The sequence below is a fragment of the Watersipora subatra genome, chromosome 4 (assembly GCF_963576615.1).
Source record: "Watersipora subatra chromosome 4, tzWatSuba1.1, whole genome shotgun sequence".
NCBI lineage: Eukaryota > Metazoa > Bryozoa > Gymnolaemata > Cheilostomatida > Watersiporidae > Watersipora > Watersipora subatra.
Genome location: NC_088711.1, coordinates 1,711,548 through 1,835,663, shown reverse-complemented (window position 1 = coordinate 1,835,663; position 124,116 = coordinate 1,711,548). Strand labels below are relative to the sequence as shown.

The 124,116-nt window shown below is 36.2% G+C and overlaps 6 protein-coding genes across 7 annotated transcripts; 3 read left to right on the top strand and 3 right to left on the bottom strand.

The window, feature by feature from the left end:
• The first annotated feature begins 8,867 nt into the window (after positions 1–8,867).
• LOC137393420 (uncharacterized) lies at positions 8,868–33,661 on the top strand. The gene is made up of 7 exons (XM_068079969.1): positions 8,868–9,231; positions 9,443–9,631; positions 12,840–13,124; positions 14,508–14,728; positions 15,180–16,878; positions 30,695–30,736; positions 32,945–33,661. Exons 1-7 carry the CDS (start codon positions 8,922–8,924, stop codon positions 32,989–32,991), a joined length of 2,793 nt encoding a protein of 930 aa, XP_067936070.1. The 5' UTR covers positions 8,868–8,921; the 3' UTR covers positions 32,992–33,661.
• A 6,832-nt stretch (positions 33,662–40,493) lies between these two features.
• On the bottom strand, positions 40,494–42,562 carry LOC137393201 (uncharacterized). The gene is made up of 3 exons (XM_068079647.1): positions 42,431–42,562; positions 42,233–42,347; positions 40,494–41,728 (listed from the first exon to the last, which is right to left on the bottom strand). The coding sequence occupies exons 1-3, from the start codon at positions 42,560–42,562 to the stop codon at positions 40,494–40,496; spliced, it is 1,482 nt and encodes a 493-aa protein (XP_067935748.1).
• Positions 42,563–46,960: 4,398 nt separating this feature from the next.
• LOC137393200 (probable G-protein coupled receptor 139) lies at positions 46,961–50,670 on the top strand. Its single transcript, XM_068079646.1, has 3 exons — positions 46,961–47,638; positions 47,762–47,889; positions 50,448–50,670. Exons 1-3 carry the CDS (start codon positions 47,036–47,038, stop codon positions 50,668–50,670), a joined length of 954 nt encoding a protein of 317 aa, XP_067935747.1. The 5' UTR covers positions 46,961–47,035.
• Positions 50,671–57,386: 6,716 nt separating this feature from the next.
• On the bottom strand, positions 57,387–78,388 carry LOC137393415 (sphingosine kinase 1-like). Its single transcript, XM_068079964.1, has 7 exons — positions 78,350–78,388; positions 65,707–66,079; positions 64,794–64,934; positions 63,836–63,930; positions 61,563–61,678; positions 61,037–61,257; positions 57,387–58,679 (listed from the first exon to the last, which is right to left on the bottom strand). Exons 2-7 carry the CDS (start codon positions 66,074–66,076, stop codon positions 57,913–57,915), a joined length of 1,710 nt encoding a protein of 569 aa, XP_067936065.1. The 5' UTR covers positions 66,077–66,079; positions 78,350–78,388; the 3' UTR covers positions 57,387–57,912.
• A 172-nt stretch (positions 78,389–78,560) lies between these two features.
• On the top strand, positions 78,561–94,052 carry LOC137394610 (CD151 antigen-like). Of its 2 annotated transcripts, XM_068081347.1 has the most exons (7): positions 78,561–78,650; positions 83,669–83,930; positions 88,203–88,391; positions 88,478–88,654; positions 90,245–90,391; positions 91,580–91,663; positions 93,491–94,052. In XM_068081347.1, the coding sequence occupies exons 2-7, from the start codon at positions 83,823–83,825 to the stop codon at positions 93,572–93,574; spliced, it is 789 nt and encodes a 262-aa protein (XP_067937448.1). In that variant the 5' UTR covers positions 78,561–78,650; positions 83,669–83,822; the 3' UTR covers positions 93,575–94,052. The 2 variants fall into 2 exon arrangements, with proteins under 2 accessions (XP_067937448.1, XP_067937449.1); XM_068081348.1 differs by lacking the exon at positions 83,669–83,930 and having other exon boundaries at positions 78,573–78,650.
• A 3,573-nt stretch (positions 94,053–97,625) lies between these two features.
• Positions 97,626–107,420, bottom strand: LOC137393198 (uncharacterized). The gene is made up of 10 exons (XM_068079644.1): positions 106,974–107,420; positions 104,434–104,508; positions 103,292–103,366; positions 103,139–103,192; positions 102,877–102,930; positions 102,638–102,724; positions 102,399–102,547; positions 99,732–101,790; positions 99,528–99,608; positions 97,626–98,867 (listed from the first exon to the last, which is right to left on the bottom strand). The coding sequence occupies exons 1-10, from the start codon at positions 107,418–107,420 to the stop codon at positions 98,625–98,627; spliced, it is 3,324 nt and encodes a 1,107-aa protein (XP_067935745.1). The 3' UTR covers positions 97,626–98,624.
• Positions 107,421–124,116: the final 16,696 nt, after the last annotated feature.

Genomic DNA, 124,116 nt, shown 5'->3' with positions numbered 1-124,116 from the left:
GCTCCATTCACTACAAGTGCTATTGACCGAACATCAAGAATTATTGCGATTGGTTTACTAGGGTGTAACAGTTGGGAAAAGGCACCATCGAGTCTCTTTATCGGCTCGCTCTTGAGTCTGTTTATCGGCTCATCCACGAGTCTGTTTATCGACTCATCGAGTTTGTGTGAACTCGCTCTTGAGTTGGGAGTCGTCTATCCTTGTCTAGTAAAATTTATTTTAAAGATTGACTTGCAACAAAATTCACATTAAAGTTATTTGGTATCAAAAGATTCACCATGTCTTACTCTGTTGTGTTGTAGGTGCCAAATATGTGGAAATGTGATTACAAGCTCTTGAAAGCTCAAAAACGAAAAGCTGCCTTAGATTGGAATCTGTTTATTTCTCTGACGTAGTCATTACATTTGGTTCTTGTCACGTATGTTCTCACGTGAATTGAAAGACCAATAAAAAGCTCAATATAAAACTTATCGCAGCACTAGTTTATGAAAAACACTTTGGGTTTTACCGAAGACCCCGTATCAAATATAGATGCTCGCTACTTTACAGTTTTGTTTCGGCTTGATCTAATCGCCAAGTCGTAATCTGATCATGTGACCCAATACCTCGCAAATAATTTCTGCAGCACTTTTCGATTATCACAGGTGACCAACAGGCTCGTCATGATTATCAGACAATGATATGTACTCCTTCGAGCTAAGGTTAAAAAATTAAACAAATTTTTATAGTAAGTTATAAGATATCAGTGCTAAAAGTGACAGCATTACAATAATGATAAAACAAATGCGTAAGAACAATAGACATGGTTTTATTGAATGTGTGAAGTATATTTGTGAAAATATTTCGACGAATGAGATTGCATGAAAGTGTAAACAGAAACCATCTTGTAACAACTACATCCCATTTTAGCCGTTTTGGAAAGAGAATCCAAACTACGGCGGTCTCGTGTGGCTGCGATTAACTGTTCGTTTTTTAGCTTTTAAGAGCTTGTAATCACATTCCCACATATTTTGCACCTACAACACAACAGAGTAAAACATGGTGAATCTTTTGATACCAAATAACTGTAATGTGAATTTTGTTTCAAGTCAACCTTTAACAGGTTTGATTTAAATGTAGAATCAGAGATTTTAAGATTTAAAACTGAATTTTCAGACTGCTTCCCAATCTAACATCGCCATCTGTCTTGTTTTTTACATCAAAAATAATTTTTAGACAAAATTTGCAGCAGGAATTTGTATTGAATTTTGTAGCAGCAGGCTAAAAGGTCATCTTGCATTTGAAAAAAAGAAAAGGTCACACCTTTTCTCCAGTTCAAATACTAGTTTCGAGGATGGTTGAAATAATGCAAGTGTATCAAATACAGTGGACCCCCCCGTCATATGACATTAATTCGTTCTGATGTTGGCATCGTAAAGCGAAAATGTTGTATAGAGGGGTATAGAAACCCATAGTAATTATTTAAGGCAACCGCCCCTTGGTGAAACAGCAGAATTTTTATATGCGTACTGCACATAGTAAAAATTAGTCAAAAAGTAATATGTTAACTATTAGGAAATTACAATGTACTACACAAACAATTAAGCATGTAAATTTGCTATATTTTGCTATAGCACTATTTATCATGCTTTAATGAAACTAATGCTTTTTTATGCTAAAGCCAAATTGCTATCAAGCCTCTGATTATATAAGTTGGATATATGTTTATCATTTCATTGTGCACTCAGTTCAGCATACTAATAAATACAAGCACCTTAGGGAATACAACGTATAATTGGCGGTTTGCTGCAGTATAGAAGGACACCCTTGTCTTATGAATACTCACCAAGTGAACTGTTGAATGGTAAAAAGATGAGCACCAAGATTGACACCTTGTTACCATCTCCAGCTCACGTAGCACAGGGCAAACAGATGCAAGATAAACAATCTATCAAAGCTGTTCATCATTATACAGTAGCAGAACCACCTAAACTCACATCACAACTAGTAGTAGAACCACCCAAACCACAAACAGTTGCAGAACCCAAACTACCTAAACCATGTCGCAGAATTCCTAGATTACCTGGTATCAATCAAAGCCATATAGCTTCACAGAGTCCCACGACAAAACTGGAAACAAAACGCTTGTTTCTAAACGAACCCGATCGACGTACTGATCTCTAATGGAATATTTTTAACCTCGCTCTCAATATTTCACTTTTTCGCATTTACTTTACGTTTTACAAAAAATTATTGGTATTTGTAGGGAATTTTGTCTTTTAAATGGTGTACAATACAATAATCAATTTCAAAACGGCTGCCAATGGGAGTACGTTTTGTTGGTTAGTGTTGTGGCCTTTCCATTATAACTTATATAGAAAAATAGTGGGCACGGCTTGTTTGTTTGGAACCGTGCGAGTTCCGATATACACTTCCGTTAGTCGTGAGACTGTGAAGCTATACAGCTCTGTGCTGTCAGAATCGTATAGCTCTCTGAAGTCTCGCGATTAAAATCGGAAACAAAAACGCCTGTTTCCAAACAAACCTGATCGACATACTGATATCTAATGGAATATTCATACCTCGCTCTCAATACCCCTCTCTTTTGCATTTTACGTTTAAAAAAAGTTATTAGTAGCTTTTTGTAGGGAGTTTTTTCTTTTTTCAAATGGTGTATTGTACAACAATCAATTTTAAAGTGACTGCCAACGGGAGTTATTTTTGTTGGTTAATGTTACTGCCTTTCCATTATAACTTATATAAAAAAATAGTGGGCGTGGCCCGTTTGTTTGGAAACGAGCGAGCTCTCCATATACGCTTCCGTTGGTCGCTGGACTCTTTGAAGCGAAACAGCTCTAGTATCAATAAATACAAAAGAGAGAGAATTACTACACAAAACAACTACACAAACAACTAACCATGTAAATTTGCCATATTTTGCTATAAAAGCCAAATTACTATCAAGTCTCTGATTATATAAGTGGGATGTCTTTTTACCATTTCATTGTACATACATGTATATTATTTAATTTTACATCATTTCATTCTACATCATTTATTTTCTTAGTAACTATTGTTACCTACAGTAACTTCAGTGTATTTAGTAGTTACTATCTGCAATAAAATGTAATATTACATTGCACTATGTGCAGTACGTACTGTAGGGAATTCTTACCTTCGAGACAGACTTATAACATAAGTTTTGAGTTTAACTTAAATGAATTTAGCTTACTAAACACACACACCTAACCCTTTCATTGCCATCCATGTACAAATTCGTCTTTCAGCTTACTGCCAGCCATTTTACTGAAAATTGCCGATTTTGCTGCATGATACTTATACACTTTTTTAAATTTCAAACACTCTATTTTATGTTGCCAACATGCTAACGAACCGAACTAGGCAAAAAAATTAAATTTAACTATGTACTGTACATTGCTAAAGCTATGTGAATTTACGATCGCTGAAAAGCTATTACGATCCTCTACAATGTTCCTTACTCTTATAACACTATCACTTTTGCAAGCATCAAAGTCTGTGACTCATTGTCTGAGTACTCACTAGTCTATATCTAAATCGGCTATCACGTCATCAACAAAAGCTGGTCTTTTTCCAACACGGTGGTGCTTGCAGAAGCCATATGACAGCTAAAGAGTTCCAATCGGTAGAAAAAAATATACGTTCTTGACTTGGAAATTTCTGATCAAAGATTATAATTTGCTTTTCGAATATAGGCTTATTTTTTTAGATAATTCTTTGGACATCACTGTCAATGCCATAAAACTACCAAAGATCATTGGTTGTGTTGTCACGAATCAATAATATTCAATTACGACACAGCCACTGTAAATCTAGTAAAATTGCGGCTGTGGTAGTCGATCATAGATTTCGCATAAACTCTTGTAGGGCAGTAAAAGGGTTAAAGCTTAGTTTTAGTTTGCATTTTGCTGAACTTTAATTTGGTCATCATCTAAAATTTTATCACCATCTGTTTCCGGTTGCATTTTCACCATAATTTACAACAAATAACGTTGGATTGAGAGCGAGAGCGAGTATAGTATCTCTTTCAGGCGTTGTGGGAGGGATTTCACATATAAGCGAATAGCATATAAGCATCTTCATTATTCCGACGTATTTAGCACACCGACTGCCAAATATCGGCATCTTCGTTATTCTAAGTTGTATCAGTATTGGCAAACGATCCGACTCTTAATATTATATTTTCATTACCGCTTGCTCATACACACAAAATTTTGCTCGCTATGACATTTTTTTGCCGCCGCAGGTTTTTCGTTGCATTGTGTGGCAACGTGACCTTTGATCTAAGTGGGATTTTTTGTTGGGCTCTTCTTGTCAAAAAACAACTTATGATCAGTCAGCTGAACCCAGCAAGTTTTGTATCAGCGATCAGCCATGTGAAAAGATTTTCTGGAATATTCCATTATTACGAAGACTAATTACTCAGACGTTAGCGATTTGTGTTTTTATATGTAATAATTTTTAAACCAGCTGCATAAAATTCACCCGTTGTATTTGATCTAGAAAGCACTATCATTATTATGAACTAGGTGAGGGCAATAATAACATAAGTAGTTCGTTAGGCAAATAGTTGTCATGGATTTTATAATTCATTCATGCTTACAAGGCAAGTTACAGTTTTTCAATGTTTTACGAAGTATCTTCCTTCTACAGGGTACAGGTTTGTACTAAATAACTGAAGGTTTTAGCCTCATTCCCCAATCACTAGTTCCTCAAGCAAGTGCCATATTAGTACAGATGTATTCAGCCACCGACTGCCAAATTTAAATTTCGAGAAATTAGTTTGTTGATGTCATATGGTGAAAGAATGTTGTGTCACGGATTGTGTTCTACATTGTAAGGCCAAAAAACTTTATAACAGGGTAATCGTAACCCTGGGGTACACTGTACATAAAAGACAAAATCAAGAGACTTAAATTGTCTTCCAATGCTTTCACGTGGGATCTAATGTATTGACAGACAATGCTTATCAAATTCGTTCATAATCAATGCTTTCATTACTAGGTTAATGTTACTCTAACAAAATTTTTAGTTATGCAACAAATAAAGCAATAGAAGCCATATAAAATGAATGTACAATGTGCATTTACAATTAAAATTCCATGTAAGGATGTTATTTCATTATCTTAAAAATATAAAGGCATTTTTTGCTATGTAAATGCGCTAATTCATTCCTAGCCCCAAATATTTGGACATAAATTTCATTATGCGTTATAAAATGTTTCAAAACTTGTAGCACAGATAGTAATAATTAAATTAAATCACACTTCTCTCATATATACACATATAAACAAAAAATAGACTAGATATAATAAACAAAAATCACAATTATATATTAAATTATTAATGACTTAAATTTAACAATAAAAATGTTCTGCATTGTCATTGCGTTTCACTTTTTTTAGTTCCTTCTCATCAGCCGTTTTCGTTTGTTATTTCTATCAACAGCTATCCAATACTGTTTGCTTTTCTTTTGCTTTTGTTGGCTTCTAATCATCCTTGGAAATTTCCAAAGTAAATGTCATAACAGTGTGCCAATGCCCGACTTGTGAACACTCCATTTGATGGGCTCTACAAATCCAGATGTTTCATAAAATTTCTGCTGGATGTTTTTTATTTGGCCAGTAAAAATGATAGCTGTCTTCTCTTTGTCATTTATAATGCTGGACTCCTGGGCTACAATGCGGCACATCCCCCTTCATCCATCTTTATCATTCTCCTCTAGCCCAATACCATTTCTAAAGAAACTATTTTTGAGTCACACACAGTAGCCGCTTCTAACTGATCAATATTTCATGGAGCGACAGGCCACAGATTTCTCCTACCTGCCCGAACTGTAATTTGAGCCACTGCCTGCCAAGCCATCTTTATTACACATGTATTTAGGCAGACTACGATATCACAAACCATGATTAAATGTACCAGATATTTAGTCAAATTTGTTTGGTAGCAAGAAGTAACATTTTTCTAAAGAGGTTTCGTGACTTGAAACTTTCATATGAAGAAGCTGTTGAAGTAGAGGTACCACTGGGATAAGTGTACTCATGCTAAACCTATTAAAGTGCTGTAATAGTTAAAAGGTGGACATTTTTAAAAGGACTGAGTAAGTCATTTAGTTGATACATCCATCACAAATTGTAGTCTCTTTCCATTTACATAGTCTAGAGTGCAAAGCATGCTGTAAATCACTGATTATTTTGATGTCTCAAAGTTTAGTGCATCATCTAAGACATCACAATAAAAAATATCAACATCAAACTTGGTGCTTAGATGTAAATAAAAAGAAAGGTGGAAATATGAGTAGAATATTGGCTTCACATTAATTGATTTAAGACGGTGCTGAAATGTCACTCACTAAAATGTTTCTGACCTTCAATATAAACTTGCTTGCTCCTGTATTTCTTTCCATGTGCCCAGCTGTTCAAATTTTTAGCTCTGTTCATAGTTTCATACAAACTTGTCATAGCTCCCAATCCATTGCTATAACCCCGATATCTTTTGTCAAATTTTTATGAGCACTTTATATAGTTCCATAACTTTTTTTTAGCTCAAAGAGCCTTGTCATAGCACCGCAACCACTCATCATAACTCTATAACCAATTTTCATAGCACCATAACCTCATGTCATAGCTCTATGAGCACCTCCCATAGTTCCACAGACATTGATTTTAGCTCGATAAGCCATGTCATATCCACACAAGCACTTGTCATAGCTCTATGAATCCTTTCATACTTCCATAAACACTTGTCATAACTCAGTAAGCACCTATTAAAACCTTTTTGAGCAGTTGCCATAGTTTGATCACTATTAATCAGTTTTTGCAACTCTGAACCTTTGTCATTTCTCCATAAGCAGTTGACATAGCTCTATACACAACTGTCATAGTTCTATGATTAGTTGATGTTACTCTGTAAACAATTGATACCGCTCGATGAACTCTGTAATACCTTCATAAGCATGTACTATAACAGTTTGAGTGCTTGCCATAGCTTGATGAACTCTGTAATACCTTCATAAGCATGTACTATAACAGTTTGAGTGCTTGTCATAGCTCTATGAACTCTGTAATACCTTCATAAGCATGTACTATAACAGTTTGAGTGCTTGCCATAGCTCTATGAACTCTGTAATACCTTCATAAGCATGTACTATAACAGTTTGAGTGCTTGCCATAGCTCAATGAACTCTGTAATACCTTCATAAGCATGTACTATAACAGTTTGAGTGCTTGCCATAGCTCTATGAACACTGTAATACCTTCATAAGCATGTACTATAACAGTTTGAGTGCTTGCCATAGCTTGATGAACTCTGTAATACCTTCATAAGCATGTACTATAACAGTTTGAGTGCTTGTCATAGCTCTATGAACTCTGTAATACCTTCATAAGCATGTACTATAACAGTTTGAGTGCTTGCCATAGCTCTATGAACTCTGTAATACCTTCATAAGCATGTACTATAACAGTTTGAGTGCTTGCCATAGCTCAATGAACTCTGTAATACCTTCATAAGCATGTACTATAACAGTTTGAGTGCTTGCCATAGCTCTATGAACACTGTAATACCTTCATAAGCATGTACTATAACAGTTTGAGTGCTTGCCATAGCTCTATGAACTCTGTAATACCTTCATAAGCATGTACTATAACAGTTTGAGTGCTTGCCATAGCTTGATGAACTCTGTAATACCTTCATAAGCATGTACTATAACAGTTTGAGTGCTTGCCATAGCTCAATGAACACTGTAATACCTTCATAAGCATGTACTATAACAGTTTGAGTGCTTGCCATAGCTTGATGAACTCTGTAATACCTTCATAAGCATGTACTATAACAGTTTGAGTGCTTGCCATAGCTCAATGAACTCTGTAATACCTTCATAAGCATGTACTATAACAGTTTGAGTGCTTGCCATAGCTCAATGAACTCTGTAATACCTTCATAAGCATGTACTATAACAGTTTGAGTGCTTGCCATAGCTCTATGAACACTGTAATACCTTCATAAGCATGTACTATAACAGTTTGAGTGCTTGCCATAGCTCAATGAACTCTGTAATACCTTCATAAGCATGTACCATAACAGTTTGAGTGCTTGCCATAGCTCAATGAACACTGTAATACCTTCATAAGCATGTACTATAACAGTTTGAGTGCTTGCCATAGCTTGATGAACTCTGTAATACCTTCATAAGCATGTACTATAACAGTTTGAGTGCTTGCCATAGCTCAATGAACTCTGTAATACCTTCATAAGCATGTACTATAACAGTTTGAGTGCTTGCCATAGCTCAATGAACTCTGTAATACCTTCATAAGCATGTACCATAACAGTTTGAGTGCTTGTCATAGCTCTATGAACTCTGTAATACCTTCATAAGCATGTACTATAACAGTTTGAGTGCTTGCCATAGCTCAATGAACACTGTAATACCTTCATAAGCATGTACTATAACAGTTTGAGTGCTTGCCATAGCTTGATGAACTCTGTAATACCTTCATAAGCATGTACTATAACAGTTTGAGTGCTTGCCATAGCTCAATGAACTCTGTAATACCTTCATAAGCATGTACTATAACAGTTTGAGTGCTTGCCATAGCTCAATGAACTCTGTAATACCTTCATAAGCATGTACTATAACAGTTTGAGTGCTTGCCATAGCTCTATGAACACTGTAATACCTTCATAAGCATGTACTATAACAGTTTGAGTGCTTGCCATAGCTCAATGAACTCTGTAATACCTTCATAAGCATGTACTATAACAGTTTGAGTGCTTGCCATAGCTCGATGAACACTAATAACTGCATTAGTGTTTTCAAGACTATTAAATGATTTTTAGATCTGTTTTTTGCGAGACCCAATGGATAGATAACTGCAGTGCAAAGGAGTCCGCTGCCAATGGCCGACAACCTACATAGGTATGGCAGCAGAGAACAGCCATGCGATATAACGTACTCAAGTGATGACCTTGACCGTGTTATTGAGCATCCTGAAACATATGGGTACACGTGTTTGAGGTCTTGCAACAGTGAAACCGGGTCAGGAGAGGAGTATGATGATCTTGAAGAGTTTGCCAGATCAACTGAGCAGCGGCAGCACTCAACCATGTTCACCAACCATTATGATGAGTCGATCGATGCAGAATCGTCTTCCTCGTCTAATGAACTGTCATCTAGTGACGGGATGACTCTCAAATCAGTCAGCAAAGGTAATGCCCGACTGGTCTTCTTATGGAGCATGCTTCTTCTATCCATTTGCTCGTGTTAATACGTATAGGCAAATATAATGGCATCATATCCATATTCATCATATATGTCCTTCTATTAGGGTGTCCTAAAAGAATTTCTGGTGTAAGCGGTTATGACATTGTTAAATGCTGTCAATATTTTTACTGACGATTTTAATGTTTTCGTTTGTAGCCTCATATGGCTCTTCTCCAGAGGGTGAGCGCAAGCTCGAGGTGTGTCACGAGTATGATGAAGAACATACTGTTCAATCTTCTTCATCTGAGACATCACCACGAGAAGAACCGGAAAGGAATATGATGAAGAATTCATTCAGCAGGCATACATATAGTGGCGGGACTTTACCGACACCAGTTAATACCGGTGGGTGTAAATTCTCTATCCATATTCAGCAGGCATACATATAGTGGTGGGACTTTACCAACACCAGTTGATACCGGAGGGTGTGAATTCTCTATCCATATTTAGCAGGCATACATATAGTGGTGGGACTTTACCGGCACAAGTTAATACCGGTGGGTGTAAATTCTCTATCCATATTCAGCAGGCATACATATAGTGGTGGGACTTTACCAACACCAGTTGATACCGGTGGGTGTAAATTCTCTATCCATATTCAGCAGGCATACATATAGTGGTGGGACTTTACCGACACCAGTTGATACCGGTGGGTGTAAATTCTCTATCCATATTCAGCAGGCATACATATAGTGGTGGGACTTTACCGACACCAGTTGATACCGGTGGGTGTAAATTCTCTATCCATATTCAGCAGGCATACATATAGTGGTGGGACTTTACCGGCACAAATTAATACCGGTGGGTGTAAATTCTCTATCCATATTCAGCAGGCATACATATAGTGGTGGGACTTTACCGACACCAGTTGATACCGGTGGGTGTAAATTCTCTATCCATATTCAGCAGGCATACATATAGTGGTGGGACTTTACCGACACCAGTTGATACCGGTGGGTGTAAATTCTCTATCCATATTTAGTCGATGGGAATTCTGCCTGTGACTTGTGAACCTAGCTATTTTTCATTTGAGAAAATTTACAGTCGCTAGCCGTGCATACCGAATGTACCCGATTATAAGCCTATCTCGCATTTAAGTCGTCCCTGTAAATCGTAAGACTCCAAGCGTACCTATCAGGGTAAAATATTCTGGAAATGTAGTGGCTTTTGTAGACGTACAAAACTTTTCTGATTGAGTACAGTAGACGCTACTATAATGTACATGTATATCTTCTATAATGTAAATTCCAGATAATGTAAACATTTATGTGACCTTTTTGTTTTGTACTACTTGAAAATTCCGTATAACGTAAAATGTCAAGTTTTCAAATTCGATTTGAATTGTTAATCTATTTCACCGCACCTATGAGATAAAAAACGACACGCGTATAGCTTATATCTATCTTCTATCTATATATAAATCTCATTATTTGTTTTCAGTATTCGTGTAGTTTGGTATGTTCAGCTATAACTATTACCTCACATCGTTCAGTATTTGTGTAGTTTGGTATGTTCAGCTATAACTATTACCTCACATCGTTCAGTATTCGTGTAGTTTGGTATGTCCAGCTATAACTATTACCTCACATCGTTCAGTATTTGTGTAGTTTGGTATGTCCAGCTATAACTATTACCTCACATCGTTCAGTATTCGTGTAGTTTGGTATGTCCAGCTATAACTATTACCTCACATTGTTCAGTATTTGTGTAGTTTGGTATGTCCAGCTATAACTATTACCTCACATCGTTCAGTATTTGTGTAGTTTGGTATGTCCAGCTATAACTATTACCTCACATCGTTCAGTATTTGTGTAGTTTGGTATGTCCAGCTATAACTATTACCTCACATCGTTCAGTATTTGTGTAGTTTGGTATGTCCAGCTATAACTATTACCTCACATCGTTCAGTATTCGTGTAGTTTGGTATGTCCAGCTATAACTATTACCTCACATCGTTCAGTATTTGTGTAGTTTGGTATGTCCAGCTATAACTATTACCTCACATCGTTCAGTATTTGTGTAGTTTGGTATGTCCAGCTATAACTATTACCTCACATCGTTCAGTATTTGTGTAGTTTGGTATGTCCAGCTATAACTATTACCTCACATCGTTCAGTATTCGTGTAGTTTGGTATGTCCAGCTATAACTATTACCTCACATCGTTCAGTATTCGTGTAGTTTGGTATGTCCAGCTATAACTATTACCTCACATCGTTCAGTATTCGTGTAGTTTGGTATGTCCAGCTATAACTATTACCTCACATCGTTCAGTATTTGTGTAGTTTGGTATGTCCAGCTATAACTATTACCTCACATCGTTCAGTATTTGTGTAGTTTGGTATGTCCAGCTATAACTATTACCTCACATCGTTCAGTATTCGTGTAGTTTGGTATGTCCAGCTATAACTATTACCTCACATCGTTCAGTATTTGTGTAGTTTGGTATGTCCAGCTATAACTATTACCTCACATCGTTCAGTATTTGTGTAGTTTGGTATGTCCAGCTATAACTATTACCTCACATCGTTCAGTATTCGTGTAGTTTGGTATGTCCAGCTATAACTATTACCTCACATCGTTCAGTATTTGTGTAGTTTGGTATGTCCAGCTATAACTATTACCTCACATCGTTCAGTATTTGTGTAGTTTGGTATGTCCAGCTATAACTATTACCTCACATTGTTCAGTATTCGTGTAGTTTGGTATGTCCAGCTATAACTATTACCTCACATCGTTCAGTATTCATGTAGTTTGGTATGTCCAGCTATAACTATTACCTCACATCGTTCAGTATTTGTGTAGTTTGGTATGTCCAGCTATAACTATTACCTCACATCGTTCAGTATTTGTGTAGTTTGGTATGTCCAGCTATAACTATTACCTCACATCGTGCTGGATTGGAACTCACGAAGATTGCAGTCGCAGGATTGTAATTTAATTTTCTAACCACGAGTCTACGAAGGCTCAATTCATAAGGCTTATTATATACTGTACACACCCTTTTTCCGATTTCACACGCTAAATGACGTATTAATTGGGACTCTATTAACTCTATGAAACATGATGCTTTTTCATCCTCGCCGTACTAGGGCTAATTTGTTTTCCGCAAAGTGGTATCAACGATAATTTCTCTCGAAATTAAAATTTGGCCATTGTACAAAACTGACAGTAGCCAAAATAAGTATTATATCTAATTCTTTACTAATTTATATATATATTATAAATAGTTTAAAGAATCATTTCAAATAGCTTTAAAAACTAGGTAAGTACAAGCTATTCTTTAGACTATATATAGATTTGTCTCCATACTCATATATACATGTATATATAAGTATGGAGACGTGTATATCTTTTGATGAGAGCAGACCTATATCTGCTTAAACAAATTTATAGTGATTGACTGCTAAGTGTTCTTTATATTATGCTATAATCCATCTTATACCTTATATACCTTGGTGTATTGAGTGCTCGTTCTTTAGTCAACTGGTGTTCTAACGATAATATATATAAATATATATCATATAAATAAATTTATGATACATAATGTTACAGCCATCAAATTCCCCATCTCTAATACACACACGAACACCTTCAAAAGCTCATACAGTAGTTTGCACAGCTGCCCTGAGGATAGGCTAACCAGCTTCTCTACCAGTCAACCTGCAAGGCTCGAGCGAGGTTATGCCAACAGCAGCAACGCGAGCAAAACAGTGAGGGGAATGACTATTAGGGAGAGTCGAGATCGTGAAGTGAGGCTGGACATAGGCGACCCTGATTCAATTCCGTTACTTCCTGGTCACACATTGTGTAAGAGCTCATCTAGCTCCTTAACCAGAGGTCAGTTCCTTTCCTACCTCTTTCCCCTTGTCTTGCTAATGAGTCTAGCATTCGTAGATAGTAACCTGCTCTAGTTGGCACACAAATCATTTGTATGGTTTCATTCAACAAACATTTACAGAGTAAAATTTTGTATATTCAAGCACAAGAAACGTTCATTTATACAACTCTTGTATTAATTGGTGGCCTAGAAAAGTGCCATTGGGGTGTGTAAAGTGGCTGGATTGTGATTAATACCATTGTAACATGATAACCATTGTAACGTGATAACCATTGTAACATGATAACCATGGTAATATGACAACCATCATAACATAATAACCATTGTAACATGATAACCATTGTAACATGATAACCATGTTAATATGACAACCATCATAACATAATAACCATTGTAACATGATAACCATTGTAACGTGATAACCATTGTAACATGATAACCATCGTAACATGACAACCATCATAACATAATAACCATTGTAACATGATAACCATGGTAACCATTGTAACATGATAACCATGGTAACATGATAACCATTGTAGCATGATTACCGTTATAACATGATAACTATTATAACATGATAACTGTTGTCATGTTAGTCAAAAGTCATGTAGCAAAAGCCTCCAATCGCACTAAGGTGCAACCAATGTTTCAGGAATTGTATTCCTTTAAATTGAAAAGATAATTGCTCAGTAAATGGTTGATAAAAGGGTTTCTATCACCAAATAAGCAAAGCATTATTTGATCTGTTGGCTCTTCATCGTAAAATCTATACAATTTTTCATGATTTTATGACAAATTCAGGGTTAGGATTTGCTATGACACTCAAATGCGTAATCTAAAATTTAAAAAGCAGTTTGCTGGAGTGGTCTCGCTGAAGTCTGTGCTGGTGGTGTAGCATAGGAGGTTGTGTCTAAAAGGGTCTGGATACGTTGATGCATCTATTGTTGGGGGCATGTTTGTCTGACCATTCTAGCAGATATTCTTTGTATCATTTTTGGAGGGTGTTATTTGTGTGGAAATGTATGAAGTATCCTGCTCTTTCTCCGGAGTGTTCAGACAAGTATCTTACATGAGGAAACTTATAAAGTTGCTGAGTGAGCCAGCCACTGAAAGAGCGTAATAGCATACAGTGTGAACCTGTTTTCTGCCACTATCATCATTATTGTTTTCGATCTTATAAAGCGGACAAGCCTGCTTGTATCAAAACGGCTATACTGTGTTTTTGATGTGTATGAATTCCATTGAGCTTGTGTCTTTACAGAGTCTATTCTCTGTATCTTCAAACATCAAATGATTATATTTATCTCTTTGATTACGTCGAATGTTTTAGCCTTTCTGTTGAAGTCATAGTCTACGCTTTATTGACTTCTCTGTCATAGATGCTTCCCCAGTGCTACACACTTTGGACAAACAAAGCATCACCTCACGAGAAATGTCAGATATGAGCAGGCCAGGCTATGATCACAGACAATATGGCAGCCGAGATAGCCTGGAACACCAGCATCCCGCAAGGCAGAACTTCAGCGCTTCCATATCTGAGGGGTCAACTACAAGTCATTCAAATACGAAGACTGGCAATGGTAAAACAGGCCCAGTAGAGGTATGAATTAAGTTTATGTCCAACTCTCTATATACAGTTTCAAGTCTCTATGTCATCTCTGATTCTTTGTAGTCAAACCTAACTCTCTATGGTCTCCTTTGACTATCTATAGACAAACCTAACTCTCTATAGTCACCTCTGATTATCTATAGACAAACCTAACTCTCTATGGTCTCCTCTGACTATCTATAGACAAACCTAACTCTCTATGGTTACCTCTGACTATCTATAGACAAACCTAACTCTCTATAGTCACCTCTGACTATCTATAGACAAACCTAACTCTCTATAGTCACCTCTGACTATCTATAGACAAACCTAACACTCTATGGTCACCTTTGACTATCTATAGACAAACCTAACTTTCTATGGTCACCTCTGACCATCTATAGACAAACCTAATTTTCTGTGGTCACCTCTGACTCTTTACTTTTATGTCTCTTATTTGCAGTCAATCAATGAACTGGATAAGAAAAAGCTCAGAAAGCAGAAGAAAGCAGAAATTGCCAAAAATGCATGGACTACGGCTGATAGCAAAGTAGGTAGTATGCAAATAGATGCTATATTAGATTATTTAGGCGAAAAGAATACTGGGATTATAACTGGAAAAAAGAAAAAGGAAAAAAAGGACAATAAAAAAGAAATCGTAAGTAGTGACAAAAAACAAGAGCGTGATAGGAATGACGGTATGCTTCTGATCAACAAGAAGAAAGACTGTGCGGGTAACAACAGTAAGAGAAGACAAGGAAAGCAAGTGAATGTAGAGAATAAAGTAACAGTTAGCCCTAGTGAACTTAGTCTTAGCAAATCCGCGATTACACAAATGACCCTTAATAATCATGTGATCAGTCGTATTATATTACCTGGTGAGCAGGAGATTCGGGAGGCAGAGTTTCCGTACACTGAGAGAAACATTGATGAAGCCATAGAACAAAGTAAATCTCTAGCAGTCAAAGGTGAATCAGACGATGAAATTGTATCGAAGTCATCTGCTACTGAAATAGTCAATGAGCAAGGGGAGACGGAAGCTACAACTCCGCTTGCGTCTCAAACAATCAGTGTTACTTACAATATAAATCTAACTCCCGAGCCTCAGGAGTTAAAAGAGGGTGAATTTAAGGAAGTGGTACACAAGAAGAAAAAAGTGTATAGCAAACAATCAGGAAATGAAAGGGATGGAGCTACAGCCATTGTAGCTCCAACAGTCAGTGTACCTTCTGTTGCCAGTAAGCCAATGAACAAGCTTTCTCCAAAGCTAAAAGGGCTGTCAGTCTCTAGTCACAGGTCCGTATCTCCTACCCGTAAATACTCTGAGAATCTAACCGAGCACCCTAGCTCTAGTATTGAGGCTCAGTATGACTTTTGTGAGAAATCTTTTCCTACACTCTCTGGTGATCACAAGCCACAGATCGCCATGGTGTCCCCTTTCTGTAGTTCCTGGGCTGCTAAGGTGGCTTCAACTTCTGCGTCGATTCCTCAACCAGTGGCATCATGCAATGTGGCAGGCGATGGCGATCATTGCACTGACAGTAAGCCTCTTTCATCCATCAATTCGTGTGTGAAGCCGGCGGTTAGCGCTGTGATAGACTCTGCCACAGAAGTAGAAGCAGACAGTATGATTATATTAGACAATGGCATGACGCAGGCGGGCGAGTCACTAACTACTAACGTTTGTACGCTTACATACTCCGCTATAGATAGCTCCTCGGCAGTTATCAACCAAACAGAACGAAAGAGTTCGTCCTCGCCTTATGCGGATAAAACACCTGAGGACGTGTGTATGCTGGACAATGTGAATGTGCAGAATTTAAATGGAAACTATGTGGTGAGCCCTCGCATTACTACAAATCTTTCAATGCCAAGAGCTTCCAAGAAGTCAAATAAGGTTGTCGAGTTTGTTGGGCGATCATTTAATGAAAAGCATAAGACGTCTAGTCCAAACATACAATTTGGCTTTATTAGCAATGAAATATTGTCCCAGACATCTCTAGGCCAACAAGAAGAAGAGCCTGAGTCGCCAAGTGCTCCTCTCTGCCCATCTTCTAAGCCTGTAGATGTGTTGCCCTACCTATTGAAAATGAAAGATGAACCCTCAAGGTCCTTTTCCTACCCCATTTTCCTAAAGAAGTCAGTACAGATGTTGAAGAAAGGTGAGTGCGAGACGCTTTGTACTGAGGCTGCTTTATGTAGTATTGAGTAAATGCAGGTTCAGTCTTACCTTGGCTTTCTACCACGGTTCATTCTAAAAGGCTGTTCGAAGACTGAGTCGTTTGAATTCCGAAACAAATTATTGAATTACATATAATGTCAAGAGTTTTAATTTATTATAAGACTGAAAAATAGTATGTCAAATGTCTTTACATTATTTTACACCATAATCTGTAGGTCAATGGAGCAGATAATATCATAACATTTACTATATTCCTCTTAAGTACTTTAACAAAGGCGGCTAGAAACCCCAGTCTTGTCAGTTATGTCTGCAGAATTTCTTATTTGTCCAAACTCCCGTGGTAAAAATTAAGTGCAGAAATATCTTGTGTGATCATTTCTAATAAAATGTAAACATAATTTACAGTATTTTGTAAATCGCAACTAACAAAATTGGGCACAAGAGTTGAGTAGTAACATTAACCAACTCGACGGTTGGCACTTCAGCCACATTGTCAGACTTCTCAGCTTATCTCAGGGTTGTTTGACTTTTAAAGTTTAGCTTACATTTTAAATTCGCATCTATTTTTAACAGTATAATTTTGTTATTTTATTTTTCAGTAATTGTTTTGGTATTAGAAGAACAACAAGCCAGTTTAAACAGACACTCTCAATGCAAGCTTCAAGCTTTGACGTATGAAGGTCATATTTTCGGCAAATTACAGTCATGATATACGGTGTCAATTCCAACGATTAGCCAATGCGTGAATGTGAACCAAAAGTACTTCGGTTGGCGGCCATTTTAATACATTCTTCCCATTCCGTCAGCGTGCTACATGTTTTGGTTGCACAACATTGCAGATAATTATAAAGCAAAGTCATAGCATCGGTGCAAAAAAGTATATGTATTCCTGCATTATCATTCGAGCGGTGGTTATGGAATTGTACTAACCGGCTTGTGGATACACATTCCGGCGTGCTCTAGCAAAAATTCTTCCTTCACACCAATGGAAAATGAAGAGAATATTTCTTAAAAATTAGCTATTCTCAGAAATGATCAGTTTGAAAGCTATTAACACGTGCTCTGCTTTTATGAATAAGGAATTTAATTTTATAACTTTTAGATAATTTTAATATCATTATATACTGTTGTAGCCGATTCCGGTTGGTACTTTCTAGAGATTACGAAACACTGCCCATTTTCATGATGTGAAAATGTTTATAAAACCTAGTATGAAGTTTTACAAGAATATTAGTCAATCACCAATCTGTCATGTTACCTGCAGCTAATAATACAATAAAACGTGCTGTAAGTTAACCTTTAAACAGTCAAACACTTACATACAGTCAACACCTACCTACAGTCAAACACCTACCTACAGTCAAACACTTACCTACAGTCAACACCTACCTACAGTCAAACACTTACCTACAGTCAAACACTTACATACAGTCAACTCCTACCTACAGTCAAACACCTACCTACAGTCAAACACTTACATACAGTCAAACACCTACCTACAGTCAAACACTTACCTACAGTCAACACCTACCTACAGTCAAACACTTACCTACAGTCAAACACTTACATACAGTCAAACTCCTACCTACAGTCAAACACCTACCTACAGTCAAACACCTACCTACAGTCAAGCACCTACCTACAGTCAAACACCTACCTACAGTCAAACACCTACCTACAGTCAAACACTTACTTACAGTCAACACCTACCTACAGTCAAACACTTACCTACAGTCAAACACCTACTTACAGTCAAACACTTACCTACAGTCAAACACTTACCTTCAGTCAAACACTTGCATACAGTCGAACACTTACATACAGTCAAACACTTATATACAGTCGAACACTTACATACAGTCGGACACTTACATACAGTCAAACACCTGCATACAGTTAAACTTCTATATTCAAGTTTAATCTGTATTTTGAAACTGTTAGATGTTCTTAAAAGATTACATTATAATTGATTTAATTTGTTTGGCAACTCTAAAACCTAGCATAACTTCTCAATAAATATGTATAGCAATAAAGCAAATACATTGTATGCAACTCTAAAACCTAGCATAACTTCTCAATAAATATGTATAGCAATAAAGCAAATACATTGTATGCAACTCTAAAACCTAGCATAGCTTCTCAATAAATATGTATAACAATAAAGCAAATACATTGTATGCAACTCACAAACCTAGCATAACTTCTCAATAAATATGTATAACAGTAAAGCAAATACATTATATGGAACTCTAAAACCTAGCATAACTTCTCAATAAATATGTATAACAATAAAGCAAATACATTATATGCAACTCTAAAACCTAGCATAACTTCTCAATAAATATGTATAACAATAAAGCAAATACATTATATGGCACTCTAAAACCTAGCATAACTTCTCAATAAATATGTATAACAATAAAGCAAATACATTGTATGCAACTCACAAACCTAGCATAACTTCTCAATAAATATGTATAACAATGAAGCAAATACATTGTATGCAACTCTAAAACCTAGCATAACTTCTCAATAAATATGTATAACAATAAAGCAAATACATTGTATGCAACTTTAAAACCTAGCATAGCTTCTCAATAAATATGTATAACAATCACGCAAATACATTGTATGCAACTCTAAAACCTAGCATAACTTCTCAATAAATATGTATAACAATAAAGCAAATACGTTGTATGCAACTCTAAAACCTAGCATAGCTTCTCAATAAATATGTATAACAATGAAGCAAATACATTATATGAAACTCTAAAACCTAGCATAACTTCTCAATAAATATGTATAACAATAACGCAAATACATTGTATGCAACTCTAAAACCTAGCATAGCTTCTCAATAAATATGTATAACAATGAAGCAAATACATTATATGGAACTCTAAAACCTAGCATAACTTCTCAATAAATATGTATAACAATAAAGCAAATACATTATATGAAACTCTAAAACCTAGCATAACTTCTCAATAAATATGTATAACAATAAAGCAAATACGTTGTATGCAACTCTAAAACCTAGCATAGCTTCTCAATAAATATGTATAACAATGAAGCAAATACATTATATGAAACTCTAAAACCTAGCATAACTTCTCAATAAATATGTATAACAATGAAGCAAATACATTGTATGCAACTCTAAAACCTGGCATAACTTCTCAATAAATATGTATAACAATGAAGCAAATACATTGTATGCAACTCTAAAACCTAGCATAACTTCTCAATAAATATGTATAACAATAAAGCAAATACATTGTATGGAACTCTAAAACCTAGCATAACTTCTCAATAAATATGTATAACAATCACGCAAATACATTGTATGCAACTCTAAAACCTAGCATAGCTTCTCAATAAATATGTATAACAATGAAGCAAATACATTATATGAAACTCTAAAACCTAGCATAACTTCTCAATAAATATGTATAACAATAAAGCAAATACATTGTATGCAACTCTAAAACCTAGCATAGCTTCTCAATAAATATGTATAACAATGAAGCAAATACATTATATGGAACTCTAAAACCTAGCATAACTTCTCAATAAATATGTATAACAATAAAGCAAATACATTGTATGGAACTCTAAAACCTAGCATAGCTTCTCAATAAATATGTATAACAATGAAGCAAATACATTATATGAAACTCTAAAACCTAGCATAACTTCTCAATAAATATGTATAACAATAACGCAAATACATTGTATGCAACTCTAAAACCTAGCATAACTTCTCAATAAATATGTATAACAATAAAGCAAATACATTATATGGAACTCTAAAACCTAGCATAACTTCTCAATAAATATGTATAACAATAACGCAAATACATTGTATGCAACTCTAAAACCTAGCATAGCTTCTCAATAAATATGTATAACAATAAAGCAAATACATTATATGGAACTCTAAAACCTAGCATAACTTCTCAATAAATATGTATAACAATAACGCAAATACATTGTATGCAACTCTAAAACCTAGCATAGCTTCTCAATAAATATGTATAACAATGAAGCAAATACATTGTATGCAACTCTAAAACCTAGCATAACTTCTCAATAAATATGTATAACAATGAAGCAAATACATTATATGCAACTCTAAAACCTAGCATAACTTCTCAATAAATATGTATAACAATAACGCAAATACATTGTATGCAACTCTAAAACCTAGCATAGCTTCTCAATAAATATGTATAACAATGAAGCAAATACATTGTATGCAACTCTAAAACCTAGCATAACTTCTCAATAAATATGTATAACAATGAAGCAAATACATTATATGCAACTCTAAAACCTAGCATAACTTCTCAATAAATATGTATAACAATAAAGCAAATACATTGTATGGAACTCTAAAACCTAGCATAACTTCTCAATAAATATGTATAACAATCACGCAAATACATTGTATGCAACTCTAAAACCTAGCATAGCTTCTCAATAAATATGTATAACAATGAAGCAAATACATTATATGAAACTCTAAAACCTAGCATAACTTCTCAATAAATATGTATAACAATAAAGCAAATACATTGTATGCAACTCTAAAACCTAGCATAGCTTCTCAATAAATATGTATAACAATGAAGCAAATACATTATATGAAACTCTAAAACCTAGCATAACTTCTCAATAAATATGTATAACAATAAAGCAAATACATTATATGAAACTCTAAAACCTAGCATAACTTCTCAATAAATATGTATAACAATCACGCAAATACATTGTATGCAACTCTAAAACCTAGCATAGCTTCTCAATAAATATGTATAACAATGAAGCAAATACATTATATGGAACTCTAAAACCTAGCATAACTTCTCAATAAATATGTATAACAATAACGCAAATACATTGTATGCAACTCTAAAACCTAGCATAACTTCTCAATAAATATGTATAACAATAAAGCAAATACATTGTATGGAACTCTAAAACCTAGCATAACTTCTCAATAAATATGTATAACAATCACGCAAATACATTGTATGCAACTCTAAAACCTAGCATAGCTTCTCAATAAATATGTATAACAATGAAGCAAATACATTATATGGAACTCTAAAACCTAGCATAACTTCTCAATAAATATGTATAACAATAACGCAAATACATTGTATGCAACTCTAAAACCTAGCATAGCTTCTCAATAAATATGTATAACAATGAAGCAAATACATTATATGGAACTCTAAAACCTAGCATAACTTCTCAATAAATATGTATAACAATAGCGCAAATACATTATATGAAACTCTAAAACCTAGCATAACTTCTCAATAAATATGTATAACAATGAAGCAAATACATTATATGGAACTCTAAAACCTAGCATAACTTCTCAATAAATATGTATAACAATAAAGCAAATACATTATATGCAACTCTAAAACCTAGCATAACTTCTCAATAAATATGTATAACAATAAAGCAAATACGTTGTATGCAACTCTAAAACCTAGCATAACTTCTCAATAAATATGTATAACAATGAAGCAAATACATTATATGGAACTCTAAAACCTAGCATAACTTCTCAATAAATATGTATAACAATAACGCAAATACATTATATGCAACTCTAAAACCTAGCATAACTTCTCAATAAATATGTATAACAATAAAGCAAATACATTATATGGCACTCTAAAACCTAGCATAACTTCTCAATAAATATGTATAACAATAAAGCAAATACATTGTATGCAACTCACAAACCTAGCATAACTTCTCAATAAATATGTATAACAATGAAGCAAATACATTGTATGCAACTCTAAAACCTAGCATAACTTCTCAATAAATATGTATAACAATAAAGCAAATACATTGTATGCAACTTTAAAACCTAGCATAGCTTCTCAATAAATATGTATAACAATCACGCAAATACATTGTATGCAACTCTAAAACCTAGCATAACTTCTCAATAAATATGTATAACAATAAAGCAAATACGTTGTATGCAACTCTAAAACCTAGCATAGCTTCTCAATAAATATGTATAACAATGAAGCAAATACATTATATGAAACTCTAAAACCTAGCATAACTTCTCAATAAATATGTATAACAATAACGCAAATACATTGTATGCAACTCTAAAACCTAGCATAGCTTCTCAATAAATATGTATAACAATGAAGCAAATACATTATATGGAACTCTAAAACCTAGCATAACTTCTCAATAAATATGTATAACAATAAAGCAAATACATTATATGAAACTCTAAAACCTAGCATAACTTCTCAATAAATATGTATAACAATAAAGCAAATACGTTGTATGCAACTCTAAAACCTAGCATAGCTTCTCAATAAATATGTATAACAATGAAGCAAATACATTATATGAAACTCTAAAACCTAGCATAACTTCTCAATAAATATGTATAACAATGAAGCAAATACATTGTATGCAACTCTAAAACCTAGCATAACTTCTCAATAAATATGTATAACAATGAAGCAAATACATTGTATGCAACTCTAAAACCTAGCATAACTTCTCAATAAATATGTATAACAATAAAGCAAATACATTGTATGGAACTCTAAAACCTAGCATAACTTCTCAATAAATATGTATAACAATCACGCAAATACATTGTATGCAACTCTAAAACCTAGCATAGCTTCTCAATAAATATGTATAACAATGAAGCAAATACATTATATGAAACTCTAAAACCTAGCATAACTTCTCAATAAATATGTATAACAATAAAGCAAATACATTGTATGCAACTCTAAAACCTAGCATAGCTTCTCAATAAATATGTATAACAATGAAGCAAATACATTATATGGAACTCTAAAACCTAGCATAACTTCTCAATAAATATGTATAACAATAAAGCAAATACATTGTATGGAACTCTAAAACCTAGCATAGCTTCTCAATAAATATGTATAACAATGAAGCAAATACATTATATGAAACTCTAAAACCTAGCATAACTTCTCAATAAATATGTATAACAATAACGCAAATACATTGTATGCAACTCTAAAACCTAGCATAACTTCTCAATAAATATGTATAACAATAAAGCAAATACATTATATGGAACTCTAAAACCTAGCATAACTTCTCAATAAATATGTATAACAATAACGCAAATACATTGTATGCAACTCTAAAACCTAGCATAGCTTCTCAATAAATATGTATAACAATAAAGCAAATACATTATATGGAACTCTAAAACCTAGCATAACTTCTCAATAAATATGTATAACAATAACGCAAATACATTGTATGCAACTCTAAAACCTAGCATAGCTTCTCAATAAATATGTATAACAATGAAGCAAATACATTGTATGCAACTCTAAAACCTAGCATAACTTCTCAATAAATATGTATAACAATGAAGCAAATACATTATATGCAACTCTAAAACCTAGCATAACTTCTCAATAAATATGTATAACAATAACGCAAATACATTGTATGCAACTCTAAAACCTAGCATAGCTTCTCAATAAATATGTATAACAATGAAGCAAATACATTGTATGCAACTCTAAAACCTAGCATAACTTCTCAATAAATATGTATAACAATGAAGCAAATACATTATATGCAACTCTAAAACCTAGCATAACTTCTCAATAAATATGTATAACAATAAAGCAAATACATTGTATGGAACTCTAAAACCTAGCATAACTTCTCAATAAATATGTATAACAATCACGCAAATACATTGTATGCAACTCTAAAACCTAGCATAGCTTCTCAATAAATATGTATAACAATGAAGCAAATACATTATATGAAACTCTAAAACCTAGCATAACTTCTCAATAAATATGTATAACAATAAAGCAAATACATTGTATGCAACTCTAAAACCTAGCATAGCTTCTCAATAAATATGTATAACAATGAAGCAAATACATTATATGAAACTCTAAAACCTAGCATAACTTCTCAATAAATATGTATAACAATAAAGCAAATACATTATATGAAACTCTAAAACCTAGCATAACTTCTCAATAAATATGTATAACAATCACGCAAATACATTGTATGCAACTCTAAAACCTAGCATAGCTTCTCAATAAATATGTATAACAATGAAGCAAATACATTATATGGAACTCTAAAACCTAGCATAACTTCTCAATAAATATGTATAACAATAACGCAAATACATTGTATGCAACTCTAAAACCTAGCATAACTTCTCAATAAATATGTATAACAATAAAGCAAATACATTGTATGGAACTCTAAAACCTAGCATAACTTCTCAATAAATATGTATAACAATCACGCAAATACATTGTATGCAACTCTAAAACCTAGCATAGCTTCTCAATAAATATGTATAACAATGAAGCAAATACATTATATGGAACTCTAAAACCTAGCATAACTTCTCAATAAATATGTATAACAATAACGCAAATACATTGTATGCAACTCTAAAACCTAGCATAGCTTCTCAATAAATATGTATAACAATGAAGCAAATACATTATATGGAACTCTAAAACCTAGCATAACTTCTCAATAAATATGTATAACAATAGCGCAAATACATTATATGAAACTCTAAAACCTAGCATAACTTCTCAATAAATATGTATAACAATGAAGCAAATACATTATATGGAACTCTAAAACCTAGCATAACTTCTCAATAAATATGTATAACAATAAAGCAAATACATTATATGCAACTCTAAAACCTAGCATAACTTCTCAATAAATATGTATAACAATAAAGCAAATACGTTGTATGCAACTCTAAAACCTAGCATAACTTCTCAATAAATATGTATAACAATGAAGCAAATACATTATATGGAACTCTAAAACCTAGCATAACTTCTCAATAAATATGTATAACAATAACGCAAATACATTATATGCAACTCTAAAACCTAGCATAACTTCTCAATAAATATGTATAACAATAAAGCAAATACATTATATGGCACTCTAAAACCTAGCATAACTTCTCAATAAATATGTATAACAATAAAGCAAATACATTGTATGCAACTCACAAACCTAGCATAACTTCTCAATAAATATGTATAACAATGAAGCAAATACATTGTATGCAACTCTAAAACCTAGCATAACTTCTCAATAAATATGTATAACAATAAAGCAAATACATTGTATGCAACTCTAAAACCTAGCATAGCTTCTCAATAAATATGTATAACAATCACGCAAATACATTGTATGCAACTCTAAAACCTAGCATAACTTCTCAATAAATATGTATAACAATAAAGCAAATACGTTGTATGCAACTCTAAAACCTAGCATAGCTTCTCAATAAATATGTATAACAATGAAGCAAATACATTATATGAAACTCTAAAACCTAGCATAACTTCTCAATAAATATGTATAACAATAACGCAAATACATTGTATGCAACTCTAAAACCTAGCATAGCTTCTCAATAAATATGTATAACAATGAAGCAAATACATTATATGGAACTCTAAAACCTAGCATAACTTCTCAATAAATATGTATAACAATAAAGCAAATACATTATATGAAACTCTAAAACCTAGCATAACTTCTCAATAAATATGTATAACAATAAAGCAAATACGTTGTATGCAACTCTAAAACCTAGCATAGCTTCTCAATAAATATGTATAACAATGAAGCAAATACATTATATGAAACTCTAAAACCTAGCATAACTTCTCAATAAATATGTATAACAATGAAGCAAATACATTGTATGCAACTCTAAAACCTAGCATAACTTCTCAATAAATATGTATAACAATGAAGCAAATACATTGTATGCAACTCTAAAACCTAGCATAACTTCTCAATAAATATGTATAACAATAAAGCAAATACATTGTATGGAACTCTAAAACCTAGCATAACTTCTCAATAAATATGTATAACAATCACGCAAATACATTGTATGCAACTCTAAAACCTAGCATAGCTTCTCAATAAATATGTATAACAATGAAGCAAATACATTATATGAAACTCTAAAACCTAGCATAACTTCTCAATAAATATGTATAACAATAAAGCAAATACATTGTATGCAACTCTAAAACCTAGCATAGCTTCTCAATAAATATGTATAACAATGAAGCAAATACATTATATGGAACTCTAAAACCTAGCATAACTTCTCAATAAATATGTATAACAATAACGCAAATACATTGTATGCAACTCTAAAACCTAGCATAACTTCTCAATAAATATGTATAACAATAAAGCAAATACATTATATGGAACTCTAAAACCTAGCATAACTTCTCAATAAATATGTATAACAATAACGCAAATACATTGTATGCAACTCTAAAACCTAGCATAGCTTCTCAATAAATATGTATAACAATAAAGCAAATACATTATATGGAACTCTAAAACCTAGCATAACTTCTCAATAAATATGTATAACAATAACGCAAATACATTGTATGCAACTCTAAAACCTAGCATAGCTTCTCAATAAATATGTATAACAATGAAGCAAATACATTGTATGCAACTCTAAAACCTAGCATAACTTCTCAATAAATATGTATAACAATGAAGCAAATACATTATATGCAACTCTAAAACCTAGCATAACTTCTCAATAAATATGTATAACAATAAAGCAAATACATTGTATGGAACTCTAAAACCTAGCATAACTTCTCAATAAATATGTATAACAATCACGCAAATACATTGTATGCAACTCTAAAACCTAGCATAGCTTCTCAATAAATATGTATAACAATGAAGCAAATACATTATACGAAACTCTAAAACCTAGCATAACTTCTCAATAAATATGTATAACAATAAAGCAAATACATTGTATGCAACTCTAAAACCTAGCATAGCTTCTCAATAAATATGTATAACAATGAAGCAAATACATTATATGAAACTCTAAAACCTAGCATAACTTCTCAATAAATATGTATAACAATAAAGCAAATACATTATATGAAACTCTAAAACCTAGCATAACTTCTCAATAAATATGTATAACAATCACGCAAATACATTGTATGCAACTCTAAAACCTAGCATAGCTTCTCAATAAATATGTATAACAATGAAGCAAATACATTATATGGAACTCTAAAACCTAGCATAACTTCTCAATAAATATGTATAACAATAACGCAAATACATTGTATGCAACTCTAAAACCTAGCATAACTTCTCAATAAATATGTATAACAATAAAGCAAATACATTGTATGGAACTCTAAAACCTAGCATAACTTCTCAATAAATATGTATAACAATCACGCAAATACATTGTATGCAACTCTAAAACCTAGCATAGCTTCTCAATAAATATGTATAACAATGAAGCAAATACATTATATGGAACTCTAAAACCTAGCATAACTTCTCAATAAATATGTATAACAATAACGCAAATACATTGTATGCAACTCTAAAACCTAGCATAGCTTCTCAATAAATATGTATAACAATGAAGCAAATACATTATATGGAACTCTAAAACCTAGCATAACTTCTCAATAAATATGTATAACAATAGCGCAAATACATTATATGAAACTCTAAAACCTAGCATAACTTCTCAATAAATATGTATAACAATGAAGCAAATACATTATATGGAACTCTAAAACCTAGCATAACTTCTCAATAAATATGTATAACAATAAAGCAAATACATTATATGCAACTCTAAAACCTAGCATAACTTCTCAATAAATATGTATAACAATAAAGCAAATACGTTGTATGCAACTCTAAAACCTAGCATAACTTCTCAATAAATATGTATAACAATGAAGCAAATACATTATATGGAACTCTAAAACCTAGCATAACTTCTCAATAAATATGTATAACAATAACGCAAATACATTATATGCAACTCTAAAACCTAGCATAGCTTCTCAATAAATATGTATAACAATAAAGCAAATACGTTGTATGCAACTCTAAAACCTAGCATAACTTCTCAATAAATATGTATAACAATGAAGCAAATACATTATATGGAACTCTAAAACCTAGCATAACTTCTCAATAAATATGTATAACAATAACGCAAATACATTATATGCAACTCTAAAACCTAGCATAGCTTCTCAATAAATATGTATAACAATAAAGCAAATACGTTGTATGCAACTCTAAAACCTAGCATAACTTCTCAATAAATATGTATAACAATAACGCAAATACATTGTATGCAACTCTAACACCTAGCATAACTTCTCAATAAATATGTATAACAATGAAGCAAATACATTATATGGAACTCTAAAACCTAGCATAACTTCTCAATAAATATGTATAACAATAACGCAAATACATTATATGGAACTCTAAAACCTAGCATAACTTCTCAATAAATATGTATAACAATAACGCAAATACATTGTATGCAACTCTAACACCTAGCATAACTTCTCAATAAATATGTATAACAATAACGCAAATACATTGTATGCAACTCTAAAACCTAGCATAGCTTCTCAATAAATATGTATAACAATAAAGCAAATACATTGTATGGAAATGTATAGGGATATGCAAACAATATATATAGTATAGGGATATTTGTTGTTAGGCTTATCGTACTTTCACGGATTGCACACTACAAGAAGACATAAGGAAAAAGCGATTCTTGTATTTTTAACAGTAATATTTTACAATTTTTATATTTAGTTTACTTTATTAATTGTAGCTTTTTATTTTTACTATAATAAATATTTACCATGCTCAAGATGGTCAACCTGCACAACGATTTACTCCAAATGTTGGTTTTTAAATAGGTTTCTTTGTAATTTTTGTGTGTTGTGTCGTACAGGACTGGGTGTGCCCTTATTGAATATATGAAAAATTTAGTGCGCATTTTCATGATGTTTCAATCGTAACAAAATAACAAAATGTAGTTGCTGTACATTGGTGAACATCAATACGAAAAAATTACCGGTCATAGAATTGCATTCTGGGAAAAACCAACTAATCGAAATGCATCTCGCACGCGATAAAGTTGTGATAGAGAATGTCTAGCGTTATTGCTCTGCATGAGCTCACTCGGCGAGTTCTAGCGCAGATTAGCGCCATGCAGCGCAATATCGCACTAAATATCGCCAAGCGTGTTTCCACCTTTACTCATATGTGGTACACATCAGGTTGCGCAATGGTGTATTTGTGTAGTGCTTGGATTTTAATTATTCCTCTCACAATTAATTATGTTAATTATATCACTCATAATTGTATTAGAATTACGGTGGTTGTTCCTTGATTGGGGTCTTCAATGGTACAAGATAACCAAGGTTAGGGTTCTTTGACAGCGAATAAGCACATTTATGTGGATACGTCATTACAAGTTATCAATAGTTCATGTTAATAGGCTACAACAACCATACACTTTCCCTATAACAAACAGTTTAGGTTCATGCCAAAAATGTTTTATTGGATTCATTCTCAGGTTCATCCTCTACACAATGGATTAATAACCTTGTCAGTCACGTATCAGTCAAAGTGACATTGAGAGAATAACTCTATGTTTGGTTGTAAACTATTCAATCATAAATATTGACATCGAAAGCCCTTGTTTTAAGTATTTGTCTTCCAATAGTCTGGGGTACAAATGGTTCATAGCAGGGCGAGTGTTTGCTTGCCGTACTAAACTCTATGAGATCCCTGGTTATTGCGAGCCGACAGCTTATCTTATCCTTGTCTGTTTGTACATCATTTCATCGTCTCATTTCTATATTTCTTAGAGTTCAGTGTGACCATACAACAGTGGAAGAGAGGCACAGCTGGTAAGTGAGGACTGTACATGAGGCCCGTGTATGTAAAGGATGGTTTATGTGAGATATTCTATTAGTTGTCCGCTTCAGTAATGACTTGTCGTGGTTTCTAATTGCTACCCGTGAACTTCAATCTGATAACAGAAGGTATTCTCACACAACTGTTGAAGTAGTTCCTGCACTACTAGGTATAGAGTCATTCTATAAGCTTCACGCTCATCTAACAGTTCGAATTGTTTTACCTGTCTTGTTTTTAAAGCTTGAGGTGATCTGACTGCCAGGATGTTTCAAGATTAACATTGACAAAACTTGATTGTTGTTAAAACGCTCAGAAGAAAAATACATGCCGAAATGACATCACTAGTTGCGTGGATGTCTCTTTCCTTATTGATATCGACTATTGCGTTCAAGTTACATCGTTATGCGTCTCTATGCTGTCAGTCTCTTTGTTGAAGCGCAACTATAGACCTCATACTCGCACTTTCACTTGAATCTCAGCGTTTTAACTTCAATAAAGTTTCCGATTTTAATCTTGAAACATTTTCGCAGTCGGATTACATCAAACGTTAGAAACAATCGCAAATCATAGAAAAATATCGATATTTTCTGATAAAATCTAGTAACACTTTGTGCAAGTTTAACTCAAATATTAGGCGTGTTCACAAGCTGCTCTATGATAGGCTGCTCTATGATAAGCTGCTCTATGATAGGCTGCTCTATGATAAGCTGCTCTATGATAGGCTGCTCTATGATAAGCTGCTCTATGATAGGCTGCTCTATGATAAGCTGCTCTATGATAGGCTGCTCTATGATAAGCTGCTCTATGATAGGCTGCTCTATGATAAGCTGCTCTATGATAAGCTGCTCTATGATAAGCTGCTCTATGATAAGCTGCTCTATGATAAGCTGCTCTATGATAGGCTGCTCTATGATAAGCTGCTCTATGATAAGCTGCTCTATGATAGGCTGCTCTATGATAGGCTGCTCTATGATAGGCTGCTCTATGATAGGCTGCTCTATGATAAGCTGCTCTATGATAGGCTGCTCTATGATAAGCTGCTCTATGATAAGCTGCTCTATGATAAGCTGCTCTATGATAGGCTGCTCTATGATAGGCTGCTCTATGATAGGCTGCTCTATGATAGGCTGCTCTATGATAAGCTGCTCTATGATAAGCTGCTCTATGATAGGCTGCTCTATGATAAGCTGCTCTATGATAGGCTGCTCTATGATAGGCTGCTATATGATAGGCTGCTCTATGATAGGCTGCTCTATGATAGGCTGCTCTATGATAAGCTGCTCTATGATAAGCTGCTCTATGATAGGCTGCTCTATGATAAGCTGCTCTATGATAAGCTGCTCTATGATAGGCTGCTCTATGATAAGCTGCTCTATGATAGGCTGCTCTATGATAAGCTGCTCTATGATAGGCTGCTCTATGATAAGCTGCTCTATGATAGGCTGCTCTATGATAAGCTGCTCTATGATAAGCTGCTCTATGATAAGCTGCTCTATGATAAGCTGCTCTATGATAAGCTGCTCTATGATAAGCTGCTCTATGATAAGTTATTATTAGTAACAAATATGAAAGTGTTTCTTACGTTTCCTCGAGACAAAACAATAAACATACAACAATAAACTTGATGCTGTAGGAATCATCCAGAATGAGGTATAAACTTTTGTTATTATCATTTGTCAAACATATTTGTCAGAAGCTGAGCAGCACAGAATGTGACGCTATATGAAGTTTAAATCAAGACCTGAAGAGGTGTTATGATGCTTTGCTTTTAGCCATCTCAGAGATAAAACTAGCCTCAGGCCATAACACTGCCACAAAGTGTGCTAGCACTCTAGTAATATATTGTTGGAAATGAGTTGGCAATCAAATTTTGTTGACCAATTATGGAGTCCCGTAGGCAGCATGTTTCATTTTATATTATATTGTCACGAGTAGTGCTACTGCTTTTATATATGTAGCTAGCGGCTGACAATTATTCTTTTAGAGGGGGAAGAAAGTTGGTGAAGAACTATCAACTTGGTATCTATTCACACGTTGATAAAGCGCTTTCTGCATGCCTACATACTTACATATTTACACACTTGCATATTTACACACTTGCATATTTACACACATACATATTTACACACTTGCATATTTGCACACTTGCATGTCTATACCGTCTACACATTTCATACCGGTATGAATAATTTCTGTTGCAGGTCATTCTGGTGGACCAAAGGTGCTACGCTGGTCACCCGACCTCTGAGAAAGCATAGCGGCCTGTTATAAGCTCATCGCCTGCTGCTGGCAGCTATTTGTCTTGCTAGCTCATTGGCCATCGCTCATACGGACTTATGCAATAATTATATAGCCCAATCAGGTTGTTTATACCTGATGCATAGTATTATAAATAGCCAAAGATCGTTTCTGTCATGACATCATTGGGGACATGCTCTGGCTATGTATTCCTTCGGTTGATTGGTGAAATGGCTATGTATTCCTTCGGTTGATTGGTGAAAAATTGATTGTTATCCCCTCATGTTATTATTTGAAAGTAGTTGGTAGTTTGAGATTTGCTCAACAAACATTTTTGTGAACATGATTTTATGTTCTGTTGACTTGATCTTACTTGATGTTACTTGATTTCAGGTTTGCTATAGTTATTTTGTGGTGCGAGTTAAATTGATGGGATGGCACATCGGGTTGAATTTTATAAGACGTGTACGATATTCGGACTGTATCATCATATGGCATATTTAAGTGTGAGTGTGCGGATATTTGCTTGCAAAGGTAATCGCTTTTTCTCAATAGCGTCTCCATGATTCATATGTATTTTTATGAATTTTAAATGAATGGAGTATGAAAATTGACACTCTTATCAATGTTGGTGCACAGCTGTTTTGGCTGCAATGTGTGTATGTAATTAATAAACTTGTACATCCATCTGTTCCCGTTGGTTCAGCCATTATTGGAATTGAAGTTCCTTGATAGACATTTATAACTTTACAGATACCTGTATGCCTTGGTGACAGCCTAGCAGCTACTATGAGTGCAAATAGGATAGATAATATAGCCTATTTGTACTCCATTAACATTTTATATTCAACTCACAACAATGTCTTTGCATCCAATTGGCATTTGCATGTAATAGAGGAGACCAGCCAAATCACCTAAATTAATACTACACAAATAAAGGTTGACCGTAAGCAACCTGACTACCTCTTCAGTCGTTATGGATCAGATACCTTCAAAAGTTGAGGTATGATCCACGGGAACGATTACAGCAGTAGGTTGCATGTACAATCAACATTTAAGCTATATTACATATAAAAAATTGTTTTGTTCGGGGTAAACTGGGTTGGTAGGTAACCTGACTACAGCTCTGTCTTGCGTGTCTAACACAGGTATTACAGTTCTCTCGCAGAAATCCTCTCCTAACGTAGCTCGGACACCCTCATATCACTAGTAATTGTACATTATATCAACATTAGAAGGTGTGGAATGACACAACTCGAATACTGGTGAGCAGCCTGCGAATGCAGTTGAGATTGTTCTTGAATGGCTGGAGCGCTATTAAAAACTGCACAGGCCTGTGCTGGACTACTACATAGTTTGATTTTAAACAATGGCCATGTGCTCAGGTTTGAGCGCCATCGTAGTATGACATCTTCCACTTTACCAGCAATCACTGGCTAATGCAGAATCCAAGATGGAGAAAACAGCGAAATAGCAAAAATAATTTTGCCATCAGCTTCTGCATCTACCTCGCCTCCCGATAGGAAGTTCCGGAAAGCTTTCTTTCTCCAGATCTTATGTAGAACTTCCCATTCAATACATCCGTAAGAAAAAAGAAAGCGGGAAACACTAACAAAAAGTATTAAAATCTGTTTAATAAATTCATGCTCTACATAACGTTTTACAGTTGCTTCCTTGCGACAGTATTTAGTTAGAGAGTTGTCGTGTCTCTGCATGTTACCATGATTACTTGCAGTTCAGCTTGTCTATATATGCCATATATATATGCGGATATATGTATAAGGATTTAGGTTAACTATGTAATAAACAGGATAAACGGAGCATATGACAAAAATTCATGGGAAGTATTCTTAAAGCTAGTATTTACCTAACCTGCTGAAGTCTGTGTGTCACCAAAGTTTGTTTCAAAATAAAGGTGAAACCATGTAAGATCTGTTGAAAAAAGATAATGGTTTTACCATATTGGTTCAGCCGATACTTTCATCTTATTACAGTCATCCCCTTACTACAATCATCAGCTTACTACAGCCATCACTTTACTACAGTCATCAGCTTGGTACAGTCACCACTTTACTACAGTCATCAGCTTACTACAGTCACCATCTTACTACAGTCATCAGCTTGCTACAGTCACCATCTTACTACAGTCATTAGTTTGCTACAGTCATCACTTTACTACAGTCATCAGCTTGCTACAGTCACCACCTTACTATAGTCATCAGCTTGCTACAGTCACCACATTACTACAGTCATCCCCTTACTACAGTCATCCGGCTCAGAAACTAATCTTTTAAACAAATCGTGTAATGTAGATGACTCACCAGCATGAACTCTGTGTGATGCTTAGGAAAGTTGGACCCTTAAAATTCCTTACACAGCCATAGATCACTATGGGTCAGAATTAGACAGCCATAGACCACTATGGGTCAGAATTAGACAGCCATAGACCACTATGAGTCAGAATCAGACAGCCATAGACGACTAGGGGGCCAGAATTAGACAGCTATAGATCACTAGGGGTCAGAATTAGACAGCTATAGATCACTAGGGGTCAGAATTAGACAGCTATAGATCACTAGGGGTCAGAATTAGACAGCCATAGACCACTAGGGGTCAGAATTAGACAGCCATAGACCACTAAGGGTCAGAATTAGACAGCTATAGATCACTAGGGGTCAGAATTAGACAGCCATAGACCACTAGGGGTCAGAATTAGACAGCCATAGACCACTAGGGGTCAGAATTAGACAGCTATAGATCACTAGGGCTCAGAATTAGACAGCTATAGACCACTAGGGGTCAGAATTAGACAGCCATAGGCCACTAGGGGTCAGAATTAGGCAGCCATAGATCACCAGGGGTCAGAATTAGACAGCCATAGATCACTAGGGGTCAGAATTAGACAGCCATAGACGACTAGGGGGTCAGAATTAGACAGCCAAAGATCACTAGGGGTCAGAATGTTTCCTGTATTACTCATTTTCCCCATCTAACTCTTCAAGTTTGTGATTTCAACAATGTATATGCTAAAGTAAAAGAGATTGTTCATACAATGTATATGCTAAAGTAAAAGAGATTGTTCATACAATGTATATGCTAAAGTAAAAGAGATTGTTCATACAATGTATATGCTAAAGTAAGAGGGATTGTTTAATAACGCAACCGGACAAATCATTGATAAAGTGAATGGTACTGACGAGAGTCATCCGATGTAAAACAGAAAGGCTTCTTTTTCGTCTTCTTCTTGACTGATGTGGTATTCTAAGTCAGTTTCAGGAATATTAGATCCCCATTGGCTAGTTTCAACTACCATTTACTGCACTTAGGGGAATTAACTTGACCATCCGCAAGGGGAATTCAATGTTTGCAAAATCATGACGTGTAGCTATAGCAAAAATCCTTACTAGCTCGGAGCTTAGTCAGTTTTTGCTGTGGACCGTAAAATGCAATAATCTTGGCTCACCAAAGCCCAAACAGGTGGCATGTTCGTGTTTCCTGAAGGTAACACCCGTGAATAAAGACTACCGAAATTGAAAGTAATGAAATCACAGCTATGAGTGTACACTAGCAATTAGCAGAAGTCTCACTGTGTAGTCTATGTATACATAAGTTCACTAGCAATTAGCAGAAGTCTCACTGTATAGTCTATGTATACATAAGTACACAAGCAGTTAGCAGAAGTCTCACTGTGTAGTCTATGTATACATAAGTACACAAGCAGTTAGCAGAAGTCTCACTGTGTAGTCTATGTATACATAAGTACACTAGCAATTAGCAGAAGTCTCACTGTATAGTCTATGTATACATAAGTACACAAGCAGTTAGCAGAAGTCTCACTGTGTAGTCTATGTATACATAAGTTCACTAGCAATTAGCAGAAGTCTCACTGTATAGTCTATGTATACATAAGTACACTAGAAATTAGCAGAAGTCTCGCTGTATAGTCTATGTATACATAAGTACACTAGCAATTAGCAGAAGTCTCACTGTACAGTCTATGTATACATAAGTACACAAGCAGTTAGCAGAAGTCTCACTGTGTAGTCTATGTATACATAAGTTCACTAGCAATTAGCAGAAGTCTCACTGTATAGTCTATGTATACATAAGTACACTAGAAATTAGCAGAAGTCTCGCTGTATAGTCTATGTATACATAAGTTCACTAGCAATTAGCAGAAGTCTCACTGTATAGTCTATGTATACATAAGTACACTAGAAATTAGCAGAAGTCTCGCTGTATAGTCTATGTATACATAAGTACACTAGCAATTAGCAGAAGTCTCACTGTATAGTCTATGTATACATAAGTACACTAGCAATTAGCAGAAGTCTCACTGTACAGTCTATGTATACATAAGTACACTAGCAATTAGCAGAAGTCTCACTGTACAGTCTATGTATACATAAGTACACTAGCAATTAGCAGAAGTCTCACTGCACAGTCTATGTATACATAAGTACACAATCAATTAGCAGAAGTCTCACTGTGTAGTCTATGTATACATAAGTACACTAGCAATTAGCAGAAGTCTCACTGTACAGTCTATGTATACATAAGTACACTAGAAATTAGCAGAAGTCTCGCTGTACAGTCTATGTATACATAAGTACACTAGCAATTAGCAGAAGTCTCACTGTACAGTCTATGTATACATAAGTACACAATCAATTAGCAGAAGTCTCACTGTGTAGTCTATGTATACATAAGTACACTAGCAATTAGCAGAAGTCCCACTGTACAGTCTATGTATACATAAGTACACTAGCAATTAGCAGAAGTCTCACTGTACAGTCTATGTATACATAAGTACACTAGCAATTAGCAGAAGTCTCACTGTACAGTCTATGTATACATAAGTATACTAGCAATTAGCAGAAGTCTCACTGTACAGTCTATGTATACATAAGTACACTAGCAATTAGCAGAAGTCTCACTGTACAGTCTATGTATACATAAGTATACTAGCAAAAGTTTTCCTTTCTGTCAAAAATAAAAGTAGACATTCTGGTAAAATGGCTAGCAGAGCAGAACTGAAACATGTAAAGCCTAGTTTGTTATCACAATCTTACATGTTCTTACCTGCCAGTCATTCCTCAGACTTGGCTGTAATTATGGCTCATTTATAAGACAAAAGTTCTAACAGAGCAAGGTCTGGCTAGTGGTTGAATTATCACCACCAGTCAAGTTTGTTCAGCACAAGGTCATGTGTCTAATAGTTCTCTGAGTAACCCAGTAATAGAGATGACAGGCCTTGTAAAAACTCAACACAAATATAAAACTAAGATTCGAGAAGATTCTCTAATTTTTGTGAAAACAGGGATCTATACACACAAATAGAAGTTCAGCTACCCTTCAAGAGCCAGTGATGTTCTGGACAAACACTATTTGCTGTCGGATTTGCAGATGTAAAGAAAATAGTTGTGTATTTTGAATATCTTTGAGAAGAAGTCTCTCTTGTTGTTTGAAACAACTGACATAAACGTAATGCTTACCAAAACTTACCACTACAAGTAAGCAAAAGTGGCACATAGTAGCTCTACTGTCTATTGGTCACATTACATGTAGTGAGAAATAATGAATGCATATAGACAGCCTTTGAGATGGCCTACCCTAGGACACTAATATTTCGCTAGTATTTAGTTTCGTGAGTAGCACACAGAGTAAAATTTCGCTGCAACTTAATTTCGCAGCTCTGATGAGTGCGAAAATATAGTGATGTGAAAATAAATACAGTGGAACAAACAAATTAGATTCCTCAGGTAAAAAAAAGTTGTTATATTTGCGACTAGTTTGTATTTGTAACCCGCAGGTATAAATGTATGGCAGAAATCGATAATTCAACGTGATCGCTTGCTGCCATTTGTTTCTTGGACTATCAATGACGTCTCGGTCCTTTCCGTCGTGACCGATATGGTACCAATATTAGATCTCAAGTATTTATAGCAAGCGATGGCCATGGCACGTTTTGAGTTCACAATATTTCAAATTTAAAAAAAATCAAATACAGTACATGTCTCATAAAAAAGAAAATAGATAACAACCAACATCACAGCCAGAACTGTATAACATGGTTGGACCTGGTGAGGGTTGTTATCGTTTTTGGTTGGCAGTAAAATTCATCACTACAATAAGTATTATTTAATTGTATGACTTCACCTACCAGACTTTCATCCTCATCAGTTACAAATTCGGTGACTAAACTGATATCATCATCTTCTTCGTTTGTCTTGGCTTTTCCAAAAAAACTTGTTATCTTAATTTGCTTCGCCATGCTGCTCATTCGGTGTATTAACGAATTTACTAGAAATTTCCCAATGAGCTCAATCACACACAAAATTATCTGCATTTCTAATATAACGATTTTGTTGTGGATATCAATGAACTACAGGGCCGTATTCCCTTGGACAGTTGGCCGGCTAAGACGCCCCAACTTTTTAGGAATTTCATAGTCCAACGGCTATAGAAAGGTTTTTATCGCTGTAGAATATCACTTTATTCGAAGCCATCGATACAAACATCAACTTTTAGTAGTTCTTAGGCGTCATTATTATCTTCATCAGCGGCAAAATATTCTTGTAAACGACTTCTATAAAGGTTTGCAAAATATCAAGTTGTAGCAAACATCTGCTTGCCCATATCCTACTTAATGAACTTGAAATAAAATCGGCAAAAATGATCTTTGTTAAAACGCTTTAAAGAAAAAGATGTCTTCTTTCTGAGCTTTTTAACTGCATACAAGTTTTGCCTGTTTTAATTTTAAAACGTTTTGTCAGTCACATCAGCTAAAACAAAGCAAATCTCAAAAAAATAGAAAAATGTTGATACTTGCCAATAAAATTTTTTAAAACTTCACGTGAGAGGCCCGGCTGAGGCCCTACATAAGAGAAACCTGTTGGGAGCTTACAGCACCCCCCCTCCTTCTCCACACCCCAGATGTTCATAACTAGTCGTCTAACATTAGCCACCCAACTTGCAACCAGTGAATACAGGCCTGCGTAGAACATAGCTATTTAATTTCGAATTTTCGCTAGTTTGTTATGATAGTTTAGTTTCGCGCATGAATTTTTCGCGTGATGATGACTCCGCGAAAACGCGAAAGTTAGATGCCGCGAATACTTAAGTGTCCTAGGGTATACCGATAGAACGTACATTTGAAATATTTGTTACATAATGTATCTTTCTAACTATCCAGAGACGCAAGATCTATTGCAAGCTTGTTTCATCACAAAAACTCCCAGGTGATTTAGTTTATAAATATCTTATCTTGACGCAGTGTCAGGTTTGAGTTGTTGACAAAACTTGAATGAGCGCATAGAGTTTAAAATCGGGCTTTTCATAGAAGCACAAATATTAGATATGAAATAATAGCTTTGTTGTCAGAAAAGTAAAATTATTATTAACACGCTAGAATTAGCTGGAGAGTAGACATAACCAAGGTAAAACAGACTGACACTATTAACAGTAAACACTCAAGTAATAATATGCAAAATTGTGTACATTTAAAAAGACTCATAAATAGACTAGTCCCTGATGGGCTATAGTGCCTGGTGAGGGTGGAGGGGCTATAGTGCCTGGTGAAGGTGGAGGGGCTATAGTGCCTGGTGAGGGTGGAGGGGCTATAGTGCCTGGTGAGGGTGGAGGGGCTATAGTGCCTGGTGAGGGTGGAGGGGCTATAGTGCCTGGTGAGGGTGGAGGGGCTATAGTGCCTGGTGAGGGTGGAGGAGCTATAGTGCCTGGTGATGGTGGATGAGCTATAGTGCCTGGTGAGGGTGGAGGAGCTATAGTGCCTGGTGAGGGTGGAGGAGCTATAGTGCCTGGTGAGGGTGGAGGAGCTATAGTGCCTGGTGAGGGTGGAGGGGCTATAGTGCCTAGTAGGGTGGAGGGGCTATAGTGCCTGGTGAGGGTGGAGGAGCTACAGTGCCTGGTGAGGGTGGAGGAGCTATAGTGCCTGGTGAGGGTGGAGGAGCTATAGTGCCTGGTGAGGGTGAAGGAGCTATAGTGCCCGGTGAGGGTGGAGGAGCTATAGTGCCTGGTGAGGGTGGAGGAGCTATAGTGTCTGGTGAGGGTGGAGGAGCTATAGTGCCTGGTGAGGGTGAAGGAGCTATAGTGCCTGGTGAGGGTGAAGGAGCTATAGTGCCTGGTGAGGGTGGAGGAGCTATAGTGCCTGGTGAGGGTGGAGGAGCTATAGTGCCTGGTGAGGGGAGGAGCTATAGTGCCCGGTGAGGGTAAAGGGGCTATAGTGCCTGGTGAGGGTGGAGGAGCTATAGTGCCTGGTGAGGGTGGAGGAGCTATAGTGCCTGGTGATGGTGGAGGAGCTATAGTGCCTGGTGAGGGTGGAGGAGCTATAGTGCCTGGTGAGGATGGAGGAGCTATAGTGCCTGGTGAGGGTGGAGGAGCTATAGTGTCCAGCGAAGGTGGATGAGCTATAGTGCCTGGTGAGGGTGGAGGAGCTATAGTGCCTGGTGAGGGTGAAGGAGCTATAGTGCCCGGTGAGGGTGGAGGAGCTATAGTGCCTGGTGAGGGTGGAGGAGCTATAGTGCCTGGTGAGGGTGGAGGAGCTATAGTTCCTGGTGAGGGTGGAGGAGCTATAGTGTCCAGCGAAGGTGGATGAGCTATAGTGCCTGGTGAGGGTGGAGGAGCTATAGTGCCTGGTGAGGGTGAAGGAGCTATAGTGCCTGGTGAGGGTGGAGGAGCTATAGTGCCTGGTGAGGGTGGAGGGACTTTAGTGTCCGGTGAAGGTGATGCTGGATGAATGTGGAGGAGCTACACTCTCACCAGACACTATAGCTAGTTGGTGGTGGTGCCACCAAACTATAACTATGGGTGAGGGTGATGCTGCAAGGGTGGTGCGTTGTGAGGTTAAAGCAACTATTATAGTACTACAGATCATTCTTTAGAGCAATACAGCTACATTAGCATGTCTATGTGTACTGTAATAAACCACAATCAATTATATAGTCAACCATAAGAAACTATACTTTGATGCAGTGAGCTAACCAAGTGTATTTCAGTGCGGCAATGAAGCCAGATACAACTTAGGTGTCTTTGCGTAATCAAATGTACCTTACCATTGTGGTGTAGCCAGTTGCACTTAACTGTCATCCAGAGGAACCTAATTGCCATCGGCTAGTTTCATCTACCATCTAGCGGAATTCATTTTGGCTTGAATACTATACAAGGCCTAACATTTATGGGGAGGGTTTGAAGTTTACCAAATTACATACTATGGCTATAGCAGAATTCCTTACTGGCTTTGAACTCAGCTGGATTTTCGTTGCTCACCCAAAGAAGTGGTATTCTTAGATCAATAGAGCCTAAATACTCGGTAGTGCAGGTTGTCAAGGTCTTCATGGGGGAGAAAATCTAAATAAGGATTAGCAAGATTAAAAGTAATAGCTCGCAGTAAAACTGTTATACATGCTGTAGGACTGTTATAGTGTGCAAACCATTTGTGAGACAAACCCTCTGGGCCGTTTGGGCAAACGAAGACAGTGATCCCAGAGTAGAAACAGTCTGCAACCATCTGCAGGATGAAACCAGTGTGAGGCAGACAGAAGTGAATCATACTGCATAGACATTTTCCGGAGCATGTCATTGATCTATTCGTGCTTGTTGACATTACCTACATTTTCTACTCATAGCTTCAGATTTGCATTATATTATATCGTAATATATATCATTATTCCTGTTGTACCTATACTATATTAATCGAATATTATTAAATATTGCAAGCGTGTTCATTTATTCGAACTCTCCATTGTGACAGATAAATTAGAGCTAGAGATTTATTACCACTAAACTTGTGCGATCACTGTATCGAGGGTGTACGACAGTACGACCCACAGAAATATACAGACACTAACCTCAGTACTCTTGCAACAGCCGTTCCATAACCTTGAATGTTCTACAACACATATATAAAACATCAACTATTCGTTGTCTTCCTTCGCTAACTATGCGAAAGACATACATATATTTGTTGTTATAGCTGCTAGGATGTATATATATTTACAAATAATCTCTTCTACTTATTTGTAACTTGTTATGGATCGACTAATTGGTCAACTAATTGTTGTTACCCTTGTCGTAGTACATCTCACTTTAGTGAAATATAAATTCATCTATTTATAGAACTCACTCATCATATAGTAGTTAACATCTACCGCTGCTACATGTTTACAGAGCTTGTGTAAGCATGATTTTTGAATGAGATTTTGGCTGCGAGGCCGACGTAGCGTTTAATGCTGGTGAAGTATGATAGAGTAGCGTGTTAAGGATATGAGGCTATGTGGTGGGAGAGTCTCACATTTAATGCTGGTGAAGTATGATAGAGTAGCGTGTTAAGGATATGAAGCTATGTGGTAGGAGAGTCTCACATTTAAGGATGGTAAAAGTATTCTTGGAGGGCTCTGTCTACTGAAATGGTAGAACAGAGGCTATGCGGTTAAGCTGGCAGTTATAAACATTTCACTCTGACGTATACAGGCTATTTCAATGCCTTCTGAACGGTGGTTACACGCTGTCGGCATCACTTGGGACTGCTAATGACGTATCTAGCCAATCGTGGAATATAGAACACAAAATGGCTAACTAATGAGCTGGGGTATATAAACCGATACTTGTCTTTACTTTCTGTATCGCTGGTTATACTCTTCATCAGCTTGGGTCAAATTATAACAGCCATGGCCTCTACTTGGCAAGATTATGGGAATGACAATATTTCTTGGACAACAGAAAACATGTCAGGGTAAGGTGAATTCCAATAAACTTAAACGATAAACATTCTCACTATGTATTAATATGGCGCATGGCATATGGCAGCCATATCGCTTCCAGATCATAGCCATTTTACAACCATACAGTATCTGCATGTATATCACAATCATATCACAGTCAAGTTATCACAATATCGCAGCCATTTTGCAGCCACTTTGCAGTCATATCACAGCTTTTTTGCCTTTATACCACGGCCATATTCTTCATATTATAATTAAACCTTATATAAGTGTCACTCTCTACTATAGTGCGACATAATATAACTATTAAATCATATAAACTCTGCTCAACTATTTTAGTCTTCACTATTTATTGATCTATTCAGATTACTTTCAGTTATAACATCAGCCAGTGTTATTAATATAAGTATTATAATGTTATGTCTGTAAAGAGTAGAATAAATTTTATATTATGATAATATTATAAAATGTAATATATTGATTGTAATAATAATACATAAAAGAAAATGTTGTAATACCGTACAGTATACTCTAATATACTATAATATAATATTCTTTACAATATTATAATTTATTACAATTTAATATAATATAGCATAACATATTTAAGTTCAGTGTAATATGCATTATGCTAAAATAATATAATGTTAATATAATACTAAAATAATATAAAGCGAAAATAATATAATGCTAATATAATACTAAAATAATATAAAGCTAAAATAATATAATGCTAAAATAGTATAAAGCTAGAATAATATAAAGCTAAAATAATATAAAGCTAAAATAATATAAAGCTAGAACAATATAGAGCTAAAATAATATAATGCTAAAATAATATAATACTAAAATAATATAAAGCTAAAATAATATAAAGCTAAAATAATATAAAGCTAAAACAATATAAAGCTAAAATAATATAAATCTAGAATAATATGAAGCTAAAATAATATAAAGCTAAAATAATATAATGCTAAAATAATATAAAGCGCTTACATATCATATAATAATCCATATATATAAATTTTAAAGTTTGTCTGTCTGTCCTTCGGTATGTCTGGCTATAGCTATTAAAATCTTAGAATTAAAAGCTCACATTATGCTGGCTTTGAACTCACAAAGGTTGAAACAGCAACTTTCGAATCGTGCACTTGGCACTAATCAAAGCTGTTCTTGTGATTCTATCGCTCTTATCACACACTGTATACCATATGCACACGCTAAATGTGCACTTTTGATTATTAACTAATAATACCTTTTGCATTGGTTGTTTTTTAAATTGTTTAAAAACTAATTTTTTTGCTACCATTACCTGTTTTTAATTTGTAATTTCTAAATGTGCCATTCCAATTTCAAATGTGCCGTTACACTTTTATTTCCAGTAAAGGCTTTTAGGTAAAGGCTAAGGACTTTCATGCGGAAAATTGCATTATCCCGAGTAGGAATAGCATCTACATTCTTTCTCCGTTTGGTCAGACAAAGTACCAGACAAAGACAGTTCAATATTTGTTTTTTTTCTCCAGTATTGAGATGTGTTATATATATAAATTTTAAAGTTTGTCGCTGTCAGTTGTCTGTCTGTTTGGATATTTGTCTGTCCAATCATCGCGATTAAAATCTTGGAATGTAAAGCTCACTTTTTGCTGGATTTGAACTCACAGATATTGCAACCATAAGTTTCAAACTACACAGTTACCCACTGAGCTACAAAGTTCTTAGAGTTCTATTGCTCCTATCATATTCCGGATACCCTCTTCTCGATTGCTCATGCTAAATGATGTATTAATTAATACATTGCGTCCACGGGTTTACGATGCCCTTGTTATAAAATATTTTTCGCCCAACTTTATGAAACACAATGCTTTTCCGTTCTTGCCATACTAGGGCGAATTTGTCTTCCCCATACGATATCAACAATAATTGATCTTGTAATCAAAATTTTGCGATTGTTGTACTGATTACGACAAAACAACAAAAATTTCGGTATGCCATTTTGCCGCAATCTCGGCATTATCTGTGGCCCATCTGTTATGGTAAAAACGAATTTGCAAACAGATAAGTGATAAAATTTTAGTTCAAAGTTTGAAACTTACTAAAATGTATACTAAAACATCCTACAAGTATGTGCTTAGTAAGCTAAATTTATTTAAGTTATATTCAGCGTTTATTTTACATGTCTGTCTAGAGTGTTGGTTATATAACTGTAGTTAATAAGTCATATCTGCCACTCAACATCTAGAGTGTTGGTTATATAACTATAGTTAATAAGTCATACCTGCCACTCAACATCTAGAGTGTTGGTTATATAACTATAATTAATAAGTCATATCTGCCACTCAACATCTAGAGTGTTGGTTATATAACTGTAGTTAATAAGTCATATCTGCCACTCAACATCTAAAGTGTTGGTTATATAACTATAGTTAATAAGTCATACCTGCCACTCAACATCTAGAGTGTTAGTTATATAACTGTAGTTAATAGGTCATATCTGCCACTCAACATCTAGAGTGTTGGTTATATAACTGTAGTTAATAGGTCATATCTGCCACTCAACATCTAGAGTGTTGGTTATATAACTGTAATTAATAAGTCATATCTGCCACTCAACATCTAGAGTGCTGGTTATATAACTGTAGTTATTAAGTCATATCTGCCACTCAACATCTAGAGTGTTGGTTATATTACTATAGTTAATAAGTCATACCTGCCACTCAATTAGATTGTAACAGAATAACTCAAATAAACTCAGCAAAGTTAGTATGGCTAACTTTCTGTATGATGCATTTAATAATGGTGTATCTTGAAGGCCATCACAGACGGCTAGCAAAATATTTGCACTAGTAATTAAATAATTAATTTATATTCTGAGGAATATATAATTACAATTATATATAATTACAATCTGAGGAGTATACAATTGGAGGTCCACTTGTGGGTGAAGTCCACTCACGATTTCCTAGAAAGACTCACAGACTAGCAGAAGTGCATGAGAACGCTAGTGCAGGAAGTGTTGGTTGAACCATTTTGGTCACTAAGTAATTGTCTGCCCAATATACTTGTTGCAGGTCACCAAAGACATGTGTCTCCGACTATTCAGAAGTTTCCATGGAGAACCACAACATCACGGCTGAGTTAGCCTTAGCCTGGCCGTGTCAGCTGCAAGAGTACGAAGCTCAGTTGTCACCACTCCTTAAACTTGATCGCTTTCTACTTCATTATGGCACCATAACTATAGTCTGTTCTGGTCTGCTTTCTAACCTCCTCATCATCATCACACTGTCAAGAAAGACTGTGAGACAGAACACCAGCTACATGTACTTGCTTGCTCTCGCCATTTATGACTCATCCGTCCTTATTTTCAACTTCACGGTTGGTGTTTTACGAGCTCAGAATCCAGATACGATCGACAGGGAGTTTCAAGAGAAAGAATGGTTGTGTCTCTGCCATTCGGTGTTAGTTGAGCTGCTCAACCTGTTGAGCGTCTGGATGATTGTGTGTTTTACAGTAGAAAGGTTGATCGCTGTCGAGTTTCCTCTGAAGGTCCACCGACTGTGCTCGGTAAAAAGAACCAGAGCGACTATCGTATCAGTCAGCATTGCAATCCTTTTCATCTCTATGCACAAAGTTTTCATATCTGGATTTGAGGGCGACTCGGCGTTTGGCTACAAAGCTTGCCACACAAACCGGAGGAAGTTCCGAGAGATTATATACGTGTATGTGACTATCAAAACCTGGTTCCCAGCAATTACTATGGGGGTACTTAACTCCTTGATTATCTACCGAATCCACAAATCAGCAAGAGTTAGAAGGAAAATATCACTGAATGCCCTGAAGAGCAGAAGAACTGGCGAAAAGCAACAGATGCGCATAACTCGGATGTTAATAGCTACCTCGATAACATTCCTGGTTCTGCTGGTGCCACTAGGGGTTGTTCAGATGGCAGAGCTTTTGATTAGATCAGATAGTCTCCGGCCATCTGCTGTCGCGGAAAAGCAGCAAGCGTATATTAGATATGCTAAACAAGCTTTATTATTGAAGAGTATTAGATGTCTGTGCTTCTTCTTTTATCAGCTCAATTTTGGAATTAATTTATTCATATATTTGCTTACAAATGTTCAGTTTCGACGCACGTTTTTTGGAAACTTTCCTGGTCTTGTTCCTGATTGGTTGCGCGAGCACTTTTGCATACAATATTCATTCATCACCCGAAATGACCGAGACAGGAGAACTATAGACAGCTCTGTTGAACTGTCAAGCCACAGCACAGTCTCAGTCAATAACATTGCTACGATAGAAGTAAACAACAGAGTTTAGAACATGTCGCTAAAACAGACAACTCCAGGCAGGGATATTTCAGAAGTGTGTGTATTGGTTTGTTGAGACTATAAAAATTGCGATAAAGCAAAAATATTTGTAAATCTGGCTTGATTGATAAAATGTTTATTTAATGATATTCAGCTTGAAGCCAGTACGGCTGGTTTTGTGATGAAATTGTAAATACTAAACCTTGTCTACCAAAAGCTGAAGATGTTGTTATATTTTGATATGAAAAGTGCTTGAAGTAGTTACTATCCAAAGATTTAATCTTGCATGTTTCCTTTGCCACTTTCACTCTGTATGCTTATATTGTACTTTTACTTTGCATGCCTATGTTGTGCTTTCACTTTGCATGCCTATGTTGTACTTTCACTTTGCATGCCTATGTTGTGCTTTCACTTTGCATGCCTATGTTGTACTTTCACTTTGCATGCCTATGTTGTACTTGCACTTTGCATGTCTATGTTGTGCTTTCACTTTGCATGTCTATGTTGTGCTTGCACACTGAATTCAAGACAAGCATGCAAGATGTAGCACAATCACTATGCTTCAATGATGCGCAGTGCTTCAGAGTTGCACCCTCTCCGAATCATGGAAACGGCGTCTTCGCACTGAAATCACTGCGCACTGATCAGTGCGAAGCCAGTGCAAAATTGCAGCAAGGAAACAGCAATTGCGCAGTGACTGCACATAGCTTTCATGCCGTGGAGACGGATTCCTCGAGAGCCATAAACTAGTACAAATGTTATCCCGCTAATCTTGTTTTGTTCTATTCTTCCGATCTTCTTTCACCTAAATTTAATTATGGTCTGCACCCAAAAGGATGATGAGGTGATTACTTTCCTAGACTTTGTTATCGATGCCAACACTTTTCGAAAAATAGGTGGCAAGTCCTAAATTAATGTTTAAATAATATATTACTTAAAAAAATACTTATTAAAAATATATTAATTTGTAAAAATTGTGTTAAGGTTTGTAAAACCTTGTGAATGTGTATTGTAAATAAAAGTATAATGATGACAGAAGCATAAAAAGACCGTTTCTGATGTTCGGTATCCATGATCGATTCAATTTCTCCATAAGGCGATTCGATTTATACAATTTCTCTTCTTTGTCTAATTTGCTGAAAACCACTGCGCAGCATGGAAACGTACAATCCCCTCGACTTCGGAGGGGACTCCTTCGCAATACTGCGCACCATAAAAACATAGTGAATAGTGTAACCGCTGCTTGAAGATGAACTGGAAATGAACTACTCACCTTTTTTGACGCCTGGTTTGTTTAAGGATTTAGCACTGCAGAGATGAACAGAGTCTCACAATACAACACCATTAAATTATATCCCAAACCAGTCACAATATCGCTTTCTTTTTAACCAGACGGCAGCCCTAATAAGTATACTTCAAACTGTAGCATGTTCATGACTCACCCTGTACCACTTAATGAACTCGGATGCAATGATTGGAATCCTGCCAAAATAAAAGAACTGTGTGTGTGCGTGCGCGCACGTGTGTAAGCGTGTACGCTGTGTGCGCGTGTGTGCTGTATGTGGGTGTGCACGCGTGTGCTGTGTGTGTTTGCTGTGCGTGTGTAGGCTGTGTGTGTGCGTGCTGAGTGTGTGTGCGCTGTGTGTGTGTGCTGTGTCAGTGTCTACCCTGTGTGTGTGCGCTGTGTGTGTGCGTATGCCCATGTGCTGTGTGTTTACAATAATTCGTCAACAATAATTAATCTGTATGTACAATGATATGATTAACTAGTTCCACCAGTGAATGAGCTCAACTTGCCGTATGTATTTAACAAAGAGAAGAATACTCCAAATCTGTTGTTTGCAAAGATTCTTATCCGAATCTCCTATGCTCAGTTTTATTCTAGAATATTCTATTTGGTTAGTTGATTGCATTTGTTGCGTGTAAACTCAAACCAACAAATAAATATACACATTTATGTAAAATGTTGTTTATAATCAATAATAAATCAACAAGAGGCAAAGATGGTTAGACTAAATTCATCAGCTCCACCTTCACTTGCCTGAAGCTTTAATAAAAATAGCTGCGGAAAGTTATAGGCAGTTCGCTGGGAGATGTTCAAAGATATTCAAACAGTGATTACTAGTACATATATGAACTTTGAACCATAATATCAAGTTTATAGCATTCAGGAATACAATATGAATAAAAATATAGTCTATGTTGGTGAAAAATTGAAAACTGCATAGAATCCCTTCAAAAAGATGTGAAATTAGTTTAGAAAATTTGACATGTAGGTAGGTATTTAAAACTAAATTTATTAACTGAGAACTTTTTAGCTGGCATAAACCCATTTACTCAAAAGAAACTATCAGAGTCTCTCCTTATAAGAAAAAGGGAAGATTGTTGGCAGTCTCCAGTATACTTGCTTCCTTGAGCAGCTCAGTTCGCAAGGATAGCCTTATAGTTCACAGGGATAGCCTTAATCTCTGCGTGGAGAAGAGCAGCTCAGTTCACAGGGATAGCCTTAGCCTCTTCCGAAGAGGAGCAGCTCAGTTTACAGGGATAGCCTTAGTCTCTGCGTGGAGAGGAGCAGCTCAGTTCACAGGGATAGCCTTAATCTCTGCGTGGAGACGTGGACAGGTCACTGAACAGCCGGTATAACATTTCAATGCTTATATTGACTAGCAACGTGAAACACTCCTACAGGCATAATATGTCTTACGTAATAAATTGCACTTGAAGCTACATTCTGAAGACCAGACTAGCAAAGTTATTACGCAGGCAGTACGGCGGCTCACTCTGTGGCATATGCTAGCAAGTGCTTGCTTTACTGGAAGGTAAGTCTTCTCACTATTTTAATTGAACCCTTGACGATGTTGCACAAACTAGCAAGATATTGTGTTGGTCCACATATTGTAGGATATACGAAGGATGAGCTGAAGGCATTAGATAACCCTTGCCTCCCCTAACTGTTGTTCACATACAAACCCATTTGTCTCGCGGACTTCACCTGTCTGTAAATGTCTACAAGCTCACCATCACAACCTCATTATTTCTTCCACCGAGTTCAATAAATATAACAAACTAATCAACAGTCTCATTTCATGGCAGCCCTGTGTCTTCATACAAGATTTCTATAATCGAGTGACCGTAGAGCTTGTGATCTGACCATCATGGCGAGTGAGGAACCAGCAAGATTCTGTAAAGAGCATGAAGGTCAGCCAATAAATGCTGGATGTAAGAAGTGCCTGAGACTCATATGTGTTCGGTGTCTCTCCGGACTAGGAACTTGTCAAAATGGTGAGCATAACACACCCATATTTTCAATTTGTATGCTTACCATTTTGACATCTGGTGACATTTTGATATCATCCAATCATCACCTTGCTTCAGTTATTAGATTGCTACAGTCACCACCTTACTACAGTCTTCAGTTTGCTACAGTCACCGCCTTACTACAGTCTTCAGTTTGCTACAGTCACCACCTTACTACAGTCTTCAGTTTGCTACAGTCACCGCCTTACTACAATCATCAGCTTGTGACAGTCACCACCTTACTACAGTCTTCAGTTTGCTACAGTCACCACTTTATTACAGTCATCAGTTTGCTACAGTCACTCCATTACTACAGTTATGACCTCACTACAGTCATCAGCTTGCTTCAGTCACCCCATTACTACAGTTATGACCTCACTACAGTCTTCAGCTTGTTACAGTCACCGCCTTACTACAGTTATCAGCTTGCTACAGTCACCACTTTATTACAGTCATCAGCTTGCTACAGTCACCACCTTACTACAGTCTTCAGTTTACTAAACTTCTCCAAGATAGAGATATTTCTCTACCTTTTCTTTTTTTGCTGGCTATATTGTAGTCATTGGGTACTGCTATATATATTATAGTAGCCCTCTTGTTCTCCTTGTCTACCACCACTATATCTGGTTGGTTTGCTAGGACATGCTTGTCAGTTCGGATGTAGAAGTCCCATAGGATCTTAGCGCGGTCATTTAAGATATATATATATATATATATATATATATATATATATATATATATATATATATATATATATAAGGGTATACAAATCAGCCTGACGAGCCTTGTAGCTGTGACAGAAAATTGTAGTCACAAAAGTCGTCTAGTTTTAATATACTCAACTCGTAGAGTTTGGGGTTCTCATATTTAACTTAATTGCTTTCAAATGATATATACATATGTATATGTAGGTATAGATGTATATATTTTACATATATTATATATAATATATATATATATTCAAACACAAGGTTATTGATTACTAGATCCCTCCCATCATCTCATGTCTCTCGACGAGCTTGCTGTTGAAGTCAAATTGGAGATCAGCGACTTCAATGAAAAAATTGAGGAAAATAGGCGGAGATTTGAGAGCATGCAGGAGTTCACTGCGAACACGATGGCAGACTATGATAATGAAACAATAGAGCTGGTTAAGATCATCCACGACAAGAGAGAACAACACGTACGTGACTGACAATAGAACACTCAGGAATTGTGCATATTCTGATCAGAATTAGGATTTGTGAGGCCTTTTGAACAGGATGTTACATAGACATAAAAATGAAAACAAATGTACTTACATATGCCTGAAATTCTTTATGTTTGTCTAAAAGAAAGAAAGTACTGAAGGTGTTCTGAAAGAAGTGCACTAATGAAGAGGACCATTTGTAGAAATTGAATGCATAATGTGAGTTATATTATCAAAAAGCCTTTCAGTTGCGTTTGACTGAGTAATTGCTTGCGTGGGAGTCAGTTGATAGCTCCTTGTGTAAAATCAACTAACAGATATGCTCACTATCATGGTTAGTTGACATATCACATGTGTGAGATGGTGATACATTGGCATACTATGAAGCATTGTGTGCCTGTCATAAATTTTACATGTGTATGTGAATCAACTTTACACATAAATGTTCTAATCATCATTGTATATAACGACTCGCAGATGGAAGCCCTTGCACTCAATTATATGAAGTTGGAGGAAGAATTGAAAGATACAAGACTTACGACCAAAGCTCAGTTTGAAGCCTTCATGCAGGAAGAACTGCAAAAAAAGTTAGTCAATTTACAAGAGTTTAAAAGTCGAGAGGAAGCGAAACCTGCTGCTGATGATCAGGTAAAAAATAAGAGAGAAGAAGAAAGTCTCTTGTTTGTTTACAATGACCTTACGTCGACCTTGCCTTTGTCAGTTTTTTGCATATTGCTTCTGATTCTTTACCTTTTTTGGCTATCTTCTTTTTCACCACCCTCTCCTCTCTCCCAGAAAAGATACCCATGTGTAATAAGTTTCCTCTTAACTGATGTTAACACAATGCCATGCTAAGCTCCTATTAGATAACAGATTGCAATTTGTATGTTATTTGTGTCAGTGCACTTTGGTTGAGGAATATGAAGTCGTCAAGTCTGAAATGCAAGAACTGGCCAATCAAGTTCTGCCATCACTAGAAGTTCCTATTATTAATCGGTTGGCCGCTAACAGTGAGTAAAATCATTATTTAGTCTATCAAGCAGAGTTGGAGCTCTAACTACTTTCGTTCCTTATAAAATCAAACACCCCTCTTCTAGTCAGCACCCCAAACTATGAAACAATACCTAAAATTCAGGTTAATTCAACATAACTAAGACTGCATAAGTACATAATTATAGTACTTGCACTTTTCAGTAATTGCTTAAAATTCTGAATTGTTTCTCTGCTCGCCGCAAGTCGTACTAATGTAAAGGAAACTGCCGGTTTCCTTTACTTTCTACAAAAGACACCAAGTGGAAAAACGATAGAATAGATATATATTTTGCATAAGTGTATATAAATACATGTTTTCATTGCGTGCGCATTACAAAGAACAGCATACAGGAGACTGCCAGTGATCTCTGACTTTTTTGTTCATCTAGCCTCCTTATATATGCTTCTTCTCTTGCTTGGCTCCGCTCCTTTTGCACTCAGTTGGGGAGTTGGCCTTGACTACATGACCCGACTCACTTCAGTATATAAGCCATAATGTGGCCAGTTCAGCCGAGCTGAGTATAGCCGCGGTAGCCGAGTAAACTTCTTTGTACCGAGCAGCTGGGAAGGCCCTGACTATGCCGACTTGGTCCTGTTAGCCTAGCTGGCTGCTATGCAATCTCTCGGCTTATAGTGCATGCCACTAATTAATGACCTTTCAGTCTGAACACTTGGTACCAGTGCCTGGCTGGCTTGCCACTACACTAAGAAGTTTCTTACCTGTTTGGCAACTAGTCATATCCAGGAGCTGTTTTTCACTTAATTTTCCCCTTTTTATTCAGCAACTATTCGTAGTAAACAAATGCCTTTTCACTCAACCTTCAGTCATACCAAAGGAGTTGCCTTCCTGCACTAAAGCTAGTTGGAGAAAGAAATCTTCCACTCAGTCATTCCACTCCGAAGCTAGCCGTAGCTAAATTTTCAATCGCTGCCGAGCGCTGACAACAAAGGCAAAAATCCGACTTACATTTCGTCCGGTTTGCTTCAACTGGTTACCTACATAATTTTCTACTTGTTTGCTTGAGTTCTACTGAACAACCTCATTTAACATGTAAGCTGATAGCCCTAATTCTTACACACACCCATTGGGTGAATAACCACTTTAGTCTGCATACTAACATTGTTTTGATATTTTAAAACTAATTGCTTAAATTAATTAGGTTTTATTTTTCATCAGATATTGAGTAAATGAATTTTTGTTAGGAAGGAGCTAACAACTCCAACAACTGACTTCATTATACACTTGACTTGACAAATGGAAAGTTTTTATGGAACAGGAAACTTTAGGCGATTTTAAAAAGATTTGAATTGGTCCCTATGCAGGCAATTTATGTCATTGCAGCAAATTGAGAATGTGTAAAATTCTACACAAACATCCGTAGTAATCTGTGTCTAATCTGGTGTATTCTACAGATGAACACCGACAGACTGAGCTGGTTGTTGCTCCTACAGACGGTCTCATAATAACTGATATGTTAGAACTTGTTTCTACCAAGCCTCTTCCACGCTCTCTCCAGCTCATCCAGTCTGTAAAGTTGCCCTCATCCCCCATGTCAATTACCCAATGGAATGACCAGATTATCATTGCTATGGATAGTCACCAAATCTCAAGTATTGACCAAGACTACAAGCTCACCGATCTTCGTCGATCTCGCCGACCGCCGGTTGCTATTGAAGTTGATGGGGATAAGCAATATACAGCAGTGTTCGACCACATTTGGGGTATAAATGTTCATGACATGGAAGGTCAGAATCTGTCATCTTGGGATTACCAAGATACAGAAGCACACGTTTCTGGTCTGGCTGTTGTTTCAGAGCAACTTGTTGTACCTAACAGAGAAGAGAAGTGCCTGGTGGTTTATTCCTTGGATGGAAACAAAATAAAAGAGATAAGCTGCCCTGAAATTGGAGACTACTGGGTTCTGTTGAGTGGCACAGGATCTGACAAGGTCCTTGTGTCAAATTATAGCTCAGGATGTGTTTTTATGGTAGAGATTACGAGTGGCCATGTTGTATGGACTTGCTCGGATTTGAAGAAGCCAGAAGGTGTTGTGTCTTATGGCCAGAGATATGTCCTCGTGGCAGCAGACGATAGCCAGACTATCAAAATTCTTGATTTCTCCACCGGTTGGTAAAACTACTGTACTCTTATTGAAAAGTTTTGCGATGAAAAATAACCAAATAAAATGTTACTCAGCTAATCCGATTTGGCTTCAATCAGAACTGCCACAGTTGAATTTATCTGCACAAGAAAATAATTACATACACATTAGACTTCTATGCTATACCAATGATATACAGCCCCCATTACTGGAGGGCTGTATATCATTGGCTAAACTGACCATAGTATACATAGTTGTATGAAGGTGATTAATTTGTGATTATTGATTTAACTAAATGGTTGTTATTTAGGTAAGCTTATCTCCGAATTAGAGAACCCCGATGGCAGTGAGTCTGGCTCCGCATACGATTTACACATCATCAGAGACAAGCTTCTGATTCCGGATTATCCAAAAAGAAAGGTTTCTTTCTACAAGCTAGTGCCATAGCTTTGCTGTCTTGGTGGACACTTAGTTTCTTTCACTTCAACTGTTGTGTTATTTATCTCACAAACTGCTTTTATTATCAATAATTTCAAGTTTAACATTTTGTTTTACATGTGTACTGATTATTAGTACTGAGCCAAGCAAAAAATGTGTCCTAGTTCGATAAAATCATTGTTGTGATTTTGAAAAATGGACTTAAAATGACTCGGGCAAATGAGATTTGTTAGCTATAGTGATTATGGTACGAATACACAGTACTGATGCTGTTCTCTTATGGTGACGAAAGTCTGAACAACATTGAAAGTCTGAACAACATTGAAAGTCTGAACACCATTGAAAGTCTGAACACCATTGAAAGTCTGAACACCATTGAAAGTCTGAACACCATTGAAAGTCTGAACACCATTGAAAGTCTGAACACCATTGAAAGTCTGAACACCATTGAAAGTCTGAACACCATTGAAAGTCTGAACACCATTGAAAGTCTGAACACCATTGAAAGTCTGAACACCATTGAAAGTCTGAACACCATTGAAAGTCTGAACACCATTGAAAGTCTGAACACCATTGAAAGAATGGCGATTTAAATGAAAGCTTTTTCTGATGACTCTCAAGATGTTGCACATCTGCGATGTCTCTCGGTTCAGGAGTATGACAACTACTGCATCTATTCTTCATATATTTCTTGTATCCTGAAGGCAGATGCTTTGAAAAAGTTACTACTAGTCATTGACCACTCCTTCAAGAACCACCAATTACTATAACTTTCTAATAGTAATTCTGATATTATTACTGCGCTAAACATGTTCAAAGAGCTAAGGACATGCATTTAGTCAGTGTCAGCAAATACAGATTCTCAAGTGTAGAGGTACCGCCTCCACCAGAGCTGTTCAGGCATAATATTATTGTCAACGTGAGTGTGTAGAATACTAGATTAACCTCTGTTTCTTGATATCAAGTGCCTATTTAGTCTATTATTGAAAGAGATTACTGTTTATGTACATATAAATCGAAAAAAGTGAAATGTGGGAATTTCAGTAAAGTCAGCATTTGTTGAGTAGATGCAGCTGAGCCACACTTTGGCTAAGCAAATGTGAAGCAATGATGATAAACACACCTCCATTCTTTGTTCTTCGTTTAACTTAGTCTACTATATAGCGCACATCCAGAGCAAGAAACTTAGTCTACTATATAGCGCACATCCAGAGCAAGAAACTTAGTCTACTATATAGCACACATCCAGAGCAAGAAACTTAGTCTACTATATAGCACACATCCAGAGCAAGAATTGGTACTCAAATAGACAGCAATTATTTATTGTTAGAAAAAATACACCTAAAAATCTATTAATATTGGAGCATCAGAATCAGAAAGCTAGAGACAACAATCGTTAAGTGCAGGTTTCTTAGATGTGCCTGTCCTTTGAACTACGCTAGAATAGAAAGTTGAACACAACATTCCAAAGAACACACTCTAGTGAGGCGTGGAAAGTGTGAGAATCATGAGATCAAATAAAAGTCAATCAATGATTTCTGTCTTGTACATGTATGATGAGAAATGTTTAACATTTAAAACTTGCAAATAGAAGTAAGTAAAAAGATTAGAGCAGGAATGTCTTCAAGCAACATGATTGGACTGCACTCGGAAAGTTATAACAAAAAAGACAACAGTGCGCGGAAGCTATTATATAGAATGCCTATTCAGCCTTTTACAATAATTCTTTGACAAAATTACCGCAAATACGATACTAAAAGATTGCAAAGCCCAAAGTTAAATACTAAATAATAATAAGTATAAAATATGAGCTGACACCCAGTGATGCTACTTAGTTAGAATACGTGCTCGGTTGGGCAGCACTCGCCCTTGAATAGCCCCAAACTTTATTTTCTCTCCGTCTACAACTAAATTCCCGTCAGATGCATGTGGCTCTAGGCGAAAGGCATGAACACGAACATATTCGACTACGTCCCTCCTGAGGTGAGCGCCGGTCTCAAAGTCACCGAGCAGGCCGAGCATGACCATGCGTGTGACAGGGGGCCGGATAAATAAGAGGTGGATGAGGCCATCAGAGAGGCTTGCAAAAGGAGTGACCATTTGATCAGGACCAAGGTGTGTTTGGTAAGCCGCTATAACTGTCACAAAGTTGTCATCGATTGTCACCCAATCTCCAGGCACTGGCTCTCCGAGGGAAGGCATATTTAGGTCCACCACAGGAGTTCTCATTTCTTTACTACTGGTCAATATAGGTGAAGCTTTCTCTGAATGAGACTCTGTACTGCGTGACAAGGTTTCATTTTCAGAAGATAGCGGGCTATTGGAAGGCACAGAGCCATTGTGGGTGGAGATAATTTCCTCTGGTACAACATTAATAGGGGACTTATCAGAAGTAGTGTCATGACTGAACTCTGGTACAGACATAGCCTTAGACGGGGAATGCGGCATACTGACTGAGCGAACTCGAGAGGAAGTGTCGACAACCTCACTTTCAGGCTCTTGCGCTGTCACAACTATCTCAGTTTTACTTCGACCTTTGGTTACGTATGGCTGAACTGGCAAAAATGATAGTCGACCTTTGTATGACCTTGGCTCTAAAATTCAATCGATTGGTAGTTTGAATTAACATTGAGCTGCCATCTACTTACCAGTTATTTTGAGCTGCCCGTAATATTCACAAATAGTTGCTGATTCAAAATGTGCTTGTATAAATTTGACAGATATTCTAACATTTGCTGACCACAAAATGTTGTGAAATTCTGTCTATTAAGAAATGTTATTTTTCTTGTATTATTAAAATATTTAAAATTTCAATAAAACTAGCATCTTGAAAGCAATCTCATTAAACTTTCGACAAGGGTAATAAAACAAAGCGACCGTTCAGGCAGCTAATCAAATAAACTACTAGAGTCAATGGAGTTGAGTGGGAGGAACATATACCATGTTCATACACTTCTTTCTAATTAAGAAAGGGGTGCTCAAAACTTACATTGACACTTGTGATCATGCAGATGGATCTAGCTAAGGGTGGTTGCATATGCACTATCACTAATAAACACCAGAAGCCCTGGTGTTTAGTGTCCCCACATAGAAGCAATGTCAACTAAGATTGAAACTGTCTAACAATAACCAACAAGATAAACCCAATAAAGCTGCATGCTACAACCAACCTACATGTAGTTAGAATTGCTTTTATTTTAATAAAAATACACTTGAAACCCGTCAAATTTATAGATAACTTAAATAAAAATGATCATCTAAAGCAGCAAATATATAAAATACAAACTTTGGCTGAATCATCTATGTAAAAAGTTTGTCTTAAGGTCTCACACTCACAAGTTATGTAACACCATAATAATAAGGCCTCGGAAGTCATGTGACACCAAAACCATAAGGCCTCATAAGTCATGTGGCACCATAACCATAAGCCTTCACACTCATAAGTCATGTGACACCATAGCCATAAGACCTCACACTCGTGAATCATGTGACACCATAGCCATAAGACCTCACACTCGTAAGTCATGTGACACCATAACCATAAGTCTTCACATTAGTAAGTCATGCGATACCATAAAAATAAGCCCTCACACTCATAAGTCATGTGACACCATAGCCATAAGGCCTCATAAGTCATGTGGCACCATAACCATAAGCCTTCACACTCGTAAGTCATGTGACACCATAATAGTGTTGGGCCGGTATCTAATTTAGTGCCGGATCGGATATCCTTGCTCATTTTTATCGGTTTTTCCGGTATCGGTATCCACGGTATTTACCATCTTCGGTATCCTTTGCCAACTAAGAAAGTTCGGTATTGTCGGTACTATTGTTTGGTATGTGGTTATCAGTGTGTCTTTAAATTGTTTAAACTTTAAATCATAACTGTCTCGATCAATTCTTATCGTTGTGCAAAAAGTAGCCTGTGCAAAAAAACATTCTTTAGTCAGCAGTATATTGTTACGGCAAAGAGACTCCTTGTTTTAGAAAGCCAACAAAGAAAGATGGAAATATAATTTTCATGATAGATGTTTTTATTGTTTATTCTATTAAAAAATATCGTTATTGATACAAACGTTATGTATAATAAAGAACAGATAGATAATGGCAATGGGCTCTCTTTGTTAAATATACTGAAACAGTTAAAAAAAATCTTACTATCACATATTGTAATCAGGTAATGTAATCACATAATTATACGCAGTCCAATTAGAGTCCAGTCCCGTTAGAGTCTTTATACGTCCTCTCATCTGTGTAGAACTCCCAAACCTTCGAGGCTGGTGGCATTATCAATGTAACGTAATATAATACGGTAGTAGATACAGTAAGCGTGGAAATTTTTGTTGAATTTGTTCGCTAATGCATGCTGAGATTGGCACGTTCGTCATGAAGCGTTTTAAAAATCTCTCCGGATATCCGTATAACCATATACCGATAGGCTTTTACGGATAAATACCAATCATATCAAACCGGCCAGAGATACCTGGCTGACACCAAAAATGATTGGTTTCCTCAGATACCGAGAATCCCTCAGTATCGGTAAGAACGGATAACCCAATACCGGCCCAACACTACACCATAACCATAAGCCCTCACATTAGTAAGTCATGTGGCATCATAACCATAAGCCTTCACACTCGTAAGTCATGTGACACCATAACCATAAGCCCTCACGCTAGTAAGTCATGTGACACCATAACCATAAGCCCTCACACTCGTAAGTCATGTGACACCATAACCATAAGCCCTCACACTCGTAAGTCATGTGACACCATAACCATAAGCCCTCACGCTAATAAGTCATGTGACACCATAACCATAAGCCCTCACACTCGTAAGTCATGTGACACCATAACCAGAAGCCTTCACACTTGTAAGTCATGTGACACCATAACCATAAGCCTTCACACTCGTAAGGCTAGCTGTATTGTTTTAAAACAGAGTAACTTACTTGCTATTCGGTAGAGTGCTTCGAGTTTAAACCGAAGAATGCCGAGACGCCTGAAACGCTCACTCTCAATGTCAATGTCAGCGACAAGCCCCCACGTGACGGAAAGGAAGCTGTAGATGGGACCAGCAGTGGTATTGAGAAGAACAAGATCCATAGGCTTTAGTGTACGCTTGAGCAGTAGGTAAGTGGAGTGCACGAGGATGTCATACGCAAATGGTTCCCTGCGGCAATAGAAGAAGAAAAAAAATGTCATAACTTTGATAGGTAATCTCAGACATGATCATAGTATGTATAGACTATGATAATTGAGGAAAAAGGAAAAGAGGGTAAAATAAAAAGAATGAAACAGGAAACTAGATGAATATAGTAATTGAAAACAATATAAGCATACACCCCTTAATAGCTGACTATGAAAGACTGACAAGAAGATGATTATGAAAGGACACATAGAAGTAATAGTCTCCGACTGCTAAGGAGAGAACCAACGATGGCACTCGCGAGCAACCACAAAATAGAACCAACATACCCTGCAGCATAGTTGAGAGTGCAGCACAGAGCATTGCCCGATCCTGCAGGGAGAATTCCTATAGGTGTCTGGATAGCTTGCTCGGCATCGGGTCTGCTCATGAGTCCCTGCAGCACCTGCATGACAAAGGTTACTTGCCACCGGCTACCTTCTTACAATAAGGCGACGACATACAGGTTTTTTATGAGTATGTAAGCATGTTCTAGGTGCTTTCCGATTTCCTATGTGCAGGGACTAAGCGCACGAAATATATGTAGGGGGTATGTGCATGGTGTCTGGATGCCAATCACACGCCCCTCCCACTATTAGATCGTTCTTTTACTTTTGCGATGATTAAAGTGCATGATGGTGGAAGAGAATTTAAAAGTGGCGCCCTCATTGACCATATGACTGCATATGATTCTACATCGCATTGTAAAAGTATGGCCTGACATCTTTGTGAGGAACCAACTGAACAAAAAATGGCTAAACCTAAATTGGCTAGTTTCCAATTTTTTTACTCCCGTAGATATATCTACTATATAAACGGCAATCGTTGTCTGTCTGTCTATCTGTCTATCTGTCTATCTATCTGTCTATCTGTCTGTCCGCCTTATAGAGCGGTCTTTTCTTTTATCGTCGTACGAATTTCGGTCGTACGAAGCGAACTGAATTAATATGTGTAGTAACGGTAAATAAATTATAGAGCGGTCTTTCTTTTTCCATTCGGTCGAACAAAGCCAACCGAATTAATATGAGTACTAATTATCGTAATTTCGTAATATCGTAATTTCGTAATATGGACTATTAGCCGCTACTTTTCTCTGACGATTTGAGCCAAGCGGCTTATATAAAGGTGTGGCGATTCTGTTGTTTTTCTTTCACCGCTCGAGCGCATTAACCGAAATCCCCTGTTAGCACGCTTTTTAAACGGCAAATTTTCTGCCGTGTTAAAAAGCACCTTTCCTGAGTTCTGCGGCCTATACAAAGGTGTCTATACAGCTATACAAATGTACTATTCATTAAATAAAATAAATTAATGAGTAGTTATTTACATGCAATTAATATTTACTGCCAACGTGTACCGAGAAGGTCACGTAAACGTTTGTTTCTTGGAGCCACTAGAAAAACGCATTTCTCACCTACTAAATTTCCACATCAAAAAGGTAAGTGTTTCTTATACGATGTTGTATTGTCTATGAATTGCCACATCTCCACTACTTAATAACGTTGGATTTGCCGCTGTTCGTGATAGTGGGTCATGTTCATTTCCTTTAGCAGCCGAGTTACTAATTTTTTTCCAGCTCTGAGTAGGCCTACTGTAACTTACTATTACAGAACTTTCACGAGTACTCCGAGGGTTGCGATACGCTATTGTGAGAAGAAAGAGAGCAGCTGCTATCGACTTACTGTTACCCTGCATCAGCCATGACCAGCTATACGTCGCCTGCTCAAAAGTAGGCACACGCCGAAAACTGTTTCTTCATATGCCCGACAGAAAAACCAAAAATGTTGTCTATCCGCATGTGTTGCGTTGAACTAAGGGAGAGAGAGAGAGGGAGAGAGAAAGAGAGAGCGAGGAGGAGAGGGGGGGGGGGAGAGAGGGAGAGAGAGAGAAGGGGAGAGAGAGAGGAAGAGCGAGGAGAAGAGGGGGGGGGGGAGAGAGAGAGGGGGAAGAGGGAGGGAGAGAGAGGGGAGAGACGGAGAGAGGGAGAGAGGGGAAAGAGGGAGAGAAGGAGAGAGAGAGAGGGAGAGTGAAGAGGAGAGGGGGGAGAGAGAGAGAGAAAGAGGGAGAGAGAGGGGAGAGACGGAGAGAGGGAGATGTAACTGCATAGTTGGCGTTGTTTTACAGTATGAAAGACAACTCTCAATAAACCTCTTGCTGTACAAGAATCTGACCCCGTTGACGGGTATGCAGCTAGTATATATATATGTATACATACGCGAGTAAAGAAATTGGAAACTAGCCAATTTTTGTTCAGTTCGATGTATTTTCATACCATAACTCGGATTATAGAATTCTTATATATATCTATATATATATAGAGCTAGCATGCTGCACTACCCACACATACACCTAGCTACCATGCTACTACACCTATTTAGCTAGCATGCTATGGAGCATTGTCTAAATGGCAGATACGCAGTAAATGGCTTTTCAATGTGAAAACAAGTTGAGGCATACATGAAAAAATGTCTCTTCCTTTCCCATACCAGCTGCCAATATAGACGCTGCTTTTATGACAAGAGGTTCAGCAGATTAGTACTAATGTAAACCAAACCCCTAGTAATACCTCATGCAGCAGGCCATCGCCGGACACAATAACAAGGCCGCACAACTCTGTCAAATCTATGGTGCGGGCTATCTCCATGCCGTGTCCGTTACGTTCTGTAACCATTGACAAGCAAAGCTGTAAAGGGATGACCACGCTTGTTGAACAACGTATGCCATAAGAAATAAGTGGTCCAACACGTTGGCAGCCACACTATGAAGTGAATAGTAAAAAAAATTCAGATAATCAATAATTTAATTTTGTGTTATTGATCTGTGGTTATTGTATGTAGTCACCAAATAGTATTTATTCTTGTGCTAGGTGAATGCCCGGCGTTGCACAGGTAATAAAATAATCACCCAATGAATTTGAGTAACTTAAGCTAGTCTGAATCTTTACTATAATAAGAGCCATGCCTGAAGCCGGCTTGTGCTTATAAGTGTGATTATAATCGGTACATCAAGCATCATGATCTCTCAAGCATGTAGGAATCAACAGTATTGTCGCAGGCACTTTTAGCGCTTGTGTTTTAACTGGTGTAATTCCGGCTTCCGAGTTCAAAACCAGTGCGAAGTGGAATTTTCATCCCTAAAACTTTATTGTATTAACTGGACATACGAATGACGACAGACAGACGCTTGGATATACATGTATATAGATTATTATTATTTATTCTCATTCTTATAATTGGAAACTACTTTCCAAAATATACTGTAGAGTACAATATTGTTTTTATCCATATGGTTTCTGGTCTCTGGCACGCAGATATTAAATCATCAAACGATGCGTGACATTGCGTTTGAATCTCTCAGTTACTCAATCAACACGACAAACAAAGAGTTGTTCCCCCATTACAACTAGGAAAATGACCTCCTCTTGCTCCATGCTTACTTTTTTACAAGTGTGTTACCGACTTTTAACAAAAAAAAGATAATCAAAAGTGCAAAAGCCTGCCTGTCCTGAACAAGTCAATACTCACCAGTAACTATTAACTGGTAGACCATTTCTGCTTCTTTCAACATAGGAAGAATTTTTTCATCAAATAGCTTTTTTGCAAAACCTTTTCCAGCGACTGGGTTGAGAAGCACAAGGATTGGTTTATTAGAGCGGAAGACCATATCTGTATACAAAATAAATCATTAGTGTTGAGTGTTGAGTCAAATCGGTGTTTAAAAGAATCCCCTGATATATATTAGTATGTACCATACAGCACTCTTGAATAACTATGACAACTAACAGTTATAGGCTAGCTATTGATTACTTGTTATAACTTAAAGCTAGGAACTCTATGACAAATAGACCTATAGCCAATAACTCTAGAGCCAGCAGTTCCATAGACAATAACTCTATACGGCGAGCTTTATAGCGACTAACTCTGTAGTGAGTTGTTTTATTGCAAGTAACTTGATAGCAAGCGGGTATATAGTAAATAACTTTATATGTGAAACATAATGCTGTAATGAGCATTTCCATAGCGAATAACTCTATAGCGAATAACTCTATAGCGAATAACTATGTAGCGAATAAATCTATAGCGAATAACTCTATAACGAATAAATCTATAGCGAATAACTCTATAGCGAATAACTCTATAGCGAATAACTCTATAGCGACTAACTCCATAGCAAATAACACTATAGCCAAGAGTTTTGCGGGTAGCAATACTATTATTAGCTAACAACTTTATAACAACCTTATAACAGCACTTCTAAAGCATGTAACCCTATAGCAAATTTATATTGCAGTTCTATAACAAAATATCGTCACCAAATAGCTCTATGACAAGTAGTTTTATAGAAAGCAACTCTACAACATATAACTCTATAGCAAGCAGTACTATCACAAGTAACACTCTAGCAATCCTATAGCAAATAAATCTATGGGACCCTTACCATCACACTGCGGAGACATCTTGCCCAGAATCGCCTCTCGAAGAAGTAACAGAACCTGGTGGGATGTGAAACCATCTTGCTCATTTAGTGTTAAGCTAAGGTGAAGCCTTTTTCGAGTGAATTTAGAGCTGAGAAGAGTTTTAAAAGAAGGATAAGCATACATGTCTATGAAATACTGAAAGTCTCCCATTTCTGCCCGCTTATTAACCTTTACACCGACGATATCTTCATAACTGACAAACTTAGCCTTCTGTTCATTGTCATCGTCTCCAATGATACAGAGTTGGCTATCTCTCAGCTGCAGTTTGCAAACAGTCTTAGTTTGTAAATTTGTGAATGTGAGTTTATGTAGTTCCGAAAGAATATCCATAATCTAAAACACCAGAATAAAAGAATATCCATAATCCAAAGCACCATAATAAAAGAATATACATAATCTAAAACACCATAATAAAAGAATATCCATAATCCAAAGCACCATAATAAAAGAATATCCATAATCTAAAACACCATAATAAAAGAATATCCATAATCTAAAACACCATAATAAAAGAATATCCATAATCTAAAACACCATAATAAATGAATATCCATAATCTAAAACACCATAATAAAAGAATATCCATAATCCAAAGCACCATAATAAAAGAATATCCATAATCTACAACACCATAATAACAGAATATCCATAATCCAAAGCACCATAATAAAAGAATATCCATAATCCAAAGCACCATAATAAAAGAATATCCATAATCTAAAACACCATAATAAAAGAATATCCATAATCTAAAACACCATAATAAATGAATATCCATAATCTAAAACACCATAATAAAAGAATATCCATAATCCAAAGCACCATAATAAAAGAATATCCATAATCTAAAACACCATAATAAATGAATATCCATAATCTAAAACACCAGAATAAATGAATATCCATAATCTAAAACACCAGAATAAATGAATATCCATAATCTAAAACACCATAATAAAAGAATATCCATAATCTAAAACACCATAATAAATGAATATCCATAATCTAAAACACCATAATAAAAGAATATCCATAAACCAAAGCACCATAATAAAAGAATATCCATAATCTAAAACACCATAATAAAAGAATATCCATAATCCAAAGCACCATAATAAAAGAATATCCATAATCCAAAGCACCATAATAAAAGAATATCAATAATCTAAAACACCATAATAAAAGAATATCCATAATCTAAAACACCATAATAAATGAATATCCATAATCTAAAACACCATAATAAAAGAATATCCATAATCCAAAGTACCATAATAAAAGAATATCCATAATCTAAAACACCATAATAAATGAATATCCATAATCTAAAACACCAGAATAAATGAATATCCATAATCTAAAACACCAGAATAAATGAATATCCATAATCTAAAACACCATAATAAAAGAATATCCATAATCCAAAGCACCATAATAAAAGAATATCCATAATCTAAAACACCATAATAAAAGAATATCCATAATCTAAAACACCAGAATAAACGAATATCCATAATCTAAAACACCATAATAAAAGAATATCCATAATCTAAAACACCAGAATAAATGAATATCCATAATCTAAAACACCATAATAAATGAATATCCATAATCTAAAACACCAGAATAAACGAATATCCATAATCTAAAACACCATAATAAAAGAATATCCATAATCCAAAGCACCATAATAAAAGAATATCCATAATCCAAAGCACCATAATAAAAGAATATCAATAATCTAAAACACCATAATAAAAGAATATCCATAATCTAAAACACCATAATAAATGAATATCCATAATCTAAAACACCATAATAAAAGAATATCCATAATCCAAAGTACCATAATAAAAGAATATCCATAATCTAAAACACCATAATAAATGAATATCCATAATCTAAAACACCAGAATAAATGAATATCCATAATCTAAAACACCAGAATAAATGAATATCCATAATCTAAAACACCATAATAAAAGAATATCCATAATCCAAAGCACCATAATAAAAGAATATCCATAATCTAAAACACCATAATAAAAGAATATCCATAATCTAAAACACCAGAATAAATGAATATCCATAATCTAAAACACCATAATAAAAGAATATCCATAATCTAAAACACCATAATAAAAGAATATACATAAACTAAAACACCGTAATAAAAGAATATCCATAATCTAAAACACCAGGATAAACGAATATCCATAATCTAAAACACCATAATAAAAGAATATCCATAATCTAAAACACCATAATAAAAGAATATCCATAATCTAAAACACCATAATAAATGAATATCCATAATCTAAAACACCATAATAAAAGAATATCCATAATCCAAAGCACCATAATAAAAGAATATCCATAATCTAAAACACCATAATAAATGAATATCCATAATCTAAAACACCAGAATAAATGAATATCCATAATCTAAAACACCAGAATAAATGAATATCCATAATCTAAAACACCATAATAAAAGAATATCCATAATCCAAAGCACCATAATAAAAGAATATCCATAATCTAAAACACCATAATAAATGAATATCCATAATCTAAAACACCATAATAAAAGAATATCCATAATCTAAAACACCATAATAAAAGAATATACATAAACTAAAACACCGTAATAAAAGAATATCCATAATCTAAAACACCAGAATAAATGAATATCCATAATCTAAAACACCATAATAAATGAATATCCATAATCCAAAGCACCATAATAAAAGAATATCCATAATCTAAAACACCATAATAAATGAATATCCATAATCTAAAACACCAGAATAAATGAATATCCATAATCTAAAACACCAGAATAAATGAATATCCATAATCTAAAACACCATAATAAAAGAATATCCATAATCTAAAACACCATAATAAATGAATATCCATAATCTAAAACACCATAATAAAAGAATATCCATAAACCAAAGCACCATAATAAAAGAATATCCATAATCTAAAACACCATAATAAAAGAATATCCATAATCCAAAGCACCATAATAAAAGAATATCCATAATCCAAAGCACCATAATAAAAGAATATCAATAATCTAAAACACCATAATAAAAGAATATCCATAATCTAAAACACCATAATAAATGAATATCCATAATCTAAAACACCATAATAAAAGAATATCCATAATCCAAAGTACCATAATAAAAGAATATCCATAATCTAAAACACCATAATAAATGAATATCCATAATCTAAAACACCAGAATAAATGAATATCCATAATCTAAAACACCAGAATAAATGAATATCCATAATCTAAAACACCATAATAAAAGAATATCCATAATCCAAAGCACCATAATAAAAGAATATCCATAATCTAAAACACCATAATAAAAGAATATCCATAATCTAAAACACTAGAATAAATGAATATCCATAATCTAAAACACCATAATAAAAGAATATCCATAATCTAAAACACCATAATAAAAGAATATACATAAACTAAAACACCGTAATAAAAGAATATCCATAATCTAAAACACCAGGATAAACGAATATCCATAATCTAAAACACCATAATAAAAGAATATCCATAATCTAAAACACCATAATAAAAGAATATCCATAATCTAAAACACCATAATAAATGAATATCCATAATCTAAAACACCATAATAAAAGAATATCCATAATCCAAAGCACCATAATAAAAGAATATCCATAATCTAAAACACCATAATAAATGAATATCCATAATCTAAAACACCAGAATAAATGAATATCCATAATCTAAAACACCAGAATAAATGAATATCCATAATCTAAAACACCATAATAAAAGAATATCCATAATCCAAAGCACCATAATAAAAGAATATCCATAATCTAAAACACCATAATAAAAGAATATCCATAATCTAAAACACCATAATAAATGAATATCCATAATCTAAAACACCAGAATAAACGAATATCCATAATCTAAAACACCATAATAAAAGAATATCCATAATCTAAAACACCAGAATAAATGAATATCCATAATCTAAAACACCATAATAAATGAATATCCATAATCTAAAACACCTGAATAAACGAATATCCATAATCTAAAACACCATAATAAAATAATATCCATAATCCAAAGCACCATAATAAAAGAATATCCATAATCCAAAGCACCATAATAAAAGAATATCAATAATCTAAAACACCATAATAAAAGAATATCCATAATCTAAAACACCATAATAAATGAATATCCATAATCTAAAACACCATAATAAAAGAATATCCATAATCCAAAGTACCATAATAAAAGAATATCCATAATCTAAAACACCATAATAAAAGAATATCCATAATCTAAAACACCAGAATAAATGAATATCCATAATCTAAAACACCAGAATAAATGAATATCCATAATCTAAAACACCATAATAAAAGAATATCCATAATCCAAAGCACCATAATAAAAGAATATCCATAATCTAAAACACCATAATAAAAGAATATCCATAATCTAAAACACCAGAATAAATGAATATCCATAATCTAAAACACCATAATAAAAGAATATCCATAATCTAAAACACCATAATAAAAGAATATACATAAACTAAAACACCGTAATAAAAGAATATCCATAATCTAAAACACCAGGATAAACGAATATCCATAATCTAAAACACCATAATAAAAGAATATCCATAATCTAAAACACCATAATAAAAGAATATCCATAATCTAAAACACCATAATAAATGAATATCCATAATCTAAAACACCATAATAAAAGAATATCCATAATCCAAAGCACCATAATAAAAGAATATCCATAATCTAAAACACCATAATAAATGAATATCCATAATCTAAAACACCAGAATAAATGAATATCCATAATCTAAAACACCAGAATAAATGAATATCCATAATCTAAAACACCATAATAAAAGAATATCCATAATCCAAAGCACCATAATAAAAGAATATCCATAATCTAAAACACCATAATAAATGAATATCCATAATCTAAAACACCATAATAAAAGAATATCCATAATCTAAAACACCATAATAAAAGAATATACATAAACTAAAACACCGTAATAAAAGAATATCCATAATCTAAAACACCAGAATAAATGAATATCCATAATCTAAAACACCATAATAAATGAATATCCATAATCTAAAACACCAGAATAAACGAATATCCATAATCTAAAACACCAGAATAAACGAATATCCATAATCTAAAACACCATAATAAAAGAATATCCATAATCTAAAACACCAGAATAAATGAATATCCATAATCTAAAACACCATAATAAATGAATATCCATAATCTAAAACACCATAATAAAAGAATATACATCAACTAAAACACCGTAATAAAAGAATATCCATAATCTAAAACACCAGAATAAACGAATATCCATAATCTAAAACACCATAATAAATGAATATCCATAATCTAAAACACCAGAATAAACGAATATCCATAATCTTAAACACCATAATAAAAGAATATCCATAATCTAAAACACCAGGATAAACGAATATCCATAATCTAAAACACCAGAATAAATGAATATCCATAATCTAAAACACCATAATAAATGAATATCCATAATCTAAAACACCAGAATAAACAAATATCCATAATCTAAAACACCATAATAAAAGAATATCCATAATCTAAAACACCAGGATAAACGAATATCCATAATCTAAAACACCAGAATAAACGAATATCCATAATCTAAAACATCAGAATAAACAAAGACGAAATTGTTTTAGGTGTGAGACAAGAGACTTTCACAGCCTTCAACAAGCAACAGCCATTTTATTTCCTAATTTATTCTACAATAAAATCTGAAGTTGATTTTCATGAGTGCCTCTGTGTACAGCAGCGACCTTAAACGTCACTTTGCCCTCTTCAGCATCCTCAACAACAGTACATATACGTGAACATTTATAGAGTGAAGATACGACTGATAGGGCTGTTTCCTTATTTCTAGAGAAGGAATAAAAGGAAAATTCTTGTGTGATATTATTTAAACACATTCTATTAAAAATAAATATTTTGCAAACTTTTGAAATGTTTAGAGAAATTACCAGATCGACCTTAGGCATATATCATATATATGCCAAACTTGCAACAAAAGCAACATAGCATAATAGACTTGAATTACGGTATTTAATAGCAAAACTGGAGAATTCCGATCAGTAAAAGCAATTTATCAGTGTTAACATTCACATACCATGTTCTAAAACATTACAACGTATAAATATGAGCAACAGTGTGATTGTTGGTTTCTATGCGCTGAATTGCAAACAATTTTGCAAGTATATTAATCAACATAAAAGTTGGCTGTCGGTTCCGCAATAGTTTAGGCCAAGTGCGTAGACTTGTGGTTGTGAAAATTTATTTCAGTGACAAACCGCTCCGGAATCATATTCCCTACTTTCAGAGCATTAGTGTGACAATGTTTTAATTGAACAATGTATACCCTGAACATAGAGTCACCCTGAACATAGAATCACCCTGAACATAGAGTCACTCTGAACATAGAGTTACCTTAACATAGAGTCACCCTGAACATAAAGTTACCCTGAACATAGAGTCATCCTGAACATGGAGTCACCCTGAACATAGAGTCAGCCTCGACATAGATTCAGCCTCAACCAACATTCTACCTAGTTTGCCATGTGTTTGAGCATACACACAAACCTAAAATCTGAGATTATGACAATTTACATCGTTAAAAAAATCGGATTACAACAGTTATTTCCATTAGATTAGTTTTAATATCAGCCTCATGATTTAGCCTGCCTACAATGAAAAATATTAAAATCTTGTTTTTTAGAGCTAGTACTGTGGTACTATGTAGTTATGTACTGTAGTATGCATGTTGTATGCCGGAGTCATGCTCTGGTCTGATCAGAAGTTATGCTTTAATACATTTATACCTTTCAAAGATCAAATTTTCTTGATACTGTAAAATCCACACTTTGCACAATGAAATGTGTGTCGTAACATAAGCATGTAATACAGTACACATTTCTTTAACTCTGTCTGCAAAATGTATTTTACAGTTTTTATTTGAATTTCTACAACTCATAATAATCTAGCAATATTACTAGATTTATGCATTAGTGATTTATGCATTGGTGCATTATTAAAATTCTGAATGAATGAAACTAGACTAAACACAAATCTGACCAGGTACTTGAATTTTATATAATTTTTATTATCTGTCTTAATTTCTTCAGCAGTTGTAGACTTTATTCAGGTTAATGACCCCTTCTGCTTCTAGCTTGGAATTTATGCGTATCAACTCATCCAAAAGTGATGGGCCGCTTCAAGATGATTTCTTGACTCTGTTTTGATTAATCAAACTGAAACCTCTTTCCCAAATTGCACTGGATGTTTGAAGTGTAGCACAAACACCCACAAGCGGTAAGATCTTTTTTAGCTCTTCACATCATAGCAGCTACAGCTACCACATTTGAAAATGTCCTGATGGACCGTTGTTTGAGTTTCTGGTTGAATATATATTTTAAGTCATCATATTCGTTTTTAATGGCCTCCACAGAACGTGGGCAGTGAAGAATGGCCTCATACCTCTGCCAGCGTATCAGTGTCTACTGATCCATATTCAAAACCAATGTCTGAGCTGAATGTTTAGATGTGAATGCAGAGCACTCCTTTAATTCATCATCTGAGAAAGGAGCATCAAAGCGATCAGAGCTTACGAATAATCTCATCAGTATTTCTGCCATTAGTTGATGAGGTCCTCATCACCTCTTTGACACGGTCACCCTATCAAACATCTTCCTTTTTCTACAAGTAATGATGATGCTACATTTTAATCTTTGCTCTTGCAAAGCAGTGCCCTTCCATCACAGTTGGTTGCATCTTTGAAAGAAGACTGAGTTGCGCCAGCTCCTCCAAAATATTTCTTAGAGCAGTGAGAACAACCTTGAACAAGTCAGCTTTTTATAGCAGTAATTTGCTACTGGATCTCTGTTTTCTAATGAGGTTCTCTCGCAGTGTTCTTCAACCAAAATGTAGTTCCTTAGAGCAGAATTTACGGCTTGGTACAGCAACAGCCATTGCATTTCATTCAGAGGCCTGAATGACAATAAAAATCTTGGCTAGATCCTCCAGTTTGCCCTTTTTACAATGGAACAAAATAAAGTGGAATAAAAAGTTCTGTGTTTTCACAGCTCGCATCAAGAACACATCTTTTTAGGCATCAACAATGCCTAAGCCCATCTATGTGCCGCGCAATGTTGTTCCGTTACGTGGGGTATTTGCAGCTGTAATAAAGCTGCAGCTCAGCTGTGTTTTCCTCACATTAGTGAGGCACCAGGGAAAGTCATATTTATTATCTCAGCAAATCAAGTTCATGTTGAGAGTAAAGCTGATCGCTTGTACAATCATCTCGTGAGCAGTGCATGCTGGCAGTTGGATTGATGCCATCAAAAACAGTTTTATAGATGACGTCATTTTTCTTCCTGTGTTTGATGTACAGGACAAGCAGTTTCTTCCCTGTTATATTTTACATTAAGGTGCATTTTTAAAATTACGCACAATGAACTACATTGTGCAGGCAGCGCAATATTAAAAAAATTATAAAAATGATGAGCTTTCTGATGCGAGGATGAAACGTAAGACTTTCATGGAACTAGTTAGCCATCTGTACACCCGGTGTGCACTGTACAGGCGATGAGTATACAAAATGACTACAGAAGAACATAAAAATTATGGACTAATCATATGAAAATAATAAAACTATGATGAAAGCAATAATACCTGCATAAAATGATGGAAAGTGAAAATAAAATTTGCTGAGAGTGATTCTGTATGACTGAAATAATATTCTAAGACGAGCGGCAAATTAATAAAGCTCAAATCAAAATATGTTGGTTCGTACTAAATCGCAAAAGAGTAGCTGCATCAAGGACAAAAAATGAAAAATAATTGCACAACATGAAGGAAGAATTAGGCTATATCAATGAATAAAAAGCAGAACATCTTCCAATCCAGACTAACTGGTACTGAATCCGCATAACATTTGATCTGAAATAACCACCTTAGGCAAAGTCTGACTGGTGCTGAACTGAACTGGTGCATTTCGGCCAGAAGTTAATTTTTCGACTTTTCTTTCAATTGGTATGTGGTACATCAAGAGACAATAATCACATAACAGGCTGAATTAGCAAGCGCTAACAATGTTGGATGTCTGAACGATAGTACCAGATACCACGTAGTGGTTATCTCTTAGTTGGTTACCCAGTGCAGCGCACCCATTGATGCACTATCAATACTAGAAGAACTTGTGAGCCTGATTTGTTTTTTTTGATGACTAAGTTGTTGATTTTTCTTTCAGTTGATATATGCGGCTAGACAGGGCATTTTTGCAAATATTTTGCTGAATATTCTAACAATGCAAAATCTAGCGTTCAATATTATTTGTGCATATTTTCACAACCAAAAGCTATACGGTCTGTTGCAGCATTAAGAGCATCTGAATACTAGACCGATGGTTACAAGCTGTTATATCATATTCTTCAATTCATTGCTAACAGAATATACCCTTTTGAAGAAGACAACTCCAATATAGCAATGGGGGAAATTTATGTGAGGAAAAAGGTCTATTGTGACTGAATTTGCATTCAACTTCCACAGAACACAATGCATCAGTCATGTTTAAGCACCTTAGCAAACCAATGTTAGCTTTGTCCTTAGAGACAGAGAAGTCTAAGTGAAGACATTGGCACTCCCAGATTAATCCACCAAAAGAGAGAGAGCCCATGCATCAATAAGCAACCAATAAATGCAATCAATAAATGCAACAGTATAGATGATTCATCTGGCCAATCTATCTATATATATATATATATATATATATATATATATATATATATATATATATATATATATATATATATATACATATATATATAAATATATATATATAAATCAAGGTTAGAAAAAATCATGATTTAAAAAAAATTGAGATTTTTTGATTTTAATCAGATTTTTTGGATTTAAATCGGGATTTTTTGAAAACATCAATTACCAGCTTTTTTCATAACCGCTAACATATTATTTTATTTTGTTCAAGTGTGCCACATGAAAACATTAGCAGCATAACAAAACAACTTTGCATCACTTAAATTTGTTAAAAGTTGTTTTTATTTTAATTTTGACCAAGTTGTGCAGTTCATATTCACAGTGAAACCCTTTATAAGTCCCATTTTTTGGGGGTCAGCCTTTGAGATGGAAAAGTTCTGAAGAAAATAAAACAAACATGATATTTTAGGATGATTTAAATCACAGCCTTTGACATGGCAAAAATTATCAAACATGATTTTTTAGGATGATTTGAATCAATGATTTAAACTATTTGATTTTAATTGGCTAACCCTGATATAAATCTAAGTGTTTGTTGTATTGTCCAGCTATAGCGATAAAGTTTTAGAGACGAGAAAACTGTTTCGCACTGGAAGTGGACTGACAATCACCATTTTTGCACACAGACGTGCTATCCACTACGTCACACGGCCTACTTGCAATACTATGGAACAATTGTTGACATACATATTACAGCTGCCAATCTTTAATGATGCACACATGCCGCACTCGCGAAAATATTATTGGTCTGTACAATACTAACACGCTTGAAGATCCTGATTGCGTGAGATATCATGACGCATAGCAATCATAAGAGCTATGATTCCAAGCCATGGCAAGGTAGTGCGCTTGGTTTCACATCTGTGCATCTGCCAAATGTATGGGTTTGATTTCTGTGAGGTGCAATCTTTTTTCTTAATCCCTTGATAGAAGGATGGGCACGGCTCTTATTATAGTAAAGATTTAGACTAGCTTAAACTACTCCAACTCATTGGGCAAAGAAACTTAACTAATGGCAACTACATTACCTGCTACTGTTTATAAGCTGTTTTAAATCGTAAACGATTGTGTAGCAAAAATACAAAAATTTTTTAACAATCTGTTTTTACTCTGAATCAAGCTTTCAAATATTTGAATTATGCATTGGCTGGACACACACACACAGAAATAAACAAATACCTACATTTAAATGTTAAAATGGTATATGTTGTATACATGTATGTTAATAAAAGAATTTTTTTATGCAAAAACCTTTTCACTACCCGTGCGATGCCGGGCATTCTCTAGCAAATCAATAATTCAAGTGCATTGAATTGCTATGTACAATTTTCGTTATATTTTCATTACATTACAATCATCTTGATTCATTTCAGTTTGGCTAAATATGGCTGAATTTATGAAGTGCTCATCAAAGACTTGCTGGTAGAACACTTGAGCAGGTTTTATAAACTTGTTTTTAGATATTGTTATATTTCGATGCTGTTTAACATCGAAATATATATTCACACATGCGTTCAGTAACTTTTATATGTTGCGATTAGTTAGTTATGATTCTATCTCCTTGAAACTCAAAAGAGATTATTGTAATATTTAATTTAACGAAATATAATTAGTTGAACTAATTATTTGTACAGACAATTAGCTGTGAATCTTCTCATTAACCATATAACCAATAAGTTCTGTCATTTTTTGTATTACTGCTTGCATTGTTGGTCATAGTACAGATGGAGCTGGTGCGATTTTTGCTCTATATTGTTATTTCAGCCAGCATAACATAGCTGCATTCACTCACAGTTCTATTGGCTGAAAACCTAAAACTTATCATGTATTAATGCAGGAGCATTAATCCTTGTCACTGCCTCGGACTTTAGCATCGCAAAATCAATGTATCGCAGCTGCATTTACCTTAATGCTATTGGTCCCACACCAAAAACTGTTTAGAGTATGTTATAAGTATGGACAGAATGGCTTTTGAGTCTGTTTATAGACTCACCACTCCGTTTTGATTTTCTGCTCACTTTGCAGTATGAGCATGAGTTCATCTACAGACTGTTTATTAAAGCATCCGTAAGCTTTTTGTCTAAAATTCTTTTAGTATGCCACAATGTCACAATGTATGCCAGTACGTCACAATTGAGTTTGTGTAGCCTATCTATTCATCTTCGAGTTTTGTGTATGAATGGGTCTATCCCTGAGTCTTGTTTATGGGCTTACTATCGAGTGTGTGCATCACCTCACTTTCAAGTTTTGTGACCTGGCCAATCCTCGAGTTTAGGCATTAACTTACCTTTACATTTGTGAATACATTCTCTCTTAAACTTATGTATTTGCTATCAGCTACTTTTCCGAGCTGAGACCTTAACTGAATAGTCTACCATCTTTTAATAAAGTTAACACCGCAAGACAGATTGTTTTAGAGTGTTCTGAGTAATGAACGGTAAACCACTAATCAGATTTGATACTGATTTGAATGCTGAAACTATCCAAAATTGTGCATTCGTGAAAAAAGATACTAATACCATTTCCAAAATAATGACACCCAAAAAACTAATCCAAGCAATACAATTACAAAGCTTGACGTACAGAAGTTAGTGAACTTGATTGTGAAAAAAATGCACATAAAACACGTAGTCATAAACTATTAAAACAATTGTTCAGGCTTTCACCTTATCTTCTCGGCTACTAACAAACAGCGAATGTAGCAGTTCGGTGTAATCGGAGTTATCATATGGCGGTCAAGGTAACGCCAAATCTACGAATAACAACGTGGAATGAGATCTACGGGTATATGTTTAGAAAAATGCAGCGGCCCAAAAACAAAAGTACGCAACACATTTAGACTCCTAGGCTTTTAGCTTTTCCCATTCACACGTTTTGCTGTCATCAGACTGCACGGACCATCGAAATCTATAATAGACTGTATTATCGGTCTCTCAACAATTTCTCACTGCAAACGAGTGACTCCAGGTACTTAATTTAGGTTTTAGTTATATCAAATTACTTTATACTTAAAACAATCACATAATTTTGTTTAGTTTTTTTTTTGTTTCGCTAAATTTCTCTAATTTGTAACGTATTACTTGCAGAGAGCTTGTCTTAGAACTTGGGGCCACAAATGGTCAAATATAAGATAATTTGTTTTAGACTAGTAATACATTAGTGAAATTGTTTGAGACTGAATATACTGGTTATAAAAAGAAGTCAAAGTATTAACCAGACATGATAACATTGAACATGTACTTCGTACCTCATGGAGCATAGAGCGCTCTGATAACACCGACAGTGTATAGGGGAAAGTGCCTCAAATAGTATATGATTTGAGAGAGAGAGAGTGTGAGACAGCAATACAACATGCTACCTGAGGTTATTCTTGATTATTTGTTAACCCAATCCCAAAGCTGGAATAGTGTGCGTGGTTGAATGCATATACATGTATATGGAAGTTGATTCACCGCTTGTAGCTGAACGGGTTGTCATGTTTCTGTTTTTAAGCAGTTCATCATAAGCTAAGGAGAGGGTGTAATGTCTATTTTTATCAGAGAGTATTCTCATTAGCAAGGCTATTAGCACTTAGTGATTACAGTTGTGGTTGAGCTTGCTTGCTGATGTGAACAAACGTGAAATTTTTGTGGCAGAATTGAGAACTGCAAGTTTTTAGTTTTGTTCAACGCTAGTACTTGTATTTATAAAATAATGCTAGGCCGACTGGGTATCTAATATGCAGGGTGAGTAAAGCACATCAAAAATATCTGGACACGTCATAATTATTTATTAAGTAAAGCATAATTAGTTTTGCTTCAGAAAACGAACTTCACCACAAAAGTTTTTTTCTAAATTCTGTATAAAAGAATACAGCAAAGTCTGTATACAATAATTATTTTTTTGTGTTATGTTTGTTTACCATTTAAGCGTAGATAACAGTTTAGTGTCATTTATTTTTGTAGGTACCCATATTTCTTAATTATTTTTATGTAATATCACTATATAAGAATACCTATATCGGTTAGTCACAATTATAAAAAAGCATGGAGTGTGATCGAAATCTCATGTCTTATTATGTGTTGATTCTAGTTTCGCCAGAATTGCAAACATGCATGGATCACCTGTTCCTCGAAAATGTACTTCACACAAGTTGTCATTTTTAAAAATAAGAAGTCATCATTATGTGATAGGAATGTTGTTAGTGGTTGTAGAAAAGTGATTTGGTTACTTTCGTTTCATTTAAGTGACAAATTCTTGCCAACACAGTGTGTCTATCAAGAAACACAATATTATAAATTGTGCCAACCTGCGATTTGAACTTATTTATAATTGAATTAGCACATTTCTGTTGATGTACAAGTGATGTTAAATTTATACTGCTCATACTATTCAATAATTTATAAGAGTATATTGTCTCATATAGCCTCATTTGTACTATTTTAATGCCGTGTTGGTGGGTTTTAAATACCACTGCTCAAGCAACTTTCTGGTTTGCGGCTAAAGCCTTACCCAACCTCAATTCAGTGTGTATGTAAGTTTTGGTTACCAGCAGATACATTTTATACCAAGAATTAGTTACTGAGATGCCCTTGGCTTTACAGAATATTTAAAAAAAATTTTTGTAGATGATCTCTAGATTAGAGTTAAAACTGAGCAGTTGTGAAATGAGTTCACTATGCTATCATCTGCATATATATATAGGCGAACGAACGTTGCCAATATCGTAGACAACAGTGCAATTTGAACGGAGTTAGATTGGTGGTCACTGTAAAACAAACATTAACCAAACTAGCATGAATGTCTAGCTACTTTTTTGGGTTTCAAAAGAAGTGTGACAACAGCAAAGTTTACACATTTTGCACGCATGATTATGAGACAAATAAATTCAGTACTAAAGTAAGAATATCAATAATATTGCTAATGCTTTATTATCGCATGATTTTCTTTTGTCTGAGGTGTTCATAGAACTTTGTTTAAACAACCAAATATTCATCAGGAAAGCATCTTGTCGCTAATACAACTATGAGCATGTTGTTATTACTTCTATATTTTTGGATGCACATTGCTATTGTTAAAGAGTTCAATGCTGTCTATCAATATCTATTGCATCAATTTAAAAAGTCGACGAAATCAAATCTTAATAGTTCTTGAAATTTTTTTTTAGCAAACGTGTGTAAGTATTAATAAAATCAGTACATGTATATACAAACTCATTTTCAACCAGACTAGAAATGTGAAACTTACCTATTTTTTTAATTTTTTCCTTTAAATTGCTATATGAAGCGGTGCATATCCCTAACAAAAAATGTATAGTTGGCAACATTTGGACACGCCATTGCAAAAAGTGAGGAAAGTTTACTTTTGGTTTTGATAAAAACCAAAATATGAAAAAGAGATTGTTTCTGTATAAATTTATCAAGATCTCATGTCGCACCTCCTTCAACACGTTAATTTATAACAAGCATAAGCTGCTTTATGCAACAATCTAAAGAGCAAGCAACTTCTGTAATGGTAGACAAGGTAGCGACTCACATTCATCCAGTTTTATTGTTATACACTTCCAGTTTAACTTCTCACTGTTATCCACATGCTCTCCACATAGCACACCCATTATACGTCTCTGTCAGCCTGTGGTCCTACATGAAGGAACTCATCTATTATACATCTCTGTCAGCCTGTAGTTCTACATAAAATAATTTTTAAGTTAATGCTCTGTCACCTTCCTTATAGGTTTCCTAAGGCTCACCAACTGTGCATATTAAGTATTATTAGCGAGGCGGTAGCAAGGTCAGAGAAACTGCTAGCAGGTTCATTGTACATGCCCGGAAGAGACTTGATTCTGTCCATTGGTGAATTACTAGCTAAGACCACGTATCCAAGGACTGAGGAATGCCCCAAGAGGCATAAACAAGACCACCAATAGCTTGTTATGGCCGATGATATGAGCAATAAAGAACGCCTCAACTGCCTTGCTCCATAACTTATCTATCGCCTTCTATCGTTTCTTCCTTAAGTGCCCGTTTTGTTTCCTCTAGCTGCTACTCTATAAAATTTGAGTACAAGCAGATGTGAACTGGTGTTTAACTTTGATTAGTACGCTGATGTAAAAGGTGGATAAACAGGTAAATATGTACTATAAGGTAGATGCTTATAGCGATAGGACTAGTAGTCCTAGTCGTGTTCTTACTTATTTGATAGGTTCGTACTGAAAGTGTTCTAAGATTAAAGGCATGTTGCACTCTCTGCTCTCTAGCATGCACTCGGCAATGGCCGAGAGGTTCAGGGATGAGTTGCTGGAAAACATCTTCCGGAAGTTTCATACTACGCATCATACAAAGGCTCATTGTCCACTGATCAAGGCCGATAGCGGGAGTGTCTATGTTGGTTGAGCCCCATTCACTATCTCCTCTATCTACGTATGATCAGCCTGTAAAACTTAGTGATGATTGATGGTAGTGCATGCACGGGTCGTTTGCTCCTGCCGATGGGAGTGATACAAGTTTACTACCGGACAATGCTATCTGAGTCTCATCAGCGACGCATTATATTGACCGGAGGCTCTTGTTTGCAGAGCGGGTGAATAATTCACACACTGTAACGAGTACTCATGTCTGATCATGTTTATGTTCAGCTCTGCTTACAAGTCAAAACATCATTAGCTGTTGTGCAGAGCTCCTGGCTTGAAAAGTGATAAAGACACTCTGTAAACACGCTCATTGACTTCTAGACTTTCAGCTATGCGCCGCTACAGAGTCTTTGAACGGCGCTTTTAGCTCTGTACTGCCAAGCCTCTCTTTGAAAACTTTGTGTTTTTGTGTTAAACTAACACCATCATATTAATTAACCTTTGTAATAACAAGAGACAACGGTAGCTATGTTGCAAGTTCACCGATCAATTGAATGGCTGGGGTGTGCGTGTATCGCCTTACGTGTTTGCTTCATAAACACAAAAACAGTTGTTCATGCTCATAACCTATGGAGGTGCAATTAGATTGTTAGCTTTCTCCTTGCTTTCGTTGCCCAACTGTCTCTTCATCCGTCTGGTTAGCTTTGCGTCCTCATAACATGAAACATTCTGATGCGGAGGCAATCCAGGTACAAAACCTCCGTGATAAATATCTTCCTATTACTCTGCAGTAAACGCTGGCAGTTTAGAGTGAGCTCCTCTGTAACTGTTTGGTTTAACGTTCATATTTATCATAGGAGGTAGCATTGCAAGTCACTGTAGGTAAGCAGGCTGCAAATGTAGGTATCGTTGCAAAAGGCAACTAGACTCGACCTTGCCGAGGCCTGCAGCGCTAAAGAGATGCTAAGGAACTCCTAGAAATATACCTGACTAAAATAGATGAGCGAGTCTGTGATCTACTTTTAATTATGTTTGCAGAGGAATAAGGATACCAACTGGTGGGGTCTTGCGCTACTGGCATGCACATAGCTGTGTTTAGTAATGCTTATACCATCCGTAGGCTATGCTCTGCCAATGAAACTTTCTCTCCTACTTCTCATATTTCCATTATCAAATTGCTTAAAATTAGACTGTTGACATGCCCTGACATTCCTTCAGGCCTAGCATTCGTTTAAATGTGGCTTGGCTGCAACAGGCATAACATATATCAATGAGATGCTTTGGTAAAAGATTAGTTCTGACCATTGATTGAAATATACTTTGCTAACTGACCTTGTTGAGATTAGCTGTTGGGGGAGAGAAGGTGAATTGACAAAATAGAGAAGCCGACATAGTGATAGCAGAGCTTGAGGAATTTGGGTCTGAGTGTGACCAAGGAGTTGATGTAATGAGATTATAGAAGGAATGCTCTCAGTATGCTCAATGAACTGTACTTCCTGGCTCAGGAGTAATGCCTTAGCGCAATTAGACGCTTACAAATAAGTGAGGCTGTAGAAGGTGATTAGCTGGCAGGCGCATGGCTTCATGTGTCTGATTCTGCTGAAATGTATCCAGATAATGTGATCAGAACATTGGCTTACAAGATCGACATTTGCAGGCTGCTAATCTGAGGGACTGACTTGCAGGATAGACCCATTGCTGGCTGCTAATCTGAGGGACTGACTTGCAGGATAGACCTATTGCCAGCTGCTAATCTGAGGGACTGACTTGCAGGATAGACTCATTGCTGGCCAGCCGGCTCCTAGGCCAGCATGCCTCACCAGCAGATTCTCAGCTACCCTCCTGCTAAGAGACCGAGTGAGCTCTGTACAGTTGTCTTTCTCAGATATGCCATCTTCAGCTTCAACTCTATATTGCTAGTAAGTTTGCAAAATATCTCACATCCTTGCCGTGTGACCAAGGCACCAGGGCAAGGGATCAAGGGTTTCTGCTGCCCCATTAGATTACTAATAATTATAAGTACACTAATCTTCTTTATATAGCCAGTCTTAAACTCTGGATTTTCATTAAAGGTTGACTTGCAACAAAATTCACATTACAATTATTTGGTATCAAAATATTCACCATGTCTTACTCTGCTGTGTCGTAGGTTCAAAATATGTGTAAATGTGATTACAAGCTCTTGAAAGCTCAAAAACGAACAATTAAAAAATCGATGTAGGTTGGAATCCCTTATTGTGATGACGCATTCAACTCGGCGTAGTTATTTTTTTAACACATGATATTATCATGTGAAATGAAAAGCCAATAAAAGGCTCAATATAATATGTCTCGTAGCACTAGTTTATGGCAAACACTTCAGGCTCTAAAAACCACTTCGGGTTCTACAAACCACTTTGGATTCTTATCAAATATAGATACTCTCTCCTTTACAGTTTCGTTTCAGCTTGGTCTAATCATTTAGTCATTATCTGATCATGTAACCCATATTTCCCCCCTCCCCCCCCCCTCCGGCCATTTAGCGCTGAACAGTTTCTGCAGCACTGTCCGACCATCACAGGTGACCAACATGCACCTTATGTTTGTCAGAGGATGATATGCAAACCTCGAGCTAAAAAATTATACTGATTTTTAGGCTAGGTTTTGAGATATCAGTGCTCAAAGTGCTAGTATTACAATAATAATGAAATAGACGCGTTAGGACAATAGACATGGTTTTATATTTGTGAAAATATTTCGACAGATGAGGTTGCATGAAAGTGTAAACAGAAGCACATCATTTTCAATTACATCACATTTGAACAATTTTGAGAGGGATTCCAACCTACGGCCGTTTTCGTGATGGCTGCCATTAACTGTTCGTTTTTGATCTTTTAAGAGCTTGTAATCACATTTCCACATATTTTGCACCTACAACACAACAGAGTAAAACATAGTGAGCATTTTGATACCAAATAACTGTAATGTGAATTTTGTTGCGAGTCAATATTTAATAAAAAACAGTGAAACCTCGACTTACCTTCATTTTACCATATACATTTTCCGACCAATGTTTTAAAATTTTAAGAAATATGTGACCATCCATAATTTCCAACATAAAACTATCAAAGTTGCTCGAAACAGTTTCATAAAGAAGAACCAATGTACACAGTTCTCCTTCACATAGTTTGCTTCTGAGTTATTAGAGTTATACTAATAAGTGCTTCATACCTTTCTATAATAGTTATAGAATGATGGTTTGTAAAGAAGACTAGTGCGAGTGGTATTTGTTGTTGAAAAGATGCTTTCTTTAGAATTGAAACATGGAGTTATAACAACAAATGAGCAAGTATTTTAAACCAATTCTTTAAAGTTTAAAGAATCAGTAAAACCATTAGTAGTTATCATCAGGAAGAAGGTATCAATGTTAAACGAGAAAATGACACGATTAGCATATCACCGACCATGATCTGAGTGCTTACAAGCTGGTAATATATAGATCCTACAAGCACGATATAAGTCGAATCATTGGATGGTACACGGGAAATAGCTAAAAATATTAATTTTCAGAGTGCAGTTTAATGTTCTGAGTGGGGGTTTGTTACAAAATGGTTGCTCGGCCTAAGATTTGCGCACATTAGAAACTTTGGTTGGCACCCGCTAGGCGCATCATAATGATAAACAATTAGGATGGAACACGGACATGTTACTGCTAGTTACGGATATCACATGCTACTATATGAGATATCTGTGTGTGGTAGAGCTGTCAAGCCCACTTTATAGGAAGGACAGATCTAGCCCAAATTTTCAGAGTAAACCAATCCAAACAACATAAAAATTTGCAATACAAATAATTTTACAGCAAAATAGCTTCATCGCAGAGACATTTACCCATTCAGTACACTTTAGTGTACTGAATACTTACCAGGGTCTACAGAAATCGCCAATGGTAGGAGGTGCAGAACTTAAGGTCAAGCGCGGTAGTCACATTATATCAAGTGATCTGTCCCATTGCTCTGCTGCATCATTCAGTATAAGAGGAAGTCTGTTATAAAGGTTTACAAACTTACAGTGTGTATGCCTACTTCCAACAGTAAAACACTATTTGAGGGCAATGATCTGTGTTGGGACTTTCCTTCTAGTGGTGTAGGCTGGAGTCAAGTGTGAAAGGCGGTGAAATACTGACAGTACCTCACAGTGATGTATATAAATATGACTGAATAGGCAAGGGATGCAAAGAAAATGTGGTACAACATTTTTGGCACCTGATCAAGGGTCTGTTTGCCAAAAACCTACGAGCCTTTAAATTCACCCCTATTAAAGAAGTCATGAAGGCTTGGTACCGAGTGGTCACACCTCATGGGCCTGCGATGTTGGTCAATAGCATGTCAAGGCATAGAGAGTAGGAAGGGCCATCAAATTACTAATACCAGCAATTGACATCAAAAGCCCTTTTCACGGTCACAAACTGATTTCAAAGAGTTTGCGCATATTTTTAGGTCAGTTACACTTGTTTAATCACAAAAAACATTTGATATTACACTATTACAATATGCTCACAGATTAAAGTCTGATTCACACAATATGTTGTCACGCACAGAATAGGTGAGGAACTGAAGGACTGTGTATGTGAGCAACGAGCAGACATATGCCACTGTTGTACTATCCAAATGGAAATGTTTTACACGGTCACACTTTCTACCTCGCTGGACCGCTGCGAACCATGACAGTGTCAGGCAACATTTCTGGAGCTGTTACGTCGTGTTTATCGATTTAAAATGATCCTCAAACATTCCAAACATTTTAAAATATATTTGTGAACAATTACTAATATATTAATAACAATTTTTCTTAGCTTCCATGATCTACCAACTAACTTCCAACTGATTATGCAAACAGTTTCAAGGCAAAATAATATCAGTAAATGAGTGTATTTGACAAATTCTTGTTCTTGTCACAAAAGTACATGAAGAAGTCTCTCTGTTATCCAATTCATAAATGATTCTGAGTGTGAAGCTGTTGATTTTACTCTAAGAGGAGGATATGCATATAACACGTATATATATGCATATACATGTAGCGTATACATGTAACTTCCGGCTGCAAACTACAATTATTAAATCAAAAATAATCATTGTGATGACCTTCACCTAAGTTAATGTTGCACATAGTCCGTTGTCATAGGGGTGTCTAGATTTGTGCTAAGGCTAAACGATCGAAAGAAAAGCCCGGCGCCCTTCCATGGGAACATAATTTCTTGATGGCATAGACAGCCACATAATCTGTGTACCCGGTATGTCCCAGGCTCAACTGAACGCAGCCATTCTTATATTTTTTGTGCCGTACGTGTTAATCATTATCTCTATGGAGCTTGTTTTAAACAGTAAGGAGAATTTTTTGAGTAATGCTTACAACTATAATTAGCTTGAGAACTCAGCATTGGAACTCAGATATGGAGCATAGATATGGACGCGAAAATAAATAATCATGAATAAATCTATTGGCCACAACTATACATGTACATCCACAACTATACATGTACATCCACAACTATACATGTACATCCACAACTATAATACTACATCCATCTTTATTTACAATAATTGGTTTAATTGAGTACATATGGCAGACAATTAGGTAGTTACAGCATTTGAAAAGATACTGTAACCTCCATTATAAGAATGAAAGAGCTATTGTTAAACTGTGATATTCAAAGATGACTGGCACACATGCTCCTTTGAAGTGATATACATGTAGATGGCAATGCTTAGCATGGTAATATGACAACTTTACAAAGAAGTTTATTTAATGATGGAGAAAATGAGTACGGGAAACACTAGCTGGTCTTTTTACAGTTCAGTAGTGAATCATCTAACGACTGTTGTTGTCAGTCAACTCTGAAGTTGTCTTGCCTTGCATAATTAGCTTTTGGGAAGGCGCCTGGCATCGATGGAGTTGAATTACTTTTCATACTCGTGAACCACCTTGTTTCTATTCTTCTAAGCTGAGTTGAATTTTTAACTATCTGGTGTAAACTTGTGTCAACATCTGTATGCCATCATAGAATATTCTCAAGCTGTTATTATATAACTCTTTGCATACTCACAGCTAATATCATATATTAGCTGTGTCATAGAATAAATTTTCTGTGCAAATACTTTTATTACCGGGGCATTAACCTAGTATCATATATACTATTGTTTATGCCATAGCTGACAGGTCTGGCTATGTTAGCTCTGGGTATATGGATCCTACTAGAGAAGTGGCACTTGTCTCCCTTACTTTCTCCCATCTTCGCTGTGTCTGTGTATACCACAACCATCACTGGATGTCTGATACTCATTACTTGCGTTGTTGGCTGTTTTGGAGCAGCGCAGGAGAAGCCCTCTAGCATCATTGCTGTAAGTAACCCTACAATTGACTCTCGATGAATGCTATCCTGGTCAACTACTCTGTCTATAGTTTGATGCCTTTTTTCTTTGAACAGTCCGCGACAATGATAATACTAATATTCGTCTGCCAAGTCGGAGTGGGAGTCGTCTCTTTCCTATTGTATAACTCTATGAGTATGTCAGCCTATAGAGTGCAGATGACAGAGCAGGCAATAGTTAACTGGGATGGAAAGAATAAGGTTTCATCAGCCATTGATAAAATACAGACAAGAGTAAGTAGCTACTTGTTGATAATACTCGTACACTTGCCACTGTACACTTGCCACTGTGAGAGATCGTCATGAGTAATCATTATATGCTCATAAGTGGTGTAGTGGTAATGTGCTTGCGTTTTTAATCGGCTGCCCCTGTTTTTTTATTGCTCTTCCCTGATTTAATAAAACCTAATATTTGTCAGGGCGCGTATAAATTGTCATAACTTTTGAACCACATGGTCTATTAAAAATATTTTGATGCCAAATTAATCAACAAAATTTTTTTACATCAGCTGATGCCATGAAAAATACTACAAATGCGTTGTGGAATGAGAACGAACACTTTTTCAGCCATTTTCGAAAAGCCCATGCGGCTGGAGTGTCGGATTGTAAAGTCGAGTACTTGAGTTCAATTCTCGCATGTGCCAGTTGTGTTCCTAATGCGCTCGGCTTTGGAGAGACAGGCACTGCTCGTATAGTATAAGATGCGTATTGCGAGGCAGGAAGGTTTTTCTGGTAACATAAAAATGCTTATGCACCCATTCAAAGGCATTATTTTAACTATGAACATTTTTAGATTCACGATGTGTACAGATATGCAATTGGGTAGTTATGAAGCATACCAGGTTCCAATCTTGTACCTCTCAGTTTCAGGAGAATTACGGTAGTTTTTTCTTTGCTCAAGGTACATGAGGGTACCTGAGGGAACATGAGGGTACATGAGGGTATATGAGGGTACGCAGACACTGAGCTGGATAGAGTTCGTTGACAGTGAATAAGCATCAACAAAAGCCATAGCCCGGGATCTTTATAAATACTTTTAAGTTTTTTGCTTTGATAACTGAATGCCAGCTTTATAACAATCACATTTGGCGTATGCTAAAAGCGTTTTATTGGGCTCGTTCGCTGGTTATCAATAGGGGATTACTGTGTCAGCCACATATTATTGGATGTAGAGGATAACTCCATGTTTATAGATACTTGTTGGGCTAAATGAAAGCTTACGGAGTGCGCCACTACATAAATATTTTTTAAAAATATATAATATATATATATTTATATATATATAATACGTAGTGTGAGGCAGGGAGGTTTTTTTGGTAACATGATGGATAAAAGCAATCGCGCACGGATTTTGTTTTGTTATTTAGCGCTTTTCAATTTTGTCTTTAGTTACTGCAACCATCCACTTTACTTTAATCACTTTCCCTTCTCTGCGTGTGCTGACTACCAAAAATCTATGATATACTAAGAATGATCCAAACACGTTTTGTATTGTTTCTCTATTTCTAAGAAAAGCATGATTTTTTCCAGATTTTCGCTACCACTTATGCTGATCTTTTTGAGATCCATGAGTCTATAACTAAAAATTGAGGCAGGAAGAACTGTTTGATATTACTTGAACACTATAGAGCGAACTATAGACTGCGAACAAAATGTGTATTTACATGCTGCGTCATAAAACTGCATGGAAACTCTGTTCAAACTTTGCATCGTATGTCAACAACCTGTATGTTGAGGTACCTAATTGTAAGTCCAAGTATAACTGTGCTAAATTGGGTATTATTGTGTATAGCATGGCTTATCTCTCTGAAACCTTACGTTTAGTATAAATGCTGTGGAGCTAACTACTATACAGACTGGAAGATGAACAAGTTCATACAAGCATTAAATACAAGCACTCCTGACAGCTGCTGTATAACCCCAGTACCAAATTGTGGTAGGGTCGATCATCCCTCCAACCTAAATCGCGAGGTATGTAATACCAAGAGCCAAGGTGCTCCAATTAAACATTGTGACTAGCAGTTACACTAGAACAGGGCTCCGCAACCTTTTTCACTCAAAGAGCCATATCAACTCGTTTTCCGTAGAAAAGAACGCACTGGGAACCACAAACCCCATTTTGATAGTTTAAATAATGAAAAAAATAAATGCTAACTATAATGTTTTTGTTTAGCTTTTAATGCTTTCATACCATGATTACCATAAAACGAAAATGTGCGGCATGTATAATGATTTAACTGCTGAGAAAACAAAATTACACTTTTGCAATGAACAATAAAATACCTAATAATAACTTGAACGAAATGTTAAAATATTACGTTGTTTTCAAGGTTACTTTCAAGAAAAATTGCAACTTCATGCTTAATTCAGTCTTTTTTAACGAAACACCAAACTTAAATTCTAACTGCAGCGAATGTGCTACGTTTCTTCTGCGTGCTGTCATTTAACACGTTTGGTGAGTAAGCTGTCAACCTTATGCATCAGTTCCGAAACAGCCTTTTTTCTCTCATCTCCCTCTGGATATTTTTGAGCAAAGGCTGCGTGTTCATTTTGAAAGTGTCTTGTGACATTTGACTTTTTGTTGTTTGCAAATTTCTCATTACATGTTAAGCAAATTGGTGAGCCAGTCTCATCAGCAGTGAAAGCAAACGAATCGGCCCACATAAGATTAAATGTTCTATTTTTCTCTGTCACTTTCTTTTCATAATATTCACTATAGTTTGCCTACCTGGGGTAAAAAATCGAGGAGTGCCGTGCCAGCTGGTGTAATTTTTGCCGTTTTATTGGCGCATAAATATAGGCGCATAACAAGCGACAGTGTTTGATCTATCACCAAAATTGAAATTTTTTAAATTATATTACAAAACCTAGTGATAAAACATCTATATCTTTATGAATTACTTGGCGTATATGGTAAGAGAAAAACATCCAAAGTCAGAGGGAACCGCAGCGAGGGGGGTTGCCGACCCCTGCCCTAGAGTGATCATGGCCTCTAGCAACATTCGTGGGAAGGCTGCAAATAAACTTTTTTTGTGGTGAGAGGTGACTGATGCTGTGCTCTGAATTCATGCATGCGCTGTTGTATTACTGTGAAACTGCATGATACTCATTCCGAGAACACGATTGCTGTTGCATGAGCATGCCTTTCTTCTCTTCTAGGGCTGCTCAGCATATATTCAGGAAGACATTCAATTGAGCATAGCTTTAATTCCTGCCATGAATATTGGATTCAGCATTATACAGGTGGGTGGGCCGTCACCTCTAAAGCTCATGCTATACGGTGCTGTACCATCAGCATACCAGGATTAACATGTATTGTGAAGGTGTCTAGAAAAGTATTTGCAGGGCTAGTTTACCTTAGTTGGTTTAAAAATAAAGCACTTCTACAGATACCGTAAAACCTCTAATTGAACGCCATGGCGCTCTATTTCTCAACCTTTCCGCTGTAGTGGCAGTCAATTGGAGGCGGCGTTCAAATAGAGGCTGGCGGTTTATTTTTCAAATGGCTCGTCAGAATTTTTGGAAGATCTATCTCTATTATAGGCGAAGCGAATGTCGCCTCTATTTTGCTCTTTTTTTGGTGGAGCAATTTTAAACCTTTTGTATGCAATAAATCTGCTAACTTATCTTTAACTTGTCAAAGATCTCTTAATAATGTGCATTGAGAAACCGAGAAAAACCTCTACTAGTTGATGATATATTTTGCTTGCAATTGACCTGCGATGATATAGCCTGTGTCCTTTGCAATTTGTTGGCATTTTCAATTTTTAGTTGATTCTACATTTGAAGGGATTTATATCAATATTCAATATGGTTGAATAAAGGCTCATTGCACTCACTGATATGTTTGCTACAGTTTACAGTCAAAACTAGCTTTTTATGTGCAATAAAAGGGGAGTTATGAGCATCGATCCATTGTGAGGTGTAAAGATAGCCCCATGGATGCTATTAAATAACATACTATAAATCTGCATATTTATAAGCTATTTAATGGTAATCTATGAAATGATACAAATATATCCATGAACAAGTGACATAAACGAATCATACTTATATTACATGCAGAAATAAAAATTAACGTTTTTAAAACAAATATTTCCATCCTTTGCTCGGATAGCTGCGTTCTGATTGTTGCTTTCGATGGAACGAACATCTAGTTATCCAATCAATACCTTCCACAATATTTTCTGACCTTAACTCTTCTTCTGCACTGCTGAACTAGTCGATATTAGTGTGCAAACAATGTTTGACAGAGCGAAACTTTTACACATTGCATTTAGCACAATAAAAGTGTGCTCGGTAAACGTAATCTTTGGCCCAATGCTTGCGAACCGGTTTTTATATGCATGTCCTTCGGATTGTTAGGACCATGTCAAACAAGGAACTACCATTAGCCTCAGACAGTTAGTAGTTATTTCTATGGTGTTGCTTTCAAAGTTCCATCTACCATCGTAAATTTAGCCGGTTTTTATATATGTACATGTACTTTGAAGTATCAGGACGGCATTAAACAAAGAACCGCTATTAGCCTGAGACAGTAATTAATTATTTATATAGCGTTGATTTGAATGCTCATCTACCATCGTGAATTTAAGCAGTTTTTTATATATGTAGGCTACTTCAAAGTAGAAAGACCGCGGTAAACAGAGAACTAGTACTAGCCTGGGACCGTTATGGATTATTGCTATGGTGTTGCTTTTAAAGTTTTAACGAGAAAACTTAAAAGCTTTGGAATTAGATGAAAGAATTAATTGTTGTTGATATAAACGATTAACTATTAATGCGATTTTGTGAACACTTTTACTGGTCACTTGGTATTATGGGCTCGCAAAGATCAAGTATTGTCAGTGGCGGTGGAATAGAGGCGGGGTTCAATTGGGTAGTGGCGCTCTATTTTTTAACCCTTCTCTCAGGGTGGCGATCAATTGGAAGTGGCGTTCAAATAGAGGATTTACGGTAATTACCTCTCCATATGAGCTACTCTGCAATTCCACAATTGTATTCACAACCCACATTTTAATGATTAGTTCTGGCTATGAAAACATGCGAATGCATTTCTGGCTTTTGTAGATATTTGGGATTGTGTTCTCATGCGCCTTCATCAGACAGGTTAAGCGAAGTAAAAGGTTTAAGCGGCGAAGATCTCGATATTGAGTCCATCTGTGTTGCCAGGGCTGATATATTCAGAAGTTTAGAGAATCTCTCGCATAGATGCTAACATTGTGGTTGGTCGAAGAAAAATCGACATTCCTTAAATGTCATACCTCATTAACAAGCACTGATATGTGATGATCGAAAACCACTTTACGAACCTCTATATACCAGCTCAACAATTTATCCTCATTGACTGTTTTTATTTTCATTTAGATGCAGGAGTTTCATTGTACTTATAAATACTGTTTTATTTCTTTTTTTTAATACTCACTCCTACCACTCATTGTTATTATGATGCCCGTGTATATAATCTATAATTTACTGGTTTGTTGTTTCGTTATTTCACAAATTACTATGCATTTGTAGAGCAGTATTATTTTTTATTATTTTCTTATGCAGTTTTGTACAGGAACTTCAGTTGAAATATTAAAACTGTATGAAACACAATAGCAGCAATGAGTTTGCTTAAACCATCATAGTCACCACTTTTCCTTATCAACTCTGCAAACGGGCAACCCTTGGTTTACAGGCATTACTCTCACATGAAATAGCATTTGCACAATGTAGCCACATTAGTTGCACTAGACCTGCTAGAGGCTGTACTCATGTTGTCTAATAGCATGTGTGCATGTGTACTGATGAGGTTGAGATTTCATGACAACCAATGCATATTAAGCAAACTTAATCGCAGCTATGAGGCATAAGGCAGTCGTCATTGAAGAGTAGAATTTGAATAAAACAAAGTACATCACATAATTATTGTCACTATACTGGAATACACGTGTAAGAAATAAAAAAGAAAGAGGTTGTGTAACACTAAGACTAGTAAGAACTTTGATATACACTACCGCCATTTGGTCTACATCTACTACTAAGAATCCAATTGTAAGCCTATCGAATACATACCTGATCACATACATGCTCGACCTTGAACAACAATGACAATACAAAGAAAGTTCAACTAATTGATCTACATTTGTATTAAAATATGAACAAATTTGGCAAACTATTTTAACAATATCAAAACTTACAAAAAAAGTGTTCACAGGCATCACAGTAAGGCCAACCATATAGTAAATGGGCCCTTTATTCCGCCAATGATTACAACATTCACATTGAGCAAGTCTAATCTGAGCTGCATAATAGAAAACAACTTCGCCATAACTGCAAGTTTTTGACAAACTTAAAAAGACAAACCAACATTAAAAGGTTAATTTATAATTTACATTGGATGACAAAAAGCTTTGTAGTACTGGTACCAACTTGATACACAAAGTTTATGTTAACGCAAACTTGTTTTGTGTGAGTGGAGAAATAAAGTGAGTGATGTGATACCGAGCACAATCAAAACATTTATGCATTTCTTGGCAGAACTATTGACATAAAAATAAAAACTGCCAAAGGTTTGGAAATTTTTTTTACTGATTGGAAGCTGGGATAATTCGACATTGAATGGGTGACCATACCTGCACAATCTTGTCTGTTGTCTAAAGAATATTCTAGAAATCTTTGTTCGACGAATCTCCTATTTAGAGAAGATGTGAAGAATTTTATAAAAGAACTACTATTCAAAAATATTTTTACCAAGAGAGATTTATAATAATTCTTTAAAAAAGAAGACTACGCCAAGATGTTTTTACCAGAACCCTTTATCAAATGAGACATAAAACACCAGGGCAAATCCTATATAAAGGTGCGTGACCCTGACCGAACATTAGCGAAAATGGAATACATGTACTTAGTCAGGATTCGGAGTAATACATGTGAACTCATGATGTAGCTTTGAATCATTCAACGTATAACCACAGGGTATGACTACAGGGTATGACTACAGGGACAATTGCAGTTTTATGAGCTAATGTTTGCATCTGTATGTGATCATCGCAGCCGGGCCAGGTTTTTAAGTTGTGCTGCAACATAATTCTAACTTATTGCGCCAAATTATGACCATCTTACATTTTGGGTGTCACACAGGCTGTTTGTATAATCCTTACGCCTACGTGAAGAATTTTACGATGATATACAGTTCCAATACACAAACCAATCATTTGGCCATACACCAAATCATTTTGTACAAGAGGGAACAACAAATGTTTTAACATTCCACTTGCTTACTATTCATTATGTCACCATCATTGACCATTGCTGGTACTGTCAATATATACTCAATAAATGTAAGGAACTTTCTGGATGTATGTACAAAAACACAACTCACTCGTTTGTATTTATATAGAAACATTGTTAAAAAATAGCCAAAACATTTTACGCAAATGGACTTACCGTATATTAATTTCCTGTTTATTTTTACAAATTCCATTTCATGCAAATGAAACAAAATCAGGTTCAAAATATTAGTTTTATCATATTTTTAATGTTTAAAATATTAAACAACTTTCATATTTAGTTGATTTAGAAACATAAAAGCAACCAGATATTAAAATTTTCGGCCATGGAGGTACTATGAATATATATGAAGGTATTATCAAACAAAATACAGATTTCTTAGAAATCTGCTACCACGCCTTAAAGATGCCAATCACATCTGCTGAACCAAGCAAAGGAATGTTGATAATTTATAAACTTTTTGATCAGCAACTTGGCCATTGCCAAGACACATATGTGAATGCAAGAGTTGTCTGATCGCTTCAGACAAAAGGATTAAATACTGAAAATTCTGCTACTAGCATATGAACAGTAGGGGCATCAATAGAGTTACAACAATGAAGGCATACCGATAAGCAGCCCCATCAACTGCCATACGTTGCTGTGAAACATGAAACACCGGCAACAATCTTATGACACCCACCATGAGAATTGTTCCTAGCCACTGACAATGATGCTACCAACATCTTCGAAGAGGTCAGTCTTAACAACAATAAGGCAACAGAGAAGCAAGCAAACTAAAAATACTAGGACATACTCTGGACTAGTTTCTAAGGGTAATCTAACAACACTCCATAGCGCAGTGCTTTACTGAAAGGCATAACGGAACCTTGCCGCGAATAGAAGTGTGAGGGTTTCCAAGAAAATATGAAAGCTGAAATGGAGAAATGATAGTAGTTGATGACGTAACAATAAGCTTATCACTGTTTGTGTGACAGAGTCACCATCGTCTGGCCGCGCTATTATGCCCAGATCCTGCAGATGGCGCTAGCTAGCAGATATCATATTGATGATTATGAAGAAAGGCACGTTGTCACAGCCAGTCTAAAATTACAATTTATGCTATTAATAAAAAATATAAGGATTTACATGAAGATATGCGAACTAATGATTTCAATGCATAAAAGAAATCGATACTCATAGTATGTTAGAACTCCGAATGTGCACATGAGAAAACATGATATATCTTTTTATTATAGTTGATATTTAAAAAGGTACTATAATCTCAAGGTGAAAAATTTCAATGCTATCTAAAGCAGTTAAAATACAGTTTTCAATACATTTTTTACTTGACAGCCTTGAGCATATTAACAACTCTATACAGCTTCCGAGTGACCTACTTTCTACATTAGTTATGGTGAATACTTGTATTGCAAAAATTAATTTTTAAATTATTTGCCAACAAAACTGGTTTCAATAGTCCTTTTATAACAAAATGACTATTCTATACCATACAATTGACCCTCAACTAAACTTCTACTTCCAATGTACAAAATAGAACTTGATATTTTTTGTACCAGTCTAGCAATCAACCATATAAAACGTTATATCGTTAACCACATTAAAAACAAATGAATGCATGGTTGCTAACTTGAGATACAAGCATTACTCAATGGCTATAAGGATAATAAATTAAAATGATATTCATTATGACCTGAAATATGTACAGAGCCAAAGCGATAGATTTTACAAGGCGTAATCATGCAATCCCATGAGCTATGAAAATACTATGGAGCTCTTGATGAGCATCACTACTAGAAGAGGAGTTAAACAGTAGGGTCTCAAGACCAACTAAAATGAAGATATTCAAATTGAGAGTAGGTTAAATGCAGTCCTTAAAATGTTGACAATGAGGTACTTACCTTACATATACGTACAAATAGCCATCTTAATCTGCGAGGTAAAAGAGCTGGTGTAAATATTGCACACAAAAAAAGATCCTCACATTGACAAGACAGCAGCAGATATAGAATATACTATATTTAATACAATATCACATGCATACAATATAAGACCATCATAACCTTGGCAAAAGCTTTCGATACTGCAGTTCATGTGCATAGCTAGTGACGTAAGGAATGTATGACACCGGTGCAAAGGAAGTTCCAGAAACGTAACAATGCAGTCATAGTTGGATTGAAACATTTTATTCTGGATATTATAACCGAGTTGAACATCATGTACAATTTAACTACTAAATATAAACTTGAGATGACAGACAACTTTATCTACATGTACATGGTAAATTTTAAATGTAAGTTTAAAATAAACATGTTTACACCTGCCAAAAACTTGCAATGCTAACCATTAAAGCCCTACGAAACAAATTTGAGCAGGCTAAATCAAAATATTCAAAAATATCATGAAACGAATAAGGGTTGATTACATAGCTTTGGTCAAAAGGATGAAGATGGATAACTATACCAAGACGGTGCAACATACCACATCATCATGAAGATCAGTCATCTTCCCTGTTGGAATTAGGCTATGTGGAAACAAATTGTTGAGCTGCTGCATTATAGATAGAATGGTGTTGTCTAGAACTGACGTGAGCAGTTGAGTGCAGTGAAGTGTTCAGTATTCTAATATTCAGTTCTACTAATCTAGTTCTTAGTGTTCTAGCATTACGCTGTTGATTTAATGTCTTTTCAGCACCCTCATGTGTATAAGGAGTCATTGCAGGCTCTTAATCAAGCTCTGTTAATGTGATATCATATGAATAGCTGATTACAGTTGTCCAGCATTACTCTTTGTCAATTGTGAGAGATGGAAGACACCACCCGGTCTAACGGTGTAACGCTGACTGTCCCGTGTTTAGGATTGGTCAGGTATGCTTTCATTTACTGGCATCAAAAGTGGAATTAACTTTATCTACTGTTAAGACCGTTTATTGCTTGAGCATAGGAGTATCGGCTATAAGCTGGAGAACATCCCGGTCAAGGTTTTTGAGAATAGAGACAACATCCACATGAGATGCCCCGAACTTGGAATCGAGCCTCTGCACATTAGCAAGGGTCATGCGAGCCATGCGAATGAGAAGATGGCCTTCTGGTGTCACCATGCTCTCATGCATTCGCCGCTGTTCGATATAGAGCTGTGAGCGAGCACCTGCTGGGGCGTTACCTGTGTCCTAGATTGAGTGGAGGACACAAGAGTAATGGCAATAGAACATGCAACATCTAAGCCTGTTCATATCATCTACATAGACTCATGCAAATAAAGAGGTGAAGGCTAAGGTAATTGAATATAACAGAAACTATAATAGTGTGCGCCAACCTGATTGTAGCAAAACTAAATGTTATTAAGATGGACATAAACATTTCGCAATGAACTGCTCAAGAATGATACACGAGTACTTTGGTACTACCACCTATTGCACAAACAAATAGCCGTCATGTAGACTGTTTATGTAGCATGTTCACCGCTCAATCAGTTACATCCTCCAATATGTGCAATGATAACACGTTACAGTTGCAGATCTGACTCAACAGTAACTAATTTCAAGAAAACTGCATGGATATAAAACCGTGGCAAGTTTAGTGGCAAAACCATGAGTTATTTAATCATAGCCAAAAACTTAATGAGTTCACAATATAAAAAGCATCCTGAAAATGAGTATAAGGAAAAGGAAGATGGGCCTGCGTATAAAGCACTCTTTGTATGTTTTTAACCCGCTTATAGGGTGCCATTAAAACACATAGGAAGACGATGCAATGAAAATAGTAAGAAAGCGCTGAACAACTGAGCGCAAAGTGCAGGAGTCATATTCTACCAAACCAGTGCAACATACCACATCATCCTGGAGGCCAGTCATCTTCAGTATCCCACTCAACACATTGTGAACAAAGCCGAGGAAAGGATTGTGGAATCGCTGAAAGATAGCAAAAATCAGTTTGCTTGTTTTGGATGGCTCGTGGCATACCAATGCTTAGTCAGACAAGAATACAACAAAGCGAGCTGTTTTGCGATATCAGTATGTATAAAATGAGCATACCAAATTGCCAGAGGAGAATGACGGTGCTTGAGGCCCCTCGGGTTCATCTCTAACTTTGGTGGTGTTGATTTGATGCAGTGCTTGTTTGACCAATTCAGGTACTTGTATAGAGCTGGATAGAGATGCTGTAGGCTTTGCCTTCTCTCCCGTTGGAATTTTGAGTTTCTCTCTAATGAGGCTTTTGAGCTTGTCGAATGACTGAAGGGAGGCAACCTCTGGCATATGTGAGGAAACAGGAGAACTGAGAGGAGCGATAAAAGAATTGGTCTCTCCTCTAGGCTGTCGAGACTCAGACAAGCTTACATCGTTTTTGTAAGGATATCGGTCTTTGTCTGCTGAACTAGTATGGTGGGCTCGGGATTGAACACGTGGTTCCTCATCTAGCCTTCGGTTCCATCTGTCTTCCCTCCTTTCTTTGCCAACTAGTTTATCTGACTCAATGTCAAATCCTTTGAGAGGAGAGTTACTATGAGACAGCGTTCTGTGGCATGGACCAGGAGAGCCACGGTCTATTCTCTCAGAGAGCAGTGCCCGCAATGTTTCTGGCTTGAACAACTTTGAGTAAATTAGGTCGAACTGAGGATCCTCCATAAAGAAGCCCTTGTACGCTTGAAGATATTCTTGCTGCACTGTGAGACACTGAGTATCGTTTCTTGTGCCAGCGCTATAATACTTCTCGTAATAGTCAGTCCACTTCTTTTCAACAAGAAATGTCAGACTATTTATACTCCAAGGAGAGAGAGGTCTTGGTCTTAACCTTCTCCTTACTATACCTACCCTCTGAGCAGATGGTGGTGAAGGCACATGTCTTTTTTTTGAAAATCTATCCCTTGACCTACTCCTTATTGACCGATCATGAGACCTTGAAGAATTACGACGCGAGTATGTTGGAGATCTAGAACGAGATGATCGCAAAGTCCTTCGCCGGATAGGTGATCTTGACGCTCTTTGGTAGTCTCTTCTCTTGTCTTTAAGTGCTATTTGAGACCTGTCGGAAGACCATGTATCTCCCTGCTTTGATCTAGAGCTACATCGCGAAGATGGCGGTGAATGACAGAAACGATGATCCGTGTTACTCGACTGATATTGGTGTTTTGGTGAATGAGATTGTAGATGAGGAGAAAATTGAGGTTGAGGAGAAAATTGAGGTTGAGGAGAATGAGCCGGCAGCAGTTGAGGAGAATGGGATCGTTGAGAATGAGATTGAATATGAAGGGCACTAGTAGATTGCTGATGCGGAGGAGAACTGGCCGGATGTTGTGAAGAATGAGAATACAGAGAAAAGGCATTCTGAAGGAGAGAATCAGTGCTAAGATGAGACGAGTATGACAATAAATGAGGAGGATGAGATTGCAGATGAGAATGGGACCGAGAAAAAGGAGAGCGAGAACGGGGTAAATGAGAGCGGGACGAAGAAAGAGGAGAAGAGACCCGACCAAAAGGTGAGTGGGATCGGGGATGAGGAGAGCTGAGATGGGGAGAGTGAGACTGGGGATGAAGAGAATAAGACTGGAGACGAGGGGAACGGGATCGGCGACGAGGGGACCGGGATCGGCGACGAGGGGAACGGGATCGGCGACGAGGGGAACGGGAACGGCGACGAGGAGAACGGGATCGGCGACGAGGAGACCGGCGACGAGGAGACCGGGATCGGCGATGAGGAGACCGGGATCGGCGATGAGGAGACCGGGATCGGCGACGAGGAGAGTGGGATCGGCGACGAGGAGACCGAGACTGTAGCCTAAGAGAGGTAGATTTCTGAGCTGAATAAGAGCTATGTCCCACAGGATTCTGTCTAAAAGTTGTGGATTTTCCTGATAAATGATCTGAATGACTTGGAGTCAGTTTATGAACTGCAACTACCTCGACATCACTGGTCTTGTCCGCCAAAGGTGATGCAGAATTGCGAATTGGTGACCAGCTTGGAGAGCGCCCTGCGCCTTGGTGGGACTGTGATGAAATTGCTTTGCAGTCAGACAAATTGATTTTCTCGTTACTCTTATGGACTTCTTGCTTTCTTTTGTCATCCTTAGTTTTCAGAGAAGACGTGCCTGGAGAACTGAAATTCAATATGAAACATCTATAGGTTTCATAAATACAATGAAAGACTATTAAAGGCACGCAAATAAAAGCCAGCACTATCTAAAGAGTTCTGAGAATTGTTCCCTACACCGGACACATCTGCCTAGTAGCCATGAATGTTTTAGTCTACATGTAGCTTTTAATCCTGATGATAAACACATATTTAGCAATATTTATTAATTTAGCCACTGTCCAGTTTAATGGTTTAAAGATGCGCAGCAAAATCCCAAAAGAGACTGAATGTTTATACCGCAAAGCCCATTATTTGACAGAATACAAGGTAACAAAGTAATACAAAGCCCATTATTTGACAGAATACAAGGTAACAAACTACATTGTGATTAACTAGTGTTTTACAAGATTATTCTGTCTCATAAAAACTTGCATAAAATGTGAATATTATGCTTGATCCTAATACAGTGCGAGGTATGAGTCTAATCTAGACAAATATGATACAAAGACACATTCCTAAAAATGATGCACCGTTTCACAAGTTGATTGATCAACTGCAAGAACAAAGCATGACTTAGAGTCTGGAGACTATAATACATCGTTGATAAACAAAATGAAAAAAGTTCTGCCTACGTTGACAAAGTGTTGTCTTTGTCTAAATTCTGCATATGACGAAGCCTTTTCTCTTCCTGTGATAAGGATGGTGTGATCTTGGCATGAGTAGAGGCATTAGTAGTTTTTCTAAGATTTTCCAACTGCTGCGAGTAGCTAGATTTCAAACTCTATAAAAGAATATAGCCTGATATGGACATGACAACTTGCAACCAATAGAACAAGTCATTTATTCTGATTCCAGGTAGAACAGGACTTACCTTGACTACATTGACGTGTCGGTCAGATGACAGGTGACCTTGATGACTCTTTATGTCTATGACATTGAATGACGCTTTTCTGCAGAACTGCAACAAAAGAAAGAGCAAGTGTACATGTAGAAGCAGCAAAAATGAGCTAACATATCATAAAAAACGCATATTTGTAAGAAATAGAAAACTAGCCAAAATGTGATTGTAGATTTGAATCAAAATTGAATAGTTGTTAGTAAGATGTTTACCTCACAAAATAGGCCTGCAACTCTTTGTGATGCCTTGATCTTTCCAGCGAGCAGCTGCCAAGCATAAAAGAGTGTGGTGAAAGAAAGAATTAGCGGTGAAAGTCAGCGCGTCTGCCAATGCTATCAGCGACACACATCACGAGCTGTTCTAATGAGCCTACTACAGCGAACTATGATAAAACTAGCTCATACACAAAATAACTAAACTAATAAATTGAACTTTGAGGGAGGAGGTAAATGCCGAATAACGAATCACTCATACCTCGTACTTCTGCATCGAAGGAGCATCGGAAGTCAGTAGCCAATCAAAAACGTTCTACAAACCAAAAATGGAGGCGTTCAATACTAAATTGAACAGAACAATGCAGCAACAGCTTATTCAAAACTGACGAGATATAGCGAGCTGACATCGTACCTTCATGTGCTGGATCTGACTAATGTGTTCTGTGTAGGTACTAAGCTCTACAGGTCTCAGCAAGTCTGGACACAGCTGCAATAAAAGATCAGGCTCAGCAGTATAAACTACACAAGGACACAAGCGAAGGTAGACTGCTGTACACAAGGTCTATGGTCAAGCAATACAGTACAAAGTCATGCGAACTCGCTTGGAGAGCACTGGATATAGCTGGATACGGACACTGGATACGGACACTGGATACGGACACTGGATACAGACACTGGATGCGGACACTGGATATGGACACTGAATACGGACATTTCTCTCCTGAACATCTTAACTCTTTTGCCATGAGCAGCGTAGTACGACTCGGCGTTTGCGTATGGTCAAGAGCCGCATAATACGGCCTTGATAGGCTTCGTACCAAATGTTTCTGATTATTTAATTAATTTGCCTATCGTAACTGTACTTAAACGGAAGGAAACACTTGTTTGCATGAGTTGAGCCAATAAAAAATATATTTACAACTCATCTTGAGCGAAGTTTCGTTTTACAAAAACTATTTTTTATCGCCATTTCTTCTAGGGACCGAACAGTCATATCAGACGCATTACAACTACGAAATTTTTACTAGTAGTAGTAATGTATTGTCCATAGACCTAATTTTAGATCTATGGACTTTGATTAATTTTTACTGATCAATAACACTACTGAGAGTTATTATTTTCAGCGGTGATAAGAATGCTGTGGGCTATAATAAGATTGGTAAATCATCCGGTTCAGACGGGATCATTTCCTTAGCGAAAATGACTGAAAAAGTGTCTGAGCTCATTCTGCTACACATTTGTGGCATTTTATGGCATCAGTTGATGTAAAATTTTATGCTGAATAATTTGGTGCCAAAATATTTCAAATAAACTGCGTGGTTCAAAAATTACGACATTTTATACGTGCTCTTGTGAAACATAAAATTTTACTAAATATGTAATTATTTCCGACAAAAGAAATTTATTTGGGAGTGAAAAGGTTAAGATACATATCAGTTATGCCTAATTACAGCAGTGAGAATTGAATAATGCAGATTAGAGTACGATTTCTTCTAAACAATATGAGTCATTAATGGGTGGAAAATGCAATGACCTGCACACACAGTAGCATACCTGGCAGGAGAACAGCTGATTTCTTATTGTTAATCCAGCAACCTTCTCAGCTATCAATAAATGACTAGCTGTCACCTGTAAATAATACACACCAGAGATGTTTATAGGGCTTTGAAAAATGACTGAGTCTTTTCAATTCTCATCAAAAAAATAACAATTCAATTCCAAAATCTTTTGCATCATAGATCGCGTAGGAATCGATTCAATTCAAAATTCATTGCAAAAACATCACAATTCAATTCTCAATTCTTTAAAGGTTGACTTGCAACAAAATTCACATTACAGTTATTTGGTACCAAAAGGTTCACCATGCCTTACTCTGCTGTGCCGTAGGAGCAAAATATGTGGGAATGTGATTAAAAGCTCTTAAAAGCTAAAAAATGAACAGTTCATCGCAGCCATCACGAAAACGCTGTAGATCGGAGTCATTTTCCAAAACGGCTCAAATGAGACGGAGATGAACACGATGGCTTCTGTTTACACTTTCATTGCAACCTCATTCGTCAAAATATTTTCACAAATATACTTCATACATTCAATAAAACCATGTCTATTGTCTTTACGCGTCTGTTTCATCATCGTTGTAATGCTGTTACTTTTAGCACTGATATCTCAAAACCTACCGTAAAAATTTGTTTAATTTTTCAACCTCGGCTTGAAGGATTGCATATCATCCTCTGATGAACATGACGAGCCTGTTGGTCCCTGTGATAGTCGAAAAATGCTGCAAAAATTATTCACGCTGTTTGGCAGGAAGTATGGATCACATGATCAGATTACGACTAAACGATTAGACCAAGCCGAAAAAACTGTCAAGTAGCGAGCATCTATATTTGATACGGGCTTTTCGGTAAAACCCGAAATGTTTGTTATAAACCAGTGCTACGAGATGTTTTATATTAAGCCTTTTATTGGCCTTTCAATTCACATGATAACATAACGTGTCAAAACAATAACCAAAAATTTTGAGAACGTCATCAAAATTAAGAGATTCCACACCACGTCGTTTTCAAGATGGCTGCGAATAACAGTTCGTTTTTGAGCTTTCAAGAGCTTGTAATCACATTCCCACATATTTTGTACCTACAACACAGCAGAGTAAGACATGGTGAATCTTTTGATACCAAATAACTGTAATGTGAATTTTGTTGCAAGTCAACCTTCAACTATCTTAACTTCAACGAGGCGATTCAATTCTCCCACATGAACAAAATCAATTCTTTATCAATTCTTAGAAAAAACTGCCCAATGACAATATATCAAAATAACAATAACCCACAATTGCTACTTTAGCTAGACGCATTAACTCAGTCTATTGACTGTTTGTATAGCAAGTATCAACTGTTTCACTTTCACTGAAAAATTCATTGTTTTTTCTCAGTGGAATCATGTCATGCCTACCATTTTTGCTGGCATAAACTCGGTATTTTTGGTGTGAAAGCAGAGTTTCTGTCATATAACTTGAATTTAAAGTTTTTAGAATCAGCAAAAAACTCTACACAAGAATAAATGTATTTGAAAAACAAACGGATAGTTTAATATTTTTTTAGTATAGTGATACCGGCTACAAAAGGAAAGCGCTATCATTTTTGCTGTTTGACAAAAAGGAAGACATACATTATCTAATATAAAAATGTAGTAACCAAAAATATTTCTGCCCCAGTGTTGAAGGATCTCACTAGCAAAAATATGTTTAGGTCACTGTAGACAACATTTCTTTTATTCATCCTAAACCGGAAATTAAAACAAATTAAAACCCGTTTTTATGCTGTTTCGTGAATAGAGGAAAAACTATGCAACTGGTTCATTTTTGGCCCAATGATAACCTAACTTCCTAAATTTATTGTGGCGAAGTTTTGAGTAGATCTGTTACCACTGCATTCCGTGATCAACGTTTTTGTATAAGTACAAATGCGGGTCATTATCAAGGTTTTTCGAAAAAATGAATGATTTTCACGGGCAGTTATTAAGCTTATAAACAAGCTTATTGTCAGTACGCAGGCAAACCATAGAGTTCACCTATATTGTTGCGTAGTACATATTAATGATCAAAAAATATACACAGTGATATCGAGGTCTTGTAACACCGTGTGCGGCTGGCAACATAGGACTACACTAACATCTTTGTTTTGGTACACACCACGTAACAGATTGGGTTACTTAAGATATCACTGTTCGTGATATACTTTCCATCAACGCAGTAATAAAAAAGGGAAAGATTGGTGCAGTTTGACTCGAGTCGTTTTGCTTATTGAAAATAGAGAATCGAGTCAATTCCTCTATGGTGACAGTAAAGACTCGTTTCAATTCAATTCTTACTGATAGGATGCTCCGAATCAACACTATTTTACAGTAAGTAAAAGATACCTGATAATTAATTCAATCAAACTGTGAGATGAGCCCTAAGGCTTACTCGAACAAGCATATTAACTCGAGTGCCCTTTTCTGATACACTATCTATTAGAGCTGCCAAAACCTTCATACAGGTAATAGTCGTTGACAAATCTGCTCGACACCTTCTATGATGAGGTACTACTTACACTCTTGCTAGAGAGAGAGGTTCCCGACATAGGTGCTGTCTGTTTAAGGACATCTAACTTTTGACTTTCAGGCGGTTCTTTAATAACAGACTGTTCAGTAACAGATATTGTTTTTGCAATAGAAGAATCTTTGGTGATAGGTGATGCTACAACTACAAGTGGTTCATTATGAGCAGATAAATCTGCGGGGCCCACTCGCTCGTTAGCGATGACTGACTCTTTAGTAGCGGATAGCTGTGTCACGGCAGATGGCTCTTTTGTGACAGTTGCCACATCAGAGTCAACTAGGTTCTCCTTAGCAGGATATGGTTTTTTACTAGCAGGTAGATCTTCCGTGGTAGATTGCTCCTCAGCGGCAAGTGGCTTGCTGCTAAGGGATGGCATGTCAGACTCTTCACTGGCAAATGGCTCATCAGCGACAATTGACTTTATTGTTACAGATGACATCTGAGAGAGGTGAGTTTTCTATGACAGATGACTCTTTAGTGGCAACTGCTCCAATGTGTTTTAAGATAAACTTGTTCTAAGTGCAGCCATATCTTTAGTTTCATAGGTTTCCCTAGGTGTGAGAAGCGTGTTGGGAGGAGGGATATAACAAATCAGAGCAGTTTGTGAGCAAAGAGTCTTGCAGGGCAGGATGATTACGTGATATCTGTCAGATGTAGTCCTAAAAATAGACAGATTTTCATATGTAGATGCAATGTTTTCCTTGTCTTAATTAGCGAACCAGACAAAATCTAACTGATATTTTCAGTTTTTAGTGATTATAGCTTGCCAGTGACATTGCAGCTCAAGATGGTTGAAAGCCGAGCACTACACAATAAACGAAATGAGAGGCCATGTATTATGTCTGGTTTTCCCGAACCTCACTTGTGGTACAGTGCGTGATGTGACACAAAAAAACATAGTGTTCAAGAGCATGAAAAAAATGTTCAGCGCAATTAAACACGTGAATTGATGCGCTAAATTTTTTTATACCATTTACGACGAGCAGTGGAATTTTAGCTCGTGCGATCATTTAGATTAATGAAACAGAATAAACAAAACAATAATTTACTGTAATTAAATTAGCAGCAAAAAGCATTTGCCAGGATTGAGCTTGATTTTGTAAGTTTGCCACATCCACAAATGATTATGGGTCCTGTTGTAACTTATATCCTTGAAAGTTCGAATGATGATGACCGTTCAAATATTCCTCAATGACAGTATTTGATCATAAAATGTGCATGGGCCACAGAGTAGCCAGTCATCCATAAGCAAACAATATAGTATATCTATTTATTTGTAGTTTTTTAAAAGTTTACATATTATAACACAATAATGCTTTGCAAAATTTATGCATATTTCAGGTTGTTTCAACAGAAAAAAATTCACATGAACATTTAAAACACTAAAGCGCTCATGTGTACTATCTCTAAGAACAGATGTGATTTATGTCGTAAACAAAAAGTGCTTATAAACTTTCTGAAACTGAGACACGATAATCACACTAGCAATCCACCAAAAGCTTGAGATAATATTCTCAGTCATGCTCAAATTGGTTCAATCAGGTGATACGAAAGCTCAAGATTTGATCGAACGGGTATATGTTAGCGAATGCAGAAGTCATTTTATTTTTCAACTACACACTATTTTCTAGAAATTTAATTATAAGCAAATAAAGTTAAATACCTATTGCAATGGAAACACTCTTCAGCACATTTGAACATTTAAACTATTAACAGAAGCGGTTTTCAATTTATTTTAACTATTACTGTTCACTGGCTGAAAATGTCCTTCAGCTCAAAGTCAATGAAATCGTTTGTTGTAAACTTAGATGGCTTCAGTTGAGATAAGAGCACCTGAGATGCTTAGGTTCAATAAGACCATTCGTCGCGAACTTAGATGGCTTCAGTTGAGATAAGAGCACCTGATACGCTTAGGTTCAATAAGACCATTCGTCGTGAACTTAAATGGCTTCAGTTGAAATAAGAGCACCTGATACGCTTAGGTTCAATAAGACCATTCGTCGTGAACTTAAATGGCTTCAGTTGAAATAGAGCACCTGAGATGCTTAGGTTCAATAAGACCATTTGTCGTGAACTTAGATGGCTTCAGTTGAGATAAGAGCACCTGATACGCTTAGGTTCAATAAGACCATTTGTCGTGAACTTAGATGGCTTCAGTTGAGATAGAGCACCTGAGATGCTTAGTAGATTTGTAGTAGTCACAAATTTAGATAACTCCAAAATTAAAATAAATTGAGCAAAATGCAGCAAAACTTTGACAGCTTCTTTTTGAATAGAAGCGATGCTAATGTTACGTCCAAAGCAAGCACATAATTTTTCACAAAAAATATTAATCCATAAATTCATATCACTTTATAATCTTCAAAAACAGTTGAAAACCTTTTGGTTTTCGCAAGCAAACTTTTCTGCTAAAGATATGATATTGGCAACACCAATAGTTTTAAAGACCAATATTGTGGTTGAACTATTTGCATAGCTAAGGAAATAAAGTGAAACCTAAACATGCAAAGATAATTCGCTCTGAGCTCTGCAAGTCAAACTCGTCGTAGAACAGAAACTAAAACAGAAACAACATAAAATTTAAACCATAACTGTCACGTACAACTTTTATCATACTTTCTAAGTAAATCAGACACACTGATTCCGATTTTGTACTCAAAGTATAGATTGATCCACTAACTTTTAAAGTAATGAAGGCTTTTTTACACCGTTTTAATATCGGTCACAAAAACAACACAATCGGCACAACAAGCTCCGCCCATAAATATTTGACCTATCCTAGCTTTTTACGAACGGAAGTTAGGGATGTTTAGTCCAATTTAGAATGATAGAGATGAGTGTCTTAAAGCCTATTATTATCTAAATTCAGCCTTAAAAATCTTCTCATTCTTTTAGGAAAGGTAGATAAACTATTTAAAATTGCTTGTCACTTGTTACAGGATGTTTAATAAGCTGAACGGCAAGATAAATGAGCTCACAAAGCACGATTTTATCACAAGCTACCGTAGTTATAGCGCTTTTTGAGCTCATTTTTAAATATGCAATGTTATATAGCTTATCTACCTTTCAGAAAAGACTGAGATTATTTTGAAGGCTGAATTTAAATAATAATGGGTTTTAAGACACCCATCTCTATCATTTTAAATTGGACTAAACATCTCTAACTTCTGTTCCTAAAAAGCTAGGTTACGCCACATACTTATGGGTGGAGCTTGTTGTGCTGATTGTGCTGTTTTCGAGACGGATATTCAAACGCTTTAAAAAGGCTTTCATGGCTTTGAAAGTTAGTGAAACAATCTTTATTTTGAGTACAAAATTGGAATCAGCGTGTCTGATTTACCTAGAAACTACGATGAAAGTTGCATGTGGCAGTTATGGTTTAAACTAACTTTTTTATATAGTTTATCTCATTTTATGATCTGTTTAATTTTTACCGGCCTTTTTATTTTCACGTACAAAACTTTAGTGTTCTGAGAAAGTTCGAACATTGTTTGTTGAAAATTACATTGGACGAAGGTTGACCATTTGGTGAAATTTTACGTCATATATTAGAAAATTTGTATGTTGAGTCGAGTCGTAAATTGACATTTGACTATAAATTCACTGAGCTTCAGACAACTTGGAGCTCAAATTTCCACAACTAAAATATCTAACTGATCTGCAATATTACAAATGCATGTATCTATTTTTTCATTGTACAAGCTACCCATGAGCAAGCTATTTGTTTTTGTACATTTTTGAACCACGCAATAAGATATTTGGGATGCTGAACAGACAAAACTTTTCCAATGATATAAATTTATAACTACACCTGAGTTAATAGCAGATTGATGGGCAATTAATCTTTCATGTTTCAAAATCATTGATATCAATGTCAAGACCATGTACTTTTGCAATCAATGCACTAATTGAACTTGGCAATTCTTTAAAATATGATTAGCCTACATTATCTGGCACTTCAGCAATTCATTGGTAGAATCCTGTGCTTGTGTCTGTGTGCAGAAATGATATTGAAAATAATTATGTACCTTGCTGAATGACTATAAGTTCTGTTTTAAATGCTGTGATGAAAGGTTTAACCTTCTTGTTCTTTGAGTCACTAACCGGTGCTTCCAAGCAAAAAGCTAGTTCTGTCATCACGGCAGGTGTAAAAAGAAATCACATGAGCTGTTTAGTTTAACCTTATGTTTAAATGTTCATCTTATGTTTAGATGTCTTGAAACTAAGTACAAATCTAAAATAAATGTTTAAAGTTCAATTTAAAACAAATTACCATATATTCTACAATTATTTAGTCAAATACAAATAAGCATATCTAAACAATGTCAACCAGCTCGTTGGTATGATATTTGACTCGAGCAATAGTTAATTAGAATTTTAAAAGATTTAGAAATGTTTCCGAAAATTACAACATAAATTTGAAGATGTTTAAAACGTAATTTGCTTGCAATTAAATGAGAGACAAATACTTCCCTAAGGTATAAGAACTGAACTTCCGGTGGCCATGTAAAAAAGGAGCAAGGGGCTATCTGACAACAAAAGAGTTGACAAAGAAATTATTAGAAAATAATAAATATTATTATTAGTAAAATAAGAATAGAAATAAAAACTACAAAAAAAAGAAAAAGATTAGAAAACAATCAGCATAAACAGAACATTTCAAGTTGATGTTTGACTTGAACATCCATCATTACTCACTCTCAATCTTTTTAATAATTTGGCAAACAGATAGCATAAAAACATTCTACCAAAGACAAAATACGCATAACGCTTGGAAATCCTATGAGGTCTGAAGACTGTAATACCTGAGCAAAATAAGAAGATAAATTAGTCGTACTATATACTAGTATACTTTCCTTTAATCACCCAAAAATGAGAATGCTTTAGATAGCTGGCTTGCTCTCTTTTTACTGCTATTCATACAAAATGAACTGGAGTTGAGAGATTAGCCATATTATATTTAGTGGCACACTATAATTATGCCACAAAAAATATAAATATAATCGCAGACGTGACATCAATCGAGATACTGTTATAGATTGTAATGAAGTAGAGCCAAACAACTATGGTGAGATGAGCAATTGAAGCGTTTTTTTGCACACCATTCGATCGAACATGCAAATTCAACGAGAGACAAAGAGAAATTTGAGCAAATATTGGAATTAACATCTAATGTCATTTCTAACATACGAAACTTGAAGTTGCCCAAAAAATTTCAGTTTTATAAATCAATACACACACGTATGCAGTTCTCCGGCACATATTCCAATTTCACGGAGTATGAATAATATGAAATAAACCTATTTGCTTCGGTTTTTTACAGTTTAAAATTATGGATCTTAAGAAGTGGTAGTATTGACGAGAAAAGAAAAACTGGTACGCTTTTCTCAAAATTCAAAAGTTAGAGAAAAACACTGCCATACCTCTAACAATCTACAAAACTTTGCAATAAAGATAGAATAAAAACAGTAGGCCTAGTGCAAAAAGGAAGCCTGAAAATAAGAGGGAAGATCGGACGTTATAATGGAAAACAATATAAAAAATTTCAAATATATCACTACGAAACAAAAAATCCAGAAACTTGTAACAAATCTCCATTTCCGATTTATTGAAAGCGTGTTTCTTCTTTATCACACTGCACCAAATTTGACCATATTTCTGCAGACTGACAAGGGTAATTTTGCTTCAAAAGTACTTAAGAAGCCACATGAACCATCCTCTATCAACGTACGCTAAATATGACAATCGTACAAACTAACATTTACTGACAAAATAAAATAATGACAGCCAATATAATAATAACTTTCAATCTACATGTACATGTATTACGAAAACTGTACCTTTTTAAAACTGCTGTGAACTTAGCGGAAGCGCACGGTTATAGCTCGACTAAAAATTATTAGAAAAGATCCCAACAGATTGACGATGACCAATTAAACCCACTTCAAACCTTTTAGAACAGCGTAACGTAACAATACTTTTTTTGGCGACGTTCAGCGATCGTTTAGTATAGAAATGTAGGCGCTTAGTCTAGAGGAGCCGGTCTGCTACATGGTATCGCTGCTGCCAGTTTATGAATTTTTATGTTTTTTTCACAAACTAATATATGTTTTTACGCTGAATGTAATGACAACAATTTAGCTTAGTTTAAAAAATTATCCAACTACTAACTAAATATTATTTTATGGAAAACAAAGAGCACTTATTTTACGAGCAAATATTTCACATGTATTTTACAACATGCTGTATTAGTCATCATTTCAAGCCGTAGTAATAGCTTGTAGTCAGCTTTGTGTCGGTTTTGTACGTGTAAATTTTTGCTTATAAAAAGACATTGAGGTAGATCTCAATCCAATTGATATTTTATTGGAGTGGAGAAAGAGATGACAACTCTCACTTCTAAACTTGGTAGCTTCTCTTTTCATTATCCTCTAGTGTAGTTAACAGAGTGCGCTAAGCCCAACATTTTCTGTTTCTCTGATAAAATATGCTTGATTCAATAGGATGGAGTAAAACTCGATTCGTTATACTCTACTGTCACCAACAGAGTGCACTGATCCCACTTTGGTTACCGTAGAAGCCTGTCCATCACGGAGTAAAATGACAACATGCCATCAGGTGCAGTGGTCAGCTAAAACCAAAATGCGTTTGTTGTCTTCTACAATTTGCCTTGATCTTCTAGTCCTTTATTTATTGTGACTTACTAGTTGTCATTTCCGGCTGGGTTTGGCTTTCTGACAGGTGATACATCTGTTTATGCATTTTTGAACATAGCTTGTCACTTTTAGCCAGTATCATTTTTGGTAGATAATGGACAGGGTCTTTTTGAATCTGAGATGAACAACTTGGTGTGCTATTCAAGTCACTTCCTCTTGCTGTATCAAAGACATATTGTCATTTTTGTTTGCTTTTTACAGGGTAACTTCACATAAAGTATGCCTGACTTATCTAGTTTCAAGTGGTCCTATAATTCAGGAAAACTCTCTTCATGCTATCCTACATGTTGATCTGAAGGCTAGCTTTGATCCATAAACTTGTGTTCTCATTTGCAGGCTGGGCTCTCAAATTCATTCTGTCACTTCATGGTGATTGTGGGTGCTACATCCATGTGAATAAGCTGTTATAACATTTTTTTCCATTGAAGTATACTCTTTACATTGTTTGAAGTTTTGGCAGATCTTCTGGCTTAGTTCATCTACATTGCTGGGTTTCATCCTTTTGCAATGCTTTTATGTGAATTTAAATTTGAACAAAAATTGAATGCTGGTGCAGAAATAAGTTGATGCGTGACTTTTAAAAAGTTAGTTGAACAAACTCAATAAGCACTCTGCTGCATTTTTTTTACTAGGCTGCAATCTTCCAGCGTTGTCTCCTTTTCTAGTTTTGTATGTCATTGTGTTTGTGTGGGCATCATTTAGCTCATCGATTGCTTGAGAAAAAGTGATCCCATAGCTGTCACTAGTCAAGTAAATTCCTAGAATGGCAAAGGGAGACAACTTCCATTTTGAGCTTGATAATTTTTTATCATACTCTTCTTTGCTTTAACCAATAGTATGCATTCAACCTGCTTTTACCACGATAAAACCTGCTAGACACAACAGAAGACAACTGGAACCATTTTGTTATATTGTAAAAGATCTGCTGTGGACCTTTACTGCTCAGCTTAAAACCAGCCACTTTGTTCGTGTATAAACAATATAATTGTATATACGTAAATATATTGTGCAGTCGAATGGGTGCGCAATACGATCAACTGTTTGTTGTGGGCTTTCTTGTGCTCTATTGTGCTGGTGCCGTGTGATCTCCATATATTGCGGTGAAGCTCTGCCTCCTTCTGGGGCTGGCTGATCCTTCCAATGCTGTCCTGGCAGCCGGCCGGTCTCCTCAGTGCCAGCAGCTGGTAGCCGGCGGCAGGTTGTGTTCTTGGCCGGGCCAGTCTCTGGCAGTTTTATGCTTTTTGTTCTCATATTTTGGTTGTCAACTCACATGCACAGTGTTTATTTTTTGCAACCATAACGTATTGCGCTTTTCTTTGCTTTCTTCATGGCTAAGAATGTTTTGAAAAATAAATTAGCATCTTTTTTAATATAATTTACAGTTAAACTACATCCCAGAATTATGTACTGAAATAAGCACCATTTAAAAGCCCACAAAAACTCCATATGTTATACAATAAACGACATTTCAGTATAACGAAAGCCATTCTCAGTAAAGACAGGAACAATTTACAAAAGGCTATGGAAAAATATGGAAGTTGTCACATAAATGTACATGTACGTAAAACTCTAACAGCTAGTAACTACTTGAATAAACACACTCAGTATTCTGACAGACATACAAGATATTAATTGAATTTGAACAACATAATATCACGGGAAAATAATTTAAGTAGTTTGTCAAATGCGTGGCTATCTTAAAACACAGGAAAACTCCTTTTAAGATTTTCTACGTTGGTTTTTAGGACTAACGCAAATTTTATAGAGTTGGTATCACAAGTTATCTCTACTGGTTTTTGGTTTTACAACATTGTGTATGCATATTTTTATGAGGTGCTAGTACAAATAGAGTTTGAGATAAACGAAACAACAGTGCTAGACATGCATAAAAATTTCACTAACGGTAGTGTATTATGATTTAATTAAACATTGAGATGGAACTCATGCCATAATCTTTGTAAGGCTAGGGTTTCACTCACTCAGAGATGCAAAAACAGTTGAAAATCAAAGCCTTATTTACCTCCTTCCATCTATAATAATTGAAACTACAAAAGCAGTTTTTATACTAGACAAACTGATGATGCTGCACCCACATAATATAATATAGTAATATAGCTAACACAGTATCTCTGAGCAGCAGTCTATATGTTCATATGACTTTCATATGTTATTTGATTCTTGTACATTTTATTTTTTGTGTCTTAGGTTTTCTTTAACCCAGCAAAGGTAAGTTCTTTGATTTTGTCATTTTCAATATACATTTTTTTTCTGTGATGTCGATTGTGCATGCTGAAACATCTCTACAATTTTAATGCAAAAATTTTCTCTGGATTATATTTTTTTTTTAAATTAATGTCATTTTCTGCAGATAATAGCTTTAGACACTTGTGTTGCGTTGACCATGGTTGTATATAAAAAGACTGCTGCTTGGCTTTCTCCTTTCTCATCAATCACCATCATGAGCTTTTGCGAGTTGTGGCCAGATATTACTAACTAAGCTGTCAGTGTTCAAAGACCTGCTTTGATTGTTTTGGTGTTTGCCTCCTTCTGAGCAGAAAAGAAAGAACCATTGATGTTCCTGTTTGACCACACTCAATGTTGTACTAGCGTACAGTGTACTAGTTGTTGACATCGATCACAGACTTGTTTGTTTTGTATATATATATTTTTTCTATTCAGACTCTTTTGTTTATATTGACTCACTTATTTATTATGTAATTATTATGTAATTATGGTTTTACTTACTTGTCTCATTTATGTAGTCAGTCAGTTGCTGTTTAGCTATAAAATATAAAAGTCTAACATTCAGGCGAAACAATCTGTTAAGCAAAGTCTTCTGTAGAATCACCAAATTTTAGGTCATTTCAAGCACCCATTTTCTTGCAGCTGGTCAGAATATTCATGCATATTTGATCATGGCTCAAAAAACAACTACGGTCTTGACCAGTCATTTGATGATGTATATGCAAAATTGTGCATTATTGTTTATACAAAAGTTACCACGGGTTTGTTAAGGCTTCCAACAATTATAGTCTTTTTCTGGAGTAAAGTTATTTTATCAGCAAAACGTTTCAGTGGTTCATTGTTTAATAACTAGCGTGAGATTAGGCCTTGAAATTCTTCTCACACCTCTCCTTGTCACCCTCACCTATAAATTGTTCAACTTTCAATTTTTTCGCACACATGTCGCTCCATCCTATTTTCTTTTACCATTGTGGAACTTTACTTTGATGCTTCAATTTTTTTTCTCGATCAACTGGTGAAACTTGTAGAAAACTCAGTAATCTTCTTTACTTACTTCACTGAGTTTATCTTTCTGCATTAATCTCCTCACAAATCTTCTACCTGCCTCACTTCTACTTTTATAAAAGTTTGCAACTTAAACGAGAGTTACTGTTCCATTGGTTAAACCATTCCATTTCAGTAGAAGCAATAAAGGCTGAGAAGTTCATTAGAACAAGCTGTTGTGAAGAATTGTGATTTTCTACTAAGTGCTCTGTCCTAGGATCCTTTGCAACGCATAGACTAATGATGATGATGTCTCTTTGAGAAGCTTTCTTTTGCAAACTGTATTTGCCATCATGAAAAAGCAGGCCTATACTCTCCAGCATTGCTGAGACTTTTGTCTTACTGTGGTGGCCGTAGCACACAGACATTATCGGCTACATTTTAACAACACTTTATTTTCGTGATCTTCCATAGCAGTAGTTGTCATGTATCATTGCCTATCTGTATTTAGCCACTGACTATATCATTTTCCTTGTGTATTGAATAATGTCTTATAACAACTTATGTAATCGCCATCACGAGTTTGACCATGCTATCTTATGTATACTATCACTTGTTGTTGTCGTAGGCCAACCATATAAAAGGCTGGCACCTTTTCTGAGATGGCAGAGTAGTTTTTGGCTGCAACTGTGCCTGTTATATGCAAATATACACTCAAGCACTCTACTCTCATGCGTTATTATTTCTGAGCCTGAAAAAGGGGAAATTAGCTAGTGTGCTGCGAAAGACCGAGCAGCGTTTTTCACTTTGGTGGCAATGGTGAAATCAAGTCGAATCTGAACGCTACACTGGCAGCAATTTGGTTTGGCTTCAATGAATATCCTTTGCCGCCTCAAAAGTGGCGGTTGGGAGAAGATCGAAGCCGACAGAAAAGGGCTGAAGCCTCGAACCGTGATGAGACCAAGCTTCGTGCTGATTAAACATCTATCCAGTTTTCGAGGACCAATCTGTACCTATCCGTCATACTGTGATCTCCGAATGAAGGTTGAGAACCAAGCAGTTGCGCAGCTGTACCCTGAACTCGTTGAGACCCTGTTAGATTAGGGACATTGAATCCGGGAGTGACTGAAAAAAAGGTTAGAACCCAAGCTTCGCGCTGGTAGTACCCTGCGTCCCATGGAACCCCAGAGTTCGAAGCAAGATGTACCGCAGGGCACGCATTACTGACCCAGAGACTGATCAGCTAGCAGACGCCCTGGAAAGGTTGTTGGGGACACCATGGACGCCGGCAACACAGTTCCAGGCTCCCCAGTACTCCGGTACAGGAGACTTATAATATTTTATTTCCAGAGTTCAGGAAGTGGCACGGGCCAATGAATGGACAGAGGCTGCGGCTTCCTTACATATGTGTGAAGCCCTGAAGGAGGAAGCTGAGAGTTGCGGACAAGTCCAAGTAGTAGAGGGCATTTTCCATGTCATCCGAGCTCAGTTCAGGCTGTCTGCTTGACAAGCACGAGCCAAACTTGGCACCCTGAAGAAGGCTAGCCAAACCCTGTTGCAGGAGCATGCAACAGAAATTGAAATACTGGTACACATCGCGTGCGCAGAGCTGCTAGAGCTATCTAGGATTAATCTGACTAAGGAGAAATTTACAAACTCCTTGAACAACGCAGCTGTTCAACGACAATTACTGGCTGTGCCAACACCGGCACTAGTGAATGCAGTAAGTACCGGAAGAGAATTTCTGCTAATAAAGCCTAACAAAATTCTCGCAGCACGACCATTTCGAGTGGTGCAGGAACCAGGAGAAGAGGTGGCGGAGGTCAAGCCGGTCCAGACCCTGGACAACTTTGAGATAGGACAGCTGATATTAATCATGAAGCAGCTGACAGAGCAGGTCAAGGAGTTGAAGGCTAGACTGACACCCTCTTCTAAGCATGACACAGAGAAACCCCTCCTGGTCTATTAGGAGTGTGAGGAAAGGGACACGTTCGAAAACAGTGCCCCAGCTTTAAAGGTTGACTTGCAACAAAATTCAAATTACAGTTATTTGGTATCAAAAAATTCACTATGTCTTACTTTGCTGTGTTTTAGGTGCAAAATATGTGGCAATGCGATTACAAGCTTTTAAAAGCTAAAAAACGAACAGTTAATCGCAGCCACACAAGACCGCCGTAGTTGCGAATCTCTTTCCAAAATGGCAAAAATGGAACGTAGTTGTACGAGATGGCTTCTGCGTACACTTTCACGCAACCTCATTCGTACCTCAATCCGCATTCAATAAAACCATGTCTATTGTTCTTACGCGTCTGCTTAATCGTCATTGTAATCGTCACTTTCAGCACTGATATCTTATAACTTACCGTAAAAATTCGTTTGATTTTTCAACCTTAGCTCGAAGGAGTACATATCATTGTTTAATAATCATGACGAGCCTGTTGGTCACCTGTGATAATTGAAAAGTGCTGCAGAAATTATTTGCAAAGTATTGGGTCACATGATCAGATCACGATTAGATGATTAGAGATCACGATTAGACGATTAGGCCAAGCTGAAGCAAAACTGTAAAGTAGCGAGCGTCTATATTTGATACGGGGTCTTCGGTAAAACCCGAAGTGTTTTTCATAAACTAGTGCTATGAAAAGTTTTATATTGAGCCTTTCATTGGCCTTTCAATTTACGTAAGAACATCACGTAACAAAACAATAATCAAGAGTAACGACAACGTCAGAGAAATACACTGATTCCAATCTGCGGTGGCTTTTTGTTTTTGAGCTTTTAAGAGCTTGTAATCACACTTCCACATATTTTGCACCTACAACACAGCAAAGTAAGACATGGCGAATCTTTGATACCAAATAGCTGTAATGTGAATTTTGTTGCAAGTCAACCTTTAAGAAACCCGTGCCGGGAATCGGCCAAGGCCGTGGCATTAAAGCCTGCTATTGGCCGCACTAAGGCCCTGAATATGAACCGACCGGAAAAGAGCCAGAAGCACCCTCCCTGGCAGAAACCACCCAAAAGGAGATGATAGGAAACAAAGCTAAAACTACGAAGGAAGCCAAGCTCGGCCCCGGATCCCCAGGGTCGCCAGACGGTCGGTCCTCTGACACCAGATTCTGCCTTGAAAGTGGCGGACACGGTTGGCTCAATGCCTGCAAGGGTCGCACTGGGATCCCACGCCATTGAGCAGGTGATGAGCAGCCAAACTTCTCCACAAAGAAATTGGGCTAGAACTACACAGCAGATGGTAGGCTCTCTGAGTTTTGATCCTGCCTTAAAAGTGGTAGACATGGTTGACTCAAGAGTGGCCAAAGTCCCCCTGAAAACCCCCGGCATTGAGCAGGTCATAGCCTGGAGTATTTTGGGTCAGACTCCATATCCGCAAGAAAACTGGGCTGAGGCCATCAGGACTGTGCACAAGAGGATTGGCCCCCTGAAACAGGGTCTTGCTGTACAAATAACGGAAACGATCGACTCCAGGCCGGCTGAGGCCACCTTGGAACCTGTAGGGACAGCCCAAGAGCTGAGCAAGCCGACACCGCTGCAGACGGAAGCCACGCTGAATTCTCTTGGCATTGGGAAGGTGATGACCTGGAGTATGTCGGGCCAGATTCGTTGTCCACAAACTAACTGGGCTGAGGCCACCAGGACTGTACATAAGACGGTTGGCCCTCTGAAACTCGGTCCTGCTTTAGAAATAGCCAAAACGGTCAACTCGAGGCTGGCTGAGGTTACCCTGGAGCCTGTAGAGAGAGTCTAAAAGCCGAGCAAGCCGACACCGCTGCAGACAGAAACCATGCTGAGTTCCTCGGCATTGGACAGGTGGTGAACTGAAGTATGCCGGGCTGGACTCCTTGTCCACAAAGAAACTGGGTTGAGGTTGCCAGGACTATGCGTGAAACAGTCGGGCCTCTGAGAATTGGTCCTGCTTTAGAAACAATGGAAATAGTTGACTCAAGGCTGGCCGAGGCCACCCCAGACCTGTAGGGAAAGTCTAAAAGCTGAGCAAGCCGACACCATTGCAAGCTGAAGGACGAGGAGCAGTGGCTGCTCAGTACCAGGTCACACAGAATAGTTCACCGGTGCCTTCCGAACAGAAAAGAGTGCAGGAAGCGCAGAGGGGAGCTGATAAGATCAAGTCTCAGCCTCTATGGATGGACTCGACCATGCCTAAACCAACCCAGAGAAATAAAAACTGAGTACGACCTCGGACTGATCTGAGAATGGAACTTGCCCTAAAAATGGCAGTTCCCAGCATTGGCCCTGTCTTAAAAGGGGTGGGCCCCACTCAAATGTTCAAATGGGATGTTGGGGGTCAAGAGGAATGGGAAGAGCGGTGGCCACAGCTGATGAGGGCTCGCCATGTAACCCCACGCTCAACGACCGGGGAAACCACTCATAGAATGATAATGGGAGAGAGCTGCTGCTGCCAGATCAACAGGGTTGTCGCCAAGCCTAGACCGACCTCTCGGCATGTGCTAAAAACCTGAGGAGGTTAGAAGAGGCACATGAACTTCTCCAGGTGGCCAGGCTTGCCTTGGGACAAGCAGATACAGAGAAACTGAGGAGAAAACCAAAAATAGAAGGAACCAGGACATCCCGGCCCGCCAGCCTCTTCTGGCTGCAAGTGAGTGGTCGTTAACTATGTCAACTCTGCCTGGCGAAGCAAGCACTTCTAAAAGAGAAGAGACAACTCCAAAAAATGAGAAGAGGAACGACACATAAAGAGAAACTGATGAGCCCAACTCAATTCCTCTGCTGAGACAAATCAAGCCTAATCCAAGTTCCCTGCCGGTATGGCATAACCCTCGGCCGGCGCGGATCATGGCAAAGCCACAGTCGACACAAGGGCTAAGACGACCAAAGGAGGTTCTTCAGCTAGCCCACCCTAAACTGCCAGACTTACTACTATATTACAATGTTGCCCAGCCAGCCAGACTATAGTTGAAAGACACAGACGACGCTATCAACAGTTGCTAGAAGTTGTGGCCCATTGGAAAAAAGCCCGAGATGCAACCAGAGATATAAGAGATCACGATGGGACACTTAGCCCTGACAATGAATGACTATTGACTCAAGAAATAAACTATTTAGACCGTTAGAGCGAATGATAGACAGGCCTAGCCAAACTGCCACGGCCTTCACCGAGCCGTGATTAAATGTTCCCTGGTACCTCCAATGGGATGGAGAAGTGTGTAGTGGCTGTAGCACACAGACATTGTCGGCTACATTTTAAAAACTTACACTTTGTCTTAGTGATATTCGGTAGCAGCAGTGATCATGTTTGCATGTCTATATTTAGCCACTTATTATATCATTTTCCTTGTGTATTGAATAATTTTTTACCACAACTTATGTAATCGTCATCACGAGTTTGACTATGCTATCTTATGTATACTATCACTTGTTGTCGTAGGCCAACCATATAAAAGGCTGTCACCTTTTCTGAGATGGCAGAATAGTCTTTGGCTGCGACTGTGCCTGTTATATGCAAATATACACTCAAGCACTCTACTCTCATGCGTTATTATTTCTGAGCCAGTAGAAGGGGAAATAACACCGGAACACTGATGGGGCTGCTTCAACAATTAGCAACTGCTCAGTTCAATAATAACACAAAAGCTCAACTTAGTGGAATAAAAAATAAACAATTGTTGCAGGAAAGTGCTAAAACATGATACCAGCCTTAGAACGCTATCGTGTGTATTGCCAATTACATTATTTCACCATAAATTATGAAATAGACAAAAAACAATCGAATAGTTGCTCTAGTGAATCATGCATGGCATTAACGTCACAAGCAATCCCAAAGCCAGCCACTCTCAATGTTCAGACCACAAACAAACACTGAACTATGCCGCCAGTTAAATAAAAGTAAAATAGAACATGTATAAAAATAATACTCTAGACAGCTTTTATGAATCAAGGAGCAACATGGAACACAGCTGACATATTAAGAACCTAAGAATGTTTGTCTTCGCATACATGAAAATCATTTGCAACTTAACCTCTATTTCTTTCATCATTTTTCTTATCACAGTTTCCATCATGAAGTTCACAAAACTGCATATCAGTCTATTTGGCAGGCAATGTTTACACTCTTGGATGTAGATTTTGTTTACCAAGTAACCTTAGTTTGACAAAAGACGACATTTGAGCTGCTAGTCACAAACTTTTGTGCCTAATTTTTGTTCCTCCATGTTTGGTCTAGCGAAAAGCTGTTCACTTTATCAACATTAAACAAAACTTTGTACATAACTATCTACAGCACACCCTTGGAATACGATTTTAGTTTGTTCCAGGGACTGGTATCGTATGGTGAAAAAAATCATATGGAGAGGTGTAGAAACCATAGTAATTATATAATGCAAACATTTCCTGGTAAAAATCATCAAAATCTTAACATACTGTACATATTAAAAATTGGTATCAAAATAGTATGTTAATCTTAGTAACTACATGTATAGTTACACGTATAGTTACATGTATAGTGACATGTATAGTTACCTACAGTAACTTTAGTGTATTTAGTGGCTATGATCTGCAATTGAATGTTGCATTACAATGTGCTACATGCAGTACCGTGGAGAGTTCTTACCTTCAAGTCAGACATATATATAACATAAATGTTGAATTCACCTTAAATAGGTTTAGCTTACTAAACGCACACACTTGAAAGTAAGTTTTAGTTGTATTTTTAACAAGTTTACTGAATTTGAACTTTTTATCACTAAAGTGTTATCACCTATCAGTTTCTGTCTTCGTTTTCACTATAATTTTAGCCGACCTGATTAAAACCTTTTTCAGCATAATTCGTCAAGAAAACCCGCATGATGCTGTTTTCATAATGAAGTTCACTTCGTCAGCAAATAAAAGAAGGTTGTCTGACCAACGGACCTTCTGTTTGAAGGGATTGCAACTCAAACTTTGCTTCTGGTTTTAAAGGGAAAATATTATGTACCACTTTTCACACGAGGAATGCGGAAATAAGAGAAATCTGTCATCATATCCCTTTCAAAAGTTTTGAGAAAGTTCTTGGTGAACAGAATATCGGCATCTTTGTTATTTCGACATATGTAATAAGCAAACTGACTGCCAAATTTGAACATGGGCGAGAATTTTGTTCAATTCGTATGGTGAAATAAGATACATATGGCTAGGTGGAAAAATCATCATGTTCCACTTCCC

What these genes read in the sequence shown, in the direction of transcription:
- LOC137393420 (XM_068079969.1), top strand. Translation starts at nt 8,922, where the DNA reads ATGGCCGACAACCTACATAGGTATGGCAGCAGAGAACAGCCATGCGAT. An exon ending in TCTCAAATCAGTCAGCAAAG is followed by an intron (nt 9,232 to 9,442) that starts GTAATGCCCGAC and finishes TTTCGTTTGTAG; the next exon opens with CCTCATATGGCTCTTCTCCA. An exon ending in GTAAAACAGGCCCAGTAGAG is followed by an intron (nt 14,729 to 15,179) that starts GTATGAATTAAG and finishes TCTTATTTGCAG; the next exon opens with TCAATCAATGAACTGGATAA.
- LOC137393201 (XM_068079647.1), bottom strand. Translation starts at nt 42,562, where the DNA reads ATGTCTATGCAGTATGATTCACTTCTGTCTGCCTCACACTGGTTTCAT. An exon ending in GAGGGTTTGTCTCACAAATG is followed by an intron (nt 42,348 to 42,430) that starts GTTTGCACACTA and finishes ATCCTTATTTAG; the next exon opens with ATTTTCTCCCCCATGAAGAC. An exon ending in TCCAGCTGAGTTCAAAGCCA is followed by an intron (nt 41,729 to 42,232) that starts GTAAGGAATTCT and finishes ACATTCATCCAG; the next exon opens with CATCACCTTCACCGGACACT.
- LOC137393200 (XM_068079646.1), top strand. Translation starts at nt 47,036, where the DNA reads ATGTACTTGCTTGCTCTCGCCATTTATGACTCATCCGTCCTTATTTTC. An exon ending in TAACATTCCTGGTTCTGCTG is followed by an intron (nt 47,639 to 47,761) that starts GTGCCACTAGGG and finishes TTATTATTGAAG; the next exon opens with AGTATTAGATGTCTGTGCTT. An exon ending in CCTGGTCTTGTTCCTGATTG is followed by an intron (nt 47,890 to 50,447) that starts GTTGCGCGAGCA and finishes TTCCTTGAGCAG; the next exon opens with CTCAGTTCGCAAGGATAGCC.
- LOC137393415 (XM_068079964.1), bottom strand. Translation starts at nt 66,076, where the DNA reads ATGGATATTCTTTCGGAACTACATAAACTCACATTCACAAATTTACAA. An exon ending in GATGTCTCCGCAGTGTGATG is followed by an intron (nt 64,935 to 65,706) that starts GTAAGGGTCCCA and finishes TTTTGTATACAG; the next exon opens with ATATGGTCTTCCGCTCTAAT. An exon ending in GCGATGGCCTGCTGCATGAG is followed by an intron (nt 61,679 to 63,835) that starts GTATTACTAGGG and finishes TTTGTCATGCAG; the next exon opens with GTGCTGCAGGGACTCATGAG.
- LOC137394610 (XM_068081347.1), top strand. Translation starts at nt 83,823, where the DNA reads ATGCCTCACCAGCAGATTCTCAGCTACCCTCCTGCTAAGAGACCGAGT. An exon ending in CCTCCAACCTAAATCGCGAG is followed by an intron (nt 90,392 to 91,579) that starts GTATGTAATACC and finishes CTTCTCTTCTAG; the next exon opens with GGCTGCTCAGCATATATTCA. An exon ending in TTGGATTCAGCATTATACAG is followed by an intron (nt 91,664 to 93,490) that starts GTGGGTGGGCCG and finishes TGGCTTTTGTAG; the next exon opens with ATATTTGGGATTGTGTTCTC.
- LOC137393198 (XM_068079644.1), bottom strand. Translation starts at nt 107,420, where the DNA reads ATGTCATCTGTAACAATAAAGTCAATTGTCGCTGATGAGCCATTTGCC. An exon ending in CATTCTCCTCTGGCAATTTG is followed by an intron (nt 99,609 to 99,731) that starts GTATGCTCATTT and finishes GCTATCTTTCAG; the next exon opens with CGATTCCACAATCCTTTCCT. An exon ending in CTGGCCTCCAGGATGATGTG is followed by an intron (nt 98,868 to 99,527) that starts GTATGTTGCACT and finishes CACTCAATCTAG; the next exon opens with GACACAGGTAACGCCCCAGC.